Below are 144,179 nucleotides of genomic sequence, written 5' to 3'. Positions count from 1 at the left end.
AATCAGTTTGCAGTGGTATGCTGCTGAGGAAGCTATAGCATTAACCTGCCTGTCCATGGTCATGCTAGGTTCTAGGTATACGCCCAAGGTCTTGATGGTTTGTGATACAGCGATGGAGGTGTTGTCTGTATTGAAGGCCTGATACTCTTTGTCAAGTTTGCTCAGTGTGAAGGGGGACCCAATCAGAAGGAGTTCGGTCTTTTCACTGTTTAGACAGAGCCAATTGTCTGCCATCCAGGATTGAATGGTGGAGTCGATGAGGTTGAGGGTATCCGCATCAGTGCGATAGTCCCCTGATAGCGGTATGAGCACCCGGGTGTCATCTGCATAGTTGGTATATGAGATGCCCAGTGAGTCCAGAATGCGGAACAGAGGTCTGGTGTAGAGGTTATATAGAGTAGGAGCAATTCAGGAGCCTTGGGGAACTCCACTTTTGATCAGACTAGGTGTGGCATTGGAGGATTCTGAGAAAACCTTCATGACTCTCTCCTGCAGGAACAAGTTAATCCAAGCGCAAGCCTTTGGGGAGAAGTTAGCAGTGATCGCGAGGTGATGGCATAGGGTTTTGTGCTCTACCGAGTCAAAGGCCGCGGAGAGGTCTAGGAGCAAAAGGAGCGCCGGTTTGCCTGCATCTCTAATGTCATCTATTTGATTTTTTAGATCAAGTAGCGCAGTTTCAGTGCCATGACGAGGACGAAATCCGGATTGGCGTAGGCCAAGAAGGTGGTTGTCCTCAATGAATTTCTGAACTTGCAGATAGGCTGCTTTGTCCAAGATTTTTAAGAGGAAGGGGAACGTAGTAATGGGTCTGTAGTTGCTAGGTATCAGCGGGTCAAGAGATGTTTTCTTTAGTAGAGGTCGGACCCACGCTTCTTTCAGGGGGCTGGGTACAGTGGATGATTGGAAGGAGGAGTTGATGAAAGCAGTCACAAAGGGGGCGACGGCTGACGCACAATCTTTAATGATGAGAGCTGGGCAGGCATCTCCCTTACAGTTAGAAGGCTTAACGGACTTAATGAGGGCGATGACTTCCGATTCGCTCATGGGAGAGAAGTGAAATTTGGGTACCTGGTTGAGTGTGTCCAGTGTAGGGTGTGCCGTTTGGGCTGCTAGTAAGGAGGAGATAGCTTTCTGGTGGGCTAGGATTTTTGTGTGCAGAGAGTCGAGTTTGTCAAGCATAGCTCTTTGAATTTGGTTACACCAGGCCTCGTCTTTGACAATGCTTGGTGGTGGGGTTGAGGGGGATTCAAGTTCCCTAAAGATAGCGAAGATTTCTTTAGTCCCGGAATCTGCATTATTAATTCTTGTGTTGTAGGATTCAGCTTTGGCCTGTGTGATAGCAGTTTTGTATTCTCTCGCAATGGCCTTGAAGGCGGCTTTGTTCAGTTCAGTAGGGTTTCTTCTCCATGTGACAAGTGAAGCCCTTTTTTTTGTTCTAAGATCCATGAGTGCTTGGGAGAACCAAGCATTGGGGTGTTTAGTTTTCTTAGCTTTTTTGGCTGTCAAGGGAGCAATAGTGTCTACTGCAGTGGTTATGATATGGTTGAAGGTGTTGGCTAATATTGCAGGATCATTGGCAAATGGTGGTTGCAGGGCTGGAGCCTGTAATTACGGAAGGAGGGTATCTTAAGTTAGTTTCTTGGAGCTCCTAGATAGTGCAGCGGGGAGCAAGAAGGTGGGTTTTGAAGGCTCTGTAGGGATGTCGATGTGAAAGTTAATACAGGAGTGGTTTGATCAAGGGATGGGTGATATGGTAGAATGGAGAATGGGGCAGTTGTGTTGCGCAACCCAGTCAAGGGTCCGACCTTTAGTGTGGGTAGGCTTGGTGATGGCTTGGACAAACTCTAAGGTGGTTAGTCCTTTTTGTAGGGCAGTGGCATTGGAGTCTAGGGAGTCGTTGAGCCCTAAGTTGAAGTCACCCAGTATTACCACTTTGGTGGTTTTTTCAGGTTGTGGGACAGAGAATGGATGAGGGTATCTTGGAAGTCGGTGGGAGATACACAAGGTGAAAGGCAATGGTGGAATTGGGAGACGTTTTGAGTTTGATGAGGAAGTGTTCGGCGTTGTGCCCTAGTTCACCCTGAATTCTTCTGATGTCTAGGCTATCCTTGGATATGATGGCCACACCTCCCCCCCTTTGGCCTAACCGGTCCTGCCTAAATATGGTGTAACCAGAAGGGATGGCAAGCGAGAGTGCGGGTCCGGAGGTGTCTTGTAGCCAGGTCTCAGAGATAAAAAGAATGTCGAGATTATCCCTGCTGATGAGATTGTGTACATCAAGATTGTGCACTGGGATGGAGCGGGCGTTCACCAGGGCGCACGTTAGGTGCTTGGAGGGGGGACTACAAAGTTTAGCAGAAGAGGCTAAGGTAGGTCTTTGGTTGGGGGTTGTGGAAAATACAAGTTTGGAGGTGTGGGGAGCATAAACCAGCCTATCGTTGGCCATCAGGGCAGTGGGGGTACAGTTGATCATGGTAACGGCATTGGTGGCATTGCATAACATGGAGGTGGGGGCACCTTTGACCAGCAGGGCAGAGGGGTCAACAACAGCAGAGGGGTCAACAACATTGCATGACACAGCAGTGGGGGCATCATCATTGTATAACACAGCAGTGGGGGCACCTTTGACCAGCAGGGCAGAGGGGTCAACAACAGCAGTGGGGGCATCATCATTGCATAACACAGCAGTGGGGGCACCTTTGACCAGCAGGGCAGAGGGGTCAACAACAGCAGAGGGGTCAACAACATTGCATAACACAGCAGTGGGGGCATCTTTGACCAGCAGGGCAGAGGGGGCATTAACATTGCATAGCAAATCAGAGTGAGCAGGAAGAACATCTTGTTTTGTGCACGTTGAACTTACATGTTGTGCTGCAGAGAGTGCATCGGTAAGAAGCTCCATGACCTGGGCATTTAAGGTCTCATGGGACGGTGGATCTGCACGGGAGGATGACAAAGAATGTGCCTTGCAGGTTAGATCTGCTCGACTGGCTTGATGGCAAGCAATATAGGCTGACTGTGGGCTGTGTTGTGCAGCCCAGCAAGGCCTTGCGGTGAGGTGGCTGGTGAGTACACATGTGGAGCGTTGAAAGCGGCTTAGTACAGCATATCTCGATCGCAATCAAACGTTCCATAATGCAGGACTAGGCTGATAGGCGGTGGGGTTCCGTGTGCCAGTTTGCAGCGAGAGAAGTTCGTTTCTCCTGCTGAGCTCAGGTGGGAGGGCCATGGGGGCCATGGAGAGGCTGTTTTTGCGGGTGCAAGCATGGATTCCTGCAGCTAGCAGCTCCGAGCAGCGGAGAGCTGCAGAGAGGGGGGAAGGCCTTTTCCCTTGGCCTTCTCCCGACGGCTTCGCCTGGCGGCCGCCTCCCACTCCCTTTAAAGCAGGAGGGGAGGGGCTGGCAGGCGAGTCAGACCTATTGCGGGCCTGGACCGCGGCTTGAAATCTCGCGGGCATTCTCCCGGGCTCCAGTATGTTGTTGCTGGTTGTCTGGGCAACCAGGGAGACCATTTCACGGCCAGTGCTGCCCACAGACCACGTGGGTGACGACGAAGCGGAGCAGGGGCTGGAGGCGCAGTGGTGCTTCACACTAGCATCGGCGGCTGGATTCTTCAGTGAATTTAGTCTCCCTCGCAGCGGAGCTGCAGAGAGGGGGGACGGCCTTTTCCCTTGGCCTTCTCCCGACGGCTTCGCCTGGCGGCCGCCTCCCACTCCCTTTAAAGCAGGAGGGGTGGGGCTGGCAGGCGAGTCAGACCTATTGCGGGCCTGGGCCACGGCGTGAAATTTCGCGGGCATTCTCCCGGGCTCCAGTATGTTGTTGCTGGTTGTCTGGGCAACCAGGGAGGTCATTTCACAGCCAGTGCTTCCCACAGACCACGTGGGTGACGACGAAGCGGAGCAGGGGCGGGAGGCGCAGTGGTGCTTCACATGAGCATCGGCGGCTGGATTCTTCAGTGAATTTAGTCTCCCTGGCAGCGGAGCTGCAGAGAGGGGGGAAGGCCTTTTCCCTTGGCCTTCTCCCGACGGCTTCGCCTGGCGGCCGCCTCCCACTCCCTTTAAAGCATGAGGGGAGGGGCTGGCAGGCGAGTCAGACCTATTGCGGGCCTGGACCGCGGCTTGAAATTTCGCGGGCATTCTCCCGGGCTCCAGTATGTTGTTGCTGGTTGTCTGGGCAACCAGGGAGACCATTTCACGGCCAGTGCTGCCCACAGACCACGTGGGTTACGACGAAGCGGAGCAGGGGCTGGAGGCGCAGTGGTGCTTCACACGAGCATCGGCGGCTGGATTCTTCAGTGAATTTAGTCTCCCTCGCAGCGGAGCTGCAGAGAGGGGGGACGGCCTTTTCCCTTGGCCTTCTCCCGACGGCTTCGCCTGGCGGCCGCCTCCCACTCCCTTTAAAGCAGGAGGGGTGGGGCTGGCAGGCGAGTCAGACCTATTGCGGGCCTGGGCCACGGCGTGAAATTTCGCGGGCATTCTCCCGGGCTCCAGTATGTTGTTGCTGGTTGTCTGGGCAACCAGGGAGGTCATTTCACAGCCAGTGCTTCCCACAGACCACGTGGGTGACGACGAAGCGGAGCAGGGGCGGGAGGCGCAGTGGTGCTTCACATGAGCATCGGCGGCTGGATCCTTCAGTGAATTTAGTCTCCCTCGCAGCGGAGCTGCAGAGAGGGGGGAAGGCCTTTTCCCTTGGCCTTCTCCCGACGGCTTCGGGAGATATGGGAGGGGGTAAAGAAATATAAGGGGTAGGGGTATGTGCGGAATAGGTGGTAAAAAACTGGAAGGGGGTGGAGGGGTAACCCCAAACAAAAAAAGGAGTTTTTCAGCAAAAAATCAGCGTAAAACAAACCTGCCGATGGAATAACATGGAACTGTTACTAGTGGATGAGAGGTTTTTGATCATGCTTTGATTGGAATGATGCATCATACAATTAGATGTTGTGGTTATTTTTTTCCATCCATCCACTTTCCTTGTTACATAGATGAAAAGTGAGAAAGAGACCATCTACCCATCTATAACATAACATGTCAATATCTGGTATCCTTTAGCCTACTTCCGACTTGTACATGCTCTACCTAAATAAGGTGACTATGAAGAAACTCAACTAATCCAAGCAACGTCGTAGTCAGGAATATGGCAGGCAGTGTGCCTCTGGACAGTCCCTCCTAATCCAGTGGCAGAACACATCTGGGCACAGTGGCCCACGGTCTGTAATTCCGAAGCACCACCGCCTAATGAACATTAGCACTAAAATCCATAATAACTATCAAAATATATTAAGCAATATACCTCTGTCCCACACTTTATCCCATTTATCTTGGAAGGTATATCACAATGGTAAATATGCTACCATTTAAGGTCCGAGACCTACACTGGTGCAAAAGTGGTCGTGTTCAGTGCCATTTACGAGTGGCAGTAAAAACTGGGCATAGCAACAAAAAAGTTAACCGGAAGTGTACCTTTGTACCCACAACACACTGACAATAGGCCCTCCAAATCCACCCAAGAAAAAAGTAAAACAAAGCTCATGCGAGAAACTAATGCAGCCATAGAGCTTGAGCTAATGCTAAAAGGCTCATAGGTGCTAAAAAACAGATAGGGGCAAAAACTGGCCAAAGACTCCCACAAATTAGAAAAGATACATTTTCAGAATTATGCGAAACTGAAAATGATCAACAGTATCTCGGAGGTACACAGGAGGAGAGTTTCATAGACTAGGGGAAGAGCTGAGAAAAAAAAACGTCGCCCAGCCCAAGCATTGTGGGAGCTGGGAATTCTCAACAAAACTTGTGAGGAAGATCGGAGTGTTCTGCCAGTCCTATAAGGGATCAACTTTGAGCGAAGCTATTCAGCACCTGTACTATGAATAGCACGGTGCACAATACACAATGGGCCTCATTACACGGTAGGCGGTAAACCATGGCGCTATTAGCGCCATGGTTCATGCCGGTAATTTACCGGTACCGCCTTGGAGGAAAGGGGAATTACCGCCCTATTCCAAGGTTGGGAAGGCGGTAATTCCTCCTTCCTCCATTGCCCTTCCCCATTCCCATTTTTGCCACATAGGGCATAATGGGAATGGGGAAGGCGCTAATTACGGTACCGCAAATTGCGATACCATAATTAGCACCCCGGTCTCTTTGCGGGTTCGTTTTTTAATGTACCAACCCGCAAAGGGACCTCGTAGTAAGGCGGTAAGGGTTTACCGGTACCGGTAAAATACTGGTACCGGTAAACCCTTACCGCCTACCGTGTAATTTTATCTTAAACTTAATCCTACTCCCTATTGGAAGCCGGGGTCGCTGGCGCAGCAGATCCAGAGAATGAGAAAGTCTTGGAGCCCCAAGAGATGAGTGTGGTCTGATGGCCAATATGTCCTACAATCCACCTCTAGCAAACCAGTGCTATTCCTTTCCCATTGGTAGATGTGGTAAAAGAGAATGTACTTCTGTTTGACTCAGGGTGATGGTGTACAGTCCGTTTACGGGATTTAGCGTTTAAGACGCATAACAGGCGCAATGCCCATGTGGTCCAGCGCTGTTTTACAACTATACATATTGCAAATATAGTTAGTCTGGCAATAGTGGAGATAGTAGTGATTTCAGAAGAAAAAAGCCATCTTGTTATATACACTAAAAAAGAATATGTGCCCCTCCTACTCTCCCCTCAAAGACCCCTACATCCTCGACATACTGTCACGTAGCCAGCCCCTTGACCCATTCACAGCTGCAGCCCCCATCCCTGAATCATATCTAAGTCATCCACAGTCTCCCGAACAACTTCTTTGCAAATCTTACTCCATAGACCACCTACTTGTTCTCATAAAAATCCTACCTTATCCAACACTTCATTGGACTTCCTTAGTCTTTCAAGCTAGGGGCCGCTATATGTGAAGTGGATTGGGGTCATGGTACTCCTGAAGACACTTCTCAGGTTGCCCCTTCTATCTACTCTTTGCCACCATGGAGAGTACTTCTCTGGCTCCTTTTTCATTTCTGCCCTCAGCGATAAATCACCATGAATGTAGCAATAAATCATGTTGCCATTGGTTGTGTGCGTTATATTGTTTGTGCCACTTGAGAGCCATTTCAACATTATGATAAAAATATTTGCACCCAGCGATATTGGCTATTAAATGGGTGGTGAATTATTGTTTGTATTTTCTGTTCCAGGTATGAAGAATTGGATTGCTTATTGTCAAGGTTAACTGAAGATTGGAAATATCTTCAAATGAAGGAGGAGACAAGGCCCTACACCTGAGAACAATGGGCTAGCCCAGCAAGAATGAGATCCAGTGATGCTGGCGGACACCACTCTTTTAGGTTTGGGTGATGTCTTTACCATCAACAGGCTATCCAAACTGGCCATGAGACCTTGATCTTGAGAAGCTCTAGCCCATTAAAAACAAACTACTTGTCGAAGCAAATGCTGTGAGAAGAGAGGAACAAGTGATTCCACCAGAGAGAGGCAAGTGCCTTCATTGGTTGGTCGTATGAAGACCACTTGGGAAAAGGAATGACCAAACCAAAGTGAACATAAACTCTGTTGATGTTCCCCTTCTAGAGTCTCACCTCCTGGTTTTTGGGTCTGGTTTACTGTTCCTAGATTCCATGTGGCTCGTGTGGGTGGGAGGTCTTTTTCAGTTCTGGCTCCAAAATGTGGAATGTTTTTCCTGATCATCTCTGGGAGCTGTTTGACCATCTCTCCTTTTGCAAAGCCTTAAAGGCCTTTGTCTTTCCTTAAGATAGGGAGGGGATCTATTTAGAAGTCTTCTACGTTCAGAAATGCCCAGATACCCTCAAGCCACGGTACACACACTTTATACATCAAAAACAAGTAAATAAATACAGATGTGAGTATTAGTGGCTGAGCTATAATAAGCTATACTGATTACTTTGAAAGGAGGGTGAGGGAGTGCATGGCATATGAGATGAGTGACAAAAGTTGCATGGCACCCACTAGTCTCTAATAACGTTCAAGACCCTAATTTGTGTTGAAATTGAAGAAAAGAAATATGGCCAGTATAAAGGATATCCTAGCAGCCCCTTTGGTTTTTTCCCATAGAACAGAAAGAATATCCAGGGCGATGGTGATGCCGCTACCTCCATCTTCCCAAAAAGGGCATGAGCAGAGTAGCTGCGTTCGACCCATTAGCCCTGAATCGACTGATGTGATATTTTAGAGCCAGGAGCTCCAGGACCATTCGCAATCCCTATATATTGAGGATTCTGAACTGACTGCGCTGGGGGATAACGGCTGAGTTATGCTTATAAACAATGCTAATACTAGGGTGGACTCATTGACCACTCCTTCATAGATAATCCTCCAATATTTCTAACTGGTGAAATTACCATGTGGGCCTTGTCCCAAATTTGTGGGTAGGAAGGGGGAATGGATGAGGACTGCATGAAGTGTACATTACCAGAGGTACCACAGGCGGCATAGACTGATGATATAAATCCAATATTGGAGGCAATTCTGAGTGTGAAGGTAAACCTGTTACGCTCACCTGGTATCCAAAGGGACGCCACCCAGCTGGGTTGCTCGCTGGTATACTTCTCAGCTTTGCCCTAATGTGGTCTGCGGGGAAGCTTCTGCCTGAAAATACAGGAGGACTGTGTTCAAGACTGACCGACTGGGGTAAGTATCCTCCCTCCAGCCCTGTATGCTTTCAGTCCCTCTGCGCCCTGTCCTCACCTTGTGGTAGAATTAGGCGTGCTCTCCGTCCTGCCTTCTTTGCAGGGGCGCGTTGTCTTTCATGGGCGAGTGCTGTCCAGTTACTTCACTGACGCCGGCCCGTTTGATATTGTTCAGGTAGGTTTTATTGCTGTTCTTTAGTTTTGTTGCTATCCTGCATGCCTTTCTTTGTTTAAAATGTCTCTTTTTTCTCCCTTAGGTATGCGGAGCTTCTGCGCGGCGAACTGGCTTGGTTGAGCCCCGCTGCTAAATGATGGCGCATTTAGAGCGCTATGATGCGGTAAGTAAGCACTATGCACAGCGCTGCGAAGTCTTGCCTTTGCTAACCTGTGTTTTCCTTCCTTGTAGGTCGCAGTGTTCTTCAGCGCGAGTGGAATGTCCAGAGTGGTGCCAGTCGAGAGGCGACCAGCCAGGTAAGCCTTTTGAGCAGTTTGTAATTTGTAAATGTCTCTTGCCTCCATCTTCCTCTTTCAGGTCGTTCTATCCGGGAGGCGTGCAGATTCGAGGAAGCTGTTCTCAGTAGCTGCCAGTGTTTAAAGATGAAGACTGCAGGTAAGATGCTGCTGCTAATGATGTTCCTTTTGTCTCCTTGCAGGTTCTGCTTCTCCGAGGTTCGAGGGAATAGCTGGACATGGTGAGCGTCACGTTCCAAGCTGCAAAGTAACACGAAGCATGTTCTGCAGTCAGGGTGTGGTTTATATAGCCCAGATAAAGTAGTACCAAGGAAAGTAGTTCCAGGCTTGCCACACCCAAAACACTAGACCGCATAGCTTGGTTCTTACGAACCAAGCTATGTGGATGCCTCCAGGTTGGCTGACAATATAATAAAGTAGTTCCCAAGTACATTGTTGTTCATGGTGTATGAGCCTGGCGCCATAGGTGCCAGGACTAGCCCCATGAGGGCTTTTGAAGAGGGTGCCAGGCTCCAGAGACCCGAGTCCTGACTCCACCTGGCCAATGGGTTTGCCAGAGGGGGTTTTGGGCGAGGGTCGTGACAAAACCTGATGCAAGAATCACAATTGCAAACAGGCTATCTGAAAGAATTGACCCACTTGCTGAACTCCATATGCTCAACCCAAAAAGATACATTGAAAGAGGGTTTAGATAATGTTATTAAGGCAGTTAACTTGAGTGGTGGACTGACAGACATTCCCTGGCAAGGTTGTGAGATGGGGAATGTCTTGATGTCTGGCATGGAAAAGTCAGCTCTGTCTCCGGTAAAGGGAATTCATTTGGGTATTGGAGAAGTGGGAAGTCAAGGGCATTTTGTGAATGTGGCATCAAAGAACACCAAAAAAGAAAATGAAGTGGAAAATGGGTGCGGAATTGAGGGCCTCTAAGACCATGGCCCTCATTACAACCCCGGCGCTAAACCATGGCGCTATTAGCACCATGGTTGGTGCCGGTGTTGTAACGAGTCCGCCATGGTGGAATGGGGAAATACCGCCCCATTCCAAGGTTGGCGGGGCGGTATTTCCCCATTTCACCATGGCCCTTCCCCATTCCCATTTTCGCCCCATAGGGCTCAATGGGACTGGGGAAGGCGCTAAGTACGGTACCGCAAATTGCGGTACCGTAATTAGCACCAAGGTCCCTTTGCGGCACCCTACTTTAACGGCTGGTAAAACCAGCCGTTAAGGTCGGGTCCCGCAAAGGGACCTCGTAATCAGGCGTTAGGGTTTAACGGCGCCAACACCTTTTACGGTGCCATTAAACCCTTAACGCCAGGGTCGTAATGACCTCCCATGTCTCGCAAGTACCTGCATGGGGTGGCCTATCAGGACTTACAGGATGGCAGGAGGAGAAGAATAAGACATGGTGGTTAAAGCCCATGCTTTTTTAGAATCTGAGGTGAGAAACCTGGTTAACAACATCCTGATGCAAGGAAGTAAGACAGTGGAACCTGGAAAACTGAGGGAGGAAGCAATGGATCGACCCATACAGGGAAATTCAACAGTGCTATCCATTGAACAGCAATTTAACCCACTAGTCGACACACAAGAGAGGGAGCCTTTTTATTCAAAGAAGGCTTCACCTGAGAACTCTGAGGGTAAAATTTGGGTGGATGATGTGAAGGATCAAAGGGAGAATCTTCCTAGGTTAAGAGACCCTGGGCCTCATTACGACCCTGGCGGTATGGGTTTAACGGCGCTGGTAAAGGTGCCGGCGCTGTTAAACCCATACTGCCTCATTACGAGGTTCCCTCGCGGGACCCGCTCTGGACGTCTGGTCAGACCAGACATCCTTTGCGGGTCCCGCAAGGGGACCAGCATGCTAACAATGGGCCTGTTACTAACGGGCCCGTTGTTAGCATCATCCCCATTCCCATTGAGCACTATGGGGGCTCGAATGGGAATGGGTATGGTTCGGGTCCGGATTCCCTGAATGGGGAAATACCGGGCCCTCCTAGGTCGGAATGGCCCGGTAATTCCCCATTCAGGGAACCCGGACCCGGACCATCCCCATTCCCATTCGAGCCCCCACAGTGCTCAATTGGAATGGGGATGATGCTAACAACGGGCCCGTTAGTAACGGGCCCGTTGTTAGCATGCTGGTCCCCTCGCGTGACCCGCAAAGGACATCTGGTCTGACCATACGTCCAGAGCTGGTCCCGCAAGGGAACCTCGTAATGAGGCGGTATGGGTTTAACAGTGCCGGACCCGAGTTTTGATGCAGCCATGCCCTTATTAAGGGCATGGCTGCCTCCAAACACGTAAGGAGACCCCCTGTCTTTCTGGAAGTTCCAAGTGTGATCCTGAATTATCTGTTTGACGAAGGAGGGCTGCACTCCTTACATAAATCTTGTATTTTTGCTCTTTTTGAGGAGATACCGGCTCTCAGGCTGATTACATCTACAGATATTAAACTAGGGGATTTTATTCATCTGTGCAGGTATGATTACGTGAGACTGGTAATTCCTTCCCCATTGGTGCCATCTACACTTCTCAATGAAGCTAGTAACCTACAGAGATATGGATTTGATGTAAACACATATGGGAAGTGAGCACCCAGTTGAAGGATGCTAGCAAAAGGCCCAACAAAGCTTCTAGAAGAGGAGGAAATGAGCTGATGGAAAGATGGGTGAGCCAAGAGCAGGACGGCCAATCACTAGAGGGTCCAAATTGTCGCTTGCTAGAGTTATCATTGAGAAACTCTATTGTGCAGCTTAAGACCTTGAGCCAGTCACTTTAGGGAGCCCAAGTGCCTCACGTTTGTATCCTGGAATGTGCAAGGCCACTAACAACTATTATCCAATGACATCTTTTGCAAAGATCTAGAAGAATTTGATCTTATCTTTTTATAAAAGACATGGCCAAAAGGAGGTCTTATTTTGGATGGCTATGAGCTAACTAGCCTCCTGGTATGACAAGGGTCTAGGCGTTGCCCTAAGGGTGGCCTTGGAATTGCTATCGGACATGGGAGAAACTTAATTAAAATAGGTGAATGGAAGATTCAGGACGTATTTTTGGTAATTGCCTTAAATGTATTTAATGTACCCGGGATTTTGGACCTGCTCTTAATAAATGTCTTTTGGAATCCAGGTGAAAATTTGGAGATTGCTTTAGAAACTTTAAACATAATGGTGGATGACTGGGTATCTATTCCCTGGGGGGAGAGATAATAGTAGCAGGTGACCTCAATGCAAACTGTAAGGGAGCGGATAACAACACCCAGGAGTATCTAATGTTGAACCTGAATACTATGACTCACAACAAAAGGAAAACTATTCAGGGGCTCAATGGCAGAACTTTGCAGAATGGTGAGGTCTGGAGTTAATTGAAGATGACACACCTACGTGGTATGCGAGGGGGGCCAACTCAATTATTAATTATGTTTTTTTGTCCAAGCAATTGTTTTAGAGAATTATGGATTTTAAGATAAAGCCCACCCAATACAGTGATCACGCACAGCTATTCTTACAACTGGTGTGGACTCCACAGGTGACAGTCCCTGTCTCGGTATGAAAGGATGTAGAGGTGAATGTGAGGGGCAACAGATTAAAGTGGTTTCTAGACAAGAGCAAAACATTTAACAATACTATGTTGGTCGATTTTAGTTCCACAACTATGGAAGAGAAGCAACATAATTATTTGTTGTCTCATTTCTCTGCACACCTGGAGAAACATATGGCATTACAGTTACCACGTAAAAATTTGAAAAGGGTAACATTTGACAAATTTAGCCATGTGTTTGATCCAGTTGTGAAGGAACGAAAAGCAGTCTTACACAAAGCAAATAGATACATATGGGCATGTGCACATCAAGCAAAGAACAGGTCTGGAAGTTAAAAAAATCGCATAAGTATTGGCTTAAGGCTCACCATTCTACACTCTATCAAACGGACGGGGGAACATGATGGCATCTCTAAAGGGCAATAATACTCGTAAGTTCTGGGAATTAATCAACCAGACCAAGGTGAAACAACACCAGCTGGTAACTAATCCTATTGCAGAGAAGGTGGTTGCTTCATTTCCAGAATATTTACAAGAATACAGGGTTTTTTGGTAGACGACTAGTGTGGTGGGTTACGATTGGAACATCGCCATATCAATTAATAACATTGCAAGCTTTATAGGGAAATCGAAGTCATCTAAAGCTGGAGGCCCCAAAAACTTAACAAATGTAATATTGAAACAAAACGTAGATCTATGGGCCAAGATCCTACATATCCAGTTTTCCGATATTGTAAACTTTAAATGTATTCCTGTGTCATGGCAAATACCTTACGTCATTCCTATTTTGAAGAAAGGCTTGAGATTGTCTCCCTTAAATTACAAACCTATTGCCCTAATGGATGTTGACTCTAAAATGTTTGCATCCATTTTACTAGACCAAATAGAGGTCTGGTGTTCAACAAAGGAAGTTTTGGACTATCGTCAAATGGGCTTTCGAAAAATAAGCACAGACTGTGGTGGTCTGTTGTTCAGCTGCCTGCAAAGGTGCACATGGCAATCAAATTCCTCTTCAGTATATATGGCACCCATGGACTTGTCCATGGTGTTTGACACAGTGAATAGAGACATTCTGTGGAGGAATGTCTGGAAGAGTATGGAATTCCCAAGGGTCTCCTGATTATTCTGATTCATCTACATAGAGGCTCCCAGATGCAAGTTAGATTAAACTCGGAAGGTCTGTTGTCGAGCAGCCTTCCAACTCACAGTGGCTTAGGCCAAGGCTGCACATTGGCTCCAATATTATTTAACCCGTACGTGGCAGATGCGGGTAGAGCCGTTGATCTTGTTTCCCTTATATCTCCTAGAATGGAACATTAAACATTACCTGGGCAGCTTATACTGACGATTTTGTGTTGGTGGATTGTACTCCCATTGGGCAGCAGAGGATGATTAATGCTTTTGGGCAATATATGGGTGAGCATGACCTAAAAATGAATCTGACCAAAACGATCATATTGAATCTATTGAAAGGTCGCCAGTCGAAAAGCAAGTTCTGCTGGAAATTGGAAAATAAGGTGCTTTCTGTCGAAAACGATATGCAGTAACTAGATTATCCCATCATAGCAAATCATACCAAGATCTTTTACCAGAGTATCCAGAGTGGAAGAAATTGGAAGGTCTAATCTGGAGATCTGTCCTATTTCATGTGCCCAAATGTGTCCCAATACAAATAATAACATATGAAACGGGCCTGCAACCGATGTCAAGTATAATTCAATGGAAAAGATTGTCTTTATTGAGGAAGTGTGAAATTAGCCCAAAGGGGAATTTTTCCAGTCTCTTTGGGGCAGATGAAATGGAAAGGTTCATGAAGGACCTAGGCTCAGAGGAAGCATTGATCCTTTACAATCTGGGGTTGTCTATGGAAACTCTTATATCTAATCCTTGGAAGATAAACAACTTGCTTACAAGCAATGTTTGGTATGTTAATAAGATGGAAGCCTTTGACTTTTGTGTGTACCTCTGTAAGTGACTCCAATCAAGCAATCCCACTAAGTCAGTGCCTTGTTTGGGATGCCCAAGGGAAGCCCTTATTTATATATTTTTATGGCAAGTTATAATCTGGATGATGAACCCTTGTATAACACCCCTCTCTTAGAATCCCCCTGACCCCACCGAGCCAAGAAGTAGATTTGTTTTGCAAATTTAAAAGGTGTATTTGAAAATTAAACTATATATATATATATATATATATATATATATATATATATATATATATATATATATATATATATATCACACTTTTATAATAAATTAATGTTTGATAGCACACTTGAGATTATGATGTTGATCAACAATGGATAATGTTATAGTGGTACACTCTTTTTGATGGCTTAGAAGTGATATAGAGAGGATGAAGTAGCTAAGAATGCTTTATATGGTTCAAGGAAAGGCAAGGCGAGGCAGAATACAACACAGAAATAACCTGGATATGATTTCAACCAAAAGATAATATGATCACTTTTTCTTGAACAATTCACTCCCCCCCTATGGCATGTAAGGAGATAAAAAGGAGAGCATACAGTTCTCAGGAATGCAAACAATTTAATTCAGTTCCCCCCTAGCAAGCTTAGAGGAAAACAGGTATGAGTTTTAACACAGGCAAGATACTTTGATGTGGTTGCAATTAAGTGAACAATATGCTAAAAAGGCTTTTAATTCCCTATAGGGGGTTCAGGGTGGGTGATATCTAGTTTATATTAGTTCAGGCTCACTTTAGCAATGCCCTATGAGTAACTAACAGGTTAAACGAATTTTAGCAAAGGAAAGCAAGGAGCTGCTGATTTTTACACGTGGCTGAAATTGTGCAAATGTCAAATCACGGCAAATTTAATCGCGCGTGTCAAGCGTAATTACAGAGGCACTATAAGGAGTCGGTTCTAGGTTCGTAGGAAAGCCTCGAATCTTAGCCTTAAGATGAAAGTTAAATCTCGTTTCTAGCATAAACGGTTCCGGCGATACGACCGATTTAATAAAGGTAGTTTTTTGGATTTAAAGTAAAGCTCAAAATGACAGGTGACAGTTTGCAGCTTTAGAATGACAGATGACAGCTCGCAGCTTTAGAATGACAGATGACACGATTTCTAGGAGGCAGTTCTATTTAGGTTAAAATAGTTTGGATTAGATTATTTTAACTAAGAGATTGGGTTCTACACAGTTCTGGCAGAAACTCACTCCTAATTTTGAAATGAATGGGCCTCGTCACGGATCTGGTCAACTAGACTGGACTTCGGGCGGTTCTGCTCACAGCATCTGGGTCAGCTCTTCTTTGCTGGTCTGTCAGGCACCGGTTCACTCTGCTCAGCGGGTGGTTCTGAAGTCCCGGCTATCGGGGTCAGCTCTGCTCTCTGGGTCTGTCAAGCACCGGTTCTGCTCACAACGGTCTGGTTTGTGGTTCTCTCTGGTTATGGATACAGCACTGCTTTCTGGATACTGCTACAGGTTCTTGCAAATGTTCTTGGCAAAAATTCAAACAGCTCGCCCGGCTGTTGAATAGTTTGGTTGGTTTTGAGGCCTGCTGAAGAGGATTCAGCTTGTGGATTCAGGCCTCTCTGCTACAAATTCTGGAGTTAATTTCTGCTCACTGTAGATTGATGGATTTGAAGTCTGGATCTCTGGATGTGAAGTCTGAAGTCTCCCAGCAAAGCGTCCCGCAAGAAAGTGGAAAGTGAATGTCCTGTCTGACTTCCAGTGTCTCTTTTTATGTTTTTAGAAAGTGGGTGTGTGCGTTGGTCATAACTAAACCTGCCCCTCTCACTTATCATTGGCCAATTCCTCCTCTCTCCCTTGATTGGAAGTCAGAGTGATGCTGTAGGTTTTATGGTCAGAGGAACCTCCCCTTGTCAAATTGCACACAAATCTATTTCTGATCCAAATACATATTTATCTATGTACCATTTTTCTCATATTATAGGTCCAGTTAACATATTTTCTGTAGCACCAAACCATTGTCTTTGTACGATGTTGTGTCCACTGATGACAGAATTCTCCCCTTTTCATCCAGATAACGACCTCTAAACCTTTCCAGATTTTACACAAATGTGCACCAGGGATATGGGTTACAAATGATAAAGTGTCAGAATTTTAACATGCAGACATTTGGAGTGACAACCTTATTTCTGCTACTAGTCCCTAGAACATACCACAGGGTCCCAACACCTCTTAAAATGTGCACGGAAAAATCCCAAGAATAATGATATTATTTATATAATTTTGACAGGTCCGTACTATGAATTATCCATCTTTTTAAAATTATGCCCTGGTCAAAAAGGGGTGTGGCTTCCCACATCACATGGTGGAATAACTGGTTTGTCAACTTCCCCCAACCCAGCTTGTTCACAGAGGCACAGCTGCCCCCCAGTTTCTCCCAAGAGGAAGCTATTTTACGACCCCCCCAATATAACATTTGCCTGAGTCAAGGAAGTTGCATTGTTTTGTCCCTTCCAGTCCCCAGGTGCTCCACCCCTAACTCATTCAGAGAGGTGTCATATCCATTTGGTGGGGGCAGCAGGATGCAGCCAGGCCTGGGAAGAGTGGCTGAGCAGGTTTCTCCTGTCGGGGGTAGTTGTCAGGCAGAATTGAGCTAAATGTCACTTTAGTTCCCAGTTTTCTACATTCAAATCCAACTTACATGCAGCTATTTTTTATATATACATTAAATAATTACTTCCTTCAAGTCATTTCAGAATATAGTTTTACATTGTATCCACCTCTTAGCAAGTCTTTCCTTGGCCTGGTTTCGTTTCATTTGTTCAGTTTTACACAAAATTCTGGTGGTTTTAAAACGCCGGCTTTCTGATAGTGGTGAGCACCGGTACTGCATCCATTTTTGATATTGAGAAAATGAATTCTCCACAGTTCTGGGTTGCTTTTGGCAATCAGCATTGCCATTCCCAATGGTTTCAGGTTACTGTTTGTGTAGCCCAATGGTGGTTTTAGGCAGTGCCCTCCTGTGCTCACAACATAGGCAAAAATGGGTGGCAGCCTATTCTTCATGTTTTCCCTGTGCACTCTCTGGGGAGTTCTGGCCATCATGATGTTTCACATGCCAGTACTGCACAGTTTTATGGTAGGGCTTGGATGCATGGGTAAAAACATCCCACACTTCCAAGCTGTGTCACCTCAATAATGGTGTTCTTCTATGGAACAATATCTACATTGTTACCCCAGTAAGGGGGGGGTGAAAAATAACATTATGCGGATTTGCTTCAATGTAGTGAAAACCAAGGAAATATTATCAATTTTGTGACAAAGTGGGAAAAATGAAAGGCTTCTGTAGCTTTTGCCAGACAAATTGTAAGGTAGAAACGCTATTTCACTGATTACTCATATGCCCAGTTCTCAATGCTCGAGATTATAATTATTTTGGGTCTTTTGTTAGCAATCGGAATGGGTACCAAGCTACTTGTTTTGGTTATCAATGTTACACGGGGACTCTATGCCTTTAAAGTTAAGAGCGTTGTCATTCCTAAAGAAGGTGTGTAAGCTGGAGGGAATTATGTAACACTCTCACAAAGTACCATAGCCAAAGCAATCAGGACAAACCGTTTTTATGTGTTCCTGTCATTCATACAAATGTTATTCCATCTGGGACGGTCTAGTCTGATTACACTGTTTCTTTTTTTCCTTTTTTTATCTCTTGTTTGAAAAAATAATCAATTAGGAAATTGTAAAATTAATTAGATTGAAATACATTATTATGAATAAAATGTAATGTAATATAATAATGTAAAAATGTCATGGAATAATGTATCTTTCTAATGTAAATTGTTATACTTTTTGTGAAGGTTTTATAAACCATATGTATTTGTTTAGTAAAACATATTAAAAAGTATTGCTAAGGGATTGTCTGTCATCTCTAAAGCTGGTGGAGGTCGAATTTACCATTGACATTTGCACCAAGGATTTTAACAAGTTTCTGGACAACATTATCCAAAGCACAGTTATGATATGCATTTATAACGCACCTATACTCAAGAGTTGCTGGTTGCCTTTCCTCCGTTGATACCGATATTGCTGTGCAATTTACACACTGAGAAATGGAAAGGTATTTGGCAGGAAGTGTTATCATCCATAAATGCAGTGCAATGTGTCATCATTAGGTAAATGGGAGTGTGGAAAGACACACAAGGCTGGGGATTGAGAGCATCCATAGAGCCACAAGAATGGGGCAAGATGGGAAAGAGGCCGGTGATGGAAATGGTCCCTGCCCATTGCTTTATCAGACACTCTATTGAGGATATAATCTCATTCAAAATGAGTAGGGGGTCTCAAACTGAAAAAAAGCTGTGTCCAGACTGGTTGCAAAAAAGAGACGCAACATAAGGCAGATGCAAGAAAGAAACAAGTTTGATTGTGACGCCCACAATGCAGTACAACTGGTGAATGTGTCAGTGTGTGACAGAGTCCGGATAACAATACCAGAAGACTGCAGTATTTTGGCGGGTACAAATGTAAAAAAGAATAGAAGCTCATTCTGAGCTTAGCCTATCTTAAATGAAAGATGCGAAAGCCTTGCTTAAGACTTGTATGTCTTTCATTTATGATACAGCCATTGTGGCGTAATTTGTATGGCGTAGAGCAGGTAAAGAACGCAACTTGCGCATCAGCTGCTCCGTTCCTCACCATCATACAAATACTCCAGCTTTTTCCCCCCACATGGATTTTCATGCCAGTGCCGCTACTGGAGATCGCTATGCAGTCTGCTGGATTTTTGCACCAGCAAAAAGCAGACGGACTCCATTGGGATCTATTGTAAATGCTGCGTTACCAATGCGGATATGGCAGGTGGCATTTATTCAATTTGCACAGTGGAATACCGTGGAACTCCAAAATGAGAGTTTGACTATAGGGTTTGTAACCACAATAGTGTGCAGCTGTGTTGGAAGTTCGTTGACCCTAGGTGGCACGTGGGAGAATCTTTTGACAGCACTATAAGATTGACGGTAAGATAGCTCAGCGAGTTGAGCACTCACTGCTGAGATCTGTGTGTGATTGCAGGTTTAAATCCCGGCAGGGCCAAATCAGCATTTCATACTGCGAGGTTGATACATCATTACCAACGTTGGTTGGGTTATATCGTATGTAAATGTGTTCAATGTAAAGCACTTAGGCACACGTGCTATATAAATAACACACAACTATCTTTATCACTACATATTCTTCAAATGAGTCCAGACCAGATTTTACTTGCCCTGGTGATTCCTTTGAACAATGTTGTGTCGGGCCCTCTACATTTCCCAAGAGGTTTTCAAAGAACACCTGTCCCTTTAGAGGACTACGGGCCTCATTACGACCCGTGTGGTCTCGGAATGAAGGGGGCCGGTACGGGACCGACCCCCTCATTCCGACAGGGCTGATTCCAAGCTTCCCATCGCGGGACGCGGATCGCACGTCTGGTTAAACCAGGCGTGCTTTCCGGGTCCCGCGAGGGGAAGAAGGAGGTAACAACGGGGCACTCATAATGTGCCCATTGTTACCTCTATCCCCATTCCCATTGAGCCCTATGGGGGCTCAAATGGGAATGGGGAATGGTTCCTGCAAGGAGGAATGACCGGATCCTCCAATGTTGGAATAACCCGGTTATTCCTCATTGCAGGAACCCGATAAAGGAGCCTGGTTTGGCGTAATGAAGCCCTATGTTTATAACTAGTGTTTCCACCTATCCCTAAAGGTATTGCAAATAGTTCCCACCATATGTTGGGAGTTGTTTAGGCTTCTACTGTATGTAGTTGTGCTCTTACTTCTTTTAGTATTTCATCAAAAGGGGTACACAATGTTTGAAATGGACAGAATAACAGCAAGTACTTTACCAAAAAACATAGGGCCTCATTACACGGTAGGCGGTTAGGGTTAGGGGTCACCGGTAAGGGTACCGGTGACCATTAACCCTTACCGCCTTAGTACGAGGTCCCTTTGCGGGACCTGACCTTAACGGCTGGTGTAGACCAGCTGTTAAAGTAGGCACCCGCAAAGGGACCTTGGTGCTAATTACGGTACCGCAATTAGCGCCTTCCCCATTCCCATTATGCCCTATGGGCAAAAATGGGAATGGGGAAGGGCCATGGCGGCATGGGGAATAACCGCCCGTCAACCTCGGAATGGGGTGGTAATTCCCCATTCCGCCATGGTGGTACCGGTATGGTACCGGCGTCCACCAAGGTGCTAATAGCACCTTGGTTTAACGCCTACCGTGTAATGAGGCCCATAGTTTAAAGAGCGAACAGAGCTGTAGAGACGATGCATTGGTTGATTGTCATTTCAGACACGAATACAATAAAGTCTTTGCAAAGTGCACAATACAGACAAGTGGGGACTTGAAATCAAGTGCCTTTCTTTGCAAACACCGCAGCTGTGCGTCACCTGTGTGGCAATTCATGGGCGTAGGGGGACATTTTGGATGCAGAATAGTTGGAGAAGTGTGAATTAATGGGGACAGGATCAGCTTTCTATGGAGAAATGAAATGGGCTGAAAAGGGGGTAGGGAAATAACTTTGTATAATCCCAGTGTTTGTGTCTCTACAGGACGCTGCGTGGTTGGTGAGATTTGCCAGCGGATCATGTCACTTACCAACAGCAGCAGCTTCCACCCGTCAACATTCATCCTGCTTGGAATTCCTGGGCTGGAAGATTCCTTCCCCTGGATCGGTCTCGCATTCTGTCTTATGTACATTGTTGGACTCATAGGGAACAGCCTGGTGCTGTTTCTAATATTGACTGTGAGAAGCCTCCATGAACCTATGTACATCTTTCTCTCTATGTTATCAGCCGCTGACCAGGTCTTGCCGTCCTGCACTGTGCCTAAGACGGTAAGGGGTTAACGGCGGCGTAAACAGCGCCGACCCTTACCGCCTGATTCCGAGGTCCCTTAGCGCCATGGAGGTTTTAACACCTGCTTTTAGCAGGTGTTAAAATCCATGGCGCTAAGGGACCTTGATGTTAATTACGCCACCGTAATTTACGGTGGCGTAATTAACGCCTTCCCCACTCCCATTATGCCCTATGGGGCAAAAATGGGAATGGGGAAGGGTAAATGGGGATTGGGGACTTACCGCCCCGCCAACCTCGGAATGGGGCGGTAAGTCCGCCAACCACCATGGCGCAAACATAGTTTACGCCATGGTGGTAAAGGTACGACCCAGGCGGTAACTTACCGCCTGGGTCATAATGAGGCCCATTAGCCATATTTTGGTTTAATTCCAAGAGTATTTATTTTACTGCTTGCCTTACCCAGGTCTTCTTCGTTTATTTCATATATAACTTGGAGTCAGACATTTTGTTGGCCATGGCTTTTGACCGATATGTGGCAATATGCCACCCGCTCAAGTATGCAGGGATATTCACAAGCAGGTTCATTAGGAAAATGGTGTTCGTGGGATTCGTACGTAGCCTTTGTGTAATAACACCACTAAGTTTTCTTCTCCACAGATTGCCATACTGTGATAACATTGTTATCCCCCACACTTACTGTGAACACATGGGTGTAGCCAAGTTAGCCTGTGCTGATGTGACGGTCAATAGTGTGTATGGGTTGACTGCGGCTCTTTCATCGGTGGGCTTGGATGCTGTATTCTTCGGGCAGTGTTGAGAATGACCTCCATGCTCGCCCGTCGGAAGGCATTCAGTACATGTGCCTCACATGTGTGTATCATAATACTGTATTATGTTCCTGCATTTTTCTCCTATTTTGCTCACAGGTTCGGGAAAAATATTCCGATTAACATCCACATTTTGGTGGCAAACCTGTATGTCCTGGTGCCGTCCATGCTCAACCCAATTATATACAATGCGAGTTCAAAGAAAATTAGGCAGAGTTTGATCGAGCTCTTTAATTAAGAATTGTCATCCATCTTCCTGCTTGGTAAGCGGAGTGTCTTCATGACTCTTCGAGACCAGGGGCCAGATTACAGATGCTTTGCACCGGTGCAAGTGTAAAGTTGCACAGTGTGAGTACTAGGACAAAGTTTGCCCTATTTGTAAGAACACTGCGACATATAATAAAACGGTGTCACCATGACAAGTGCAGTTTGCCATGGTATAAGCACCAGGGAAAAAATTGCCATTGCGCAAAACAGATATATTTTCGATGCGTTTTTTCAGCAGGGCAAAGTTTCCCCTAGTGCTAATACCATTCCGTATTAGCACCAGGGCAAACTTTGCCCTACTGCAATAATGCAGTGAGAATGTATCCTTTTTGCCCTAAGGGTAATTTTTATCCTGGTGCTTATACCATGCCAAACTGCACTTGTCATGGTGCAATAGGTGTCTAATATGTCCCAGTGTTTTTAAAAGTAGGGCAAACTTTGCCCTAGTGCTAATACTGTGCAACTTTGCACTTGCACCGGTGCAAAGGTTCTGTAATCTGGCCCCTGACGTTTTAAGCATATATATCCAAACCGACAATTGTAATATAGTTGGTTCTGAAATTGACAAACGCTAAACTGCCAGTATAACGTGAAATGGATCTGCATTCTGTTCACAGCATCAACAAGCCCAAACATTCCATGGGTATTCATACAATTGAATGGTCTCAGTTGCCTTTGATGACCGGAAAACACCTGGATCCAGTTCCAGTGACCAAATACCCATGAGATGTTCTATTATATTATTATTAAAGGCGATTGCATCACCTTTAAAACTCTATCACTAACCCACAAATGGCTTTCAACCAAGCTCTCAAATATCTAAATAGTAAGTTTTAAACCAAGTAAACTAACAGACCTACCAGAGCCTCTCAGGTCAACCTACTAACGATCTCCAGATACAAACTAGAAAAAAGGAGGGGGTAAGAGTTTCCCAGTACTAGCCACTAAACTCTGGAATGCCCTGCCTTCAGACCTAAGAGTCGAGTCAGCCTTCTGTGCCTCCCACAAACAACTGAAAACATGGCTCCTTGCACAGAAACAGTAATGATTCTGTTTCTCCCCCTGATCACAACTGAACCTGCTAGCTGTTCATCTCGCTGAGTTTGTTGATTTAGTACAGTATGCTTATGCTTCATAGTATTTGTACAGCGGCATACGTATGGAACCTACTGTACCGTTATTGCAACCGTATTATGTTGATGTATTATAACATGCTTCCCATATCAAATTATGTATCTTGATACATGTAAAGAAACTTCCTGTACCGTAATTGTAACCTACAAACTTGCGCCCAGATACCTCCGGTTCGGGTGCGCTAAATAAATAAACAAATAAATAAATAATTATACTTGTTCTTTTATAACACGCTTAATACTGGAGACCAGTTTCTAAGCGCAAGACCGATATTCGAACCTGTGTTGCTCTGCGTTGACTTGCTTCCAAGACCCCTAAGAATAGGGAACGGGAGAGAACCACTAGACGAGGGTTGCTGAAATTATGCAGTAACAAAACAATTGCAGAAGTATAGAAAAATCTATTGAAAATGACAGAGTGAGAGGTAAGCAAGCCTAAGATGGCCACACCATGTTGACCAGGCCCAGTCTCTTGCATTGCTTTGGGGCATTCCTTATTATTATAGTTGAAAATTGAACCCGTCTACCCCACAACTGGAAGAACGCTTCTATCATATCTGTGAAGGGGCATTGCCTCCAACAGATCTCTGAGACATTTTCACATTGCCCTCCCACCCCCCAGATTGCTGACTTGCCAATGAATGGCATTGCAACAATGTCAAGAAGAACAGCCCAGAAGTATATCAAGAACTACCCTTCTCAACATTTCAGGAAATGCATATACTTCTAAGACTAAATCAGTTACCATGCCTCACAGTGCTGGGACCAAGCTTAGACCTGGCCCTGGCCCTGGCCCTGGAGAACCGCAGTTGGCGCATATGTAAAAAAGTTGGACAATTGGAAACCATAAGGCATCTTCTAATGAATTGCGCTAAACAAATGATGCTAAGATGTGCTATATTCGATACGTTTCTATATACATATGACAATATCTTAATGGATGAATTCAGGGTGTGCTGCTTGACTAGTTGTTCTTAATTATTGTGGCGGATCATTTGAATGAAAAAAAATGCTTACATCAATAATAGGAATATTTTAAAAGTTGTTTGTCTTTTAAATGAAAAACTTTACATTTGCATTTCAAATTGTGTATTTACAACTGTGTATAAAGTTATATTTGAACTATGTAACATTTGAATAAAAAAGAAAAATTAGAAAAAGATTGTCTAATTAACTCATATGCCAGAGAGATTACGGAGGAGACAATTACCCTCCATTTAAAGCTGAACTACACCTGTTGTCAATCCTCTCCAACTTGAATTTGCTTATAAAAAAAGATTCAGGGCACAGGAGGAACGATTTCCCTCAAGGCCTTCATATTTGAAATCCAGCATTCTAAGAATGAATTTGCTTCCAATGCGAATGGGACCCAGCATGAATAATTTGACCTTCTTTTTAAGTCCTTCTAACTTTAACCAGCTCTGGTATGAAGAAGCCACGCCCTGCAAACAAAGTCTCAATAGTAGCTCACATAAGGCCAATGGTGCGGCTTTGGTGTAGGTTGGGCACTTGGTTAAAGAGGCTAAGCGTTGTATTCCTGCTTAGTGTAAATCTTTTTCTGCCTTAATCCTTTCTAATTTAAAAATACAATTACATTGGATTCATTTGTTCGCTGGTCTCTCAGTCCTTTCTGTACCAATGTTGAGCCTTGATCGGATCAGGCTCCTGTGTCTTTCTCTTCTCCTCGAACTCTGGTTCGAAGAGGTTTCATGCTTTCTCCTATCTGATACTTTCTTTGGAAAAGCCTTGGATACTTTGGGGCTTCTCCTGTTTTTACTCCTTTCTGGGGGCAATTTGGGTTTGTTCCTCTTCTTTGGTATTAGGCTGATATGCTTGTCCTGACTCTTCCTTTTTTCTTCCATTGTTCTAAATGATGCCTCCAGATTCTCGTTATGCACAATTATTTTGTGAATTCTCCCCTCAAATGAACCTTTCTCTTTTCTCCAACAATTCTTGACCCTACCTTAGTTGGAGGGAGATCATGTTCAGAGTCTTCGACCGTGTATGTACTTAAGTCCACTAAGACCGCTAAGGTAGCGGCTTCTTCGTCTTCTTTGCTTTCTTCTGAATGTTTTCTCTTCCTCATAGTTTTGATTTTTTTGCGGTTGCTCGCTGGCTGTGTTAGCCTTCCCTATTTTACGCTTGGCCACGGTTACGCATCTTGGGTGTTCGGGGGCATTGACTACTTTAAAAATCACAACAGGAGACTCGTTTTTTTGGGAGCATTGGCCCGTCTTTGCATCACTTTTACCGGCGGTCTTGGGTCTTTGGTCGAAGAATCTCTCAAGCTCGTGTTGTTTTTTTCCACTGTTCTGACGATGATGCTTCCTTCCTGAGTTCGCATTTGTCGAAAGTGAAGGTATTTTCAGTTGGTCAAAGTTGACACACCCGTAATCTGACACACTGTCTTTCTTTCCTTGGTCCAATTGGTCGGTTGGTTTCGGGATTAGTGATCCCCCTTCTGAAGTTCGTTTGCAACATCTTCTTTGACCCCCAGCCCTTTCCCATGACCAGGGGATGTTTCTCTCTCTATGGTCACTTTGGTTTCCGGTATCCCCACCTACATGTCAGCTTTGCAGGATGTCCCCTGCTCCCTTGTGTTCTCCTTTCTTTCTATGCTGATCATTAGTTGTTTTTGTAAATAGGACAGTTTTTTGTGTATTAGCGCAATAAGCATAGTTTGATCTCTCAATGTTTCATTCAGCGCTTCATACAGCTTGCTGAAAGGCACAAGCGCTGTCATCATAGTCGACATTATAGCCATTAGATCAGGCTTTTTTTGAGGTGTTTCCGTGACAACGCTTTGTGATTGCTCCCGTAGTCTTCTTAAGCGAAGGGGGGAGTCAGGAGCCTCAGGTGATCTTGTTGTTTTATCTTGTTGCTCTAGATTTTTTTGAGTTGCCATGGTTTGCCATAGTGAGTTATTGTCTTTTTCGCCCTTTTGAGGACCTGTTTTTGCTTTCTGATTGGCAAAACTCTCCAGGATGTTTACATTCTGGGGGGAGTTAGGTGCAGTCAGGCTGAGGATATTCCCGCTGCCCTTTGTTCCCCAAAGGTTACCCAAGGTTTCTCTTGCCACGGCTGTAGTTGAAACCCTGGGCTCCTGCCCAGATATTGGAGATTGGGGTGGGACTAATGTTGAGACGGCTGGTGATTTCCCATAGTGCCATCTCAGTGGCATTGAAGTTTTCTCCGGTATTCGTATAGCCTCCTCTTGGAAGAGAGGCATATTCACCGCTAAGTGAGAGGAGTCTTCCACTGCCTCCCCTCCCTCTAACAACTCAGCATCCGAAATTTCGTTAGTTAGGAAATCCGTATTTAAGCCCTTTTTAAAAAAAAGGTTTGTTAGGGGAGTGCACAAGCCTTCCTTGTTCATGTGCATTGAAAGGCTCTTGTGACTTGAACCCCTATAATAGGGTTTCCTTTGAAGTTTACCCACCTTCATTTTTTTTTGTGTCAAAGTCACTGTTTTTACGTTATTTTTTGGTAATTTCATGCCGTCGACGATGGGACGGACCTGGCAAATAGCGTTGTCGGGTCCAGTGATTACCTACTCACTGGGCCTTTCTCAGATTCCCCTCAGAGATTCGTTCGCGTTGAGGCCACACTGGCTTGCTCCTGTTGCCTTGTCCGTTGTCACTGGGGTTAAACGCTTCTGATCTCCCTCCAATGCAAGCTACCTCCCCCACTCCCAGATGTCTAGTGGGTTTGGCAAGTCCCATCCCCCGCAAGCTCCTAGCCCCGTGTTCTCAGGTTGAGCCCTCTCCTCGGGAGAATTCGATGGCGAGTTCAATTCCGGGTTCTGTCTTCCCATGTGTATCTCAATCTCCACTGTTCACAGTTGTGGTAGTGCGGGGGGAGGTGAGTCCATTACTGGGATTACAATCCATAGGTCCTCATCTGCTACACCCAGATCTGCTGGGGTTACCTCCAGCTCTTGTGCGCTTGATACATTTGATGGCTCCATTTGCCCATCTTTGACTGTCAATTTAAGTTTATGAGTGAATAGATCCAAAGCTTGTTTTCTCTTGAGCTGCACAGAGGCTGGATTTGCCTGACTCATGCTTTCCATACTCCCGTTGCGGTCCGTTTCATTCCCTTTAATCAACCTTCCCTCGTCGCTCACCGCCAGCGAGTCAGTTAGATCTACGCTCGGCTCCTCTGTACAGCCATCGCAGAGCTGTTCCCTCCTCTGCTCCTCCTCCCCCTCACACACCCTCCTCGGTCCAATGACAGCTCCACCTCAAACATCACGGGTGCCCCGTTGTCCACCTGGAAAGCAAACACAGGGCTTACCGAGTGCTGAGATGTCATAGGTATCGAGGGGGCGCTCAGGACCGATTTTGAGGTTATGTTTGAGTATTTACTGTTTGTTAGTCTTTGTGGTAGGACGCGAGACAGTCTGCTTCTCAGCTCTGGAATGGATAGCGCAGGGAGGACCATGCAAGGCAAGGACTCCACCTTCTTCTTACCTGCACTCTCTACCTCCTCAGCTATTCCAAGCATCTCGGCACTCGCTCTTTCCAGCTGGCCAAGTCCCTCGCGATTGGGACAGGCTCTCCATAGGCGGCACTCCTCAGGCCCTTCCGCTGGCTCTGCTGTCCTGCCTGTCATGACTGCAGGACTGCAGCACTCAGCAACCACTCTGCGGCCGCTTCAAAGACAAACTGGGTTTTTAAGCTGGATCCACCCAGTCAGCCTGTCAGCATAGACAGAGAAGGCAGACTATGTTCAGGAACACACAGGTAAAGGTGTGACTGCAGGACTGCACCACTCAGCAACAACTCTGCGGCCTCTCCGCGGCCAAACTGGGTTTTTAAACTGGATCCACCCAGTCAGCCAGTCAACATAGACCGAGAAGGCAGACTCTGTTCAGGAACACATAGGTAAAGGAGTGACTGCAGGACTGCACCACTCAGCAACCACTCCTTTTTCTATTCCCAAAGAATTGCCCTCTCTGTGAGTAGGAGGGATTTTGTCATTGGAAAACCTCAGGAGAAGTGTGTTGTCTCAATTCTGAGCCTGCTCCTCTGTTTTAAGAGATGGACAAGCAATATCTACCTCGAAAGGCACTGTCAGATTCCCATGATAAACAAATATTTGTAGGCCTACGTTGTTGACATGCCTCATTAGATTTTCCTAAAAGAGTGACCAAAAAGTCTGCCCGAAGTAGAGTAGAGGTTGGATTCAGCTAATCCATTGAGCTCATGACTACATTTTAACAATATCCCCTTTCTTCATTTATGAGCTATAGAGTTATTGGCATTTCTTAAAATACTTATGGCCCAATATGCGCTGATTGTAATTGTAATTGTTTCTTTGTAAAGCGCTTATATACAAATGAAGTGCTTCAAAGTGCTTCAAGGCGGGAAGGGAGCAAGGGGGTAGCGTCATCATTCTTAGGCCTTTAAGATTCTGAATGATCTAACAACAATATCTAGCATACGAGGCCAGGGCATTTCTACTAGTATAAGTGTGGGACAAATAGTGGGGGGAAAAGTGGGGAGGGGAGGGAGAGGAACATACAAGATATACAAGGTTGGTAATCAATGTGCCTATGCATGCAGGCAGAGCAAGCTAGGGAGGGGAGATTGAGGAAGACAGGACAGACAAACATGCTAAACCTAGTACATTCGAGGTCGTGCAAATGCGCAGACAGAAGTGTGAGGGAGGGGGCAAGGGTGCCTGATCCAGCAGGGTCCAGGGTTAAGTGCAGAGTGGGTGCTACTCTCATGGAACGTATTCCGAGTGCAGCAATGCAAGGCAGAGTGCAGAACCCCGGAGCAAGTGCAGGACTGGTGGGGGAGCATGGAACCTGTGAGGATCTGGAGGTGCACCAGGCGACTAGTCAGCTGACTGAACAGGTTGGGGATGAGAACCACAGAGGGAAGCAGGAGAGTAGAGAAAGGAGTTTAGCAAGGGAGAGGGAGAGAGAAAGAAGAGAAGAGGAATGTGTTGAGGAGTTTCCAGAATTTAAGGAGGTCCGGGTCAAGACAGAGATATGCAGGTAGGCTGTTCCAGATGGAGGCACCTGCAGAGGATAAGAATCTACCTCCAAATCTCAGTTTGGAAAAGCAGCTCATCCACAGAGAGTTGGATGAGGCCGAGCGGAGGGCTCTGGAAGGAGAGTATTTAGTTAGAGAGCATTGTAGATAGCAGGGGCCCCATCTCAGATTCTAGAACTGTCTCTGGTGCACTACTGTGGGTCTCTTCCTTTGTCTCCTCACCTGTGTCTCCTGTGGATTCCTCCGGGGACTCTTCTTTCTTCTTTCTTCGTTGGAGTGTTGATCTCTTACTCTTTCCCTTCTTCTGGAAGAGATAAGGGCCAGTTACCCTGGAGGCCACTTTGCCGACTAAGCAATCTGCCTGGCAGTGGGGACTCCGGGGAGCCAACCCCAATTCAGGGAAAAGCTGTAAGGCAGAACAACCCTGGTTTTGACGTTCTTGACCAACAAAGAGTCTTGTAGGCTTGTGTTCCCAAACAGATGGTTTCCAAGGATCCAGACGTAGGAAGCAGATTCCAAAAAGGTAAGCGTTCCAGGAAAAAGAGTGTCTAATGCTTCATATGGATGGAAGACTTAAGCAGGACTGCAGTACCCAGAAGGCAGTACGGTGAATTCACGGAACCAGATAAGGACCTGGTAAGTTAGGAATACGGAGAAAGGCACAAGCAGGGAAAAGGGAATCCAAGTAAGGGAAAGAGTAGGGAGAAACTGCAGTGGGAAAGACACTAAGCAAGAGAAGCACCCTGGACAGTGACGAGATGCTGGGAGAGGGTGGAGAGAGAGCAGAACCGGGCTGTGTAAGCCACAGGAAGCGAAAACCAAGCAGTGCTGCAGGCTCTGGAAAGACCAAGAGAGAGAGCGCAAGGGTACTGGAGGAGCCGGGACCGAGGGAAAGCAAGGGGAATTAAAAGAGTAGCAAGGGTAGTAGCAAGATTATGGAGCGTCTAGACTCGAACACAGCTGAGTTGCAAATCACCTGCACGATGCACTGTTCCAGTGATAAACATGGTAGCAGCCATGTTGGGAGGAGTCTAGACCACTAGATGAGGTGCTGACGTGATCAATGAAGCCTCCATCGCTTCCATAGTCTCCACGGCTGATTCACGACACCCCGGCCCCAGAAAGCTTTGTGGACTATGCAGAGGGACTTCAACTTGATCCTTGCAGCCACTGGGAGACAGCGGAGGGATTTCAGCACCAGTGAGATGCAGTCCCTGGGCTTGAGGCAAGGATAAGCGTTGCAATTCTCTTCTGGATAAGTTGAAGAGGTCGAAGAGTAGAGGTGGGAAGATTGAGAAAGAAACTGTTGCAGTAGCCCAGTCTAGAGAGAACCAGGGCTCTGGAGACAGTGAGCCTCTGGGGAAGGTCATTTCCTGTGGATCAAATTCATGTCCCACATTCGTGGCTTCTTCTGACAAGTCAAGTCTTTTCACCAAGTGGACAAACATGGTCAACAACATATCCTGATAAGTAATAATAATAATAATAATAATAATAATAATAATAATAATAATAATAATAATAATAATAATAATAATAATAATAATAAAAATTTGTTGTTTATATATCGCTTTAACTTAAAGCCCTTTACATAGGACATATTTACATACATTTCTTTTATTACTCAATCGAAATTGTAAGCCACAAATTGACTACTCCTCTAGTAATGTCCTTCCCATACCTTGAAAAGTAAACAACAGTCACAGAATCCACCACTGGAGTGACAGACATTAAAAGTAATTTGGGACTGTGCCATTTTATCTTCATGTTGTACCTGTTGGCATAACACAAGCCCCCACTGGAGTATCGCCGATTCTCGTGTGATAGGTTGTGAAATTGACTTAAAGTCAAACTTTGACTTGCCTAGACAACCTTGGAGACCTGATATCATTTCTCCAGGTCTGTGTTCCCATCATCATCATCTCTTTTACCCATGACGCCAAGAGAAAGATCTTCCTCTACAGGGTGGTCCAACATGAATAAAGGCAAGGCATCAATACATGTGTCCCCCGGTGACCTATTAAAATCTAGTTTAGCTCTTCCAGCAGCTGGTCACCCCCATGGCCAGTGGCTCTATTTCCTTACACTAAGCCTATCCAATGATATTCCGACTCTCCCTTGGCTGTGGGATCTTCGGGATGAGGAAATGTGCTGCATGTTGCCTACTCATTCACAGAATGTGTGTTCTTAACTGAGGATTTACCATGCATAGAAGACATGATCCTAACCTTGCATGATGGTGCCCCGTATCCCACCGTCTGTGTGTTTGCCAAAACACATTAAAGTCTGTACTCATGCATTGACTTCGTCATTTAACACATTGAGCCTCATTACGAGGCTGGCGGTAGCAGTGCCTGTAGTACAGGCACGGCTGCAGCTGGTATCCATTTTTTTGCGGCACCCACGAATGGGCAATTACCGGGTCATGCCGAGTTAGGCGGACCCAGTAATTGCCCATTCGCGGGTGCCGGTAATAAGGGACTCTCCATCCCCATTCAGCCCCATAGGGCTCAAGGGGAATGGGGAGGGTGATAGCACCGGTACCGTTGATAACGGTACCGGTGCTACCATCATGTTCTGCTCATGGGTGCCGGTACGGCCACCAGGTCAGACCTGGTGGCTGCAGGGGCACCTGTGAGCAGAACTCCTAGTATAGTATAGCAACAGTGCCAGTAGCGATACAGGCGTCGTTGTTGCCTCACCGCCATACTTGTAATGAGGCCCATTATATGCTGCAGGGTGAAATGAGTTGCTTTCCTCAACCTCTCTGCCAAGCCAATCACTTTTCTTGAAGTCGCCGTCAGTCTTGAAGGTTTTCCATAATCCTCGCTCATTGAGCGTGCAAACAAGCCATCCTTCTGTCTAATAGACTCTCAAAGCCCGATGCTGACATGCGCGTAGAATGCAGCGTAATGCCTTTGAAGGAAAATACTAAACCGGTAAAGGGTAAAGGAGAACGGAATTCTGGGAGCAATAAATGTACATGTTTGTTGGTGAATTTTCTTTCGTACACTTTCAATTTTCCCACTGCTGTTCAAAAATGTGCAAATTCCAGGGAGGGTGTGCAACACTTGCTGTTTATCTGTCCCACATATTCACGGATCAGGCAAAGACAGCTGAGGCCATGCCTGCTAAATCACAGGATTAGAGACTTCCAAGCAGCATGCATCGAAGGATGCCATTTTTCAGTGGCCCGTTTCATACGGAAAGCATTGAACAAAAGGAACCCAGGATCGCCATGCTATAGATTACCCAATAGCTCAGCAATACAATTGTGCATACAATGAGCATGAAATGAGTTTGTTTTGTTGAACACTTGATGAGTCAATGGATGCCATCAAAATTGGGAAGATGACAATGGGGCCAATACATGGAAAAGTGTGCTTTTTTCCCCGCACAGAGAACGACATTGCCTGGGTCTGCGCGCAGAGTATAAAACACTTGCCCTGCGTATTTATGAAATTTCTTGCACAAAGTAACCGTATATGCAAGTTGCGGCTCGAACGCCCCCGTCATGGCCCAATGCAAAGGAAAAACAGCCAGAAGAGCTACCTTTACGTGCTTCAAACAGTGCGTGTGTTCTCTTGCAAGTGTCCCTGCATCTCAGGGAACCTGCCCAGGATCCTCTGTAACTGTTTGCGGCACCCCGACAACATGCGTACAATGTATCGTAACTCAGGTAAAACTCTGAAAATCTAAATTCAAACACCTGTAAGCCGTTCATGCACCACACTACACTGCATATGTGCAACCCTAACTACAGTCGGTTCCAAGAATGAGTACACGCAACCTTAAATGCGACATGCAAACCCACCTCCGTGCTGCGATTCCTATGCACAAATGTACTTACGCCTGCCTCCGGGTGGCGGAGTGATGGAAGAATTTGCATGGGAATTTTGAAGGCGAGAGGTTGCGCAATCACATACCTGTGGCCCATCCCTCGTAACGCGCACTTTTTCACTTGTTCTTCCCCATTTGCTGAGTTCTGCCCCCTACTCCGCCCTCTGAGCAGGCCTCGCCCACACTCTGCTTAGTGTCTTGTGCAAGGCACTCAACCGCTCGCAGAGACATGCAGAGCCTGCGCGAGGTCCAAGCAAGTCAGGAAAAAGTGCCATACAGTTGATTCCAGGAATCAACAAACAGGGTTTTGCATGCAGAATGGCATGCCAATCCCCGATTTTCCATGCAGATAATTCAAGGAATCATACCCAATATGTTTAGTTCTACCACAAGAATATATATAGTCATTCATGATAGGTAACTGGATTCATTTTAAAAAGACGATCATTGCATCAACGTCATTATTGTACATTTGCTCTTGGGTTATGTTTACATAATCTGAATTTCCAATTGATTGTATGCGTGTTTGAAGTCTGTATTATTAAATTTAGTTTGATTCTCTTTTGATACACTGCGGTATGAAATTTGAATTTAAGTATATTTATGTGCTTTTTTGACACGTGTCGAATAAAGCTTGACTCAACTTGAAAAATAAAGGAAAAGTGAAACCATAATAGGTTTCCATGCCATGCCATAGCATGTAATGCCACAGGCAAAAGTGAAATCCTGAGCAAAAAGCAGATGGCTGCAAACTCTCAATGTGGTTAAGAACCACTGAACAGGTTATCATGTAGTGTTCTTTCGGGAGAGGGGCGCCTGCTACCTTTTTTGTATTTTTGGAAGGAACGTGGGGTTGGTCACCCTAAGTTACCTGGGGGCAACCAGACGTGGACTCCCTGCTCACTGTGCTTAGAGAGGCACAGCTTCACCTCACTGATGAGGCCCACCAAGGCTGAAACACGTGTATGGGGTTGCTGTTGATACTCTTGTTCAGAGAGGAATTGCCATAGCATTTTGGTGCTGGACTGCCCTTGTGGACGGGACAAAGACTGATGTGCAATTGGATATTTCCCATCTGTGAAAGGTACAGTGAGCAAAAAGCAGATGGCTGCGAACTCTCAATGTGGTTAATAACCACTGAACAGGTTATCATGTTGTGTTCTTTCGGGAGAGGGGCGCCTGCTACCTTTTTTGTACTTTTTACAGGATATGCTGTCCTCATGGCAAGACTAAAAATCTGGTCATGAAATGCATGTACTATTTAGATTCATCTTTCCAATGGTCATATTTGAACATGGCTTGGTACTCGAAGGACCAATACGAATGAAAGGACAACCAACTTATCATAACATATCCTGCAAGGAAAACTCAGCCTTTCAACCTCACATTGCCGATAAATGAGTACCAACTTCGATTTGGTAATATTGCATGTAACTATGTTCTATGTAAAGCACTTTGGACAAAGCGCTCTATAGATGACTTATCATCATCACCATTTAAATTGACCTAAGACCTGAAGATACATGAGCAAAGGATTGTTAGGCTGCAACCATAAATCCTTACATATAAGGATTCTCTCTTTATAAATTGAGGCCAGCAGTGTTACCTTTTTACTGTGATGTCCTTCTGGAAGTAGGGTGGAGTAGGTAGTATCAGCTTTACTCTCATTCAGATTTTTTGCTGCAAATCTGTTCTAGACATGGGTTGTGACGAAACCTTGAAGCCTCTGCTGCTCTTATCCAACCCAGTATTTATAAATCAGGAAACAGTGGTCGTGGGTTCTGTCCTACCCTTATTTTTTCTGTGGTAGGTTTTGATTACTAATTTTGAATGTGTAAAGACTGTGCTTTATGTATCGGTCACTGTAATTCAAGGGTCTGCAACCTGAGCTCTATAGATGTTTTGGGCTATGACTCCCATGATCCCTCACCATCAACTATGTTGGTTAGGGAGGATTGGAATTGTAGTCCAAAACATTGGGAGAACCAAAGGATGCAGACCCCTGCTCTGACTCGTAGACTATTTGTTCAGGTTATTAGATATTTCCATGAGGACGTTTCATTGTGTTTATGACAGTTGTGCCAACATGTGTTTCTCTGCTAACAGTTTCATCAGGACTCTATATTGATGATTAACTAGTTTTGTTTGCATATGACATAATTTTGGCTAAATCAATGTACTATTTACTTGATAGTCACATTGAGCTTTAAAATACGAACTAGTGATGTTTAAAGGCGTGTTTCACGGTGTTTAGTCTGAATGCAGGCCATATGTCAGTAGACTACAACCGTGGCTCATAGTCGGCACACTGTGATGGGGTAGTAGTTGGTTAGAATTGATATAACTGCGGGTCTGATCTAATCTGAGACATTGCCTAGGATTCAAGTCAAACACGCCTGCACACTTAACTAAATAGACCACACGCCTTGACTTCTGAATTATGATTAACCATGTACCTTGAACAACTAGTACTCGCTTAAAACATACATGGATACTTCACCAAATCTTAAACAACTCGATGATCAATTGCCTATCAGAGTTTACACCTGAAAGATTAATAGGTATTATAAATGGCAAGACAATTCCTTAATGCTTTTGCTGTAATGTCACTAGTTAATTTAAACATTATTTTGCTTACTACCAAACATCTACTTTATTTGGATCTTCCAGAGAATATCAATAATCAAAAAGAAATCCATGCTCGGAATTCATATTTTTGTGGCATGATCCATTGACCAATACAGAGGAAAACGCAGTGATTTAGTATTTTGCACAGTAGCAAGATACCGAACCTGCCATCAATGGTAAAGCAGCATTCCATTTAATTATAACTGAGAGAAGACAACAAACCACAGCATTTAAAAAGGGGGCCACCACCTAAAGACCTATTCATTCATGGATAGTTTGGAAATCTGCAATTAAGATCTGTGATTATAGTTAATACTAAATAGCACCCAGCAAGAGGGATCCAACCAAACAGCTCGATCCAATGCGGGTGAGAATGGAGAATAAAAGCCCACATTCAGATGGAGCTGCTGGATCCCTTGCACTATTGGTGCCATTGTCAGCCACACCCTGGTGCCTCCTTTTTTCCACCCACTGGCAAAATTCCCTCTGAGCCTGCCTACACCTGCCCTCTGTTAAGCAGAATCATATGCAGTACCCTTTAGGAACACCACACACAATTAAGACTACAAGTGTAAGTCCTATTTCACCTTTGGTACAAGCCTGTACTACACAGTAAAATGGTAGCAATGGCTGAGCAGCCAGGCTCATCTCAAGAGTAAATAAAGTGAGCAGTACAAGAGGTCACACAACAGACAGCAATTACTATGGTTCAAACAAACACTGATTCAATGTTTCTGAGTAAAAGAATGTACATTTAATGACACCATCAGTTATAAAACAGTTCACTATTATAAAGCAGCAGAAAATCGCAATCTTAATACACTACAATAACAGCCAATCAATTCTGGACAAGTTAGGCTCAAAATGAAGTGTGAGCAAAATTGCACTCCAGCAATTTAAAAGGGAGAAAAGACAAGGTTATTCAAAATCAACAACTCCAACAAGTTATAAGCAGGGCTATCTAGGAAAGCCTACTACAACGAGCATTGAAGTCAATAGGCCTGGGCCAATGGTTCAGGGTATTTGCAGAGGATCACACAGTTTAGAATAGTTTATGGTTAAGTCTTTGCCAAGAGTTCAAAACAAAGTTGGTCAGAAGAAAGGTTATTCAAAGGAGAAGAGAAGGAGAATCCTTCGGAGAGGCGAAGGATTTCAAGCACTTTCACCGTGGCCGGACGGAACGAATGACTGGATTTTCACAGTACCTTAAATGGAGAAGAATGCTGTAGCTGAGGCAGTTGTTCCTGGCAGTTCCTGCAGGCTCACGATTCCTGAAGCTTCAGTCGTGGTGACGATAAGGAAGACGTCTGGAGGGTCCTGCACTGCCCAGGGATGAAGCAGACAGCAGAGCAGAACGTTGATTAAAGGTGCTCTCCTTAAAACCCAAACAGGTTCTGTTCCTCCTGGCTATCCGGTTCACTGCGGCCATGGACAGCAAATTTGACCAGGAGAGGGAGGCCGGCGTTTGGTGTTTGGCGTGCTGGTTGGTCCCACCAGGCTCAAGGGAAGAAGATTCCTTGCAGATCTTCTCTGTTATCAGAGTTTCGGGTGATTCGGACCAGCAGCAGGGCTTCACTGGGATGTCCAGTAGTTGCAGCAGTCCTCTTCCTTCAGCTTCTCGTTGGCTGTCTCGATCCAGTGGCAACTCTGCCTTCCAAGTCCCAGACACCTGCTTTTAAGCAGTTTTCCCCCATTCACACAACCTGGCTGTCAATCACCCAGCAGGCTGGCTGTCCTGGCAGGACAGCCACCTAGCCAATCAAACTAGAGTGTGACTTGAGTCTCCAAGGAGACCCTGTGCAGGGGGCCTCAAACCCTTCCCTCACATCCTGTCCACCCAGACACTCAGGCGCCTAAGGAGGGCTTCTGTGCAGAAGCCCGCCAAAGGACGGCGAACAAAGGGACCAAACCAAAACATGAGAAAAACCTTTATAAAAATAAATGGTGAATAAACCCGACCGGAACCAAATAAAATAAAAGGGGTCCAGTGGGTTAGAGTTTGAGGCTACCACCATAGTCTCTAACAGTACCAAGGCTATTTTCATAGCCCGCGGTAGAATACAAATGGTAGATTCCACAGCCACCAGCCAAATTTCAGAGAAAGGGGAATGAAATAATGTTCCATGAGAATTAGACAGAAAGGGACTACTATTAACCCTTCCAGTACTCTATGGGAAGATAGGGTGTACTGGGTCTGTAGATTTAAAAAGACTAGTAAGGTCAATGGCAACTTTACATGTTCTGGGAAACAGTAGTCAGTAACAGAAAATTGAGTTTAAAGTGGGAAGTCTAAACAGACAACCATGTGTCACTGCACTAAAGGTGCTGTGTGACACACAGTAGAAAGATGATACCCATGGAGTGGGTGAAACTCCATAGTCCATGAGCATAAAAGTAAAACACATTTAAAATGAAAAGTTCAAAGCCCAAAAATAGAACAAAAAGAGCTGGAGGGCTCTATGGTAGAGGGAATGTAGCACTTGTGTGAGAAATCTCCCTAACACCTTCCTTACCTCTGCACCTTCGCTCCCAAACACTCCTTCCAGCACTTATCTCAACCTCTATGCTGCCAGCCGCAGTAATCTTCATCCCCACACCCGACTTCCATAGAAATCAATCAACAAGGGACTCGGCTGGAGTCCATGTTGCATCTCTGGTGGCCATTTTTCTTTGGGTAATCCTTTGCATTGATGAAGGGTTGCATGACCACCTGTGCCCCTTCATCAAAGTTTCCATTTTTTCAGAAAACATACCATGAACTCATCAAGCAAATGCCTTTAACACCCATGTTTGCGTGTGGGCTTCAATGTCAAAAGACCCCATCTGAACTGCTCGAAAGTGCAGTCGGTGTCTGGAGGCTGTCATGGTGCTATTGCTGTTTGGTGCTCCCTATGTTTTTTTTAGTCAAGAGGAATTCTCACCTGGATATTAAGAAGCTACACTTGTGGGAAGTGCATGCGAAGTGCAGGCATGTGCAGTTGGAATCTGGAAGCTGCCCTTGTACTATTTCTGCTTGGTGCTCCCTCTGGTTGTTTTCATGATGTGGAATACTCACCTGGATATTGGAGCAGAGCACTTTAAGAAGCTTGAACTGTGCAAAGCATGTGCAAAGTGCTAGAAAGTGCAGTCGGTGTCTGGAGGCTGTCATGGTGCTATTGCTGTTTGGTGCTCCCTATGTTTTTTTTAGTCAAGAGGAATTCTCACCTGGATATTAAGAAGCTACACTTGTGGGAAGTGCATGCGAAGTGCAGGCATGTGCAGTTGGAATCTGGAAGCTGCCCTTGTACTATTTCTGCTTGGTGCTCCCTCTGGTTGTTTTCATGATGTGGAATACTCACCTGGATATTGGAGCAGAGCACTTTAAGAAGCTTGAACTGTGCAAAGCATGTGCAAAGTGCTAGAAAGTGCATTCGGTGTCTGGAGGCTGCCCTGGCACTATTGCTGTTTGGTTTTATTATTGTTCAATGGATTTACAATGCAGTACAATGGGGTACACCTTTTGCCCTAAGACTAACTGGTTACTTCATGTATGCCTAAGGGACAAGCAGGTGGCAGCAGATACGTTTTGCAATTTTATGGTGTATTTTACTTTAGCCTTACCATGAGTACCGCGTTTGGCTACCTACTGCGTCTAGTGTCCAAACATTGCCATGCCACAAGGTTTTTCATTTGTCCCTTGGCCATCTTTTCGAAAATCCATATATGGACTTCCAGTGCCTGCGACAGCTGTGCTTTTTTGCGGACTATTGCAGGGCATTGTGTGTTTGCTGCAAGAATGGTATGCAGACATGAGCTGTGCCACCAGTGGTCCTGATTGGACCACTGCTGGGGTGTGTGTGAACAAGATCTTAGGTTGGCTAGTGGGAGATTTGGATGTTAGATTGCTTTTTGGATAAGAACAGGACCCCTGTCCAGCTGCAAGATGTGTAAGGAGACTGTGGACCCCCTGGCGACCAGCCTCTGCTGCTGTCCTGGAAGAGCCCTGTCTTGTAGGTGATCTCCAGAACTCCTGCGAATGAGCTTTGACCCTTAGAGTGTGGGGATCATCCCTTTTCGATGTCAGCTCAGAGTCCTGTGAAGAAGAGCCCTTAGAAGGGCCCCTGGATCACCCAGTGGTTGCCCAGTGGTTGCCCAGCTCAGAGTTTGGTCTACTGTGCTGCATACATCAACGTTCTTTGTCAAGGCCTGGATGTTTGGAGATCGACAGTTTGTACCACTGGCCAAAATTCATATTTCCAGCATCAAGGGGACCGGAGATAGGAGGCAAAGTCTGACCATGACATGTGTGTACTCCTGCATCGCTGTGCTTAGGTGGCCATCATCCAAAACAGCTTTTCTGCAGCTTGCCCTGTTCTGAGAGGGGCTCTGCAGTGAGTTTTCTTTCATTCGCTAACCTGAAGACCTTGCACCAGCATTTGTCACCGCCGAAGAAGTGCTTGAACCTGTAACCCCAGGACATCCGGACCATAGCTGAAGGTGGGAAAAGTAATGGTTGGACCCTCTTCAGAAGAGTTGTCAAGTCCTAAGAATAATTTGAGTATGGTGGGTGAGTTTAAACAATACTTACCTGAACCCACATCTCCCTTTTAAAAGTATGGTAACTTTTAGAAACTTTTGTAACAGTTTGACTTTGCCATTGCTTGCTGGCACAAGCATTCCAAAAATGGGGGACACTTTTATTAGCTATGATAACCTGTCCTCTATCCTTTGGAACTGTTCATTGAACCTCAGAAGCCCTCCATTAACGTTTTCCCATCTCATAAAACTGTGTGAAACATTGGTCAGCGTTTGGGCACAAGGCCCCATACATCTTAAAAATGGACTTTTAAACTTAGTATTGCATCTCTGTGTACCTGCAGTGCTGCATAGCACTAACTACTTGCAGGGGATTGTTATGTATTTTGCTCTACTTCAATGATTATGCATATGTATAATTTATGTAGTTGTGTGTCATAAAATTGCATGCTAGTAGTCATTTTTCATAGTGTTATACGGCCATAAATAAGTATTTTTATGACTGTTTTTGTAAGTATGTTTCTTGACTTTTCACTGTGTGTACTCATTGAGGGCCCCTTACCAGGCTCACCCCTGAGACTTAGCATTGACTACTCGGTTTGCTACCTTGAACTGGTTTGGCTACAGCTCCCAGAGTTGTCCCTGTCACTAAATTAGGCTGGCCTTCTATACATCTGTCCACCTGGCCAGAGTATAGAAAATCAGTCTTACCATTTGGTGTGCAGTGCTGAGGATCAAGAATTGGGTACCTCAGGTTGTCCCTGGTGATTTTTCTGGAGAACACTTACACAGTACACTATGATCTTTCATTGCCTTGTATTTGAATAGAGCTGCTGCTACTGCAGTTACTTTGGAAAGTTATGAGGAGGAGGAGGTTGACTCTTCTGAACTTTTGTCTGTAGCTATCTCAGAGGCTGGGGCCATTTTCTATCTGAAAAGGAAAGGCATCAGCTCAAGGAACAAGAGCTTGAGTTCAACTTAGCAAGATTGGACATTGAGAGAGGTGAGTGGCAGAAGGGCAGCGATGACCAGATGGAGCATGCCAAGTTACAGGCTTCACCATGTTCTTCTAGATTATCTGGAGATGTTTCTGGGTCCTCTTCACATCCAAGATTCCCAAAGGATCTGCTCAATGTGTCACGAGGTAAAGCATGACATAATTGATTGGCTTGTGAACTTTGAGAATGCATGTGAAGTACAAAGAGTGAATGATGCAGATAGAATTGCATGGTTACTGAGCAGACTGCCCCATTCTGGCTGCAGTGCCATTATGGAAATATCAAAAGCTGAGAGGCAAGATTTTGCAAAATGTAAGCAAACTCTCATCTTAAAGTTTGGGAAGACTCCTGCCCATTTCTTGAGGAGAATTCGAGTACAAGAAATGACATATGCTACTTTTGTTACAGACTCCTTCAGAGCGTTATCAATTAGCCACCTTTGAGGGCATGACTCACTTGGTCATGCTTGAGCACATTTTTGCCTCTTGATCCCCAGAGCCTAAGCAACATTTGGTTGACTCTAACGAGTTAAATCCTAAGGTATTAGAAATGTCTGCTGACTAATGGGTCTCACACAGAGTGTCCCATAACAACACGCCTGCTTGTAGTAAGCAGGAGGAGGAAAGGAAGCAGAACGAAAAAGAGGGTGAGGGTACAGATACATCTTTGTCCCATAAGGCCCAGCAAAGTTTTAAAAAAGGGAAAGTCACATGAGTCAGGTCACGGTAGTGGGACTAATCCTCCCAAGCATGAGAATGGATTCTCTAAGCCCCCCCACATGTGTCAAGACCCAGTGAGACTTGTTACACTTGTGGACCCAGTTACCACAGGAAGGGGGACCCCAAGTGTATGGATAATACCTTGGGGTCCACTCTGCAAGAATGGCCTTTTCTCAGCAAGAGAAAGAAGAGTTTGCAGGGGTGTCCTTCCCTTAAGATACCTTGCACATAGGTGAAGAATCTGAAGTTAATCTAGATTCCTTGGAACCTTTAATGCTGGAGCATCTGCTCCCATCCCAGTCGTGTCCCTTCGTCATGTTTCCTCTGAGATAGTGTTCAGGTAGCACGTGCATGCACCTCTACTTTTAGGAACACTAGGCCCGGTCCTACTGATTTATTTATAAAAAAATATTGTAGACCGTGCCACATGCCCGTGGGCCTGAGGACACGCACATACAACAAACAAACATACAGAACATTACAGAAAAACGGTCAGTCTGAAGTCCGTGGGTAAGCAGAGAGATAGCTGAAGCAATTAGTCAGGCGGTAGGCCGATTCATGGAACAATTAGCGCGGCGCAAGTGGGCAAAAACGTGCGAATCGCAGTGGAATAGCGAAAATCGCAGTGCAATTGCGAAAATCGCACGAAAAGCAGCGCACGTCGATTCATGGAAGGCCGTGCGCGAGAAAACCAGCGGATGTGCGATAAAAAAGTGCGCGGCGCACGTTGGCGCACAGGCCATCTAACAGCGTGCGCCAGGTCACAGCGAAAATCGCACAGGCCACAGCGAAATTCGCACATAGCGCGGCGCACGCAACAAAAGTAGGCGGAACACGGGCGTAACACTCGGAATGGGGAACAACTTGCCAAAACGTGGGCGTCACGGGGGAAGTACAGGGCACAAGTGCGCGGAACGCCCACACGCTCGCCTACAACACGTATTCATGGAATAGAATAGGGGAAAAAAGCGCACGCTCAAACCAGCGCACAGGCACAAACACGACCGCCACAAGAAAGCAGGCGGTAGCGTCTCTGCGGCTGTAAGAAATGTGCGCCAAAAGGTGCGCCAACAAATCGCACCTATATACTGCCATGATGAATGTCCCATACTGTGGCCCTCCAGGAAAAATGACGTGCAAAGGGGTACCCACAAACACGGACACCCGCTGACAAAAAATACGTGTGCGTGTATACCGGGGTGCGCGGGAAGTCTAACACGCGATTTCAGCAGGGTACGTGCATCACAGGGGTTCGCGTGAAGTTTCACACGCGATCGGGCCTGGGGGAGCGGGCTATGTGTATATCAGGGGTTCGCGTGAAGTTCCTCACGCGATCGGGCCTAGGGGAGCGGGCTACGTGTATTACAGGGGTTCGCGTGAAGTTCCTCACGCGATCGGGCCTGGGGGAGCGGGCTACGTGTATTACAGGGGTTCGCGTGAAGTTCCTCACGCGATCGGGCCTGGGGGAGCGGGCTATGTGTATTACAGGGGTGCGCGGGAAGATCCAGGGGTGCGCGGGAAGTTCCACACGCGAATAGCCTGGGGGCGCGTGTATTTCAGGGGTGCGCGGGAAGTTCCACACGCGAACAGCCTGGGCGCGTGTATTTCAGGGGTGCGCGGGAAGTTCCACACGCGAACAGCCTGGGCGCGTGTATTTCAGGGGTGCGCGGGAAGTTCCACACGCGAACAGCCTGGGCGCGTGTATTTCAGGGGTGCGCGGGAAGTTCCACACGCGAACAGCCTGGGCGCGTGTATTTCAGGGGTGCGCGGGAAGTTCCACACGCGAACAGCCTGGGCGCGTGTATTTCAGGGGTGCGCGGGAAGTTCCACACGCGAACAGCCTAGGCGCGTGTATTTCAGGGGTGCGCGGGAAGTTCCACACGCGAACAGCCTGGGGGCGCGTGTATTTCAGGGGTGCGCGGGAAGTTCCACACGCGAATAGCCTGGGGGCGCGTGTATTTCAGGGGTGGGCGGGAAGTTCCACACGCGAATAGCCTGGGGGCGCGTGTATTTCAGGGGTGCGCGGGAAGTTCCACACGCGAATAGCCTGGGCGCGTGTATTTCAGAGGTGCGCGGGAAGTTCCACACGCGAATAGCCTGGGCGCGTGTATTTCAGGGGTGCGCGGGAAGTTCCACACGCGAGTAGCCCGGGCGCGTGTATTTCAGGGGTGCGCGGGAAGTTCCACACGCGAATAGCCTGGGCGCGTGTATTCCAGGGGTGCGCGGGAAGTTCCACACGCGAATAGCCTGGGCGCGTGTATTTCAGGGGTGCGCGGGAAGTTCCACACGCGAGTAGCCCGGGCGCGTGTATTTCAGGGGTGCGCGGGAAGTTCCACACGCGAATAGCCTGGGCGCGTGTATATCAGGGGTGCGCGGGAAGTTCCACATGTGATTTGACAGTGTGGGTCCTCCCAGGTGTACCCTGTACACCATCCACGGCCCCTGCAGGCAGCCCACACCACAGGGGACTACCCTGCATCCCTGGTCATGTCCCGCAGGCAGCCCACCCACCATGGGCATGCCCCCCAGCAAAGGCACATGTCTCCTTGAACTAATGAACACCAACTCATGTCCCCCACCCCCCAGCACTGTGGGGCACCTGCCAGCAGGCCCCCACCCATGTCCAACTCATGTCCCCCACCACCCCCACCCCCCAGCAGTGCAGGGTCACCCTCCACCAGGCCCCCACTCATGTCACCCACCACCCCCACACCCCAGCAGTGCAGGGTCACCCTCCACCAGGCCCCCACTCATGTCACCCACCACCCCCACACCCCAGCAGTGCAGGGTCACCCTCCACCAGGCCCCCACTCATGTCTACCACCACCCCCACCCCCCAGGGTCAGCCTCCACCAGGCCCCCACTCATGTCTCCCACCACCCCCACCCCCCAGCACTGTGGGGCACCTGCCAGCAGGCCCCCACCCATGTCCAACTCATGTCCCCCACCACCCCCACCCCCCAGCACTGTGGGGCACCTGCCAGCAGGCCCCCACCCATGTCCAACTCATGTCCCCCACCACCCCCACCCCCCAGCACTGTGGGGCACCTGCCAGCAGGCCCCCACCCATGTCCAACTCATGTCTCCCACCACCCCCACCCCCCAGCCACCAGGGTCAGCCTCCACCAGGCCCCCACTCATGTCTCCCACCACCCCCACCCCCCAGCCACCAGGGGCACCCTCCACCAGGCCCCCACTCATGTCTCCCACCAGCCCCAACCCCCAGCCACCAGGGTCAGCCTCCACCAGGCCCCCACTCATGTCTCCCACCACCCCCACCCCCTAGCCACCAGGGGCACCCTCCACCAGGCCCCCACTCATGTCTACCACCACCCCCACCCCCCAGCCACCAGGGTCAGCCTCCACCAGGCCCCCGCTCATGTCTCCCACCACCCCCACACCCCAGCAGTGCAGGGTCACCCTCCACCAGGCCCCCACTCATGTCTACCACCACCCCCACACCCCAGCAGTGCAGGGTCACCCTCCACCAGGCCCCCACTCATGTCACCCACCACCCCCACACCCCAGCAGTGCAGGGTCACCCTCCACCAGGCCCCCACTCATGTCACCCACCACCCCCACACCCCAGCAGTGCAGGGTCACCCTCCACCAGGCCCCCACTCATGTCTACCACCACCCCCACCCCCCAGCCACCAGGGGCACCCTCCACCAGGCCCCCACTCATGTCTCCCACCACCCCCACCCCCCAGCCACCAGGGGCACCCTCCACCAGGCCCCCACTCATGTCACCCACCACCCCCACACCCCAGCAGTGCAGGGTCACCCTCCACCAGGCCCCGACTCATGTCACCCACCACCCCCACCCCCCAGGGGCACCCTCCACCAGGCCCCCACTCATGTCTCCCACCACCCCCACCCCCCAGCACTGTGGGGCACCTGCCAGCAGGCCCCCACCCATGTCCAACTCATGTCCCCCACCACCCCCACCCCCCAGCACTGTGGGGCACCTGCCAGCAGGCCCCCACCCATGTCACCCACCACCCCCACACCCCAGCAGTGCAGGGTCACCCTCCACCAGGCCCCCACTCATGTCACCCACCACCCCCACACCCCAGCAGTGCAGGGTCATCCTCCACCAGGCCCCCACTCATGTCTACCACCACCCCCACCCCCCAGCACTGTGGGGCACCTGCCAGCAGGCCCCCACCCATGTCCAATCCATGCCCCCCTGCACCTGGGTCCCAACATTCCCCAATCATGTCCGTAATGCCCATCCTCCCCTGCCAAAAGGCCCAACCAACTATCACACCCACCCACATATCAAAGGCAATTACATGTTACACCCCCAATTTAAATAATGCAATTTAACACATGTCTGTCACACACAATGGCTGCAAGTGAATGACAAAACACCCAACATGACATGCCTGAAAACAATGAGATGATACGACACATTGAAGATTAAAAAAATAATATGTATTTAACAGCAAGTAGAATGGAAATGAAATAAGAAAATAAACAAAGCAAATCAAACAAAACAAGATGAATGTCCAAGAAAATAATCTGAAATATTAAAATAAGCCAATGAAGAAGATCATCCTGGGTCCATGAGCCCTACCAAATTAAACCTAACTGACTACTAACTAAAAAGTGAACTATATACAAAAAAGTGGTGCATTGTCCAATCGCAACCAAAAAAAAAATCAAAAAAACAAAGGAAACCTAACCCTAACTATACAACTATATACAAAGGCAGCGGGCTATTCGGACGGCTCACTGGTTGTTGTCATGGGCCAGGGCATCATCGAACTCCTGGTCAATGGCTTGGAGGCGGGCATGTTCCCTGGCCCCGAGGTCCCGCAGGGATAACGCAGTGTCAAGCTCAAACTCCCTGCGAAGACCCTCGAGGCACTCAGCCCGCCTCAGCGCCCTCCGCATGGAGTCCTCCGCCCTGACCATCGTGAGCCGTTCCTCCTCTGCCCGCTGTCGCTCCGCACCTATCCGCTGGCACAACCTCTCCCACACGGAAGCCACTCCCATTCCAGGGTTCTCCTGCCCTCCGGCCGATGCCTGCACCCCTGATGTTGATGGCCCCGAGCCATGATGCCTCCCACGTTGAGCCTGCTGCTGCCTCCGACGCAACTGCCTGTGCCAGCACGACGGCCTCCAGGCTGATGGAAACCACCGACGCCGTCGTGCACGTGCCCTGCCCGATGATGCCGTCACATCCTCCATCTGCTGGGGTCCAGTTGCTCTGGTGTCCACCCCTGCTGGATCTCTGACTCCCGACTGTGGCAGGGATGGGATCCCCACCGAGCTGGCTGCATTGGTCGGGGCAGGTCCACAGGGGGCCCTGGTGGCATCTGGGCTGGAAGACGGCAAGGAGAACGACTGGTGGATAGCCTGCACAGAGGAGGAGAGGGCCGCCACATTGGCCAACACATGCAGGAAACCCCCGAACATGGCCGATCCCAATTGGGCCACGTCGGCACGGTGCACTTCGTGATGACGTGCGTGCTCCTCCCGGGAAGCACGCACGGCATCACAAATCACAGCCGTGCGCATCGCGACCCCAATCAGGACCTTCTCCGCACGGCCAGGGGTTCCCACGTCCGCAGGTGGAGGGGAGTCAGATGACATGGACATCCCCTCTACCTGCGGACAGGCCTGGGACGGGGCATCCCTGCTGGTGCATGGTGGTGCACTCACAGGGTCAGGGACAGCGACATGCACAGGCCCCTCCACGGTGACCTGTGCTGCCTCCTGCCCCTGGCCCTGGACTGCACCACTTGCACCAGCAGGGATGCCCCCACCAGGCCCCACGTGTGCCCCAGTGGCGGCCTCCTCCTCCTCTGTGCAAACCACCAACCTGGATGGCTCCTCACCGTCTCCCACCGTAGCAGGCCCCTTTGGGGGCTCACCCACCCCTTCCACTGCAGCCGTGGGGGCATCCCCGCCGCCTTGCTCCACAGCGCCGTCTCCGCCCTCTTCTTCACTAGCCGCTGCGTAGAGGGAGACAAAGAACACAAGCATCAGGGCACTGTACAATGGTCCCCTAGACAGGAAGCAATAGCAGATGAGCACCACTGTCAAAGTACACTTCCATCATGTCCCTCCACAACACATGGGTCAGTCCAGGCAAAACACACACAGTAACAGGCATGGTGCATGCCATGGACATTTCCATGCATGTCCAATGGACTCTTGAAACATTCAATGATATGTAACTCACATGCATCATGGCTCATGCCCATCACATGCACACACTTCACCTCAGTCACATCCATCTGGCCCCAAACACACCAAACACAGCGGATACAAGGGTAATTTGGCTGCTTTACTGAATCTCTGCATTGTCACACACATGTGTCATGCATCCATGGCATGCACAAGTCACAGACACGCAGGTCAGGCACACAGACATGGCTACCATATATGTACCTGGCATCAGCACCCATCCCTCACCCCCACCCATGTCCAGGTACAGAGACTGGCATGCTCTCATGTTCAAAATCTGAATAGGGCTCCCCATGCGGCATTTCAACACATGCAACAACCATGTGCATCACACATCACTGGTCGCACATGCATTACCATGATGTCCCTGCACACATACATGCATACATGGCCTATGGCACACATACAGGCAAGTATCATAGAACCAGCACACCGCAACATGCCCTGTCTCACACAGTAATGCATGGACACTTACCGCTCAACTCCAGACGGGCCTCCCTCTCAAGGATCTGGGCGTGGAGCGCTGGGCGTACGCGTTCCAGGACCCTCATCTGGATGGAACTCATGCGGCCCCGGCCCCCCTCCACGAGGCGCCGGGCCTTCACAAGGGTCCTGGACCTCAAGTCCTCCCAGCGCTTCTTGATCTTCAGGACGTCGCGGGTTGCCACCCCCTCCGCGTTGATGGCAACCACACAGTCGGCCCAGATCCTCTGCCGTCCTTCCTTGCTGGCGCGGGACGATCCAAAGAGGGCATCATACTGCCCCAGGACATGCTCCACCAGGACACCAACTTCGGTGACAGTGAAGCTGGTGCCCCTCTGCCCCTCTGGCCTGGGGTTGCCACTGGTGCCAGATGTGGAAGTGCCCGACATGGCAACCCCAGAGGCAGGTGTGGGTGGGCAACTGGGTCCTGGGGCTGGGCTGTGGAGCGATGTAATCCCAGTCGGGAGTCTTCAGTTCCAGCAGGGGTGGACACAGCAACTGGACCCCTGCAGATGGCTGATGTGCAGGCACCAAATGGCAGGGCACGGTGGCAGCAGGCAGGCAGGCAGGCAGCAGCAGATGGCACGTGGGAGGCTGCTCGGGGCACTGGGGGGCAGTAACTCGGCCTTCTGGGCAGGAGCGTGGGCTTCCGTGTGTTTTCGCGTGGCCAGCTTGATACGGAGTGATTTGGCACGTGAATATCCTGCACGTCAGCGTGAAATCCGAGGAAAGGCCCTTAGCGCGTAAGCGCGTCAGCACGCATACGCGATTCTATTGGACCAGAGTCCCTCAGCGCGTAAGCGCGTCTGTGACGTGACCCGCACGGGTGTTCCCCACTCAGCACGTGATGACGGGGCACACGTGGAGATACTGCACGTTAGAGTGTCATCGCGTGTAATTGGACAAAAGTGCGCGTACACGCGATTGGCCTATGTACGTGTATTTAATGGGTGCGCGGCCACTTACACACGCAAGTACGTCAGCGAACCTGTATCCCGTGGTGCGTGTGAATTTCCACACGCTATTGGACTGGGAACTGGATTCCAGGGGTGCGCGGGTCACACGCTGTATCCCGTGGTGCGTGTGAATTTCCACACGCTATTGGACTGGGAACTGGATTCCAGGGGTGCGCGGGTCACACGCTCGCCTAGAACACGCGCAAAGCATAAAATTGCGGACTTTAACAATAACAAGCTCAGACGCCAGGATGAACATACCGTTCCTAGCAGCAGTGGCAGTGGGCTACCAAAGGAGGAGGAGGAGGATAGTCAGGGCCAGAATATTCACACCCAGAACCAGCCTTTTCGGGATGCCTGATGACCAGGTGTATGGGAGGTACAGGTTTCCACCACACATCATACTGGACCTGGTGAGTGAGTGGGAGGATGACCTCACATCACCCACCCTGTGCTCCCAAGCACTCAGCCCCCTGGAGAAGGTCCTCAATGTACTGCACTTCTTAGCCACTGGATCATTTCAGCGGACAAGTGCCATAGTGGGTGGGGTGTCACAGGCCACCCAGTCACGCTGCCTACACCAGGTCTTGAACATCATGACTGCACGCCCATCAGTCCGCAGGCACATATACCTGCCCAGAACACCTGCAGAAAGGCATGCTGCCGCCCTGGATTTTTACGCAGTGGCACGATTCCCCAAAGTGCTAGGTGCCATCGACTGCACCCATGTGGCTCTACGTCCCCCCATGGCATCTGAGCACATCTATAGGAACCGCAAGCACTGGCATTCCATCAACGTGCAGGTAGCATGTAATGCCAAGGGAATCATCACCTCAGTATATGCCAACTATCCCGGCTCCACCCACGACAGCTTCATTTACCGAATGTCCACCCTAAGCCGGGACCTAGAAGCTGGGCGGCATGGCGATACATGGCTGCTTGGTGAGTATGTATGCCATTGCACATGCATGCATGTTGGATACTGAGCAAGGTCACAACCTCACCAATGATACCAATCCCCACCTCCACAGGGGACAGTGCCTACCCTCTCAGCCCCCACATGATGACGCCAATTCGGAACCCCACCACGCCACCCCAGGTAAGATATAACACAGCCCACATTACAACCAGGGGCATAGTGGAGCGCACATTCGGAGTGCTAAAGTCACGCTTTCGCTCCCTTGACCGTTCTGGCGGGCAGCTGTTATACGCTCCCCCAGTAGTGTGCAGGATCATAGTGGAAGCATGTGTCCTGCACAACGTTGCAACACGCCGGGGCCTAGCCGTGGACATGGTGGTGGCCCCACATCCCCAACCACATGCACAGCCGCTGCGCATGGGAGGGGAAAGGGCACGGGGGGAGGCAGCCCGTACACAGCTAGTGGCTAATTACTTCACATAGAAATCACACCCCTGTGGAGTGCACACTGCCCTGGCACATTCCATCTGACAATCAATGATGACTCAACCTGACACTGATCATGAATGTCTGGAGAATGAACCGGGAATACCAGGTCAGCCTGAGATTGTTCACCTGGAAGTGTCACAATGTGTGCATCCCTACCCACACAGACACCACCAATGCAGTTTTGTGAAGTTACACATTGAAGCAGCTAAAATGAATACCCACTTGCAAAATGCAACAAGAGGACAGTGCCATGTCAGCCAACCCAACCCCAGCACTGCCACACGACACACCGTGCCATGTCATGCTAATTGCAGGTAAACAAAGTAATCCCCACAACATGACATCACTCTCACTATGTACAGTGGCACTATTAGAAACCTGCAACACCTGATATGCTCACAGCAATGCCGGACCAACAACATACTTGAGCACGTAGTACCATTAACATGACATCACAAATGTTACATATTAGTAGTCTCACCACCTGGAAATGCCTGCACTCCCACCACTACCAACTGTGCAGTGTTGGCGCCATGTAGAGTTGTAGGTGCACTGCTGCCAACATGGTCCCCATCTCCAGACTAGAGGTCCTTGTGTGGACTTGAGGAAGGGACCTGCAAATTGGGAGGTAGACACAGAAGAAGAGTTACACATCAATGCAACATGCAGTGTACAACACAACAGCAATATGCACTATGAATGTATACACAGTATTGACTACAGACTGGCCACACAGCTCATGGGAGTCCAACGTCACTGTGTAATTCACTGTCACTTGGGCACACCCTTTGCAAGCCCATGGAAACGGGAAGCAGGAGGGGTGTGTGTGACTCAAACCCAAGCATCTGAACCAAATACATTACAAGCCTGCATGTGCCCAGCCACAATGCAGCGTATGCCCACAGGAACCACGGAAGCCAACAGATCGAAGCCAACAGATCGAAGCCAACAGATCGAAGCCAACAGATCGAAGCCAACACATCGGAGCCAACAGATCGGAGCCAACAGATCGGAGCCAACAGATCGGAGCCAACAGATCGGAGCCAACACATCGAAGCCAACAGATCGAAGCCAACAGATCGAAGCCAACAGATCGTCCCAAAAAAATTGGGAATAAAAGAAATCAAAATAAAAATAAAAATAAGAAACAATCAAAAATGGCCATTGATGGGCCCGGGGGGGTTGGGGAGGCCACCCAGGAGGTCCGAGGACAGGATGCACACCAGAACCCACCTGCGTGGATCCTGGGAAGATAAAACACCTCCATGGGCTCATGGCCCACACGGCTACCCTATTGTGGGAGTATCACTGCTGTCGCTATTATCACCCTGTGCAGCTGCATCCGGAGGTGGTTGCACTATGGGAGGCAGCCCACGCAAGGCCGTAGTCTGCTCCTCCATGGCTGCAAGCATGCGGGTGTGGTAGGTCTGGTTCTGGAGGATGAGTGTGCGGAGGTCCCCATGCAACAACTCACGGGATGCCCGGACCTCCGCCCTCTTTGCCTGCATCTCAGCTGAGAGCGTACGGGTGAGACGCTCCAGCTGCTGTTCTGTCCTTTGGTGTGTTGAAGCCTCAAGCTCAACAAGAGTCGTCCTGAGGTGAAGGAGCTCCTGCCTCAGGGCTTCCCTGTGGCCCTGGGACTCAATGGAGATGGCCTCCTGCAGAGTCGCCAGTGCCGCCCGCCTGTCCCTGTTGGACCCCAACATGTCCTCCCTATGTGACTGGCAGATGGAGTCGGTTGCCTGCTCTAGTCGCTCCATCAGCCTTTCTGGGGGGACAATGGAAGTGGCCACCCTATCCATGGCCTGAGCCATCATCTCGGATGATGCAGCCTGTTGGGTTGCCATACCATAAATGGATTGCTCCCATGCGGTATTGCCGGGTGGCGTACGGCCACCACGTCGGCGGGCACCACACCTGTCTGGGGCAAGGCGAACTGCGCCTTGCTGTGCCGGCACTGCCTGAGGCTGCAGGACTGCATTCCCCCTCTGATCTGCTGGCCCAGGAACAGGATCAGATGTCGCGGAGTGTGACCCTGCATCCGTAACCACCGAAGGCGTAGCTGCCAACACTGACATCCCCATGGAGGGTTCTGACCCTGGTGCAGGTGGGTGAGACAGAACAGAATCCCTCCCTGGAACACTCACCTGCGACGGCACGTAGGTCTCATCCGAATCAACACCTGAGTACAGCTCGGGGGAGGTGCAGCCAGAGACACCCCTTGAGAGCACGACCTGCAGCACTTGTGGGTTCTCCCCCACCACCACACCACGTCCCTCACTGGTGGTTGGTCGGCCCTCGGACCCCTCCTGGGTCTGCACCATCTCCACAACCCCAGCAGTATCAGGTGCGTCTTCCCCTGCAAAGACATGAAAACAAAGAAATGGAAACAGGCATTAGCACCATGGCACACATTGAGGGCTGAGAAGCAAGAGAACCAGTACTTGATTGACACATGTCCCACATGACTAAAACCCTCCCATGCATGCATCCTCACTGCGTATGAAGTGCAGGCAAATGGCACACACTGATGACACCAAGATGGAAGATGAACACATTTTCTGCATGCTGCCTGGCAGTGGCATCACACATTGGCCTGTGATTGGCAGGTGAAACACACATGCCATCACACAGATGGCATGTACCATTGCTATTGAGTGAAGATGGAGAGGAGGGCAGCACCTATTCATTCAGTCCAGTTCCCGCATGTAATTGCTTTTCTAATTCTAACAGGTCAGATTTTTCACCTGGAGCTGCCAGTCTGAAATGGTCCAATTGCACAGGGACATGTGTGTACAAATGATATCCAGGTAACAAAGTCACTCCACTTTACCATACCCATGTCAGACATGTGACTAGTGGACAGCGACATGCCTAGTGAAAGTGGTGGAATGCAAACAAACTGACTGAATGAACAGTGAAAAAGAAGCAAATATGTTATGGCAAGGTGACACTTCAAGGGCAACTGGCGTGCAGTTGGGCTAGATGTCTACTGTTGGCAGAAGGGATACTGCTATGGCCAAATGCAGCTGCGCAGGAAGGATTGCATGAAGCACATGGCTGACCCATACGACTCAGGCGCACACACTCTCACCTGGCACCCGAACAGAAGCCCTCACACACACACCATGCACATGGATGACACACACATGCATGTGCACTCACCGGACAATGCCTCGTAATCAGCCAGATCTCCCACGCCTTGGATCTGTTCCTCCGTGACGTAGGTCCCAGCGACTGACTCATGTGGAGTGAGTTCCATGTCTACTACTGGAGACCCACCTCCAGTCACTAGAGTTGCGGCATGACTTGAGGCCAGCTTACTCTTTGCCCTGCGCTTTAGGTCATTCCAGCGCTTATAGCAATCATTGGCTGTGCGCCTCACGATTCCAAGGGCACTTACGATGTCCGCAACGGTCTGCCAGTGTGCCTGGCGTTGTGCAGGTGTGGTCTTGGATCCTGCAACAATGACCATCTCGTTGTCATGTCCGGACACATACTCGACAAGTGCATTCGGTTCGTCATCCGTGAAGCTGGACTTCCAGGACGGGCCGGACTGTGTAGCCGTGTCTGGGGCATCAGCCTGTGCCGGACGAGCACTCTTCCTCTTCCGCTTGGAAGGTGGTGGTGATCCTGAGTGTCCTGCGCCGCTCTGGACACTAGGGGCAGGAGCCCTGGTGGACTCTGTATCAGGAGTGTGGGATTGCACACTCAGCATGGGAGTTGGTGCAGGCATTGGCTCTAGTGTGATGGTGTCAGGGGGAATGTCAGCAGCATGGACTAGGACCGACACTGTCCTGGCTGGGTGTGTGAGGGCTGGGGTGGATGGAGCCGCAGCTGCCCCTGCAGCCTCTCCGCCCTGCCTCCTTGGTGCAGCAGATGACCTTGCTGCCCCAGATCCACGTGGCATGATGGCATCAACGTGCACCAGCGCACGTGTCGTAGCCCTGCTGACCTGGAAGTCAGCCATGGAGTCAGCCAGGTCTGGTGCCACAATGGGCTGGTCCAACAAGGGCTGAGCATGGATGGTGTCAGCCACATCAGCCTCAATGGGGGGGGGGGCTTATGGGTGCCCGTGACTGGTCCTCCACACATGGGGGGACAGGCTCACCCTGCAAGTTACGACCACGTCCCCTACCGGATCCACCACGGCCACCACTTGTGGCTCTTCCACCTTTGCCACCCTTACGGAATCCTCGCCTCCCAGCCATGGCACTGATGTTAATGTGCGTATGGGAGTGGATGTAGACTATTGTCCTGGGCAATTGGGGGTCAAAGGGGTTGGGTACCAGATGGTAATTGTACCCTAGTGCTCTAGCAAGGCTGAATGTAACCCCTGGGGAAAGATGACGGGTCACGCAACGCACAGGAGGCCCAAAAAAGGGAGATGACGTGCAGGCAACCCCTCCTAGACCACGTGTGCAGAAAGAAAAACCTGCACTACGCTGTGGCACCCAGAAACACAAGAATGAACGTATGCGTGTCACACGCAGCCTAGAATGACCTCTGAAGGGGTAGGCTACACACGGGGCAAGCACAGATGTTAGATACGTGCGTGACTCACCGTCTGCCTGGTAAACGAGCGTGTAAAAGGAGCACGTTTGGTTGGCAACACCCCCGCCAAAAGAAGATTTGTCCGCTGTCTGAGGAGACAGGACAACAGTAGAAGGGAACACTGTTTGAGGGAACAGGCCCAGGTAAACCAGTAAAAGAGAAAAAAGAGAAAAAGCTGTCAGAGGTAACAGGGAATACGAACTTGAAACGCCGTGAAGTAAATCGCGTGTGAAACGACAAGAAGTACAGAATTCACCCACTCGCTCTCCACGAAAAGCACGTACAAGGAAAACGTGTTCTACACGTACCTTTTATACAGGCCCACACGTCCAGCGTCACTTACGCGGCGTGTACACGCTAGGGCCATTTCCACCTATTACATGCTTTGTCACTTCTGCGTGTAGGGCCATTTCCACCAATTACACGCTTTGTCACTTCTGCGTGTAGGGCCATTTCCACCAATCACACGCGATTACACTCTGACGTGCAGTCTTTCCACGTGTGCTCTGTCATCACGTGCTGTGTGGGAAACACCTGTGCGGGTCACGTCACAGACGCGCTTACGCGCTGAGGGCTGCAGGATTTTCACGTGCAAAATCACTCCGTACCAAGCTGGCCACGCGTACGCACACGGAATACCACGCTCCTGCCCGGAAGGCCGAACTACTGCCCCCCAGAGCCCGAGCACGCTCCCACCTGCTGCTGCCTGACTGCCTTCTGCCCCTGCACAGCTGGGGGGTGGGGGTGATAGGGGACATGAGTGGGGGCCTGGTGGGGGCTGCCCCTGCACTGCTGGTGGGTGGGGGTGGTGGGAGACATGGATGGGGGCCTGGTGGAGGCTGCCCCTGCACTGCTGGGGGGTGGGGGTGGTGGGTGACATGGGTTGGGGCCTGCTGGCAGGTGCCCCACAGTGCTGGGTGGTGGGGGTGGTGGGAGACATGAGTCGGGCATGAGTGGGGGCCTGGTGGAGGGTGCCCCTGGATGGTGGGGGGTGGGGGTGGTGGGTGACATGAGCAGGTGTGCAGGGTAGTCCCCTGTTTTGTGGGCTGCCTGCAGGGGCCGTGGAGGGTGTACAGGGAACACCTGTGAGGACCCACCCAGCCTAATCGCGTGTGTAACTTCCCACGCACCCCTGTAATACACGTACCAAGCCAAATCGCGTGTGAGAATTCCCGCGCATACCTGAAATACACGTACCCTGCTGAAGTCGCGTGTAAAACTTCCCGCGCACCCCTGAAATGCATGCGCCCAGGCTATTCGCGTGTGGAACTTCCCGCGCACCCCTGAAATACACCCGCGCACCCCTGAAATACACGTAGCACGCTGGGAGACATGAGTGGGGGCCTGGTGGAGGGTGCCCCTGCACTGCTGGGGGGTGGGAAGGGTGGTAGACATGGGTGGGGGCCTGGTGGAGGCTTCCCCTGGTGGCTGGGGGGTGGGGGTGCAGGGGGACATGGGTGGGCGCCTGGTGGAGGCTTCCCCTGGTGGCTGGGGGGTGGGGGTGATAGGGGACATGAGTGGGGGCCTGGTGGAGGGTGCCCCTGCACTGCTGGGGGGTGGGGTGATAGGGGACATGAGTGGGGGCCTGGTGGAGGGTGCCCCTGCACTGCTGGGGGGTGGGGGTGGTGGGAGACATGAGTGGGGGCCTGGTGGAGGCTGCGCCTGGTGGCTGGGGGTGGGGGTGGTGGGAGACATGAGTGGGGGCCTGGTGGAGGCTGCCCCTGCACTGCTGGGGGGTGGGGGTGATAGGGGACATGAGTGGGGGCCTGGTGGAGGCTGCCCCTGCACTGCTGGGGGGTGGGGGTGGTGGGAGACATGAGTGGGGACCTGGTGGAGGCTGCCCCTGGTGGCTGGGGGTTGGGGGTGATAGGGGACATGAGTGGGGGCCTGGTGGAGGCTGCCCCTGCACTGCTGGGGGGTGGGGGTGGTGGGAGACACTGGTGGGGGCCTGGTGGAGGCTGCCCCTGGTGGCTGGGGGGTGGGGATGCAGGGGGACATGAGTGGGGGCCTGGTGGAGGCTGCCCCTGGTGGCTGGGGGATGGGGGTGCAGGGAGACATGAGTGGGGGCCTGGTGGAGGCTGCCCCTGGTGGCTGGGGGGTGGGGGTGCAGGGGGACATGAGTGGGGGCCTGGTGGAGGCTGCCCCTGGTGGCTGGGGGATGGGGTGCAGGGAGACATGAGTGGGGGCCTGGTGGAGGGTGCCCCTGCACTGCTGGGGGGTGGGGGTGGTGGGAGACATGAGTGGGGGCCTGGTGGAGGCTGCCCCTGGTGCCTGGGGGGTGGGGGTGGTGGTAGACATGAGTGGGGGCCTGGTGGAGGGTGCCCCTGCACTGCTGGGGGGTGGGAGGGGTGGTAGACATGGGTGGGGGCCTGGTGGAGGCTTCCCCTGGTGACTGGGGGGTGGTGGTAGACATGGGTGGGGGCCTGGTGGAGGCTGCCCCTGGTGGCTGGGGGGGGTGGGGGTGGTGGGAGACATGAGTGGGGGCCTGGTGGAGGCTGCGCCTGGTGGCTGGGGGTGGGGGTGGTGGGAGACATGAGTGGGGGCCTGGTGGAGGCTGCCCCTGCACTGCTGGGGGGTGGGGGTGATAGGGGACATGAGTGGGGGCCTGGTGGAGGCTGCCCCTGCACGGGTGGGGGGTGGGGGTGGTGGGAGACACTGGTGGGGGCCTGGTGGAGGCTGCCCCTGGTGGCTGGGGGGTGGGGATGCAGGGGGACATGAGTGGGGGCCTGGTGGAGGCTGCCCCTGGTGGCTGGGGGATGGGGGTGCAGGGAGACATGAGTGGGGGCCTGGTGGAGGCTGCCCCTGGTGGCTGGGGGGTGGGGGTGCAGGGGGACATGAGTGGGGGCCTGGTGGAGGCTGCCCCTGGTTGCTGGGGGATGGGGGTGCAGGGAGACATGAGTGGGGGCCTGGTGGAGGCTGCCCCTGGAGGCTGGTGGGTGGGGGTGGTGGTAGACATGGGTGGGGGCCTGGTGGAGGGTGTCCCTGGTGGCTGGGGGGTGGGGGTGATAGGGGACATGAGTGGGGGCCTGGTGGAGGGTGCCCCTGCACTGCTGGGGGGTGGGGTGGTGGGAGACATGAGTGGGGGCCTGGTGGAGGCTGCCCCTGGTGGCTGGGGGGTGGGGATGCAGGGGGACATGAGTGGGGGCCTGGTGGAGGCTGCCCCTGGTGGCTGGGGGATGGGGGTGCAGGGAGACATGAGTGGGGGCCTGGTGGAGGCTGCCCCTGGTGGCTGGGGGGTGGGGGTGCAGGGGGACATGAGTGGGGGCCTGGTGGAGGCTGCCCCTGGTGGCTGGGGGATGGGGGCGCAGGGAGACATGAGTGGGGGCCTGGTGGAGGCTGCCCCTGGAGGCTGGTGGGTGGGGGTGGTGGTAGACATGGGTGGGGGCCTGGTGGAGGGTACCCCTGGTGGCTGGGGGGTGGGGGTGATAGGGGACATGAGTGGGGGCCTGGTGGAGGGTGCCCCTGCACTGCTGGGGGGTGGGGTGGTGGGAGACATGGGTGGGGGCCTGGTGGAGGCTGCCCCTGGTGGCTGGGGGGTGGGGGTGATAGGGGACATGAGTGGGGGCCTGGTGGAGGCTGCCCCTGGTGACTGGGGGGGTGGGGGTGATAGGGGACATGAGTGGGGGCCTGGTGGGGGCTGCCCCTGGTGACTGGGGGGGTGGGGGTGATAGGGGACATGAGTGGGGGCCTGGTGGGGGCTGCCCCTGCACTGCTGGGGGGTGAGGGTGGTGGTAGACATGGGTGGGGGCCTGGTGGAGGCTTCCCCTGGTGGCTGGGGGGTGGGGGTGCAGGGGGACATGGGTGGGCGCCTGATGGAGGCTTCCCCTGGTGGCTGGGGGGTGGGGGTGATAGGGGACATGAGTGGGGGCCTGGTGGAGGGTGCCCCTGCACTGCTGGGGGGTGGGGTGATAGGGGACATGAGTGGGGGCCTGGTGGAGGGTGCCCCTGCACTGCTGGGGGTGTGGGGTGGTGGGAGACATGAGTGGGGGCCTGGTGGAGGCTGCCCCTGCACTGCTGGGGGGTGGGGGTGGTGGGAGACATGGGTGGGGGCCTGGTGGAGGGTGCCCCTGGTGGCTGGGGGGTGGGGATGCAGGGGGACATGAGTGGGGGCCTGGTGGAGGCTGCCCCTGGTGGCTGGGGGATGGGGGTGCAGGGAGACATGAGTGGGGGCCTGGTGGAGGCTGCCCCTGGTGGCTGGGGGGTGGGGGTGCAGGGGGACATGAGTGGGGGCCTGGTGGAGGCTGCCCCTGGTTGCTGGGGGATGGGGGTGCAGGGAGACATGAGTGGGGGCCTGGTGGAGGCTGCCCCTGGAGGCTGGTGGGTGGGGGTGGTGGTAGACATGGGTGGGGGCCTGGTGGAGGGTGTCCCTGGTGGCTGGGGGGAGGGGGTGATAGGGGACATGAGTGGGGGCCTGGTGGAGGGTGCCCCTGCACTGCTGGGGGGTTGGGTGGTGGGAGACATGAGTGGGGGCCTGGTGGAGGCTGCCCCTGGTGGCTGGGGGGTGGGGATGCAGGGGGACATGAGTGGGGGCCTGGTGGAGGCTGCCCCTGGTGGCTGGGGGATGGGGGTGCAGGGAGACATGAGTGGGGGCCTGGTGGAGGCTGCCCCTGGTGGCTGGGGGGTGGGGGTGCAGGGGGACATGAGTGGGGGCCTGGTGGAGGCTGCCCCTGGTGGCTGGGGGATGGGGGCGCAGGGAGACATGAGTGGGGGCCTGGTGGAGGCTGCCCCTGGAGGCTGGTGGGTGGGGGTGGTGGTAGACATGGGTGGGGGCCTGGTGGAGGGTGCCCCTGGTGGCTGGGGGGTGGGGGTGATAGGGGACATGAGTGGGGGCCTGGTGGAGGGTGCCCCTGCACTGCTGGGGGGTGGGGTGGTGGGAGACATGGGTGGGGGCCTGGTGGAGGCTGCCCCTAGTGGCTGGGGGGTGGGGGTGATAGGGGACATGAGTGGGGGCCTGGTGGAGGCTGCCCCTGGTGACTGGGGGGGTGGGGGTGATAGGGGACATGAGTGGGGGCCTGGTGGGGGCTGCCCCTGGTGACTGGGGGGGTGGGGGTGATAGGGGACATGAGTGGGGGCCTGGTGGGGGCTGCCCCTGCACTGCTGGGGGGTGAGGGTGGTGGTAGACATGGGTGGGGGCCTGGTGGAGGCTTCCCCTGGTGGCTGGGGGGTGGGGGTGCAGGGGGACATGGGTGGGCGCCTGATGGAGGCTTCCCCTGGTGGCTGGGGGGTGGGGGTGATAGGGGACATGAGTGGGGGCCTGGTGGAGGGTGCCCCTGCACTGCTGGGGGGTGGGGTGATAGGGGACATGAGTGGGGGCCTGGTGGAGGGTGCCCCTGCACTGCTGGGGGTGTGGGGTGGTGGGAGACATGAGTGGGGGCCTGGTGGAGGCTGCCCCTGCACTGCTGGGGGGTGGGGGTGATAGGGGACATGAGTGGGGGCCTGGTGGAGGCTGCCCCTGGTGACTGGGGGGGGTGGGGGTGATAGGGGACATGAGTGGGGGCCTGGTGGGGGCTGCCCCTGGTGACTGGGGGGGTGGGGGTGATAGGGGACATGAGTGGGGGCCTGGTGGGGGCTGCCCCTGCACTGCTGGGGGGTGGGGGTGGTGGGAGACATGAGTCGGGCATGAGTGGGGGCCTGGTGGAGGGTGCCCCTGGATGGTGGGGGGTGGGGGTGGTGGGTGACATGAGCAGGTGTGCAGGGTAGTCCCCTGTTTTGTGGGCTGCCTGCAGGGGCCGTGGAGGGTGTACAGGGAACACCTGTGAAGACCCACCCAGCCTAATCGCGTGTGTAACTTCCCACGCACCCCTGTAATACACGTACCAAGCCAAATCGCGTGTGAGAATTCCCGCGCATACCTGAAATACACGTACCCTGCTGAAGTCGCGTGTGAAACTTCCCGCGCACCCCTGAAATGCATGCGCCCAGGCTATTCGCGTGTGGAACTTCCCGCGCACCCCTGAAATACACCCGCGCACCCCTGAAATACACGTAGCACGCTGGGAGACATGAGTGGGGGCCTGGTGGAGGGTGCCCCTGCACTGCTGGGGGGTGGGAAGGGTGGTAGACATGGGTGGGGGCCTGGTGGAGGCTTCCCCTGGTGGCTGGGGGGTGGGGGTGCAGGGGGACATGGGTGGGCGCCTGGTGGAGGCTTCCCCTAGTGGCTGGGGGGTGGGGGTGATAGGGGACATGAGTGGGGGCCTGGTGGAGGGTGCCCCTGCACTGCTGGGGGGTGGCGTGATAGGGGACATGAGTGGGGGCCTGGTGGAGGGTGCCCCTGCACTGCTGGGGGGTGGGGGTGGTGGGAGACATGAGTGGGGGCCTGGTGGAGGCTGCCCCTGGTGGCTGGGGGGTGGGGGTGGTGGTAGACATGGGTGGGGGCCTGGTGGAGGGTGCCCCTGGTGGCTGGGGGGTGGGGGTGCAGGGGGACATGAGCAGGTGTGCAGGGTAGTCCCCTGTTTTGTGGGCTGCCTGCAGGGGCCGTGGAGGGTGTACAGGGAACACCTGTGAGGACCCACCCAGCCTAATCGCGTGTGTAACTTCCCACGCACCCCTGTAATACACGTACCCAGCCAAATCGCGTGTGATAATTCCCGCGCACCCCTGTAATACACGTACCTGGCCAAATCGCGTGTGATAATTCCAGCGCACCCCTGTAATACACGTACCCAGCCAAATCGCGTGTAAAACTTCCCGTGTACCCCTGTAATACACCTACCCAGCCAAATCGCGTGTGATAATTCCCGCGTACCCCTGTAATACACGTGCCCTGGCTAATCGCGTGTAAAACTTCACGCGTACCCCTCTAATACACGTACCCTGGCCAATCGCGTGTTAAAATTCCCGCGTACCCCTGTAATACACGTACCCTGGCTAATCGCGTGTAAAACTTCCCGCTTTGCGTTCCTTGTTTGGCAGCCCTGTAAACTGGTCCAGGGTTAGCGCAGCCCTTTGCGATGATTTAGCGATTTTGATGGCTTTTCCTTGCGCGAGGGCGTTCTTGGGGGCGTTACTGGCGCTGCTGCAGGGTCGCTGCGATACTGTGCGCCACGGCTGGTTTGGGAGCCTAAAATCCATGAATACGCTGTGCGCGGAAATCGGTTTTAGCGCACGTGCCTGGCGCAGACAATCGCACGCGGACACTCTGCGCCAGCCGCTTGCGACACTTTTCTGCGAAATTCTATGAATTACCCAGTAAGTGTTTTCAGCTTTTTCTTGAAATCCACTGCTGTCGGAATAGCTCTGAGACAAAAAGGGAGCAAATTCCAAGCAGAAGGGCTCTGAACATTAAAGCTGTGCCCACCATCCTTAAACAGTTTGAATCTGGGCTGTACAAGTTTAAGTAGGTTCTGTGACCTGAGGGTTTGGACTGGGGCATACGGTTGAGGACGGGCTACCGGATATTTAGGAGCCAGATTGCGGAGACATTTGTGGGTCAGAGTAAGAATTTTATGTCTAATTCTGAGCTTCACTGGCAGCCAATATAAGACCCTCCTGGACACAGTAATATGAGTTTGTCTTGACAGACCAAAGACAGCCCAAACTGCTCCAGTCTGCAAAACCTGAAGAGAGGATATGTTAGACTGCGAACAACCACTCAAGAGTCTGTTGCAGTAGTCCAATCGAGAGTTAATGAGGACTGTAGCAAGTGTTGCTACATTTTCTTCTGTCAGAAATGGTCAGATGTTGCACAAAAGTTTGTTAATCAGGCCACAGGAGGATCTAGTCTGGGTGACATGCTGATCCATGGTGAGCCCAGCCTCCTAATCAACACCAAGAGTCTTGACCTTCTTAGCCACTGGAATCGTGGCGCGAAGAATGAGAAAGCTCTTATATTCAGGCGAGAGAGATTTCAATTTAGAGCTAGAAGTGACAATCAGAAGCTCAGTCTTCTTAGCATTCAGCGCAAGAGAATTGGTAGCCATCCAATTATGGATTGAACAATTCAGATTGGCCAGGTCCTCGGAGTAAGAACCAGAGTTTTATGACAACCAGGGTGTCATTTGCATAGTTGGCGTACTGAACACCCAGACTGTCAAGAAGTCTTAGAAAGGGGATGATACAAATGTTGAAGAGTGAGGGGGAGAGATATGACCCCTGCGGGACACCAAACGTAATCGGGGTAGGTTTGCAGAAAACCTCACCCACACTCACTCTGGCATTCCGAGGGCCCAGAAAATATGAAATCCATTGGGCTGCCTCAGATGAGCATTCAAATACAGAGCGGATTCTATTCTCTAGCAGAACGTGATCAACAAGATCAAAAGCAGAGGATAGGTCCAGCAGTATCAATACTGCTGGTTGCCCAAGATGAATACTCTGCAGCAGGTTTGCCTTAAGGTCTAGCATGACAGTTTCAGCGCCATACCCCTATCCAGACTAGTGTGCCAGAAGAACGTCATTCCCCTCAACAAAGTTCTGAAATTGGAAATAGGCCCCTTTATCCAACATGTTTAAAAGAAAGGGGACGTTTGTGATGGGGCGATAGTGATCCACCAAGAAGGGATTGAGATTCTCCTTTTTTAAAAGGGGGTGAGGTTAATAAATTTTGTGACCCATGGACAAAGAACATCCATACATTTAATGAAAAGACTAGATGGGCATATATCGCCCTGACAGGATGTGGGCTTCACACACAAAGTAATTTGTGAGATGGAGGTTTCAGAGCACGGGGTGAAGGAGATATAGATTCCTCCATGGTAATCCCTCTGCTTCTTTCCAGAGATCCTGTGGGGGATACTCAATTGACTGGTAGACACTAGCTCAATGTTCCAGTAGCACCTGTCAGGAGAGCTGTGAATAGTGGAATGGTAAGGGCATCTGTCAATATCAGGAGAACTAGAAGAGTTCTAGGTGAAATCAGTCTTCAAGACTTAAGTCCTAATAGACACTAGCCAGACCCTTCAAGCACTAGGTAACACAATCAGGCTGCCTTAGCCAAGCATAAGTAAAACCTTAGGCCCAAGGAGAAATCCAAAGGCCAAGGAGTCAGAAAGAGGCAGAGGGAAGGAGGATATTCCCCCTGTCCTACCTACAACATCTGTTGAGGCAGTTGGTAGTTAGTGTCCATAATCCAAGCTTGGAGGAAGGACCACCAGAAAATCGTGGATCCTATGGGACCCCTGAACTAATAGAACTACCCAGCTTTCTGGTAGAGGAGATTCCTAGGGGAGGGATTAGTATGGGCCAAGAAAGATAGAAACCATATTTAAAAGGCCTGTGGAGAAAGGCCTGCTTTCAATGTGAGGGTTCCCTCTCCAGTGAAGCAAAGGATACAGCAGGAAAGTGGGTTAGAATAAACGCATTAGTTACAACCCCTTTCTGACATAATACCATGAAATCTCTCTCCCCACATTACATCATCATGGTCTGACCAGCAGCTTTAGCTGTAAAATACAGGTTTAGACCCAATCTTATTTTGCTTAAAGATAGAACGAGGCAGTGCACAGCACTTCAAGGGCGACTGCAGTAGGAAATCATTTTCCTTCACTCTGATTGGCTCTCTGTTCACTCCCTTTTGGTTCAGTTGCTGTGTGCCTTGTTTAGTTATAAACAAACTTCTATGAGGCTTTGCTGAAATCTGTATTTTCTACCATGGAATTCTATTTTACACTATATTTTACTGCCAAAGTCTGCGCCTGGTGTTCTGGGCAAAATCGCCCCCCTCCCCCATTGGAACATTCCTCCCTCGTATTTCAACCTTGGCTTTTTAAGTCTGGACTCTGCACAGATTTGTTATTTCTGTGGTGCCAGCATTCTGCGCTTCTCTAAGAGTCTTGAGGCTTTTGTGTATCAAAAGGGTTACTGCAAGTTCCATTTTAGAAAAGATGGCTGCCTGTTACTGTTGCATCTCTACGTTAGTGAGCTACACTTGCATGCAGCTAGTGTTGCATTCAGCTTATACATTGCTTATGTTATGTTCTTCATGTATGAATGGTCTGTACATGTATTATTCTTCATGTATAAATGTGTGTTTGACCTAGTATCTTTGTTCCTTCATGGTGAGTGCATATTTGTTTCTGTCGTCTGTCGGATCATTCTGGCCATCTTTAGTTTACATCATATTCATCATTGACTGCACCTGCTTAGAATGTGGGCGATATGGTTGCCTCAGTGAGTAATGTTTCTCACCTTTACAATATTAAACCAGGGGAGGGCCAGGAACTATAGGTGACATGTTCATTTGTCCATCAATGGGGAGGGGCAATAGCTACAGATTACGCATTCAGCTGCCCCTCAACAAAAGTAGCCCATCAGAGTCCATCAGAGGAGACCTTGAGAGGTTGGAGGTTCCTCGGTTTGTGGGGCCCTTCCTCCTACAATTGGTGTTTGAATGTCCCCTGGTGGCTCCTCCTAATTCCAGGATACCACCAGAGTTGTCTAACATACATTCGTGCTGGCCCAAGATGGGGGTCCCAGGAAAAAAACACATTGTAGGGGGTTCCCTCCCTATTATCAGACTGACAGAAGTGAGACATGTGTTCAGTTACTCCAGGATTCACTTTTAGGAGTGGACTCATTTCTTCCAGAGACTAGGCCTAATTAGGTTAGCCATTTGACTCTGGAGACCTCAGGCAATAAGTTAAAACCAGTGGTTGCTGATCACAACACCATTTGTCTTTGAGACAACCCACAGAGAATGACTGCCAAGTCTGTCATTGTTGATACCTTATTGAGTGTCAGTACCATAGGTAGCTCATCTGCTGTACTCAGTAATGGTCAGATCCAGTGTAAGGAAGATGCAGTGACCTGTCACATGTCACTTAGCTGTCATCTACAGGAAAATAGTCTGAGAAGGAGACTTGTTCGATCTCTCATAATGTTTGAGAGGAGCCCTTAGTGAGCCCTGAGAATGAAGGGGGGCTTTCTCCTGTCAAACTTGTTTCCTAAATTCCTGAATACATGTGTGTGTAGTAGAAGTAGTAAAATAACTTTATTTCGGCATCTGCCATAAAAGCACAACATAACACACCACGTAAAATACAACATATAAAACCCAATAAAGCGATTAAAGCAAAAGGAAGCAATTCTATATAGCAGTTCAATGGCAGAGTATATTTATTTCTTAAGTGCCATACACTTTTTAGATAAAACAATTGTGTTTGAAGCACAGCACTGTTTTCAGTACTTACAAAAATGTAAGCGTCTTTTGTGCCATTGAAATGATACTTCCTGCCTCCCTGAAACTTGAGAACCATCTCCGATTCTGGAAACACCTCAACACCTTTCTCTTTGCTTCTGCCTTTTCTCCTCCTCTCCCTGCTGACCTCCTGGCTGAAACTGAATCTGCACTGGTTACCTGGCCACCCTCTGTTCTCAAGCCCAGGTCCCTCCCCCGCCAGTCACACACCTGCACTGCCTGCCTGGCAACCCTTGTGCTTGAGGACTGTTTCTGTATCCCTACAGTCCCACTACCATAACTTGACAGCTGATGTCTGCACTTACTTTTGCAGCTTCCCACCTGCTCACCGTTGCCTTGCCTTTTGTTATTAGTATATGCCATGAACTGTCCCTCCCCCATCCCCTGCACTTCCCCCTTCCCTCATCCCATGCACTTGCGCAATCTGAATTACATCTGGCCTATTAGGATCGTTGTCTGTCCTCCCTTTGTTCCCCCTCCCTTGCCTCGTCGCGCCTTGAAACACTTGTGGTAGGAGCGTTATAAATGCCATATCATATCATATCATTTTTATACGTTGGAACAAGACACTTAAGGTGCAGGCTCCAGTACAGGGGACATATAAACAGGAAATGAATAAGATCTTCAACACCACACCCACAAATTGTACACATGGTTGAGTCAACTCTGCCCCAAGAGCTGACAACCCATCGCAAGTGGGAGAATCCCTAACCTAGCTTTTAAAAACAAAGTACAAGCCTCCTTATCTGTGATGCAGGATTGGTATGTTCCTTGTCCCAATGATTGTTTCAGCTCAAAATATTTTGTTTCAATGCCTACCTAATCAATCTCCAAAATGTCTGCACTGTAGTGCCAGTCTTTATACTTTTTCTTAATGCACTCTCTCGATATCATATGATCTTGAAAATTGGAAGCATACCTTGGGGGGAAACCAAGTTTACTAATTATGCGAGACATATTTAAACCATGGTAATGTTCTAGCCCCATCTTGTGCAAGGATTTCCAAAAAGGATTCTCCATAGGTGCCGAGGGCAGGTGATGTACACAATTTATAGTAATACAGGAGGGGCGCAATCTGGCATCAAAAGCCACTCTGTCCACCTCAAGCTCTAGTTTTAAAGGGAGAGACAGAGCAGTTTTTGGTGCAGAAAGGAGCTCTTTTAGCACAATATTTTCCATTTGCTCCAATCTCCCAAGATCAGGGTCACACCAAATCTCTGCACCATTCATGGCAGGTAAATTGGCACAAGCCCTCAAGGCCTCCAGTGCAGAAAGCACTGCATGTCTGCCGTAATAGTGCTTAAAGCCCCACACAGCCGCACCTTGTTTTTATAGTTAAGTGTGGATTTTTCAATATGTTTCCCCCAGTGACCTCTTGCATCTCGGCGAACCCGCAGATAGTCATAAAATTCTACCCTCTCTAACATGTTACTCCCCAAACGGATTGAAGTAAATGAATTACCACCTCTCTTGGACCAGAGCATAACCTTAATTTCAAACCCAGCCTGACTGAAATTGAGTCAAATAGAGTAAGAGCTTTCTGAATACCGGTATCATCAGCATATAAAAGAATACCCATTTTCCTCCCTCCTAGCCTATGGGCATCCATGTCACACCATTCGATCTCCTCTTCTATCTGGTTTATATATAAACTGAAGAGGGTAGGAGCGATAACACTACCGTGCTTAACGCCCTTAGATACAGGGAAAGAATGGTCAAAACTTCATCGACAGGGGTATGCACATGTGTTTATGTAGGAACGTGCAAACCACGGATGGCCGCTAAGAGGTTAACAGGGACCCCTAGATGAAATAAATACTCCTGTAGCCTCGATATAGGGTTTGAATCAAAGGCTGCTCGCAGGTCAATAAAAACCAAAAAAAGATTTTGGTTTCTGAGCCTCATGTATTGGTCACAGATTAGGGACAGCCTAAAGATTTGATCCATTGGGCCAATACGTGGACGGAAATCTGCCTGCAGATCTAAGAGTACCTTTTTTGATGACTACCCATTTTCCTCCCTCCTAGCCTATGGGCATCCATGTCACACCATTCGATCTCCTCTTCTATCTGGTTTATATATAAACTGAAGAGGGTAGGAGCGATAACACTACCGTGCTTAACGCCCTTAGATACAGGGAAAGAATGGTCAAAACTTCATCGACAGGGGTATGCACATGTGTTTATGTAGGAACGTGCAAACCACGGATGGCCGCTAAGAGGTTAACAGGGACCCCTAGATGAAATAAATACTCCTGTAGCCTCGATATAGGGTTTGAATCAAAGGCTGCTCGCAGGTCAATAAAAACCAAAAAAAGATTTTGGTTTCTGAGCCTCATGTATTGGTCACAGATTAGGGACAGCCTAAAGATTTGATCCATTGGGCCAATACGTGGACGGAAATCTGCCTGCAGATCTAAGAGTACCTTTTTTGATGACATCCAATCCTCCAACCTATTTAAAAGAATGTTCCTATAGATCTTTGGGGCTACATTGATTAGGCAAATAGGTCTGTAATTTTGAGGATCGTTTTTACTCCCCTTTTTAAATACGGGGATTATGATAGCCCCACACCATGACTCAAGTACTAAGATGGGGCTTGTGATATTTGAAAATACATGCAGTAAAACAGGGTCCCATACTCCTACTTCCATGGTAAACAGCTACCTGGGTACTGAATCTGGCCCCAGCGCGTTTCCCCTTTTCATGTAAAAATTGCTTCCTTCACCTCCTCTAATGAGATGTCCAAAAGCATAATGTGACATCAGAGCCTCCCGTTACATGGGTTCTGTGAAAGTCAATGGCTGGGCACCAGAATCCTGATAGAGCTTGCTAAAATGTGAGTACCAAATGCCCTCTGGGAGTTTCATGAAATCCAAGTCGGATGACCAATTAATGTGCACCGAGACCAGCTTCCAAAAAAATCAAAGTATTTTTCCTTCTGACTACTAATTGGAGTTCCTCCCATTTATTTCTACAAAACATCTCCCTTTTTTCACCAAGTAGAATTTTATATTCACATCTAACCGATCTTAAATCCTCAGTACTCCTATGATCCATCAATTTCACAGTCTATAATAGTTCTGAACTCTTTTGGCAACACTCCTGATCAAACCACCCTGCTTGAGATAACATATTCCCAGACCTGGCTTGATTAAAATGGGATTCAGCAAGCAGGCCAACTGCTGCTAGAAAACACTAGGGGGTAAACCATCCCCTTCAGCAAAAGATCAAGGAGCGGCACCAATAGCGGCTTCAAATAGATGGTAATAATGAATACTTTGGGAATCAACCGTCCATTTTACAGTACGAATATCAGGTGATACAGATTGGACTAGAATTTTGGATCCTATAAGTGAGTTTTCAAAATATGACAACAGACCCTCATTCAGCCTGCCCCTTATCGACTTCCTTTCTGGAGTGCTGAACATATAGCTACTTATCTCTTCTGGTTGCAGAAGCCATGTCTCTTGGAGACAGATGATCTCTGAATTTTTCAGAAATTGCTGCCAATCCAAATCCTCTCTCTTACTCTTAAAGCCAGCTATGTTCCAGGATAAAAGTTTTACAGGGTCTGAGGGCATCAAAAAGGAGTAGCTGGATGGTGGTCTTGCCAAACGGTCCAGCTTATTTTGTCGAGAATCCCCCTGCACTGGCTCGCAAGCAGCGACCCCCAGAGTATACATGCCCCATTGAGGAGCAAGGATATCCATTCACTCAGAGTCCCAGGGGGGGGGGTATGTGACATGCAGCTGTAAACCACTTCAGTAGCACGCTTAGATGGGCAACCATGACTCAAGGCAGACACTTTGTTGAACTTGCTCTCTAGTTCAGACTTTGTAAGACCGATAATCATGGGGGGTTGAAGAGCATACTTACTTTGCCTGGCTTCATTTTTATTTGAAGCCATCTCAGCAAGTGTTAAAAGGTGTAGTGAGCTAGCTATCATGTAGATGACAGGTGGAGTATTTGGAATCTTGATACACTTCAATTCCTCTGTTTGAAAGGGCTGTTATACAGTTTAACACACAGGTGCAAAAGTATACATTAGAAAGACAAAAATGCACATTGCACCCACAACTAAACATACAGTCTGATAAAATCCTTGTCACTGTAAAAACCTTAAAAGATATATCAGACATACCCAAGATAGCACTCAGAGCCTTGATTAGAGTTCTCCTATATGAGTTACTGTTCCCTTGGACGAGAGCTTTGAAACAACAGATTTTGTTATGTTTTCTCCAGGGGGCTAAAATGTCTGGCCAATCAAGTTTGATGTCAGCTATCTTCTCGTTGTTCCTCATCGCTGACAGAGCAGCAGGGGTTAACTGTACAAGAGGTTTATGAGCCTTAGGCGGCTTATAAGGTAGGCCTGCATTGACCAACCTGTTATTGGCAGGGAGTCTAACAGAGGCAAGGTTGAATTTACTTGTAGCCAACACCGTATTGCCCCTAGAGTCACTTACTACGGGCTTTGCAGACTTCACAGATAATTGGATAGGGACTGTCGATCCAATAGTATTTTCCGAGACTACTTGAATGTCATCCCCTCGAAGGGAAATACAGTCATCTTTGGAGGTTTGTGGCTTATCGCACCAAATAGAGTCCTCACTTTTCTCTGTTTGGTGGACGACATCAGATGTTTTTTGCCTCACAGCCGCCACCACAATTGTTGTCAGAGAAGAGCATCGGCCTTCAGCCATATGGGCAATAGCATTCATTTTGTTTCACATTTCATGCATAAGAGGTACGCAGGTTAGATATTTCATCTTTAATGGATGACAGGGTGGATATCACATGTCTGAACCAAACTTCCACTTGCTGCATTTCTTCCTGGTTAGCGCTGTTTGGGGTTCCATTTGATATGCGATCGGCGGAGCCCTCAGATGAGCCTGAAAGTAAGAAGAAATTAAGCTGCTGAGTTTGCACATTATTCTGGAAAGAGTATGGAGACTCAGAATGTTGTCTTAACCCTTCTTTGCTTATCCGTTCATAGGCTTGGACAGCCTGTTGAGAGCCCAAAAAGCTGCCAACGCCTGGTGAGGCAGCCACGTGCCTCTGAACGTACTCTGGCGATCCTTGGGAGTGAAATAGGGAGCCCTTTTTGCAGCTGCCTGAAGTTGCTGAGGCATTACGAATCTGGGGGGTCAGAGGATGGTGTAGACCCTGACAGTAAATAGAAAGAGATTGGTGGTAAGGCACCTAGCAGACCCATAATAATCTAATCATACTTTTTTCTGGTATAGCTTTAAAAAAGACATTGGGTAAGTAAAAACGGGGAAGAAGCTGCCAGGTTACATATTGAGAGGGCGGCCTTTTGGTGGTGACCACTAGATCCAATGGTAGTGTTTGTGCATGCTGTCCATATAAAACAAACAATGATGAGGAGCCACTAGATGTGTGCATTGAGTTATTGTAAGAAAATTCCACTGTAATCCCAACAGAAAACCAGGTTTCTTGGTGTTGGAGTGTAAGTCACCGTAAGTAATGCTCAAGCGTTGAATTCAGACGTTCGGTTTGAGCAACCGTCTGTGGGTGGTATTCACTTGAGTACCTCCCATCAATACTCAAGGATGAGGTAAGAGACCTCCAGAATTGTGAGGTGAATTGAGACCCCCAATCCGATATGATGATGTCAGGGAGCACAAAGAACCTGAAGACATTCTTCAAGAACAGATTGGCAATCACAGGGCAGTTGGCAATCCTTGACAAGGAATAAACAAGGCCATCTTGGTCAAATAGTCAATGTCCCCCCATATTGTGTAGTAACCCCTGAGTACCGGGAGCTCCACTATAAAATCCATTGAGATCATGGTACAAGGATGACTTGGAACCGGAAGAGGTTGCAATAGACCCATAGGCTTAGCTGCAGCACTCTTATTCTGGGCACATATCGCACAGGAAGCAAAGTAATCTGTGATGTCTTAATGCATGGAGGGCAACCAGCACCAACGCCAAAGTAGCTTTATGGTCTTTCTCCGACCAGGGTGTGCAGCCAATAAGGAGTCATGACACCATTGCCAGGCGATACACCGTGTACTGGGATCTGGGATGTAGAACCGGCCATGGACATAAGGTAAGAATTGAACGACATCCATGTTGTAGATTGTGATTTCTGCAGGTTTACATCAGACCCATTCCTGGATCAATGATTTCAAAGAAGGCCGTAGGGTACAACAGCACCCAACCTAATGGGGAAGAAGGAGAGAACCGTCCCAACCACATTTTGAGGATACACCATGTAAACGTGAGAGAGCATCAGCCTTGCAATGCAATGAACCAGGGTGGTAAGTGAGACGAAATTAAACATAGAAAAGAATTCATGCTATCTGGCATCCGTCAAATGCACTATGATGGGCTATAGTGCATTTGACGGATTGGAATGCCAATACATTTCGGTGGTCAGTATAGACTTGTACCAGGTTGGCCGTTCCAGAAGATGGTGTCTCCAGACCATGAAAGCATCACACACAGCCAATAACTCTTGCTCACTGATGGTGTAATTCTGCTCATATTTTGTTAGCTTCCTATAGCTTCCTAGAGAGGTATGCCACTGGGTGCAGGAGACCTGAATGAGCACGTAGATGGGATAGGACTGCCCCTACAGCCACGTTTGAGGCATCAGCTTCTATGTAGAAAGGCTGAGTGGAATCTGGGTGTTGCAGCACAGGTGCTGTCGTTAAGTCCACCTTGAGAGTGTCATAAGCCTGTTGTGATTCCCTACTCCAGGCAACGGACCGTTTACTGCTGGTAAGAGCTGTTAAGGGGCAACAGTCGCAGAAAAAGAAAGAATAAATCGTCTATTGAAATTAGCAAACCCACGAACGATTGCAAGGGTTTCAGAGTAACAGGAACTGGCCAGTCCAAAACATCTTTCACTTTTGACTGACTCATCTTAACCCCCTCACTGGTGATATCATAGCCTAAGAACTCCACTTTGGAGGCATGAAATATGCACTTTTCAAGTTTTGCATATAAGTGGTTCTCCCGTAAACATTGCAAGACTGCTGAAACATGTTTCAAAAGAGCCACATAGGAAGGAGAGTATATCAATATGTCATCTAAATAAACTATGAGACAGTGATAAAGCATGTCCCGGAACACATCGTTCATGAAGTTTTGGAACATTGCAAGGGTGTTACATAACCCAAGGCATGACCCGATACTCACATAGACCATATCTGGTTTTGAAGGTGGTCTTCCACGCGCGCTAACAACATGTATTCATGGAATTGAACAGAGCTCTCCTGCATGAAGAAAAAGACGCGCTAATCCGGAAATACCTCCGCCAAGCGAAAGCAGGCGTAAGCGTCACTGCCCATCAAAAACAATGCATAAAAAGCGTGCACCAACATAAACGCGCGTATACAGTTACGATGAATGTCTAATGTTTTGCAGCAGTGATTGCGGGACACCACAGGAGGAGGAGGATAGCCAGGGTGAGCATTTTGCTACCCAGGACCAGTCTTTCTGGGATGCCTGATTACCAGGTCTATGGCAGGTATAGGTGTCCACCCCATATCATACTAGACCTGATCACAGAGTGGGAAGATAACCTCACATCACCAACCCTGTGCTCCCAAGCACTGTGCCCCTTGGAAAAGGTTTCTTGGCCACTGGGTCATTTCAGCGGACAACTGCCATTGTCGGGGGCATTTCACAGGCCACACAGTCACGCCGCCTACACCAGGTTTTGGCAATCATGACTGCACGCCCTCACTCCACAGGCACATATACATGCCCAGAACACCTGCAGAAAAGCAGGCCATGGTCCAGGACTTTTACAGGGTGACGCACTTCCCTAATGTGCTTGGTGCCATCGATTGCATCCATGTGGCCATATATCCACCTAGGGCTACAGAACACATCTATCGCAATCACAAGCACTGGCATTCCATCAACATTCAGGTTGTATGTGATGCCAAGGGAATCATCACCTCTGTATTTGCCAACTATCCGGGGTCCACCCATGATAGTTTCATATTCAGAATGTCACCCCTACAGCGGGCCCTGGAAGCTGGGAGGCCTGAAACACATGGCTCATTTGTGAGTACAAATGGCCCTGCAAATGCATGCATGTCTCATACAGACAAAACCACATCACTGAAAACCCATCTCACCTCTACAGGGGAAAGTGCTTATCCTCTGAGCACGTAAATGATTACGCCAATATGGAACCCCACCACACCACCTCAGGTAAGATACAACGAAGCCCATATTGCAACTAGGGCCATAGTGGAGCGCACGTTCGGAGTGCTAAAGTCATGCATCCGCTCCCTTAACCACTCTGGTGGTGAGCTACTATATGCGCCACCAATAGTGTGCAGGATCATTGTGGCAGCATGTGTCCTGCACAACGTTGCAACACGGCCAGGTGTACCGGTGGACATGGTGGTTCCCCCACACCCCCAACCACAAGCACGGCGGCTGCACATGGGAGGGGAAACAGCATGTGGCGAGGCTGCACGTACCCAGCTTGTGCCACCATTTTTCAACTAAAATCCAAACCCCGCGGAGTGCACACAGGCCTGGCACATTCCAGGTGACAATCGATGATGACAAAGGGACAATCATCTGTCCCAACCTCAACACCCTGAGAATGTGTCTTCGGAAGTGCTAAATTGTGTGCATCCCTAAGTACTAAAAGTATCTCAATCTGGTGTGCTCAAAATGAACCCTTGGAAGATGGAGTATGCCAGAAACAGCATGACAAAGTACACATCTAAATGCTGGTATGTCACCTAAACCCTCCCACACTTCATGTCACCTGCATGACACACCATGCCATGGCATGCAATGTCTAAACAAGTAAATACATGGCCAACACATAACACTATTGTCACAAAGCATGCAACGATCAACCTATAAAATCCAGAAATAACTCAACCATCAATATAATCATGTACACAGGAGCATCAATTGGCCAGTACGACAAACCAGAAACACAGGACCCAAGAGTTAATCTCTCTGACCGTGACCATACCCAAATGCACATGTGCCTCAATGTGTCGTGACTTTCACATGCCACCCTTCTAAATTCTACCCTTCTAAATTTGTGTGGCACTGCTAACCAAAGAGGGCCCGGGAAGGGCATACCACATGAAGGCTAACAACAATGGAGAAAGTCAAGGCAATACATGAAGATGTAACATGAACAAAGGATTCATTTAAATATAAAATGATGGCAACCATGCACTGGACAAACAATCATGAATACCACTAGGGGTGTACAAACTAGTCGGACTTGAAACTGCCCAGAGATAGAATGGAAGCCCAATGCCACTGTGTACGTTATTTTCACACGCTGCACTCCTAGCAAGGACATGGAAGTGGAAGCAGGAGTGGCATATGTGTCTGGACCCAAGGCACAAACACCAACATGAGACAAGCCTCTATGGGACCAGCTGAAACCTACAGTGGATGCCCTCGGCTGCCACACAAAGCAACACACTGTCACATAAATGCACAATAGACAAAAAACTAATTAAAAAAATCAAAAATGCCCACAGGGGACTCAGGGGGGTGGGAGGGAGCAGGGGCACCCAGGAGGGAGGAGGTGCAGGGTGCACGTCAACAACCACATGTGTGGATGTCAAAAAAGAACCCTCCATGGGTTAATGGGCCGCACGGCTATGATGGAGTGAGAGACCTGTCGCTGGTGTCGCCACCTTCTGGTGCTGCATCAGAATGTGGTAGTAGAAAGGGAGGATAACCACGCATAGCCCTGTTCTGGTACTCCATGGCAGTGGCCATGCGGGAGTGAGATGCTTGCATCTGCCACATGATGGCACGGAGGTCTTCATGCAACACCTGACGGGATGCACACAGTTCTTCTGTGATGGTACGAGTCATCAGTTCCATCTGCTGTCCAGACGTCTACTTCTGGATGCCTCAAGTGCAGCCAGTGTAGTCCTGAGGGACCTATACATTGACCTCAGGGCTTCCCTGTTGGCCTGACCCTCTGCAGCCAAGGATGCACGCAGAGCCCTCTGTTCCGCCCGTCGGCTCCTGTTGCTGGCCACCATGTTCAGCCTGTGTGAGCAGCATGTGGACCGCAATGCCTGCTGCTGGTGCTCTACCTGTCTTGCTGGGGGTATCATTGAATTGGCCACCCTATCCATGCCCTGAGCCAACATCTCATGTGAAGAAGCCTGTTGTTGTGCAACAGCATACATGGACTGCTCTGACACAGTATCACCAGCTAACACACAGCCACTGTGTTGGTGGACCCCACGCCTGCCTATGCCAAGAGTACCTGGCCCTTGATGTGATGATGCCGTCTGTGGCTGCAGGACCGCATCCCTCCCTGGATCTGCTGCCCCAGGACCTGGAGCCAATACTGTGGAGCGTGACCCTGTAACCGTAACCACCACAGACAGATGTCCCAACACTGACTGGCCCGTCTTCCCCCCTCCAGATGTTTGGGATGCAACAGCACCCACAGCCGATGCACTCACCTGCGACACCACAGAGGTATCCATATCTGATTCACCAACAGAGCCTAAGGCTTCCTCGGCCTGGGCCAGGAGGGCCTGCAGCACCAGAGGAACTTCATGGACTACCACAACACATCATCCACTTGTGGTTGGTTGTGGCACATTATCCTGTTCCGCCTCCACCTCCTCCTCTGCATCCAGTGCCTCATCACCTGCACATTGACAGCAAGAAAATGAAGAGCCATGTAAATACCATAGACCACACACATAGGCATCGCAATGTCGTCATGTAACACATCAACCTGTCATGTCACAAACTCCTGCACGTACGCAGTGTCAATGCAAGTGAAGGCTAGCATGAAAGCAGCCATGGACCTGTGTGGAAGGCCTACATACAACCTGTAGTGCATGGTGCATAGCACCTGCTACAAACATGAGCACCTGACTGGCATAGTTCATCCACCAACATCACAGATGCAAAAACACATATGCCACATACCATAGCCATGCCTGATCTGTAATACTGCATTCGATGTGACTTGGTGACTACTGTCCCAGAGCCATGTACAATGATGTGACATAACATGACATGTAAATCACAAACTCAATACACACAGGTGTCACACGGCGCAACAATGCAAGGGTGGTGGAATGCAGTGAAGCCAGACACACCCGTCTCATGAGGCCAGCTCACATTCACATCACATAAGTGAATAGGCATGGTGAAGGTGAGACCTGGGGTTGGAAGTTGGAGTGGGCAGTGCAGTACATGGGAATGGCATACCAAATAAATACAACTACATAATCATCGATGAAAATTTGGTGTGCTGGTGGAAGTGTATGTGCAGACATTAACTGTCAATAGCTGCCAGAGGGTGATAGGGATACAGTTAACAGCCACTGAGTGTGGAGTATGGCAGGGAGGCAGTGCATGGGTGCAACTGGTGGCTCAGAGGCGTGTGTCGGAGATCATAGTGTGGGCAGGTGACTAGTGCATTCTCTCAGTCATCCAGGACTTCCGCAGGGGAGAGGAGGTAGAGAAAGCAGAACACATAAGAAAGGATCATAAGAGACCCCAGACCCAGACAAGGTTCACCTCCAGTGCCTTTGAGGTAGGGAGGCTTTAGCAGAGGGAGGACCCAGCCGAAGATAGACATTAACCACCAACTAATTGCTCTGAGAAGTAACTGATCCTGAGGGAGTAGGAAAGGGATGACCGAATACCATGATAAGTGTCATGACCGCAGCCTCCAAGGAGTCAGGTTTAGCCCAACTGCCTCAGAAGCTGGGTCACAACTTCATTTCCAGGCACCCATCGGCTCCCATAGGGGCCTTATGGACCTTGTCCTGGCGCCAGTGGCGCCAGGCTCATAAGGGGACCCAGTCCCGGCACAGGACATGCCGGGCTCATGATGTAAGGAATGGTGCTTGGGTGGACCTACCGGCTGCAGACCATGCTGCTCACTCACCTGCAGGATGAAATCCTCATCCATCCATGGCTGGAACTACTTTACCTTCTGGGTGTGGCCAGCACCACTCCCTGGGACTGGATACTGGAACTATTCTGGAAGCTGGGACTTCTTACCTGGGCGAGGCTGCTGTGGAAGGAGACACCTAAGCACTCCAGTAGGACTATTTAAACCACGCCCGATCAGGGCAACGTGCTTCGCGTTATTCTGCAATAGCAGCAGGACGCTCACCGTGTCAGCTCCAGAGAATCTTCAACTTCTGCATCTAGGGAAGATAAATCCGTAATCTTACCTTCTGAAATACCATCTTCGTCTTCTGCAGCATCTGAGAAGGGAAAAGAACACCAGGTTAGCACGAGATAAAACCAGCGCAGCACTTACCCAGTCCATCGGTGCATCTCAAGCCACGGGCTGCAGCTTTCCATTTTTCGGCACCCTGTGGAAGCAAGGACATTGGTTAGTAACCACCGTGAAACTTTCCTTACCTGCGCTGCATTCTTCTCGCCTCCGCCGACGCTGCTACTCGCATCTGCAAAACAAAAGGACATCATTAAGAAATACAAACCTCCATCTATACGCACGTGTTTTGGGCAGCTCTCATCTTTCTTACTCCTCGGCGCATTCCTCGACATCTATTTTTCTACCCAGCTGCTTCTGCAACCTGAAAAAGGAAAAGAGACATTAAGAAGTGCTTTTAACTTCGAATTGACATTTTCTACTTACTTGCCTGCAATACCTTCGCCATTCTATCGCTCTCCGGACCTCCATATTCAAGCAACCGCCGTTCGTGCTGCTAACGACGGCCTAGCTCCAAATCTTCATCCTCTGCAACCAAGAGGCTGGACAATTAACCAGTGAAGCAACTGGCTTCGGCGCCCCTGAACAGACGCAGGATGGAGAGCTCCGCTTTCACCTATATAAGGTGAGCACATTTAGCCTACGAACTACTTGGGGAGTACCAGGAAGGGGAGTCAGCTTGCCCAGTCAGGCTTATATATCCTTATTAACCCCTTGCTCTCCTAATTGCAGACACCTCACCCTTCAGATCAAGATCTCAGTGAGGAAAGGGCCTTTCCAGGGTGGCATTCGAGGCCTGCGCGTGACCCTAGAAGACTCCGAGAACCCCCAGCCCAGACCTGCGCCTCCGAGGGATTCAGGTGAGCGTTACAGAACGCAAAGCCTACCGCAATATTCCCACCCAGGCGCAATGGAAACCTCGGACACAGATCAACTGGCTCAATTGCTTGGGGAACTAAGGGCAGAAGTACACGCATCTCGCCAAGAAACAAACGCTTTACGAAGGGAGTTGGTCATTGCCAAGGAACGGACGGATGATCTGGCCAGACAGTTGCTACAGGCTCAAGCGGGACAGACGCCACTGCCTCCCTATGGAGGGGGCGGCACTCCTACAACCTCAAGTAATCCGGTGCAAATTAATCTGCCAGGGAATGTGCCTTTGGCCCCGCCCGAACGTTTTTCCGGTGATCCAAAGCGATATGCAGTATTCATCAATCAATGCCGCTTGCACTTTCTGTGTAGACCCGCCGCATTCCCAACGGACCAAGCCAAGGTAGCGTTTGTACTTTCCTATCTTAGCGGTAGTGCTGCAGATTGGTCCATTCCTCTCGTGACACAGGATGACCCGCTCCTCTATAACTTTCAAGACTTTCAGACCAGTATGGAAAAGTTGTTCGCAAGACATTCACAGGGGCAGGCCTTGGACAATGAACTCCTGTCACTCAGACAAGGTAATCAGGATCTCCTGGCTTACATAGCGTCCTTTAATAGACTGGTGGTTGAGACCAGGTGGCCTGAAGATAAGAGAATCACGCTCTTCTACAGAGGTCTACGTGGGGAACTTAAAGACGTTTTAGCTCAGGTGGTGAATCCGCCGCAAGACTGTTCAGATTATATCGACCTAGTGGTCCAATTAGATCATCGGCTACAGAACAGGAAGACCGATCGATCCAGATTTGAAACCCGGGTACTTTCAAGACCTCAGAGCTCCGCTAAAGGGAATGACTCCGTGGAACCAATGCAAATAGGAGTAGTAAAAGGACCATTAACTCAGAAAGAACGGGAAAGAAGAAGGCAATTACAGCTGTGCCTATACTGTGGGAATTCTGGACATTTCCTTCGTGATTGCTCAGTGAAACCGGTGAAGAAGACCGTAGGAGCTTCTGATAAAAATGCTGAGAAACTGGAATCGGGAAACGACCTCGCCCGACAAGCGTAGAGGTCCGCTTGCCGAGCGTTAGAACCAGTTCCTTGACCTCGCATTTGGTAATGCCTATGGTCCTCATAAGTCCCAATAGACCAGATCGCATACATGCTATCAAAGTATACATTGATAGCGGAGCAATCGGTAATTATGTGGACCACGACTTGGCTACCAGGATGGATCTTCCCCTACGTCCCAAGATGGTAAAGGACGTAATCACTACAGTGGATGGTACTGAAATAGCTTCCGGACCAGTTTCTCATACCACCATGGAGGTAACGTTGTTATGTCAAGGCGGACATCGGGAGAAGATCGTGTTTGATGTAATCAAGGCCCCGCAGTTTCAGGTGATTCTGGGAATGCCTTGGTTGGAAAAGCACAATCCTCAGATAAACTGGCGAGCCAAGGTGATTCGGTTTCCAGAATGCGCTTCAACCTGTTATCCTCAGCCCGAAATCAAGCTAGCAGCCATCACTTCCGAGGACCCCCGATTACCTCTGGAATACCAAGAGTTCAGCGACGTCTTTCAGAAAGATCAAGCCAACACCCTGCCTCCGCATCGGTCATACAACTGCCAGATAGACCTGATACCTGGGTCCACCCCTCCGTGCAGTAGAATATATGCCCTCACTGAACCAGAAAACCTCCATCTCAGGCAGTACTTGGACCAGTACTTGGCTAACGGATTCATCCGCCCCTCGAAATCCCCGGCTTCCTCAGCTTTGTTCTTCGTCCCGAAAAAGGAAGGTGACCTAAGAACGTGTATCGATTATCGCGCCCTGAACCAGATTACAGTCAAAAACCGATACCCGTTGCCCTTGATTCCTGAATTATTGGACCAGGTAAAAGGCGCCTGCATATACACAAAGTTAGACCTCAGAGGAGCTTACCATTTGGTACGCATTAAGGAGGGCGACGAATGGAAGACGGCCTTTCGCACTAAATATGGATTATTTGAGTATCAAGTAATGCCCTTCGGACTATGTAACGCACCGGCCGCTTTCCAGTTTTTCATGAATGATGTCCTCAGAGAACTTATTGATGTGTGCGTAGTCGTTTATATTGACGACATCCTGGTATACTCAGCCTCAGAAACTGATCATCGTAGACACGTCACAGCGGTTTTACAGAGACTTCGCCAACACCGCTTGTTTGCTAAACTGGAGAAGTGCACCTTTCACGCAAAGGAAGTGGAATTTTTAGGGTTCATCTTATCACCCAACGGAGTTCACATGGACTCAAGAAAAGTGGATGCTATCACCAAATGGCCTTCCCCAACTTCCGTGAAAGGTGTGCAGAGCATGCTGGGCTTCGCTAATTTTTACCGAAGGTTCATTCCTGAATTCTCTCGGGTAGTCCAACCTATCACGGCTCTTCTGAAAAAGAATAAAAAATTCGAGTGGACTCCAGAAGCCGAACAAGCCTTCCAAGAATTAAAAGCCAAATTTATCTCTGCTCCAGTCTTAAGGCATCCCCGTCCAGAACTTCCCTACATCGTCGAGACAGACGCTTCCAGTCTTGCAATGGGGGCGGTGCTGTCACAAAGAGACCCCGAAACGCACCAGTTACACCCTGTAGCCTTTTGGTCTCGCAAATATTCGGCTCCTGAGATCAACTACACAATTACGGACAAAGAACTCTTGGCAATTAAGTCCGCCTTTAAGGCCTGGCGGCATTATCTTTTGGGAGCCCGGCACACAGTAACTGTAATCACGGATCACCGTAACCTCCAGTACCTGAAGTCAGCTAAAGCTCAATCTTCGAGGCAACTACGCTGGGCTTTATTCTTTGCAGAATTCGATTTTGTAATCACATTTCGACCAGGCGTTAGGAACGGAAAAGCAGAAGCCCTTTCCCGGATAGGGGTAGACGAACTTACAGCTAATCCGGAGCCGGTGCCAATAATTCCTGAACAAAAGATACTAGGAGTAATCAACACATTATCCCTCGAAGAGATTAAAGCAAGGGTCAATCAACTCATAACTCCCGAAGATTCATCGAATTGGCAATTGAAAGGAAAGGATTTTACAATAGATCAGGACCTATTGTATTTCCAAGGAAGACTATTCTTACCCTGCGCTGACTTACAAAAACAGGTCATCACCTGCTACCATGATTCTCTAATGGAAGGACATCCTGGAGTTGCCAAAACCTCAGAGAAAATTAAAAGGCATTTTTGGTGGCCATCTTGGAGGAAAGATGTTAAGGAGTTTGTGGCTTCTTGTGGTATCTGCGCACAAAACAAGAGTCAGAAGGAAAAACCAGCAGGATTATTACGTCCAATAGACATTCCACCAGGCCCTTGGCACACGCTCTCGATGGATTTTATCACGGATTTACCCCCTTGCTCCGGATACAACACAATTCTAGTTATCGTGGACCTTTTTTCAAAAATGGCTCATTTTATCCCACTGAAGGGTTTACCTACAGCTTCCATTCTAGCCCGAGAATTTCTTGAAAACATTATCCGGTTGCACGGTTTCCCTTCAGTACTAATCTCTGACCGAGGGAGCCAATTCATTTCCCATTTTTGGCGGAGTTGTTGTCGTTTAGCACAAATTGATGTACGACTTTCCACCAGCCATCATCCTCAAACCGATGGGCAGACTGAGAGAACTAACCAAACTCTAGAACAATATCTGCGCTGCATGTTGCATCAATCCGAGGGTACTTGGAAGGATGTCCTTTGGATTGCTGAATACGCTTACAATAATTCAATCCATTCTGGGACGGGAAAAACCCATTTTTTCCTGCTGTATGGAAGTCATCCTCGAACCTCAAATCTGGACCCACCTCAAGCTCTCGGAACACCTGCTGTTGTTATCAAAAAGGAGATCAAGTCTGGCTGTCCACTAAACATTTATCTTTAAAAGGGCCACGCACCTTCAACCCAAGATATTTAGGACCCTACTCGATCACGGCCGTGATTAACCCAGTGGCTGTCAAACTAGAATTACCTACTCGAATGAAGATACATCCTGTCTTCCATGTTTCTCTCCTGAAACCTGTGCAACCCGGAACCCGTTTGACTAAACCTCCTGAGCCAATCCAAGTTGACGGAGAATCCGAATTTGAAATTCGAGACATCTTGGACTCCAAAATTTCCAAATCAAAACTATACTACCTGATTGATTGGAAGGGATATGGACCTCAGGAGAGATCTTGGGAACCCTCAGAATATGTACATGCACCTCGTTTAGTCCGAAAATTTCATCGGGCTTTTCCCAACAAGCCAAAACCTCCGGAAAAGACAAGCTTGGGAGGGGCCTTGAGGGGGGGTGCTGTCATGACCGCAGCCTCCAAGGAGTCAGGTTTAGCCCAACTGCCTCGGAAGCTGGGTCACAACTTCATTTCCAGGCACCCATCGGCTCCCATAGGGGCCTTATGGACCTTGTCCTGGCGCCAGTGGCGCCAGGCTCATAAGGGGACCCAGTCCCGGCACAGGACGTGCCGGGCTCATGATGTAAGGAATGGTGCTTGGGTGGACCTACCGGCTGCAGACCATGCTGCTCACTCACCTGCAGGATGAAATCCTCATCCATCCATGGCTGGAACTACTTTACAATCTGGGTGTGGCCAGCACCACTCCCTGGGACTGGATACTGGAACTATTCTGGAAGCTGGGACTTCTTACCTGGGCGAGGCTGCTGTGGAAGGAGACACCTAAGCACTCCAGCAGGACTATTTAAACCACGCCCGATCAGAGCAACGTGCTTCGCGTTATTCTGCAATAGCAGCAGGACGCTCACCATGTCAGCTCCAGAGAATCTTCAACTTCTGCATCTAGGGAAGAGAAATCCGTAATCTTACCTTCTGAAATACCATCTTCGTCTTCTGCAGCATCTGAGAAGGGAAAAGAACACCAGGTTAGCACGAGATAAAACCAGCGCAGCACTTACCCAGTCCATCGGTGCATCTCAAGCCACGGGCTGCAGCTTTCCATTTTTCGGCACCCTGTGGAAGCAAGGACATTGGTTAGTAACCACCGTGAAACTTTCCTTACCTGCGCTGCATTCTTCTCGCCTCCGCCGACGCTGCTACTCGCATCTGCAAAACAAAAGGACATCATTAAGAAATACAAACCTCCATCTATACGCACGTGTTTTGGGCAGCTCTCATCTTTCTTACTCCTCGGCGCATTCCTCGACATCTATTTTTCTACCCAGCTGCTTCTGCAACCTGAAAAAGGAAAAGAGACATTAAGAAGTGCTTTTAACTTCGAATTGACATTTTCTACTTACTTGCCTGCAATACCTTCGCCATTCCATCGCTCTCCGGACCTCCATATTCAAGCAACCGCCGTTCGTGCTGCTAACGACGGCCTAGCTCCAAATCTTCATCCTCTGCAACCAAGAGGCTGGACAATTAACCAGTGAAGTAACTGGCTTCCGCGCCCCTGCACAGACGCAGGATGGAGAGCTCCGCTTTCACCTATATAAGGTGAGCACATTTAGCCTACGAACTACTTGGGGAGTACCAGGAAGGGGAGTCAGCTTGCCCAGTCAGGCTTATATATCCTTATTAACCCCTTGCTCTCCTAATTGCAGACACCTCACCCTTCAGATCAAGATCTCAGTGAGGAAAGGGCCTTTCCAGGGTGGCATTCGAGGCCTGCGCGTGACCCTAGAAGACTCCGAGAACCCCCAGCCCAGACCTGCGCCTCCGAGGGATTCAGGTGAGTGTTACAATAAGGAAGCAAATTGGGGAGATGGAGTTGAAGGAACTGCGGTACTAGGAGCCATAAGGCCGTGAGGACAATGCAGAGTGATTCACAATGAACAGTTGTAGCCACTGGGAGCCAGTGCTATCATCACAGTCCTAGGGAGACACAATACCTGGCACCAAGACAAAAGGACACTCACCACTATTCAGATCAGGATGAGTTGCAGAGGGAAGAGAGTAGAGGCACAGAAGCTGGGTATAGGCCGTTGCAGTACCCTACCATAAGTATGACCAGTCCTCTGGAGACACTGAGCTACTGGGGGAATCAGAGAAAAGGAGGAATCCCCCTGCGGAGGTGCAGCTGGCAGGGTGACCCATCAGGGATGTGCAGAGAGAAGGCCAGTGTGGAGTGCAAGATTGTCACAGGCTATCCGCCATCACAGGTTGGAGCAGGGAGAGGGCCAAGAGAGCCTGGACAGAGTGACATGGAAGGAGTGAGCATGTGTGGTGAGGTGGGTAGTCATGGTGTGCAGCAAATTGTGCGTATGCAGTCAGCAGGTCAACGAGCACGTGTCAGTCCACCATGACATGGTTCACCCATTGCAGTCACGCAAATGCAGCCAGAACTGCCAGACAACCAACACACTTCATCCAAGCAACATCCAGTCACCAGAGTAGAGGTGTGGTTGGCACCCATCTTACCTTTGGCTTGGCTCCACAGGTCACAACAATGCTTCATTGCATCAGCAGCAGAGCGCCTCTCATGGCCCGAGGCATTAATAAGGTCAGCGACACACTGCCAGTGGGCCATACGCTGGGCAGGCATATGTGTGCTCCCTGCCTGCACAAGCATGTTGTGTTTGTGTACCTGCACATAGTCCACGAGGACCTGGAGTTGCTCATCACTAAAGCTCCTCTTCCTGGACGTGCAGGTCTCCTGTGCCAAGCCTTGGGACTGAGCCTGTTTGCCTATTGCACGCTTTGCCTTCTGATGAGGCTGTGCACACCCTGAGTGGCTGGGACCACTTGGGTCAGTAGGGGCTGGAGCATTGGTGGCCTGGGTTGGGCATCACACACTGATTATGTGACTAGGTGCCCTTCCAGGTGGCTGTACCTCGGTGCCAGTGCCATGACGCTGCACATCATGTCCCTTCCCCTTTGATGCATGGATAGCATCTGCCCCTGTGTCTCCATGGACCGGGGCGGGGAGAACCACAGGCATGGCTGAATGACCTGGTGGCTGGGTGGTGGTTGCTAAAGCTGCCCCTGCAGCCACCTGACCCTGGCGGGTGCGTACAGCAGGTGAAACTACTGCATCTGGACTATGGGTGCTGGTGCCATGACGCTGCACAGCATGTCCCCTCTCCCTCGATGCACGGATAGCATCTGCCCCTGCATCTCTGTGGACTTGGGCAGGGAGCACCACAGGCATGGCTGAGTGACCTGGAGGCTGGGTGGTGGTTGCTACAGCTGCCCCTGCAGCTTCCTGACCATGTTGGTTTGGGGGCATGGCTCTCCCTGTACAGGGCTGGACACCTCCACCACCTCTGACTCTCCACCACATCGCACACCTCCGCTACCTCGGGTGCCTCCTCCACTTCGCACACTGTTAGGGAGAATTCTCATTCTATGGCTAATTTCCCTCACCTAGTGAGTGCCCCAGCAGCTTTGCTGGATTTCTGGAGTTTATTTTTTCCACTTGGTGAGAGTGTGAACCTTTTTCCCACTCTTACCAGTGTTTTGCCATGTGTATTTCGACAGTTTGTGTGATCTTGGGCTCTGGAGCACACCACTCCATGAGCCCCACTGTTTGTGTATGTTACACCGCACCTTCAGTGCAGGAACACAGGGTTGTCTTGGAGACTTCCCTCTGACTCCATTTTTCTGGGGCTGACTACTGTCCCCCAGAAACCTGTAAAGTTGCCATTAAATGTATGTAGTCATTTAAAACTACAGACCCAGTACACCCCATCTTACATGGAGTACTGGAAAGGGTTAATTCATATCCCTTTTTGTCTGTGACTCTCTGAGCTTTGTTTTGCTCTTTTAACATTTAGACTTGGCTGGTGGCAGTGGTATCTACCCTAACTTTTCTACCGTGATTATACTATATAAACGTGGTATTGTTCCAGGCTATTATATTAGCCTCGAACATAAACCCGCTTGACCAAATACTCCTTCTTTTGGCTACGGTCGGGTTTATTCACTATTTCTTTTTGTTAAAGTCCTTCTTGTGTTTTACTTTGCGCGGCAAACCGGGTTTGCCCTCTTTGTTCACCGTCTTTTGGCGAGCTTCTGCAGAGAAGCCCTCCTCTTGGCGCCTGGGTGTCTAGGTGGGCTGAATGTGAGGGAGGGGTGTAGTCACCCCCTGCACAGGGCATCCTAGGAAACCCAAGTCGCACTTTGCCATGATTGGCTGGGGTGGTTGTCCGGGCCGGACAACCCACCTGTTGCATGTTTGACAGCCAGTCTGTGTCACTGGGGGATTTTCGCATAAAAGGCAGGACTCTTGGGCTGGAAGTCAGAGTCGTCACTGGAACTACATGGAACCAAAGAGAAGCAGAGAAGAAGACGGCTGCTGCAACTACCAGTCCTGGTGAAGCCCTGCTTCAGTCCTGAGCTATCTACCCTTCGACAACCAGAGGAGATCCAGTCCGGAGTCTTCTTCCCTTGAGCCTGGAGGGGTCAGCCAGCTTATCTTCCACAGCCAGATGATCCTCTTCATGGTCGAAATCACTGCACCCTGCTTAGTGGTCCGGATAGCCATCTGAAGAGCCTCTCCTGTTTTAAAGGAGCGCACCTTTTATTCACCGTCGCTGCTGCTGGCCTCATCCCTGTGTAGTGCAGCTCACTCCAGATGTCCTCCTTCTTGTCCCCACGACTGAAGAGCCAGGAACTGTGAGTCTGCATGAAACTACCAGGAACAACTGCCGTGGCACCAGCTTCATCAGAGAATAAGGTACTGTGTCCGACTGCAAGGAATTAGGGCGAACCCCTTTTCGCCTCATCCAAGGCTCGTCCTTGTCTTTTCTCCTTCTTATAACTTTTGCTTCCTCCTTTGACAATATCCAAGTACTCCTGGCATCCTTGAATCGTGAACTATCTGACTGTGTGATCCTCGACAACAGGAACCCTGTTCCACCTCACACTGGCGGAGGCATATTCACTTTTATCTTTGGGTTAGAAAGAGTTTTCTGATTCTGTCTGCCTTGACAAAAGTATTGCTGATGATTTTTGCCCCCAACTCTCTTTGGTTAACTCAGGTGCTAAGTGTGTTTTTACCCCGGTAACATTTCTTTCTGCGCATACGCGTATCTTTAGTAAGACCGAAATGTCATTACTGTCAAAAAGTGATCGCATATGCATTCCTGGTAACGCCTTTTGTTTCATAACACCGATCTGTCAAATCATAAGATACTTACCTTGAGTTGCCTTATCCAAAGTGAATTGGTTATGTGTAGTGTGTTTTACGTGTGGTTTTAATTTAACAGAAGTAAAGTGTTTTGCAAACAGATGGTCAAAAATAAATGTACTTATACTTTTTAACAAAAAACCTTGAGTCAGTGTTTGCTTGAGTCACAGTAGTTGTGGTCCTTTGTGTAATCTCTACTACTGCTCATTTGCTCTTGAGATAAGTCTGGCTGCTCTGCCACTGCTACCACTTTAACATAGTAGTACAGGCTTGTACCAAAGTTGAACTTGTATTACCACTTGTAGTCTTAATTGTTTGTAGTGTTCCCTAAGGACACTGCACAGGATTCTGCCTAACACACACCTCCGCCACCTCGGACGCCTCTGCCACCTCGGGTGCCTCCGCCACCCCAGCCACCTTTGCCTCCCTTCCAACTACTTACCCACCCAGTCATGGCACAGATGGATTGGTGCAATGGGAGGTCCAGCTATCGATTTGCCTGGGCAATTTGAGTGAGGGGGCAGTGTACATGATGTCAAATGTACCAGTTTGCCCCACCAAGGCTCAATGTAACCCCTGGGAAAAAATATATGGGCCGCGTAGCGCACAGGTACCCCAAATATGAAAAAAAACATGTACGCGGCCACTCTGCAGGCCACGTGTAAAGAAAAAAACATAACGCAATATGCTGTGGCACCCAGCAACACACAAAATACGTATGCGAAGGACACGTAAGCTACAGTGATGTTAAATAAGGGGTTACGAGACACATAGGGGCACCCACATATTGCAAAATGCGTACGCAACTCACTGTCAGCCTCAAAAAGCGGAGGCAATCCCCCAGCAAAACAAGAGGCTTGCACGCAGTTAAAAGATCGTGCGGAAACGAAGTTCACATGTCCGTCCGGTATAACTCGGCAAGCGTATGATGCGCTCCTATGCACTACTTTATCCTGATCCTGAATGCCACGGCCAAAGTTCAGCGCTTGTCACGTAATTTAAGCACTTAGGGCCTTTCCTCTGAATCCACGCTAACGCACTGGTTCCGCACATGTGGAGTCACTCTGTTTCCGGCTGGCCATGCGAGTAACACAGAAGATCCACGCTACTGCCTACCAGCTAATTTGCCTGCCTCCAACTGCCCTGAGCTGCCTCCTATGAGCCATCTGCTGCTGCCTGCCCACTCTGTGTGCCTGCTGCCCACATGCCCTGCACGTTTGTGCCTGCTCATCAGCCATTGACAGTGATCCTGTCCTTGTGACCACCTCTGCTGATTCTGAAGACTCCTGACTGCCATACCACCACTCCAAAGCCCAGCCCCAGGACCACCGTGCCCGACCACACCTGCCTCGGGGGTTGCCATGTCTGACACAACACCATCTGAGGCAAGTGGCAACACCTCGGCAGAGAGGCAGAGGGCTGTCAGCTTCTCACCCAGGGAAGTTGGCACCCTGGTGGAGCAAGTCCTGGGGCATTATGATGCCCTCTTCCCCGGACCATTGCAAGTGGACAATGAAGGTTGGAAGAATTTCTGGGCAGACATCATAGGTGCCATCAATGCGAAGGGGGTTGCACCCCGCGACTACACACATGTCCACAAGTGCTGGGAAGACTTCAAGTCCAGGACCCACAAGAAGGCTCAGTGCTTCCACAAAGCTGTTGATGACCGAAGGGGGCGCCAGGGCCGGTTGACCACCAATGAGATGTGGGTCCTGGAGCGCTTCTACCCAGCACTGTACGCCCAGGCATTGGAGTTGGTGCTCCATCTGGCGTCAACTGGTAAGTGTCCATGTGTTCTTGTCCACCATAGTGCATTTGCATGATGACGTGTGGCTGGAGTGTGCACCTTGGACTTATGTATGGCATGCCTCCTGTACAGATGTCTATGTGCATGTCCCAGACACTGCTGGATGTGAGTCCATTCAAGTGTGTGCAACATCAATGGTGTCTGTGTTGAAATGCGTGATGCGCACCAGCATGTGAGGGTGTGCACATGTTTGCATCCCTGATCCCTGAGTCTGGACTGTTGCATGCCAGAGGTGTGACACATGGGTGCTTTGGCCGACATCATGGACATGCATGGTGTACATGTGCATGTGTCTTAGTAGTGAGTGTGCGACTGGACAACACTCCATGATGTATGTTACTTGAGCTTTTGATTGTGTGATTGCCTCATGCTGCCAATTTGACCTTGAGTGCACTCTGACATGATAGCTCCATGGCCTGCATCATGACTGTCAGGTGATGTGTGTGAATGAGATGTGTATTTTCCATGATGCTTGTGAGCTGAATGCACAATTCTGATTAGCTGGCAGTGCCTTATCTAAGGATGTGCATGTCTGTTGTGAATGACATAAATTATTGTGCATGTGTGTGAATGGCACTTCCCAGTGTGTAGTGCACGGTGATGATGGTTATGACCTTGGACAGTGCCAATGATGTACATTTGTGTTGTGACAAACACATATATGCTCAGTACCCTGATGTATGTGTTCTATGTTTCCCTATCCACAGCAACGATGGGAGAAGAGGATGGAGAAGGCGCTGTGGAGCACGGTAGCAGGGATGCCTCCACCAGACGTAGACGCAAGGCCCAGTCTGCCTCCCAGGTACTGTCATCTTCCGGGAGCAAGGAGACTGGTGCCGTGTCCAAGTCAACGGCCACAGCTGCTGAGGGTACGTCCAAGAGGGTGAAGGTAGTGGAGGACTCCTCAGCAGTGGGAGGGACAGGTGAGCCTGCACAGGGGCAAGATACTGCAGAAGAAAGCGGGGAGGCATCCTGGTTGGCGGGGGAGGGAGAGGAGGAGGAGGCCACATCAGCCCAGACCATTCCGTCCGGCGGGGGTGATGACGTAGTTGTGACTGGTGCAGTCCAGGGTCAGGGGCCGAAGGCAGTGCAGGTTACCGTGGAGCGGCCTGTGCCTAATCCTGCCGTGGTACTTCAACTGCACCAGTGTGCACCTGTAGGCATGCCCCAGGCCTGACCCATCAGCAGGTGGCAGATGTTTCCACCCAGACGGAAACACCAATGCCTGCGGATGTCATCATTCGGCACATTGTGGAACCAGTGCTAGCTGGTATCACGAGGTGGGCAGACTCCATCCGTGATGATATGATGATGTGCAGGCTTCCAATCGGGGACTTGCACGTCATCACGAGGAGATCTGCCTTCTCGTGAACTGGATGGGGCTTCTAATGGAGGGTAGGAAGGGATCGGCCATCGGGTAGGAGGCACAGGTTGACTTTTCAACAAGGATGTCTTCCGTGTTGGACCGATTTGGCCAGCAGATCGGAGCAGAGCGGTAGCAGGCACGGGGGGCATGACTCACAATGGCCAGGGTGGAGAATACCCTGTGACGGGCAGCGAGGAGTCTCGCAGGGAGTTTGAGAGGAACACATTGGAGTCCCTGCAAGCCCTCGAGGGGAGAGCACAGGCCCGCCTATTGGAACTCGACGCAGAGTTCAATGATGCCCTGGCAGATATCTTGGGGGGAAATTGAGTGTCAATGGACTAGCCCGCTGTCATTGCGCATAGTTCTTTAGGTGTTTCCTTTTGTTTTTTTCTTTCTTTTGAGTTTTTGGACTTTTCTCCACGTTTTGTATATAGTTCTTTGTTGTTTTTATTCTTCATCATTTTTGGACATGGTTTGGGACAATGGACCCTTGTTTTTTGCACATAGTTCTCTTTTCAAAGGATCATCTTCAGTTCACCATGTAGTAATGGTTTTCTTTTTATGTGTGTTTTCATTTTGAACTGCTTTATGGACATGGACTACACCTTTACTTTCATCTTAATTTGTTTGACTTATATATGTTTGCTTTTTGATTATATTTTATTTATTGGATCATTTGATGCTGATTTCATTTATTTGTTTTATAGGAGTATGACTTCAATACTGTTTTTACAATTTATATTTTGATTGAAAATCAAAGTGGGATCTGGTCTCAATGGTTTCGGCCAAAATTCCTGCTGCTTACTCTGTTCTATGTCCATGATGCCGGCCTATGTTGTTCATGTTTGTGCACACATGCGTGCATGTGTCATGTTTGACTTCAAATGGCATTTGGCATGTGCCTTGTGCCTTGCTCCCCTACCACTAGTGGCTATGAGATCTTTGGAATAATGTCAGAAGACATCCTTGTGAGTTGGACTCGAAATCAGTTTATACCTCATCTATTTATGTATAGGTATTGTCCTTGATTAAAACGTATACCATAGATTGTAGCTGCACTTCTTCCAAGGGTGATCTGATGATTTGATTATTGCTGCCTCAGTTGTGGTGTTTCAGTTACAAACATCTGGAATAAAAGATGTTTTAAAACATAAATCTATGATCATGTTTAAGCCAAGTAACACCCCTGGATTTCCTCTGGAATGTCTTGCAGACCACCCCTTCTTCATAAGCTGAGAAGTACACACTGTTTGTTGAGGATACAATTCATGAAACAGAATGGATAATGTTGTGATGCTTTGTTTTCCGTATGTTTCCAAGACAAACATGTTGCCCCTGAACTATCCTCCCTCACATATGACAATAATGTTCGTATATCACAGGATTCATGTGAAGCCACCCTCTCAAGATAAACATTCGATGACATTGTACTTAGATGCCTTTCCCAAAAGAAAGTGGTTGTGGCCATTCATTTGGAAAGATTCACATTTCCAGAAAATGAAAGTTTATTATTCTCTGCAGAGAAAAAGTAGACTAATCAACTACATATGGCAATCTCTATACTTTAGGAAAAACTGTCACTGTAGAACAACCATTCAGAAGGTAAACACGAAGAATGAAGAATAACAAAGCAGTTGTCATTGTCAAGAGTTGTGTGTCTCGGAACTGTGTGTATATTGTATTTTTTCCAATGGGAACATGAGTTTTATTTGGAGATGAAAGCAATGCACTTTGATACATTCCTGATGGCAGGGGTTGAAAAGTTTCCCGGTACATGCATCCATATTTAGGCATGTGAATGTGAGCTGCCTTTTTGAGGTCGTCTCTCAAACCAACTGGTAGTTCCTAAGATTGGCATGGCTTTTCGATGGCACGCCTAGTTTTTTAACGTGTTGCTTTGATGTCAAGTTCATTTAGAAGTCAAGCAGTGGGAGGATAAATAATGTGACTCTAAATGGGACATGCAGGGAATTCATTGAGGTGACCCAGATGCCTGAGTCCACTGGGACTTGCACACGCGCAGAGGCTTAAGAGAGTAAACGAGAAGGTCCTTACAAAATTGAGCCACAGCTGCGAGCTTAAGTGAGTCCACTGGGGATTTTTGAACTCATTATAAATAATCCCAAACAGTAATCCTAGCATTTAGGCTCGTTGAATGCTAATGGATGGCACGCTACGTATGATTGAAACGTCAATTTTAGCCCCGCTTCCTGCAGGTTTCTTGGTAGGTCACTGTTGTTGAATATTCGAGGTGTGGTAGCCTAAAATATCAGTTACATTCTGTTTTGTTGATATTTATTAAAGTAAATGAGACACTATTCCAAACAGTAATGTGCGCCATGCTATATCTATTGACCTTATTCTTTCAAATGTATTGGAAACAATCAAGAGAACTTACTTGTTACATCTGATTTTTAAACCTGGTTCTTCCTTATCTGTTTCAGACACTCGTCTAGACTGGCAGTTCACTGACCTGCAACAGGTGTGCATTCATGCAAGAACATCACTTTAATTTGAATCAAAAAATGATAAATAGTTGTTCGTCTAAATTGAGTAAGTTAGATAAGTGGTTACAACCGGCATCTTCGACGCCCTAATTTAATACATGGTCCACCTTCTCCGTAAGTGATGACATTTCAGCAATTCATTTTTGTTAACTTTTTCAAAGAGTACCGTCAAGACACATTTAGGACCACTTTTTAGTGCTCCAAAAACCCATTCAATGCAAATCAGGATGGGGTCGCCTGGTAGTGTAGGAGCTTCTATAGGTCAACAATTAAGAGGTCCATCAGATCCTCTGCCAGCTAGGGTGGGTTCTGTAAGTTCCCCTCTTCAATTGCTAGGATGTGGTCCCTTCTTGGAGGAGGACGAGTTAGGATGCCATCAATTGCTGTATGAATGCCAAACCCCCTTGAATAGATTAACCTCAGAGGTTCTCTGGGAGGAAGCAGGCCACCCAGACATGGATTTAAGGCTATTAGCCAATACACCGTCATTGACATGTTTTACATATAACTCCCATGATTCCTCACCACTGTATTTGCTTGCTGGGGCTGATGGGAGTTGTAGGCCAAAGCACTTGATGGATGGCAGGTTGGCTACCCCTGGATTTAGGGATGCCACCTCAGTGGTCCTGGCTCCTTCATGGATTGTCTCCACCCGGTGTGAACATCTGATTTTGGATGTGACAATAATATTCTTAGATCACAGGAAGTCATGGGAAACACCTTCTGCAGGTAAGCATTCAACGACATTTTACTTAGATGTCTTTTCCTGAACAAGGTGATGGTGTCTGTGCATTTGGAATGCTTCCCATGTGTCATTTGTAACAGGCAGTGCAGAGAAAAAAATGGGGTTCATATTCGAGCCCCACCAGAGAGTTAAAAAAAGGCATTAACTCCTGGCGTAAAGGTGTCACGCCATGTTTAACACCTTGCTTAAGCCCCAGGGATTTTTCACCAGTTTTGCAGGTAGAGTGGGGCTATGCAACAAACCTTTCCTGCGATGCATTTCTGGTCCACCACCAAAACACACGCGTTTTGTTACCAGTGCAACAGTTTCATGCTGCTGTAAAATCAATGGGTTCCTATGCAATTTGCATGTTTTTAAACCATTGAAAAAAACAGGCAGATTCCATGTGCAAATGACAGGCAGCATTTACACTTTTTTGCAAAAAGAAGTGCAAAAATAAGTTGTTAATGTGATTACACCTCCTTCAGGTTTTTGTGAGAATTGCACTAGGGTACATGTGTACGGAAATACACACATTTGTGGTCCCCTCCATGAAATTAACACTTTTAAGGGAGTGAGCTCTCAGGCGTTGTCTACTGGGTGAGCTGGGAGAGATCCTCCTGTCAGGCTCCATACCTCTGTTTTCTCGGAGTGTAAGGGGTCTCTTTAAGAGAATTGAGGAAATGGTAAAGGCACATGGTACTTTATCACTTGTTTTATACAGAACAACACCTAATTATGAGCTGGAATTGCCTGTGTTATTTACCGCATGGGGTACACAGACACTACTGCATAGGATAAAAACACCCATTCACACTATGCAGTGTCATTTCTATGTAAGCATGCATCATCCCAAGAGAGCTCGACCCACAAAATCACAGTATTTCGTCATTACCACCACACTCATAACGAAGCACAACATACTGGGTGATTCTCTGTAGTTTTCTTTTTTCCTACCTGTGGATGTGTTTCTTTCTCCTACTTTTTAAATTATTATTATGGTATTTATTGATAGCGGACCTTGCATCGAGAAAGAACAGAGCGCTTTACAGAGGTATACACCAATCCAGATACATAACCAAGCGCTTTACTACCCCATCTGCCTCGGATTAGTGTGTGTGCCCGTGTGTGTGTGTGAGCATCACCTGTGCACGTGCGTCTATGTGTCACTGTCGATTCCATAACACAAATAGCCCAGGAATTCTTTTCAATCTTCTTGTCAGTGCTTCAGTGAAGCCATTTTGTATGATTGTAAGTCCAGAGCAATCACAGCCACAAACGTCAAATAAATTAAACATTGGTTATGTGGGTATTGTTATTGTCCTGGATCCTTTCCCAGAGTGATGCCAGAGTGATGCCCTTCTCTGCCTGTAATCAGATTAGAAATGCTCCCAGTTAACCTTGCTGTTTTTTACTTGGGAACCACAAGTAGTCCTGGAAATGTTCTTCAGACCATGCTAGCACCGCCAATTAGAAGTTAAAGATCGCTGGAAACTGAGAGGCAATATTTGTTCAGAGAAAGGAATAACAGACTGTAAGCTTCATAGCAAACACTTCACTTAAAAGATCTAGGGGATTAGAAGGGATGGAAGGAGAAGGCAGGGTGCTTAGGAGAGAGGGTGCAGGGTCCACCCGGATATCTCCCTATAGGTCAGTCTACCCCTGGCTCTCAGACTTGAAGAACAGAAGGCAGGAGGCATTTGAATGTACAGAAATGTTCCACAGTTGCAAGTTTAATTAGCACTTGGGCAAAAATTATCTTAATGATAAAAACACATTTATTCAATGCATTTTTACACCAGGACAAAGTACAAAGACCAGCACAAACATTGCCATGATCCAGAAAGGCATCGATAGAATACAATATAAAACAAATAACTATTGACTTCCAACTTTTCATCACAAGTGTTTTAAACGTGTATTTCAACTTATAAAAGAATGGATAGAACTTCACCCCTGTAGCTATGAAAGTGTATACCTTGATAACCTTCTCCTCCAAAAAGTGAAAATAAAATAAATCTGTTTCTCAGGGTCAGCATGGTTTTGGTTTAGTCTCTAGGAGTGATGCCCTCGGAAAGATGAAACACTGTACTCAATGACATATGCACTTAAGTGCTAAGGACGAGTGTACTCGTCCTTTTTGCATAGACGTGATTAAAGCTCAGCAGTTAAGGGGTTAAAGGGCTCCATGTCCATGTATGTAATGGGTAGTGCAGAGTGACATCCACATGTCTCCCTGTCTCAAATGCAGAGGGCAGACTTTACACGTCCCAGCTGATTCCTGAGTTTATAGTGAAGCCTTGGGACAGCCTTAAATGTTCACCATCTGTAGCTTTATCCAGCCTGAACAATGGACTTTTATATTGATGGAATTCATACAGCTGAGTGATTGAGTGAGTGAGTGAGTGAGTGAGTGATTTAGAACCCTTGTGTATCACCTGAATACCGTGGCGTTTAAGGTCCCTTTTTCAGCTGCACCCAACTTGCCCATGTGTGTGCGTGTGTACACACACACACACACACACCACACATTTTAAGGAATGCTCAAAAACCTCGACACAGGTTTCTAAATTCATGGTAACTCTGGGGGGACACCAGGATACAGTAGAATATTCAATGTGGCACTGATTAGAATTTTTCGATTTTCAATGGGAAAGGAGTCTACCAGTACTGTCCTTACCTCACCCAGTTACTGAAGACAAGATGTCTCCAACCAGTCTATCTCCAGATGTTTTGGACTGCGGCTCCATGATCCCTCACCATTGCCTATGCAGGCTAGGGTTCATGGGAGGTCAATCCTACCGATTGCCGAAGCATGCAGATCCCTGTAATCTAGCCGTCTATTGGATATTCACAGCGGCTGGATGTTTACATATTACCAGCTCATCCCAGCTCATGAACTGCCATTGGCCAACTTTGCCCATTGGCATGAACATGTGATGGCTCTATTTTAGGCACGGACTCCATACATGTACCCCAATCTCGACTTTTAGTAATTTAAATTCCCACCAATATACCGCTAGAGCAATTTGAACAACCTCTGTTTCTAATGGAAAATGTTCATTTATTCATATTGCAAAAGAAACACATAAGTAAAATGACACAGACATTGTGACATTAATGCTTCAATGTAGAAAAACATGAAACAATTTCTCTTCGTTGTAAGAGCGAATTGCCTCTTCCTTAGACGCACTCCCAATTGCACAAAGCACATCTCTATCAATCCCACATGCACACATCACATCACAAACATTACATCCATTACTTACATATCCAAAAGGTGAGAACAGACAAGGCAAGTCTGAAGATCCACAACATATGTCGGTTCGCAGCACTGCTCGAATGTGCCAATAATATTTTATTGTCGCCTGTGCCTCATAAACTATTTCGAGGAAATGTACAGGGCTGACTGTTGTAGTGACTGCATTATTCAAAGTCCCATCAAAAGTCCAACTTTCAAAGTGTTATGATATGATAGGTTATTGATAACGTGCTTAATACCCAAAGGTTTCTAAGTGCGGACCCAGTGTTGGAACCTGTGTTGTTCTTGCTTCCAAGGGGAGCACATTGCCCCTGAGCTATCATCTCATTTGACAAGTGTTAATAATCAAACTTTGTGAAGTCTCTTTAATAACTGCCGAATCGAATTTCAGGCTACCAAGGGTCTTCAGCAAAGGCAGGGACCGGCCCTCTTCAGGACAATGCAGATGTTTGTGCATAGAGTTAGTGTCTCCTTAAGTTGATCACGACCTCAAAAGACGAACAAACGCATGTGTCACAACCATTGACCATGTAATGTCCCCTTCAAGTGCATACTCTAAAAATAAAATGCAAGTTATTCTTTTGTATTACTTGGTCTGGGAGTCTGTGTATCATGCAATGGTGTGCTGTTCTCCCCCTACTCTTCCCAACAACATGTCGGTGACTTGTGCGTGAGCACTATGGAAACTGCTATTCTCAAAGAGAAGAACTTACAATTCTGTCACTCGTGGGGCTACGCATTTATATATGGGAACTTGTGTCCCATGTTAGAGCTGAGGCGAATGCAACGTGGCCTCAAAATTAATGCAATCATTGAATAACTTGTACGCCGTCTGCCAAGAAGAAATCATTTGTGATGTTCAACATGCTATCATGGGAATGGAACAAGTCCAGCATTCAACGATGCTGGGAAATCGATTGATAATTGGGCAAGCCATGTGGTTTGGTTCTGCCTAAGAATAGGATTATACAGACAATCTGGACCCATTGCCCTTGAAATTGTACAGTGAAGAATGTTCCTTTCTACGTCCTTCTTTCTGAAAGTATCATCCAGGTTGGTAGATACAAGTCCATAATGGGTCGCTTGGTAGGAGGTGCCTTGGATTATTAACCTCCGTAGTGATTTACCGACAACAAATACACTATAGGGTTAATATGAATTGTTCTACTTTTCCCTTCCTGGTAGTCCCAGAAGGTTTTGGAATTGTTCTCACCAATTACTGCAGGCATATTTGCCCTGTCTCTCAAATTCATAGTAACCCTGTGCTGTTTAATGCAGTTCTTGTATTTTTGTTTGAGCTGCCTTTTGGTTTCCTGGACTACTTTGCATGACACTTCCCTATCTTTCTCAACATCTCTAATTGCTGTCCTACGTAGACGTTTTTTATTAGCAACTTCCTCATCGAAACTGTGTAACTTTTTCATGGAAGTTGCTACATAACGCTCTTTTACAAGCCATTTCACAATCACGTTATAGTTGTCGATAAGGAACAGTTAGTTGTTCCATGGATCTTTCCTCTTTGTGGTTGATCAGATATTGCAATATATCAATCCATGTCACACTAGATCTAAAATATGTACTTAGACTATTCCTCTGATGACTAGCTTTGAGATTAGTGCAGTTAGCCGAATGGAGGGATGTCCGCAACGGGACATTCATGGTCATTATAAGACGAGCATGATCACTTTTTATAGTTTCAACTACAATGAGATTATGTGATAGTACCAGGTCTTAGAGACATAGTCAACATGGGAGTAATGTTGCTCCTCCTCCAAGTGGGCTGGTTGGGAATGTACCCCAGAACATTACGATTCAATTTAATTAGATTCCAGTTGTCCATCAACTCTACCCATGCCATCATGTGATGATTTGCATGCATATTCATAGACAGTATTGCCTTATGCTCCTCAATGTTATCAATTTCAGGGCACTGGCCATTCAAATATCCAGCAATAATGATCCCGTCTACACACCCAGCCTTCGCGCATTGCATCAAAAGGGTGTTTAGGGCTTCAAAAAGCTTCCCCCCCTTGTTTTTAAGAGGTTCCAGTACACACTTATCGATAAAAGAGAAAAAAAAACACCTTTTCTATACTATTGGCCAAAACGGAGTCATTATGTGTGACACATTGCTTAATATTCAGACCCCAAGTATTTATACACCAATTATTATACCCCCCCCCCGAGAGCCTCCCTTTTCCTCCATTTTTTGATTCTTTGAAAAAGATGGAGAATCCATCAAATATAGGAGGACTCAATAACCACACTTCTTGTAAAAGTATGATAGAATATTTTGTAATATATCCATTGGTTGTATATTTTTGGAGAGAAAACTATTGATGCCAAAGATGTTCTCCAACAAAGCTTAAGATGGCCTAATAACGGCTTGAATCTGACTGCTAGTGAAGCCGCAATCCAGCTCCAATCTTCCGACTTATTCCCCTCCCTTAAAGCAGAACCACCCCAATGAACTCTCCTTGAACCATTGGATCAGACAGAACAGATTGTGGGTCCACTTATTTTCTTGGGTTTGGGGGTCATGCCTTCTTTCATTACATATATATACTCCCACTTTCTTAAACTCAACCTCTGGAGTGAAATAGTAGTACACATCAAAACCCAGAGACTGCAGGGAGTCGGTCTCCTTCAAAATTAGACTGTCCACAATTCTACTGGTAAAATGTACCGCTACGATGTTTGTGAGCTCTGGGGAAAATTAATCGGCTAGCTTTACGATAGCAGATCTCGCGGTTCTCAAGGCTGGAATCATAGACAACAATTTCAACACTGTTGATCTATTTAATTTTAATACGCCTGAATCTCTGAAGATTATCTTGATCACCAAAGCATCTGTTTGTTCGAGACTCTATCCTTACCCACATTTCTTGTGGTTAGGTATGAGCGGACTTGCTTTTCTGTTCTAGGAGATATTCTCAGGACATCAACAGAGGTGGAATAAACTTCAGTTAACCTGCTGTAATTCTTAGCCACAGTGGCCCCCTTCCTTTCACCTTCCCAGTCCACAAACCCCTCCTGAGATGAGATCCTCGAGGTCACTTGGACTTCTTTTGGTGATAAGCATGCATCGTGATTTTTTATTTCGGCTAGATCCTTTTATAGAAATGGCTAGATCGACTGTGTTCAAGGTCTGATTTGCTTTCTTTAGCACTTTCTTTCCTTATTCTCCAGAGGCTGAAGATGTCTCTCTTATTTTTAGATGATCCGTTTTTAGTTGTTAACTTCTGAACTTCCTGCTCTTCCTCAGGTATGACCAATACATTTCGAGACTCCACATCGAGGTTCCTCAGGAACTTCCGAGAGCTTCTTTCAGTAGATTGATCTTTTTTAGATTTTTTTAAATCATTTTTGTCTCGCTGAGTCCTGTGGTCGGATGAAGGGCTAACTCCCATTTGTTGTATGTGTGATTGGCCCGTAGACTGGTTCGAGTCCTCACCACTTGGGAGTCTACAGTCACAATTATAGTCATTTGGTCCTCATTTGCCTGCTCCTATATGTAATAGAGTAATTTAATATAGAGTTGTAGGTAGTATTCACATCCTCTATATGGTGAATATTAATTCCATTACCCGCATCATAGATGGGGTTGTCTCTTTTTAATTGTATGTTGTTTGGCCCGTACAATTTATGATGTATTATTAAATCTTTCAGTACTGTTGTATTGTGTTCGATATGCTCCTTGATCTGATAATATAATCGGACATGGGTTTGAAACGTGAAGCGTAACTCTCGAGCAAGGAAGCATCCCCCAGCAACACCAAATAAGTTGTTAAGATGTTGCAATCGGCCGCTGTTAATCTTCCTTTCTCCCTAATGTGAGGCAAGCTTTGCAAACAATGTGGGGCTTCCTCCTTGTGGCCCATTGAGAGTCATTGGAGGTTAAAGATTGTGTGGTATTGAATAATGTACTTGCATCACAGCCATCCATGTTTCCCCATGCTCTTACATAGGTTCAGGAAAGATTCCTCAATTTTCAGCTAAAGGTCTGTCAATTATCACGGTATTAGGCAAATCACAGGGTACATCCAAAATCATGCCCACTGTTTGGGCATAATGGAAGCTGGCATCTCCTGATTATTCACAATTATGGGGAGGACAGTAATTATACTGGAAAGAATATCGAAACCCTCCCCCTTTATAGAGTCATCTGAATTTGTGTGCACTGTATGCTGAGTTAAGTCAGGGCAAACACTTCTCAGAATGATAACTCTTTTGAGCCCCGTATCCACATCTAATGTGGAGTTCACGATTTCACCCATCATAGGCATTTCTAACGTTTGGGTTTGTGGAACACTCCTTAAGTTATACTTTGAACCATTCTTACCAGGCATAAGTTGCTTGTGCAGTGCTGGTCCTGCCTTCAAAAGTAGGTTAAATCGAGTAACCAAGGCTCTTACTTTCCAGTTCTGCCTGCGCGTCTCCCACTGAAAACACACGCCTTCAGCTAACTGCAGGTAACTGCACTCGTACAGCACTACATGGCGCTCCACGCCCGGAGATGGTTCTTGAAGGTAATTTTGCGCCACAGAGAGGGCTCACCCCAGCAACGCCAGCCATGATAAATACAGTTTCTTGTGGGTAACTGCACTCATACGGCACTCTGTAGCGCTCTGAGCCCAGAGATGTTTCTTGTAGGCAATTGTGCTCCACAGAAAGGGCTCCCATCAGCAACACCAGCCATAATACGTGCAGTTCCTTGCAGGTAATGCACTCTTACGGCACTCCAAAGCGGCCCGCGCCCTTATATGGTTCTTGATGGTAATTGTGTTCCACAGAAAGGGATCCCATCAACAACGCCGGCCACGATATGGATAATTCCTTGCAGGTAACTGTACTTGCAGGGCGGATTTGTAAATGTAAGTACCCGCATTGTATTTCATTGTGAGGTACAAGGGAAATTAGGCATTCCCCTTCTCGCTTCCCCGGTAACATTGCATGCATAAATACACTGTACACACATAATTTATTTAGCATTTCTTAATTAGATTTATAATGCAAAACCTGCACCCTTGTAATTATTCACATGTTTTCTTTACCTTTGCAAGTTCTGTTCAGAGCTCAGTGAAACATCGCTAATATTCCCTGGTTTCGACCATTATAAAAAGTATGTAATGCTCATATGGGGCACAAAACAAAGTTGAACATGGTAAATAAAAGCAAAAAGTGTGAGCTGTGACTCTACAGTTTGGCTTATAGCCATGTTGCAGACAGAAATGGGGCTGTGGAAGAACAAAATACACGCACACAAGCAAGTGTGTCTAATTCACTGGCTACAACGCCTTCAAAATCTGGCAGCTGGGGGGTCTACCTCTACCCCTTATGGGTCACACATTAGTCCTGTGCTCCGTTCCCTTCACTGGCTACCAGTAGCACAAAGCATTTTACCATCAGGGTGCAGAATATCTTTAGGATAAGTCTCAGCTTTATGTGCCCGGTTGAGCCCTTCGGTTCGCAGCCGCATCTTTAGTGGCTATCCCCAAATTCTGCCTTTTAAGATCTGGGCGTCACGTCTTCTCAGTTTTGTTGGGTGTCCTGACCCACGTTTGAGCTATCATGCTGCAACATTTGGTGCTGTGGGCTTAGAAAATCCAAGATGGCCAAAAAGCCCACACGTGCGCCAGAATCCAGGAGAACCACGCAGTTTGTGTGCACACCAAAATGGTTACCTAACTTGCCTCCCACCAGTGTAAAGAAAGATCTTTGTTAACAAAATCCACTGTTACTGATGCCAAAAAGTTGCTGAAATTGTGGCTCATCGGACCACTTTAAAGATTCAACCCTTTTGTCGGGTTCCACATAACCATTTTACTGTAAGGAGCCCCATCAAAACAATGTTAAGCAAGGATTTACTACCATGTAAGAACCATTCCTGTTTGGAATGCATTAATCCAAGAAAAATCCCAAAAATGGTTGCATTACCAGTACTCACCACTATCAGAAAGCCGGCGTTTTAAAACCACCAGACCTTTGTGTAAAACTGAATAAATGAACCCAAAGCAGGCCAAAGAAAGACTTACTGAGAGGTGGATACAATGTAAAGTTATATTCTGAAGTGACTTGAATGTTCATAACAAGACTGGATGAGCTCTGCAGGTCTGCAGCAGCCTAACTGAAACTGGATTTAAAACTACCAAAAATCGAAAATGTTTAAATTAACTGAGTGACCTACTTTTGAGTGTCACATAGTCTGTCACTGTTGAAATGTCATAGTTTTGAACTTAGAATCAGCATTCTAGCTGCATATGTAAAAATTGTCTTGACTTAAACTGGGGAACAAAAAGTGACATTTTATCTGAAACCTGGCTTAAGGAACTGAATTCTGCCCACCAGCTACCCCCGACAGGAGTTGAGACTTGCACAACAGCTGTGTTCCCAGGCCTAGCTGCCTTTTGCTGTTCCCACCAAAAGCGATATGACACTTCTCTGACTGAATTACCTGGGCTCTGCAGGAAATTGAACAAAGCCCTGTCCTGACTCAGGCAAATGTTTTATTGGTGGGAGTCGTAAATGTGGCTTCCTCCTGGAAGGAAAGGGGAGGAGCACTGCATGTGAGAGCAAGCTGGCTTGGCAGAACCTGGGAGGGGGAGAAACTGGAGACAGAGGCTGAGCTTGAAGAAAGTGGAAAGACTGGTTTCTGTACCATGTGACCTGAAAAGACACACCCCTGTAGCCAGAATATGGTTTTAGAAAAAGATGAATAACTCATAGTACGGACTTGTGAAAATTTTATAAATGATACCATAATTCTTGTGATTTTTCTGCCCACATTTTAAGAGGTTTTTAGAACCGGTGGTATGATCTGGGGGCAAGCTAGCAGTTAAGAGGGTATTACGTAAAATGTCTGCATGTGAAAAGTCTGATACTTCATCAATTAATGCCTGCATGCCTTGCACACATTTGGGTAAATTTGAGTAAGAATACGATATTGGTAACCCGACCAAAAGCGCAAAAAGTTGCCATTTCTCAATGCAAGCTCTCAGGAAGAGCAGATTTGGGACAGAGACTACCTCATGTGATAGGTAATATGTACATGCAATGACAAACCACTATGTATTTGAGAAATATGTATTTTGATCAAATATAGATATTGTGGGCAAACTGACCAGGGGAGGATCCTCTGACCCATAAAACCTACAGCATCACTCTGACTCACAGTTCCTTCCCCAATCATGGGAGAGGGGAGAATTGGGCCAATGGGCAGTTGAGAGAGGGGCTGGCTAGTGATGCTGCACACACACCCACTTTCAAAACACATAAAAGCAGACAGTCAGGACAGATAGGGAGATTCAATTCCATTTGCTGAAACGCGCTCTGCCGGACCACACAACATCCAGAAGATACTAGATTCAACACTTAGGGCCTCATTACACGGAAGGCGGTAATGGTTAACGGCCACTGTTAATGGTAACGGTGACCGTTAACCATTACCGCCTTACTACGAGGTCCCTTAGCGGGTTGGTGCTTTAACGCCTGCTTTTTGCAGGCGTTAAAAACCAACCCGCTAAGGGACCTCGGAGCTAATTACGGCACCGCAAAATTGCGGTGCCGTAATTAGCGCCTTCCCCATTCCCATAGAGCCCTATGGGGCAGAAATGGGAATGGGGAAGGGCAATGGCGGAAGGGGGATTTACCGCCCCACCAACCTTGGAATGGGGCGGTAAATCCCCTTTCCGCCAAGGCGGTGCGGGTAATTTACCGGCATGGTCCAGGGTGCTAATAGCACCCTGGATCACCGCCTTCCGTGTAATGAGGCTCTTAGACTTTAAAACTCCAAAGAACTTGATTCAGAACTCAAAGCAAGGGCCTAAACCCTCAAACTGAGAACTCTTCTCAGTGGGCCTCAGCATCCAGCAAACCTAACAGCGATAGCAGCATCCAGGAGCCGTGCAGATCAGCGCTGGGTCCAGAAAAAACTGTGCAGAAAGATCCAGAAGCAGTGCTGTACCCAGAGAAAGCAGAGCAGTATCCAGAACCAGAGGCAGAGCAGAGCTGACCCAGACCACTGTTCGCAGAACCAGAGAGCTGACCCAGACGCTGTGCGCAGAGACCGTCCATGGCGAGTGAAGAAAACCTGTTGACCAGATCCGTGGCGAGGCCCATTCTATTTCTAAATATATTGTGAGTACCTAGCAGAACTGTGCAGAACCAGTCTCTTAGTTAAAATAATATCATTCAATCTATTTTAATCTAACCAGAACTGTCTCCTAACTGTCGCCTGTCATTTGCAAAGCTGTCACCTGTCATTTCTAGTTGCTAGCTGTAACTTGTCACTTTGAACCTTTAAAATTTCAAATCTGAAAAACGACCTTTACCATATCGCTCATATCTCCGTGACCGTTTGTCTTAGAGACTTGCAGTAACTTTCCTCTGAAAGCTGGGAATCTTGGCTTTTCAACGAACCTAGAACCGCATTCCTATTCCCTATACTTTTGCCGCAATCGCGAATTTCTCCGCGATTTGCAAATTTCTCCACGTGTGAAAACAGCAGCTTCCTTGCTTTCATTTGCCAAAAATTCGTTTAACCTGCCAATCATTCCTAGAACATTGCTAAAGTAAGCCTGAACTTATTTAAACCAACTAATCCTCAACCTGAACCTCCAGAGGGAATTAAAATCATTTTAGCACATTTTCCAATATATTGCTATCACATTTTAAAGCATTTTGGGCCTGTGTTTCCAACTTCTGTGCTCTAAGCTTGCTGGGGTGAACTGAATTTCATTTGATTGCATTTCTGAGAACTGTGTGCTTTCCTTCCATTTCCTTGCATTGCATAAAGGGGGGGAGTGGATTGCCAGAGAAAAGTGATTACATTGTTTTGGTGAAATCATATTGAGTATTTTCTGTACTGCCTTTCATTCAACATTGCATCCATCTGAACTTATATAAAGCATTCTCTACCACCTTATTCTTCTGTTCCTATTCACAAGTGTGCCAGTGCCAGACTATCCATTATTGATTACTGTTCAGATTAAGTGTGATATTCAATTATTAATTTATTATAAAGTGTGATATATATATATATATATTGTTTAAATTCTCAAATAAACCTTTTAACTTGCAAAACAGAACTACTTCTTGGCTCAGTGGGGTCAGGGGGATTCCAAGAGAGGGGTGTTATATAGGGGTAGTCATCCAGAACGCATGAACTGGACATAAAGATATATCAATAAGGGTTTCCATTCAGTATCCCAGACTAGGCATTGACTTAGCTGTCGTGTTGAATTGAATCCTCTTACAAAATGGGGGCTCGTAGCCGGGGATTCCGGATTAGATCTATCACTTGTGCAGATTAATACAGTGTGCCAGATGACCAGATGCACATATCCGGTCGGATCACCACGCTGTGTTACGCTGTAAAGCACTCCTCAAAGGAATGCTCTAAGGAAAAGGTCTGTTTTGCAAAAATAAAATACAAACTTCTGTAAGACAGGAAGGAACTCAAATTCCAGAATGACGACCTTGGTAGATATGAAAATAGCCAGAGAGCACTTCTTACATAAGCTATTTGTGAGAGGTGAGTGGACTCATCAGGACCAGATGGTCTGGTTGCAAGCAATCGCACCCCAGATCACGGAAACAGGGTCAGATAAATGGAGAGACCAGGGTCCCTTACATGTGGCCCTGAGTGAACTATATATGTCCTCTAAGGCCAAGGATGAGCACAACAAGATTGCCAGGGTAGCGGCATATTTATATTTACATATGGGAGCCATGCAGGACAAATGTGCTGAAGGCCAAGATCTGGCGAGTAGGCAACTGCTGGCATTACAGAAGGCCCAATCTGATCTGGACTCTTCTGAGCAGAGGCTGCAGGGGAGCCAGGAGTCAGAAAATGAGAGTAGACAGCACATCATTAAAATAAAGAAGGATATGGACATCCTGCAACAGGAAAAGGCTGACCAGGATACCAGATTTCTGGCCTTGCAGAAGGAGTACCAAGAAGGTTTGGACTCCCTATTGCAGAGCCAGAAAAAGCTGGAGCAACAGTTAGACTTCAATAGGGTATGTGCTGAGCAGATAGTCACCCTGCAAAGCCACCTAGATAGGGAGAAGGCAGAGAGCAATAAACTGATTCTGAAAGACCTGGATATCCAGGCAGAGTTTGATCAGGAGCGCCAGAAAGCTGGTGCCTTCCAAAGGCAAAGGGACGACCTGACGGTACAGATGCAGACTCTTAGTCAGGAAAGGGACACCTTAGGCCAGGAAGTCTGCCACTTAAAAAGAAAAATGGAAGAAAATCACCTGGCCCACCAGGGACTGGGTGACCTCCGAAAAGAACACCAGAACTTGTTAGAGCACACCAGGAGGGTGGAGGATGCTCTAGCAAGAAAGGAGCAGGCCAATAGGGACACAGCTCAGGAGGTAACCCTCCTGCAGCAAAGACTGGCCCAGTGCTCCAGGACCAATCAGGAGGCACAGAGAGAGAATGAGGCTCTCTGCCAGCACAATGATAGACTCCAACAACAGGTAGCGATGCAGGAGAGACTGATAGAGTCTAGTAAGGCCTTAACTGAGGAACTGAAGGCGCAGGCTCTTGCATTGCAACAGGGAGCAGGGGCGGATAGAGATGAGGTTCGCTGGGAAAGAGAAACTCCTGAGCATAACCCCAGGAGCCCTAGTACCAGAGGCCTTTATCTCTCTCAGTCCCTGGACTCTGCCACCCCCATGTCCCCTGGCACACATGAGCACAGGGCCACAAGAATGGCAGATTACTATCCAGCCAGAAGCATGGGGCTCATAGGCCAGTACCACCCAGGAATGGTGGGGCGGGCATCCGGGTATGGGCACCCAAGCACAGTGCAATTTAATGGGGAACCCCAGGAGAGTAGGCCCATTAAGGGCATCCTGAAAACCTCTGCCCAGTTAGGTCAGTGGGGGGGTACCCATCAAATCCTGGCAGCAAGGAGGGATCTGAAGACTCCTCTGAGCGGTACAGGACACAGGAGACCAGGTCCCCACATTCTGCCAGCCATTCCCAGGCTCGCAGAATCCGGGAAAACCTGGAAGATCATACAGGAACCTCTGGGAGCAGTGCCTCTGAGTCAGAGGACGAATGGACAAGGGTTACCCGAACCAAAAAGGCCAATAAGGCAAAAAGGGCCTTGCTTAAGGACCCATTGAAACAGATTAAGGCAATCAGGAGTGTCATCACGCCTTATCATAAGAACGCCAAGTACTCTGTTTGGGAACACTTGGAGCTCTATGAGCAAATGATGGAGACTTTTCATTTGAAGGACAGCCAAAGCTGTATCCAATATGTAAAGTGGACATTCTCCCCAGAATACTCCAGTTTCTTTGCGGGGCTGGAGGACCAAAATCATTTAAGGTGGTCCACCTATAAGGCGGCCATCTTGAAACATTTTTCTGTTCACAGAAATCCTCAAGAGGCTCGCAAGGCAGCCTACAATTTGCAATGTGGGGAGGATCAGGCCCCACAAGAATTCGTGCAAGAACTGAAACGGGCCTTTGCGCAGACCACCAGGAGGGTGAGCACAGACAGCAGAGAATTCGTCAATACATTTTTCCATGCCTTGCCCAAATATATAATGACCCAGCTCGTGAGAGATTTTCATGAGAAAAGATCTTTAGAATGGGTCATTGAACAAGCCACCCGCATCTACGAGGTGCAGAAACCGGTGGAAAACAAAAACCAGCCCAAAAACCCCAGAACTAACAGCACCCCTGCTGCTGCCAAGGTGGCAGAGGTAAAGGTTGCCCCCGTTTTGGATTTGGGGATGGGGGGGCCTAAAAACCTACCTGCACCTAATAATGCTAGGCCCAGAAGATCCTCGGGCCAGTCACAGACAGGGAGCCAAGGAGGCAGCCCCACAAATGGGGTCCCTCGCCCTCCTGATTATGTAAGTCCCCGTTACAAGGGAAATCGACCCATCCTGGGTTATGCGTGGACTCCTCCAGCCCAAGGGGGGAGATCCAGCCAAGAACCTAACCCAGGGAACTTTCCTCCTAACTTCCCACCGGAGGGCAGAAATTCTCCGAATCCTGGGCAGAACTTTTTCCCCAGGTATCCACCCAATTTCCAACCCCAAAATCATCCATCCTTCTTTCCCCAATTCCCTGAGCCCAGACAACCTATACCGGGAGAGGGGAGGCCAAGGGTGGAGGGGTACCCAAATCTTCCCAACCCGGGGTACTACCAGAGAAGGGATAGCTACCCTTCCCGGGATCAGCCCAGGGGAGAAAACAGGGCCCCGTATCAGCCTGAGCGGGTTTCCCAGTTAGAGCGCCAGGTTCAGAACATGGCACAGGAGCTGGGTCGCGTGCTAAGGGCTCAGCAGAACCCTCAGATGGGCATGCCGGCACAGAATGCCCCAAACTCTGGACCTGGTTCTCCAGAACAATGACGGGGGCAGCACCCCGATAACACACCGGTTCCCGGGGAGGAGGCACAAGGGGAAGGGGGGTGTAAACCCTTGGAGGAAGCTTCCTTCCCAACTTGTAAACAGCCCCTGGAAAACCAGGAACCGGAAACAAAATACCCTGTCCCAGAAAGTCTGCCTCCAAAGGAGCAGAGGGGGGGTAGGAGAAACAAAGTACCCAAACAGACCCGTTTTGTGGAAGAAATACAGGTCTTCCAATTTGAGGGAGAAGGATCCTCAGAGGATCCTGGGAAAAGGATCTTCTCCTTCAGAGATGGGGGAACTCCTCCCAAAGAAAAATGGGTCCCAAAGGATTCCAATCCAGACTGGGGAGATATGGAGACTGAGCTACCGCCGCCCATCATCTCATCCCAGAACCAACAGCAAAAAAATCCCCTGGTTCAAACCCATCCTGATGACTGCCTCCAAAAAGGGGGGGCGGCCCAGAACCAGAACCAGGGGAACCCACAATGGCTCTGATCTCCAGTTGCCAACTTTTTCTTCCAGATTCCCAAGGCTCTCCACAGAATTCTGCCCAAATGTCTTCTCTAGCAATGTCCAAAACCAGAAAGTTAACCCACCAGTTGTCCAAAAATGTGCATTATCTGTGCCCCCTTGAGGAGAAGGAGGGAAGATACTATGCCCCGGTACAAGTACAGGGGCATAGTACAATTTTAGCGCTGGTGGACACGGGATCTGAAGCTACCCTTCTGTCCAGAAGGGCCTTTGATGAACTGAATGCAGGAAGGGGAGGGAATTACCAAATTCCTCTCACCTCACTTCCTGGACAACTCCAGAACTTTGACGGGAAGGAAATTCCCGTCGAGGGGACGGCAGATTTGGACATTAAAATTGGGCGACACAAGTTGAAACACCCGGTCATAGTTGTGACTCCAGAGGGCACCCCTTGTTTACTGGGGAATGACCTCCTGAGGAGGTTGTCACCCTTAATAGATTGCGTAAACAAGGTCCTCTGGACCCAGACTAGCCGACCAATAAAATTAAAACAGAGTGTCAACCATGTTAGTTTAAACGGCACCTGCCACATGGTTGAACAAAAATCTGACCAAGTAGAATTTCACTTCCAGAACAACCAAATTCCAGACGTGACAGTAATAGCAGTAGGACAACAGACTGGTGATGGGGGGTCCTCTCTATTTCTGAAAATCAACCTTCCTTCCAGTTTAAGGTGGTATTCCACACTGGAAGGAAACACCCTGAAATTCTTTACTAATCCACAATCAGAAACTCCCACTCCTATAGTCCAGAAAGATGTGAAATCAGCTCAGAGCCTGGCTGAGATTCAGCAAATTGGAGAGCAGTTGTTCATCCCTGTTCAGTTAAATGATGGGAAGGACTCTGTTCTCGCTCGAGTGTGTGTGAACAACGGTAAGAGCTTCATCAGCGAAGCCATGTTTCGCCAACTCCCAAAAGATCCAGCCATTCCCACCTTCAAACTGATAGACAAATGGGAAATGGACCTGGAAGCACCTAATTCCAAACATCTCCTGCCAAGCAGGTGTATGCTCAAAATCTCCATTGGCAACAAGAGCATAGTCCATAATTGTTGGGTCGTGCGAGATGTCACTGCCGCCTTTTACTTAGGCAGTGACATTCTCAATCGCTTTGCCATTAGTTTGGACCTAATAAACTTCAAAGCTTGGTCCCGATTAGCGGATAATCCCATGGGCTTTGATGATCCAGAAAAAGCATTTAGGTCAGCTCATTTGCTACCTTATGCATTTGAAATTCAGATCAAAGAGGAGGTCACCATCCCAGAAAGGACCCGACAATTCTCCCTGGAAGTGAAAGTTAAAAGAGGACAACATTTGAAAAACCCTGATGCTTACATACATCTAAACGCTTCTCTCCAACAGCAAGGGTTGGGGGTAAACCCAACTCCATTAGTCAACATAGAACATGACACCATTCTAATAGAGGTGGATAACAGCGACTTAAAGAGTATTACTCTAGCCGCAGGCACCATTATTGGAATGGCGGTTGATGACCGACATTTTTCCATTGATTTAGGTAATAAACTGTTAGGGCCAATCCCCAAGGACTGCTTTGACAGTGACAGTGATGACAATACAACACCAGACAGGATTTTTACCCGGCATGGGGGGAACTTCCTGGTGTACACTTCCTGCCCCTATGGTAAGGAAGATGTGACTTGTGACTTCAGGAGGGATGAGGTGATTTTCCAGGTCCATGAGGGCTGCCTTTCCCACCTGAAGCCTCCAGTCCAAATCAGCACTCTGACCAGGGACTTCTCCACCCAGCTGGAGGAGGCCGCTGAGATAGCCAAACCAGAAGTCTTTCCAGACTTCAGGCAGATGGTGGAAGAGAGAATCAACCTAGCTGATGCCTGTGTGACTCTGGAACAAAAGCAAAAGTTGAAACAAGTTTTCTTGGATTTCCAAGACCTCTTTGCGGTAGACTCATATGACTGTGGCCGCACTGACATCCACAAAACAACAATCCCCATGGACCCTGGCATGACTCCTGTGTTTGTGAAGCAATATCGCTTGCCCCTCGCATCAATGGAGTCCCTTACTGAAATAATTAAGAACCTTGAGTCCCGGGGAATAATCCGTCCAGTCCACAGCACCTTCAATAATCCGGTGCTGGGAATATTGAAGCCAAACGGCCAGTGGAGACTCTGCGCCGACCTCAGGGAGCTCAACAAACGGGTCCATACTTCCCGATGGCCTCTGCCCTACATTGACCAAGGGCTGGCCCAGATCCAGGGGTCACAGGTATTCACTGCAATAGACCTGAACAATGGATACTGGACTGTGCCTGTCAGTAGGGAGGACCAATACAAGCTGGCTTTTACCTTTGGGGGCCAGCAATACACATGGACCCGGACTCCCTTCGGATACCTCAACTCCGGCAATGAATTCAACATTTTCCTACATAAGGCCATGCCCGACCTGGGTGCGAGGGGTAACCTGGCTTATGTAGATGATGTCCTCATCAAAAGTTCATCTGTGGAGGAACACATAGCGGAGATCCGTTATGTTCTGACCCAGTTGAGGGCCGCCGGAGCAAAACTTTCCTTTCAGAAAGCACAGTGGTGTAGAACCCGTGTTAATTTCTTGGGGCATGAGATTACTCCTCAGGGTCTCTGTCCCCAGGAAAAGAAAGTGGAAGCACTTCAGAAACTGAAAGACCCCACAACTCTGCGGGAACTAAGGAGCCTCCTTGGACTGACTAATTACAGCAGAAAGTTCATTGAGGGCTACGCAGAGATCACCAGACCCCTGATTCATCTCCTGAAGGGGGGAGGGTCAAGTGGGAATGGGGTCCAGAACAAGCCGAGGCAGTAAAACAACTCAAAAGAAGCCTCTCACAAGCGCCTTGCCTAGCTTACCCTGTCAGAAAAAAGGAGTTCTTCCTGGAGACGGGGTTCTCTAATATGTGCTTGACAGCAGTATTATACCAAAAGCATGACAAGGTCAATAAAGTAATCTCCTAGGCGAGCAAAACTTTATCCTCTGTGGAGGAAAAATTCAACGATTGTGAGAAGGCACTCCTGGCAACGGTGTGGGCATTGAAGAATTACCGCCCGTTTATCCAGGGGGAACACATCATAGTGGAGACTCCACACCAGCCTCTGCAATATCTCCAAAGTGATAGAATCCGGGCCGGAAATGTGAGTAATTCCCGAATTACTTCCTGGATTCTGTCAATGCAAGGCTTTCCTGTGGAGGTCAGATATGGCCAAAACAAGAAGAGTCCCCTCGCGCAAGGTCTGGCTGACTTGCATGATTGTGCCAGAGAAAACTGTCTCGAGGACGAAAGTCTAAAAATAAAGGACAACATGGAGGCATACCTTAACTCCCCCCACAAAGTCTTTGAAGAGGACAAGTGTGAGGGAATGCCCACTGTCTATGTGGATGGATGCTCTTACCATGTTGACAACAACGGGGAGAAAGAACTGGTGGCCGGCGTAGGGAATGCATGGGTGAAGGAGTTCCCAGAACCCTCGGCTGGATACAAAATTGGTCCCCGAAGTAGTCAGGTGGCAGAATTGATGGCTGTGCATCAGGCCATCCTCACTGCTGTCCAGCATCAACTCCACGAACTGGTCATAATCACAGATTCGGATTATGTACGGAACGGGTTCGTGGAGCACCTGGTTAATTGGAAAGCCAGAGGCATGTTATGTGCTAACAACAAACCCTTGAAACATGGGAAGTTGATCCAAAACATTGATGATCTGGTCACCTCGAATGAGATGACCATCTATTGGAAAAAGATCAAGGGTCATTCCAAAGTAGAGGGACCAGACAAAACTGGAAATGACTTAGCTGATCAGCTGGCTAAAACCGGGGCCATCCAAGGGGATCTAATTGAGATTGAGTCCCTGTTGGGGGAAATCCAGGTCACTGCTATCACTAGGTCCCAGACAAATGCTCACAACGACCTTTCAATTGCACAATGGAGTAAGGAGACCCCTGATGCTGATTTGATTACCGCTCAGAAGGGGGATCCAATAATTGGTAAATTTTACCAGCACCTTGAGGACCCTGAGAACTTTCCCCTGACGGATACCGATTACATTGGGAAAGAGGACCTAAGGGTGTTGATGAAATGTCCAAAAATGTTCCGGATCCCAGACGGTTTGCTGGTAAGGAAATCCAAAGCTGGCCACGATCAGTGGGTGGTTCCTACCTCATTCCGAAGCCTGATGTTAAGTCACGCCCATGATGCGGCCACCGCCGGTCATAGGGGTTTTCACACAACATTGGAAATCTTAAGAGAGGTTGCATACTGGCCACACATGGGGCAGGACCTCGACCAATACTTGAAGGGGTGTCTTGTGTGTGCACAATTTCAGCCGACGTCCCTCACACACCGCGCGCCTCTCCAAAAGCGGGGGATGACACTGCCATGGTCAGATTTGCAAATCGACTTTGTAGGCCCTGTGATTCGCTCGTCTAGAGGAAACAAGTACATGTTGACCCTTACATGCTTGTTTACCAAGTGGGTGGAATGTCTCCCAGCCCCAAATTGCAAGGCAGAAACTGCAGCTGCCCTGATGATTAACCACATCTTTTCCCGTTTCGGTCTACCTCAAAGAATTGAGTCAGACAGGGGTAGCCACTTCACCAGTGAAGTAATGACAAAGATGTGGGAGATACTGGGGGTCAAAAGGAAGTTGCATATTGCTTACCCACCAGCTTCTTCTGGGGCAGTAGAGAGATATAACGAACCATTGTGAGCATATTAAAGAAGTTTGTGGCAGATTCTGGGCCAAGTTGGGATATCCGATTACCTCTGGTCCTAATGGCCATCAGATCTACCCCTTCATCTGCAACCAAAATGTCACCATTTGAGTTGATGACTGGGCGCAAGATGGTGCTTCCTCAGCATTTGCTCTACAGGACCCAAGAGCAGACACTGATAAATGCCTCCACAACTCATGAGTATGTGGAGAATTTAAGGAAACACCTTCAACATGCTTTTGCTTATGCTCAGCGGAATCTAGAAAGATCAGCTGATAGCATGAAGACCCACTATGACCTGAAGACTTCCAGGAAGGAATATCAGGTGGGGGACCGGGTCTATCTATACAATTTCAAAACGAACCAGGCCAAACAGCGAAAATTTTTGCCTACATGGAAGGGACCCTTTGAGATTATAGACAAAATCTCCCCTGTGGCCTACAAGATCCGCATCCCCAAAGGCGGTTTGGCAGAGGGGGAAGACAAGTGAGTCCACATAAACCAGTTGAAGTGTTGCCATCCCAGGCACACTCTGCAACAACTGGAGGAATCCTCTGGAATCCTAGAGGGTACTGTCTCAGATTAATTCAGTTCTAACTTAAAATATCCTACATATCGCCAAATTCTGAGTTTCTCAATGTGGGTGTTTTCGTTTTTGAATGCAAAAAGAAATGTGCATGTCCATATGTTTTGACTATAAATTTATATGCCACCCCACTATATCAATGGTGGGGGAAAAATGTCTATGAATAGGTATTGCCGCTCTTCCTTTGTCGTCCTAGGAGAAAGAAAACCTTGAGACTGGCCAAGGAGGAAGATCCGGAGACCGGGAGCAGAGACGCAAGGGGCCCGGGGTACTGCCCAATATTCCCATCAGGACCGGCGAGGAGAACCGATCGATCAGTACCGGATGGAGGAAAAGATGCTGAACTGTGCCATTTGCAGAATTGGAAGAAGATTATGCGGACAGACCAGTGCGTGGGTCAAAACCCTTGTGCACCAGACTCCCCATCGACTCAAATTCATAGGGCAGTCACGTGGGGGGATCTGTTGGGTGTCCTGACCCACGTTTGAGCTATCATGCTGCAACATTTGGTGCTGTGGGCTTAGAAAATCCAAGATGGCCAAAAAGCCCACAAGTGCGCCAGAATCCAGGAGAACCACGCAGTTTGTGCGCACACCAAAATGGTTACCTAACTTGCCACCCACCAGTGTAAAGAAAGATCTTTGTTAACAAAATCCACTGTTACTGATGCCAAAAAGTTGCTGAAATCGTGGCTCATCGGACCACTTTAAAGATTCAACCCTTTTGTGGGGTTCCACATAACCATTTTACTGTAAGGAGCCCCATCAAAACAATGTTAAGCAAGGATTTACTACCATGTAAGAACCATTCCTGTTTGGAATGCATTAATCCAAGAAAAATCCCAAAAATGGTTGCATTACCAGTACTCACCACTATCAGAAAGCCGGCGTTTTAAAACCACCAGACCTTTATGTAAAACTGAATAAATGAACCCAAAGCAGGCCAAAAAGCCCACAAGTGCGCCAGAATCCAGGAGAACCACGCAGTTTGTGCGCACACCAAAATGGTTACCTAACTTGCCACCCACCAGTGTAAAGAAAGATCTTTGTTAACAAAATCCACTGTTACTGATGCCAAAAAGTTGCTGAAATCGTGGCTCATCGGACCACTTTAAAGATTCAACCCTTTTGTGGGGTTCCACATAACCATTTTACTGTAAGGAGCCCCATCAAAACAATGTTAAGCAAGGATTTACTACCATGTAAGAACCATTCCTGTTTGGAATGCATTAATCCAAGAAAAATCCCAAAAATGGTTGCATTACCAGTACTCACCACTATCAGAAAGCCGGCGTTTTAAAACCACCAGACCTTTATGTAAAACTGAATAAATGAACCCAAAGCAGGCCAAAAAAAAGACTTACTGAGAGGTGGATACAATGTAAAGTTATATTCTGAAGTGACTTGAATGTTCATAACAAGACTGGATGAGCTCTGCAGGTCTGCAGCAGCCTAACTGAAACTGGATTTAAAACTACCAAAAATCGAAAATGTTTAAATTAACTGAGTGACCTACTTTTGAGTGTCACATAGTTTGTCACTGTTGAAATGTCATAGTTTTGAACTTAGAATCAGCATTCTAGCTGCATATGTAAAAATTGTCTTGACTTAAACTGGGGAACAAAAAGTGACATTTTATCTGAAACCTGGCTTAAGGAACTGAATTCTGCCCACCAGCTACCCCCGACAGGAGTTGAGACTTGCACAACAGCTGTGTTCCCAGGCCTAGCTGCCTTTTGCTGTTCCCACCAAAAGGGATATGACACTTCTCTGATTGAATTACCTGGGCTCTGCAGGAAATTGAACAAAGCCCTGTCCTGACTCAGGCAAATGTTTTATTGGTGGGAGTCGTAAATGTGGCTTCCTCCTGGAAGGAAAGGGGAGGAGCACTGCATGTGAGAGCAAGCTGGCTTGGCAGAAACTGGGAGGGGGAGAAACTGGAGACAGAGGCTGAGCTTGAAGAAAGTGGAAAGACTGGTTTCTGTACCATGTGACCTGAAAAGACACACCCCTGTAGCCAGAATATGGTTTTAGAAAAAGATGAATAACTCATAGTACGGACTTGTGAAAATTTTATAAGTGATACCATAATATTGTGATTTTTCTGCCCACATTTTAAGAGGTTTTTAGAACCGGTGGTATGATCTGGGGGCAAGCTAGCAGTTAAGAGGGTATTACGTAAAATGTCTGCATGTGAAAAGTCTGATACTTCATCAATTAATGCCTGCATGCCTTGCACACATTTGGGTAAATTTGAGTAAGAATACGATATTGGTAACCCGACCAAAAGCGCAAAAAGGTGCCATTTCTCAATGCAAGCTCTCAGGAAGAGCAGATTTGGGACAGAGACTACCTCATGTGATAGGTAATATGTACATGCAATGACAAACCACTATGTATTTGAGAAATATGTATTTTGATCAAATATAGATTTTGTGGGCAAACTGACCAGGGGAGGATCCTCTGACCCATAAAACCTACAGCATCACTCTGACTCACAGTTCCTTCCCCAATCATGGGAGAGGGGAGAATTGGGCCAATGGGCAGTTGAGAGAGGGGCTGGCTAGTGATGCTGCACACACACCCACTTTCAAAACACATAAAAGCAGACAGTCAGGACAGATAGGGAGATTCAATTCCATTTGCTGCAACGCGCTCTGCCGGACCACACAACATCCAGAAGATACTAGATTCAACACTTAGGGCCTCATTACACGGAAGGCGGTAATGGTTAACGGCCACCGTTAATGGTAACGGTGACCGTTAACCATTACCGCCTTACTACGAGGTCCCTTAGCGGGTTGGTGCTTTAACGCCTGCTTTTTGCAGGGTTTAAAAACCAACCCGCTAAGGGACCTCGGAGCTAATTACGGCACCGCAAAATTGCGGTGCCGTAATTAGCGCCTTCCCCATTCCCATAGAGCCCTATGTGGCAGAAATGGGAATGGGGAAGGGCAATGGCGGAAGGGGGATTTACCGCACCACCAACCTTGGAATGGGGCGGTAAATCCCCTTTCCGCCAAGGCGGTGCCGGTAATTTACCGGCATGGTCCAGGGTGCTAATAGCACCCTGGATCACCGCCTTCCGTGTAATGAGGCCCTTAGACTTTAAAACTCCAAAGAACTTGATTCAGAACTCAAAGCAAGGGCCTAAACCCTCAAACTGAGAACTCTTCTCAGTGGGCCTCAGCATCCAGCAAACCTAACAGCGATAGCAGCATCCAGGAGCCGTGCAGATCAGCGCTGGGTCCAGAGAAAGCTGTGCAGAAAGATCCAGAAGCAGTGCTGTACCCAGAGAAAGCAGAGCAGTATCCAGAACCAGAGGCAGAGCAGAGCTGACCCAGACCACTGTTCGCAGAACCAGAGAGCTGACCCAGACGCTGTGCGCAGAGACCGTCCGTGGCGAGTGAAGAAAACCTGTTGACCAGATCCGTGGCGAGGCCCATTCTATTTCTAAATATATTGTGAGTACCTAGCAGAACTGTGCAGAACCAGTCTCTTAGTTAAAATAATATCATTCAATCTATTTTAATCTAACCAGAACTGTCTCCTAACTGTTGCCTGTCATTTGCAAAGCTGTCACCTGTCATTTCTAGTTGCTAGCTGTAACTTGTCACTTTGAACTTTTAAAATTTCAAATCTGAAAAACGACCAATATATTGCTATCACATTTTAAAGCATTTTGGGCCTGTGTTTCCAACTTCTGTGGTCTAAGCTTGCTGGGGTGAACTGAATTACATTTGATTGCATTTCTGAGAACTCTGTGCTTTCCTTCCATTTCCTTGCATTGCATAAAGGGGGGGAGTGGATTGCCAGAGAAAAGTGATTACATTGTTTTGGTGAAATCATATTGAGTATTTTCTGTACTGCCTTTCATTCAACATTGCATCCATCTGAACTTATATAAAGCATTCTCTACCACCTTATTCTTCTGTTCCTATTCACAAGTGTGCCAGTGCCAGACTATCCATTATTGATTACTGCTCAGATTAAGTGTGATATTCAATTATTAATTTATTATAAAGTGTGATATATATATATATATATTGTTTAAATTCTCAAATAAACCTTTTAACTTGCAAAACAGAACTACTTCTTGGCTCAGTGGGGTCAGGGGGATTCCAAGAGAGGGGTGTTATATAGGGGTAGTCATCCAGAACGCATGAACTGGACATAAAGATATATCAATAAGGGTTTCCATTCAGTATCCCAGACTAGGCATTGACTTAGCTGTCGTGTTGAATTGAATCCTCTTACAGTTTCTGCGGCTAAACTTTAGAATAACCTACCCGCTGCTCTCAGGCAGGTTGAGAACGACTTACATTTTCGCCATATTTAAAAACCCAACATTTTTAGGTTCCTACCAGCCTTTTGCTGATTGAGTCCTCTGCGCCATAATGGCATTGGTTGACCGTGCACAATACAAGCTCTCATAACATAACATACCATAGCCTCTTTGCTCACAAAATCCGGAACTTAAGGCTTGCAGGAAAATGTTACATTTGAACACCCTGGCAGTTTTGAGCAGGAAGTGGGAGAGTGTCTCTTTAAAAATTATGTTTGAGAATCAACAACGCAAAATGGAATAATCCATTAATTCTTACAGAACTTTCAGCTGGCATAATTTTATTCAATTTATTTTTTGATGTAGACTTTTAAATGCCCAACAGAGATATACAAAGAAAAGTGGCAGTCTATTGCTATTACACCCATTGGAGGTATGCCTAAAGCTGCACTGTTGGATTGTACTCTAAAAGGAGGACCCTGAGCCTATGATCAGAGGTAAATTGCATACTTGTGTGCACCTGTACGCATTTTCAACCGATTAGAAAACTATGAAATAAGTGTGTAGAGGGAGCATGAAATAAAGTTAAACATGGGCAAGAATACCTACAATTCCAGGGCAAAGCTTTTAACCATGTTGGGAAAAACAATGGGAACACACACACACACAAACACACACACACACACACACACACGTGCGCCTTTCCTCTACCCTCCTAAAAGCATGTTTTATTTGTTTTATTTTATAAACAGGCTTTTTAGTTTTAGTATAGTTTAAAACCATAATAACTACCATATTCTAACATATTATGTTTCAATAATTGTATGGGAATCGTGGGTGATAGGATGTTGGTATCTTGGACAGTACATGGTTTTGTAAGGAATGTAGCTGGATTCACAGATTTGCATTTCACTACATGATATTACGGCTGGAAAGTATTATTTCATATGTTGATGCTCTTTGTGTGGTGAGGGTGAATTTTGACCTCTCAAGTATTGCAAACAAGGAGTGCTCCATGTACTGGGTGACGGAACACCCTATGACAATTGTCAAACTCTTCTTCATTGCAAAGGCCACTGCTGTAAGGGTTTGTGCGCACGCAAAGTGGCCCTGCATTACTGAGTCAAGAGTGGCAATGTATTAGGCTACGGGTTACTGACACATAGAAGTCTTTTATGTCAGCACCGCTGTAATTAGGACACCATCAGAATGCGAGAAAAAGTAAAACTTGCCCTCATAATCAGGTGTGGTTAAGACTGGAGCCGTTGAGATCAACTCTTTTAGGATTTTGAAGGCTGTATCTCTGGTGTCCGTTTTATAGGTGCTTCTTTTAGGACTTTTAATAGGGGTCTTGTATATGCAGCATAATCTAGTACCCATACCCTGCAATAATTGCATATGCAGAGGAACATCTGCATGTCTTTAACTGTGTGTGGTCTGGCTGAGGTGCATACTGTTGCTGCCCTATCCGGAATTATTCTCTTTCCATCTTTTGACATTAATTGGCCCAAGTACAAGACCTCCGTCAGACAGTACTGCCATTGTTTCTTGTCTACTTTATAGCCTTTATATGCTAAGAGTTGGAGCAATGCGTTTGAATCTCTTTGACACCTCTCCTCATTGTCATTACAGAATTGGAGGTCATCCACATATTGGATAATGGTGCTTGGGACTTGAATATTTCCAAGATCTTCATGTAATATTCTATTGAATATGCTGTGGCTTTCACAATACCCCTGGGGTAATCAACGGTGTTCATACCTTCTCCCTCCCAGGGGGAAGGCAGTGAGATACTGCGATTCTGGGTTGAGGGGCACTGAGAAAAGGGAATTTTTCAAGTGCACCACATTAAAGTGAGTGGCTTGCTTTGGGATGCTGCACAAGATGGAGGCATGAATTGGAACAAGAGGGAACTCTTTTTGAACAATATCAATAAGTGGGCGGAGTTCCTGGATCATACTCCACAACCCCCTTGTTGCTTTATTAATGGGATACACCGCAATATTACATGGGGAATTTGAGGGGACAATTATTCCATGTTACAAAAGTCCGCTCAGTGGGCCTCATCACGAGTTGGGCGGTAACTCGTGATGAGGACATACTCGTGATAATAGCCCTACCGCCAAACCCCCTGGCGCTATTAACGCCGGATCACGGGTTTGTTGGAATAGTTAGTGCCCATTCCCCATTGGGCCAATTCAGGAATTCCTCATTCCCCATTGGGCACAATGGGGAAAATGTGCGCTTTTACCGCCGGCTGATTTCCCGCCGGCGGTAATCGTGCCAAAAATCGGCAAATTTGCTGCAGATAGCCATGATCTGGCAGACCCTTAAATGCGGCGGTAATACCGCCACCGCCACATTTAAGGGTTACCGCCAAACTCGTGATGAGGCCCAGTGTCTCTTGGTTCCCTTGCTCAGCTTCTCTGGACAGGGGGTACTGTTTAACCCTGGGTAGTATGGCTCCTGGCTTTAATTTTCTTTTCACTGGCGTCACTTCTCTTAGCAGACCTACATCGTGGGGATTTGTGGTCCATAAGTGGGGAGGTACCTGTTGCATATCTGTATCATAGAAAGGAGATGGCGTGCTGACAGCCAAGAGGGGACTTCTGTATTGTACAATCACCTTATTTCTAAAATAATTTCACCTTCATTGTTGTTGTCAGTGAACAGTTCTTCATCCATTGGCTCACATAATGTTGCATCATCACATACAGTTAAAAATCACAGTGTGTACTGGATGGGCCATATGGCACAGTCTGCTCTATAGTGGATGCCAGGCTGTGAGTGGCCGCTGCTTCCCAGTCAATCTTGTGGCATGTGGGTCAGCTGGGTTCATCTCCGTGGTGAAGGTCACGGCAGAATGAATGATACATTGCTAGCTAACTAAACTAAACAATAGGAACTGATAATACAAGAATAATGGAATACTTCAGATCCTTGCATGAGTACTCAGAGATAATGGATTCATATATTGACGTTCCAATCTCTACATTCAGGGCTTCATTGATACCGGGCATCCCGATCCCAGGTCTCTCATCCTGGGTTTTGATCTGCTATTTACTATCCCTGGTGCCTCATGTTTACGAGCAGACGTGTAGTACTTTGGGAGAATCTATTGCCTTGCAGGATTAGAGTTGTGGTGGGTGTCCTGGGATGGTCAAAGCAAGAGGCTCAGATGTGTATCAACATGAAGGGATCCAAGAGGGTTGGGCTGGTAGACACTGGGCCTGGTAGGGTGGGGGGGTCAGAAGGCACAGGCAGTTTTGCGGAGATGGATGAACGCTGGTACTTAGGCCTACTTCGGTCTCACGCACTGCAGCGTGCACATTCTGTGAAACTGATACTAAACAGTTGCAACAATGAACGGCTGGACTGTCAGTGAGAACAAGGCTCCAAGGGAGCAGATCTGGGACTGCGGTGGCTTGTGCCTTCAGTGAGACATGTTGGGGAGGGAAGAGCTGCGAGCTCCAGGGAGATGATTTCTCAGTCCTAGTGAAAAGAGGGCGTCTGCTCATATTCAAAATGACATTGCAGCGCAGGGGCACATGCTATGTTAATCGCATGCTTTTGTATGTTATGTAGTGCATATTGTGTGCGGTGGGAGTGGGTGTGCCTCACCCCTTTGTCTATTTGCAATATATTTACCGCGGGGAAGCTAAGGGGCTGGGATAGGACCATATCCTTCCCAACAAGTCCCAGATAAACAAATATTCATGTGTGTTCTTTACAAACCACCAATGTTTCAGCAATATACAATCCCAGAGGACCACATCTCTGGGAATTTCCATTGATTGCCACCTCTTGTTCAAATAACAGGTTGTCATAAAGATCTACATGTCATGTTAACAACTATTGCTATTATAGAAAATACAACCCTTCTTCACAATCCTGGTCTTCAGACGAACTGTCCAACCTCCAGGATACCAAAATCTATACATCAGGGATTCTCATATTTATGGTGTCCGCTTCTCATCCCTTGCTCTATTCAAGGTTACAGGTACAATCTTAGGCATTTGGAAATTCAAGCATAGCTCACCCTGCCGAAGGAGCTACACCGGTTGCTGAAGTTTTTTTTTGCATCGTATTAAAGATAATATTGAAACAAGCATCACCTTACCTAGTTGAAAACTGAACATTTGCAGGGTTTAGTACTATTTCACCATGAACAGAAAGGTGGTGACTAGAAGGTTTTGAATGAATCATAACACACCATTTGGAGAGGAGAAAGACTATTCTCAGATCAGGCTTGGTCTGACCCCAAATTGAGTACCTCAAGCTGAATTTCTAGGCCATACCTCTTCTGCATGAGAAAACAAGCAACCCAAGACATGTTCATGATCATTCGCCATCAGAATTGAGGGTGTGGCTTGGAGCCCCATCTAGGAATACCGTCCCACTTAGGGTGACTTAACCAAAACAGAAATATGAACCCTGTGAAAAATAATCTTTGGGTACACCACACTGAAAATGCCTAGTGAGACTGAAACATGGCTTTGGATGCTTGTGGTCTAGTGCCGGAGGCATTGAACCAAGAAGTTCTGGCCGGATTACCCCTTTTGCAGAACATTCTGCGTAATCCCCTGAGAACCAGCCAGCGTACCCCACAATGTCACCATTAGTGTCCATCTTGAAAGTACTTCATTAGTTATAACATGCTCCCACAATCTACGGTGCTTTGACAGCTTAATTCATGCTTTAGGATTAATTACAAACACACATATATATATATACGTGCTTTCAGTTACGGGGCACAGGATCACACAATGGCTCAAGACCTAAATATGTTCCAACCCTATTATTCATTCTGCTGATAACACAGGGTTTGGAGCGTGGACATGCCACATAAACAAAACAAGGGGGCATTGCATTAAAATAGTGACAGGTATAAGGAGAACACCACAAGTGAGATGACTCTACAGTAGGACTAAAGTCCTAAAATCAAAAGTCCTGATCAGATTCTAAATGAGCAAGCAGTATTTATTTTCCTTGGTGGGCTTACCACTTCCACCAGAACCAGTGCAATCGCTCCCAGCCAGTCAGATCTTGCCGGTCCCACCAGAATCAGGAGCTGCCAGCCAGCCACTATTTTCCTTTAGGCTTTTCGGCCACTTCAACCTCAGGGACCAGATGGTGAAGATTCTTCACTTCTCTAGCTCTTGCACCCTATGTTATGTTATGTTATGTTATGTCATGGTCACTTGTAAAGCGCACGGTCGCCCATAGGCATCATGGTGCTACGCTAGCCAGACTTCAGCTTGAGCCATTCTGGACTTGCCTTTTGTCTTCCAGGATCCCTCCCAAACATGAGTTTGCATGGTTTGGCAGAGCTTGCATACTCACCCTTGTCCATATCTATGCTGGCTTTGTTTTCAAACTATTTAACTAGATATACAATAGTGGAAAAGAGACTTCAGGTTCTTCTAAAACCTTCCATTATCTATTTCGATCTACACATTTGAAGGCTGTTCTAAAATCAATATACATATTATAAGTGTTTGCTTCTTTGTGACTTCAAATGTATGTGTTATTGCACATAAGAGGAAGGCCTGGTCAACTGTCCCTTTGTTTCTCCTGAAAACACCTTGTAAATCAGAAAGAATATTTTGATCAGTCACTCACTTTTCCAACCATGGAAAAGCACCTTACCATACATTTTTGCAGACGTTTCTACTAAGGAAATGAGGTGATAGTTTGCATGCAAAAGCCTATCGTCCTTCTTTTACATAGGGACTCATTTTGCCCTGAGCAAGGTAGAAGCAACAACATGCACAGGGTTAGTCTCATTACAAGGTAAACATGGTGCCCAGATCTCAGACTCATTCTGAAGTATGGGATTCCTGTCCACATATGGTGCTTGGCCGGCATTTTGGGAATTAACAGCACCAATCACGTGTGAATCACTAAATACTAAAATAGCATCACTGCACCGTTGACCTGTGGACAACCCCAATGTAATTGGTGTTTACTCTGGTTAATATTTCTAAATATAAATGACAGCAATGCCTTGGCCATTGTTTCCATGGAGTTGTCTTATGTCAGGCTGATTTTCATGTGCAGGGGTTTTAGCCACCAGACTCCAAATGTTCCTTTGGTCCTTGTTAGTGGCAGCTTCCATGACCATGCCAATTCTTTTGCTCAACTGTTAGCCTCTTTACAGCTAAAGCCTCACTGGACTTGCATTCTGTCTCTCAGCACCCTTTTGACCCCTGACCTGCCTGGCAGTTTTTGCTTTGCAACCTCCCTGTCCACTTCCTCCACATGTCTGAAAGCCCTCCTTCTCTAACCTCTTCTTGCCTCCAAGTAAATCTTATTTTCTCTATGTATTTCCCTCTTCGATATCCTCCTATTTCAACTTTCTTTCTATTAACTTCTCCTGTGTCTGCTTACCTGCACCAATCACTCCGTTCCTCACCTTCCGTCTTCTTCCTTCCCAGCATCGGCATCACCCAACTCCATTATTTTCCATTCTAATTCTTCTTACCCCGCTCTAAGTTAATTCCCCCCCATGCTCCTCTGTGATCTTGTTTTCATGTAACTCCATTGTCTCTTAGAGTGTTCTCTCTCTCATACCCCTTCTCCTTTTTCCCGACTCACTTCATGCACTTCAGCTCTGTTGATCTTCATTCAAATGCCCCTATTGTGTGCTTTACCCTGTGTGCGTTTGGATCATGCTGAGGCTGGGTCAGGGAAAACAAAGTTCTTTTCGGGACCACCTGTGCCCTGATGTCTTTAAACGCAAGGATTGTGATTGTTTGATTTGGGACCGCTCTTATCTAAGGGTGCCTCATGGAGACACGTGTGCTGAGACTTTATGTTGGACTTCATCTTGGAATAAATGACCCTATCATGGAGTCCATCAGATTCCACCATGACGTCCCTCTACCTGAGTGAGTGTCACTCATCGTTCCTGCACTGCTGCCTGTGGATCCCGCATCCACCTTTATAGTCCCTGCTTTCAATGCTGAACTCAAACACCTTGTTTTCTTAGACACTCTCAGTCTATTCTAGCCTAGTGGATCGGAACCTATTGTTCCTTACCTTCTGTGGCTGAACTTCTCATTTTAACTTGATCAAGGTATATGTAGATGGACAGGACAAGGAGATGAGAGAATGGATGAGAGGCCCTGGAGGATCCTTCACGCATCACATTCAGGTTCTGACCTGCACAGCAGATTGCATTCCTCAACCCACAGGGTCTGTCTCATTCCTAATGAAACCTCATCTGTGACTCCATCACAACGCATCATATCAGCTATGCTGTCACCAATCATGCTTTGGTTCTTTCCCACAGGGGAATCTCTCATTGGCATTGAGGCTAGGCCCCTGTGAATGATGGAACCCCTGTGCAAGGGCAGGATGTCATGACTTCTAAACCACCATGCCTCTCTGCTCACTGGTAATGGTGAGTGAAATGACTGAATTGAGTTCCTTGGTAAAATTGGTAAATTCCAGGCAAAATTCTCTAGCTATGCCTATCTCCTACACAGAGTCTTTTACTACCAGAAATTTAGATTTTCCCAAACGTCCTTCTTTTAAGAGCCTTTGGAGGCATTGGTTAAAAAAAGGATTAAACAAAAACAACATGTTTTACTGCCTGTAATTTCGATTTTGTTGCTGGAAACTTCGTGTTGATGGGGGCGGGAGGCATGAAAGATTCCAGGCCCCTAAAAAGCATAATATATATTTTTTTTAATGGCATTTCCAAACAAATGTTGTGGGATGAGAAAACAACACTTTGCAGTTGAAAACGAATCCAAAATGGTCAGCATCAATGAGCCAGAAGAGGGGGGGAGATCGTTGTCCAGTAAAGAAGAGACATGGGGTTTGAACATGGGTGTGATTCATGAAGAACAATAGGACAATAGGAATAGCCAAAGGAAAAATGTAGAGAAAATCCAAGGACACAATATATTTAAATGAGATGAAGACTTTAATGTGGCTTACCAACAGCAATTTCAAAGCCACGAAGCGCTAGCTTCAATATCTAAGGAAATCCCCAGGTGTAACCGGTATCTTTGGCAACAGAAGATCTTCCTTACAGAATCATACACATTCGGAACCATGATGAGTATCAAGTCCCGGACTATCCCAGAAGATTGCCTGAGAAAGTTTCATGTTTCCATTGAGACATTGTCGTTTAGGGATTCACATATACACGTAATGAGACAGAGGGAGGGTCACAAGTGTTGACTTACAGATGGGTGCAATTAAAGGCATCAATATTGAGACATGAGAGACTCCCAAAAGTATCCTATAGCAAGAAGGATAGTTGTACCTGAACTCACAGAGTGGCAAGAAGCAAGACCAAACCCCACTGGAAAAGGGGTTGAAGCTGAACAGTACTAGTTGGTATTAGGGTTGGGGTGAGCTTTCACTGATGCAAGTAGTTTTTAACGTTCATCCAGTTGGGATTCACATGGAAACTTGGACTCCATGGGAATAGGGAATTACTGGCATCCCTGCCACCCCTAATATGCTGGTAATAACAGGATATCGGGAAGGAGGAGACGGTACGGTAGTCCCCTGTATCCCGCCGGAATTACCAGCAGGATGCTGGGGGACTTGTAATAAGGCCCTATGTATGTGTTTCTGTTTAAGTCTACATTTACCTGCATATCAATCCATCCATCCAAACATACATCCATTCATGATGAAGAATTGAGCGCGTTTCTTTTGGTGAGCATGGCTCTATTAACCAGCAGTCTTTGAAATCTGCTATGCATCACACATTATGTCAGTCTCTACACACACCACAAGGCTTTTGAAATATTGAATTTGGATACATTGTGATTTAAAAATAAACACATCAACATGGCTCTGCTCTGGTGGTGCCTTGTACACTGAGGAGCTAAACCACAAAGCCTATCCCAGACATGTGTAGCTGTGACTTATTTCTGAAAAAAAAAGTTATTTTCATTCTTATTCACCAAAGTTCAATTTTCATTGTGGAAGTGTAAGTTCCGCTTATGTAATGTACATGTGTAAACCAAATGCAGTCACCATACTTCAAGGATATCACAAAGGGTATTAGTCTACTTGTTACAAAATAAAATTGATCTTTTACTTTCGACCACATTTTTTGGATCATTTTCTTGGTCGAAATTCGGTCAAATTTAATTCTATATATATATATATATATATTTGTGGAGGGGTATGGGAATAGGGGGGATTGCAGGAGGGTCCCCCCTCCCGCATTTTTGACCAAAAAATGACCAAATCAATTCAGTCAAATGTGAAAAGGTCAAATATTTTCGGCCAAGTAGACCCAGACCGTCCGAAGGGGGTGTTCCAAGTGACTTTGTTAGTGACGGGCAAGTTAAGGGCTGTGAAAATCGTAACTTACGGAGATATTTTGAAACATGTCTTTGCACAGTTCTGTAATGTATCTGTGCAACTAACTCAACATTTGAGTGTGCTAGATGTAAGGGGTGCAGTGCACGTGGGAAACTGGAGCAGTTGTGCTCAAATTAGTACAATGTGTGTAGGAACGGACAGCAGTCATGAAACAGAACAATCTGTCACCATGAGAAAAGGAACTCAAAAGGTTCAGTAGTTAGATGCATGTTTTACCCCTAAGCTTTGGATCTTTAAATCTTTGCACTGCACACAGCAGTGTCGACAACTTTAAGCTCATATGCATTTATTTTGGGAATATCAGCATGTGCTGTTTATATGTTTGAGCAAGGTCTCAGCTGGGCCTGGCTCTTAACAAAATGTGTTGACTTAATTATTGAATACATGCATGAGTAACTTACACATGGAGTAGATTACGTGGGTGATTTTAGTTCTTATCACCCTAATACATACTATGACTTAGAATGAGTTCTTCACTTACCTGCATGACCATTTAGTCAAACAGAACAATCATGTGCCACCTCATACATGCTCTATTTTGACTAACCTTGTTTCTTCACCTTGTGATTCCTAGATTACACCAATGAGGCTTCCACATGCATCATGTCTACTATCAACTCCAGCGACATACATCTTTCGTCGTTTCGCCTTATGGGCTTTCCCGGGAATGAGGCTGGAAGCATCTGGATGTCCCTTCCCTTGAGCTTATTGTATCTTCTCTCCATTCTGGCAAATTGCCTCATTTTGTTCATCATAAGGATAGACCACCAGCTGAGTGAGCCCATGTTCCGCCTGCTTTCTCTACTCGCCGCCAACGATCTGGCTTTGACTCTCTCCACATTACCCACAGTGCTCGGTGTGTTCTGGTTTCAGTCCAACCAAATTCCTTTCTATGCCTGCCTGATTCAGCTGTACTTCATGCATTCGCTGTGCTCTCTGGGATCGGCCATTTTAGTGGCAATGGCATTTGATCGCTACATTGCCATATGCAACCCTCTAAGATATGCCTCAATATTACACCCAATTATTGCCAAAATAGGGTTGGTGGCTCTAGTCAGAGGGGCGGGAATTCATTTCCCCATACCCTTTCTACTCAATAGGCTTCCATATTGTGCCAGTAATGCTCTCTCCCATGCCTTCTGCTACCAGTCAGATGTAATGCGGCTTGCATGCGCAGACACGACCATCAATAGTATGTATGGCTTGGTCCTTGTACTCACCACGTATCTTTTGGACTTAGTATTTATACTGTTTTCTTACGCAATGATTCAGAAGACTGTCCGGAGCAGAGCGACTCAAGAGGAAAGGTGGAAAGCGTTGAATACTTGTGTCAGCCACTTGTGCGTTGTTTTGCTCTTTTACACCTCCCTGTTTGGTTTGACATTGGCCCACCGGTATGGGAGGAATGGGTCCCCATTCCTACTTGTCCTGATGGGGTTGGCCTTATTTATTGTACCACCAGCACTGAATCCAAAACTTTACAGCATAAAAAACAAACAAATCCGTAGTGCCTTGCGAAAAAGAGTCTGCACAAAAAAGAGACCACACATGTAGACATTGATAACACCAACCATCCACTGAATGACAATATTGTGTAGGAGATGTGGGGACCAGTGTAGGTTGTTTCTTTAAGAATGGTGATTCTTAAATTCTCAATTCTCTCTTCCTAAATATCTTCCTTCTCGAGCTCTTCGCTCACCGGCCTCCAACTCCCTCAGGGTCATTCGCTTCTGCAAGCAGCGAGTTGGTGGTAGATCTCTGTCTTCGGCTGGGGTCTCCCTCTGGAACTGCCTCCCTGCCTCTCTTAAGGATCTCTCTTGAGGAGAACCATCTCTGGTTCCGGAAGCACCTCAAGATCTTCCTCTTTGCTTCTACTTTCGCTCGTTCTCTCCCCTGCTGATCTCCTGGCTGAACCTAAAACTGCACTGGCTACATGGCTACCCTCTGATCTCGGGCCCAGGTCCCCTTCCTGCCAGTTGCACACCTGCACTACCCCCCTGGCAACAATTGCACTTGAGGACTGTTTCTGTATCCATACAGCCCCTACTAGCACTTGACACCTGATGTCTGCACTTACCCTTGCACTTGCCACCAGCTGGTCGCACTTTTATTTATTGTCTTTTTCTATTTTACTGTTATCCTATGTACTGCGCTGCCCCTCTCCTTTCCCCTAGCACATATCCCCCTTCCACCCTCCCGTGCACTTGCGCGATCTCATTGTCACCTGACCTAGTAGGATCGTTGTCTTTGTCTTCCCTCCCTTGACTGGTCGCGCCTTGAAACACTTGTGTATAGGCGCGTTATAAATGCCATATTGTTGGGTGTCCTGAGCCACGTTTAAGCTATCATGCCACAACATTTGGTGCTGTGGGCTTAGAAAATTCAAGATGGCGGAAAACCCACATGTGCGCCGAAATCCAGGAAAGCTGCGCAGTTTGTGCGCACACCAAAATGGTTGCCTCACTTGCCACCCACCAGTGCGAGAATGAAAGGCCGGGTTGCCATGAGGGAAATGGGTTGCCAAAGGAAAAACAGTAGCGCCGGTTAGCTTCAAAGCGCTTTAAAATCACCATTGGACTACCCGCACAGTAGTCTGAAACCATTGGGAATGGCAATGCTGATTGCCAAATGCAACCTAGAATTGTGGGGAATTCATTTATTAAATCCCAAAAATGGGTGCAGTACCAGTACTCACCACTATCCAAAAGCCGGCGTTTTAAAACCACCCTGTGTTTCTCTGAAGGCAGGCTCAAAATGCCTATTTTCAAACATTACAATATGTGCAAAATATTCACTGAACACCAGCAGACATTTGGCAGAATGGAGTTTTGTGTGCCTACAAAATCTGGGAAATGAAGAGCCCAGAACAATGCTTATAACAAAACTGGCTGAGCTATGGAGTCAGCAGTTTAAGTTGCACTGGATTTAAAGACACTAAAATCGAAAATGTTTAGATTAAATGAGTGACCTATGTTTGGTGTCACATGCCTTTGTAACTGTTGAAATGTCATAGTTTTGCACTTAGAATCAGCATTCTAGCTGCATGTGTAAAATTGCAAGTTAATTTAAAAAGCAACAAAAAACATGACAGTTAGCTGAAAGTCTGGCTTAAGGAACTTGATTTTGCTTGACAACTACCCCCATCAGGAGTGAAACTTGAGTCACAGCTGTGTTCCCAGGCCCATCTGCCTTTTTGCTGGCCACACTAAGGATATGCCATCTATCTGATAATTGAATTACCTGTGCTCTACAGGAGCTCTGAACAAAGCCTGTCTTGACTCAGGCAAAGGTTTTATTACAGCGGTCGTAAAATGTAGCTTCCTCTTGGCAGAAACTGGGAGGGGGAGAAACTGGAGACAGAAGCTGGCTTGGCAGAACTGGATAAACCAGTATTTCTACCTTGTGCTGAGAGGAAACCACACCCCTTTGGAGCCAGAACATAACTTTAAAAAGATGGATCATTCATAGAGCGGACATGTGAAAATTTTATAAATGATACCATAATTCTTGTGATTTTTCTGCCCACAGTTTAAGAGGTTTTTAGAACCGGTGGTATGTTCAGGGGGGTGTCAGCGGAAAAGTGGATATTACTCTAAATGTATGCATGTTAAAAATCTGAAACTTCATCAGTTAATGTCCATACTCCCTGCGCACATGTATGTAAAGTTGGGTCAATGTCAGAAATTGAAAAATCTGTTAAAAAGTGAAATATGTGCCATTTCTCAATGCAAGCTCTTAGAAACAGCAGATTTGGGACAGAGTATACCTCATGTGATCTGTGACATGGGTATGTAATTTCAAACAACTGTGTAACTGTGAAATATGTGTTTTGATCATATATAGATTTGGGTGCACAGATGACAGGAGTTTTTTCAAGAGATCATAAATGAATGACATCACTCTGACACAACTTAGCTCCCCCAATCAAATGAGAAATGGAAGTTTGACCAATTAGAAGCTGAGAGAGAGGTAGGGTCAGTGATGCTAGAACACACCCACATTCTAAACACATAAAAGCAGACAGACAGGACAGATAGGACTTTCAAATCCATCTGCCGCTGGAAGCTCTGCCGGAAAAATCCATACTTTACCTCCATCAAACCTCCAGAGAGCCAAACTAGAGACTTCAATCTATCCAGAACTAGAGACCCAGACCAGAGATCCAGAGAGAGAGCAGACCCAGATCACTGTGAAGTGCAGAGACCAGAGGCGAGTCTAAAACCCTGACCAGATCCGTGATGACGCCCATTTCACTCAAGAATATAGTGTGAGTACATAGCAAAACTGTGCAGAACCAATCTCTTAGTTAAAATAATATAATTCAATCCTATTTTAATCTAAGTAGAACTGTCTCCTAACTGTCACCTGCCATTTGCAAAGCTGTCACTTGTCATTTTCTAGTTGCAAGCTGCACGTGTCTTTTTGAACTTTAAAATTTCAAATCTGAAAAACGACCGTTATTTAATCACTCATATCTCCGCAACCGTTTGTGCTAGAGACTTGCAATAACTTTCATCTGAAAGCTTAGAATCGTGGCTTTCCTACGAACCTAGAACCGCATTCCTACCCCTAGTTTTACCGCAATCGCGGAACACGCATCCGCGAATTTTACCGCGATTTGCAAATTTCTCCACATGTAAAATCAGCTGCTGCTTGCCTTCCATTTGCCAGAAAATCGTTTGCCTCATAAAAACTATCCCTGAATCATTGCAAGAGTGAGCCTGAGCTAATATTAACTAGATACCACTCACCCTGAACCTCTGAAAGGGAATTAAAAGCATTTTAGCATATTTTTTAATTCATTGCCAGCACATATCAAAGCAATTTGGGCCTGTGTTTTCAAACTTCTGTAGTCTAAGCTTGCTGGGGTGAACTGAATCACATTTGATTGCATTTCTGAGAACTGTGTGTTTTCCTTACATTTCCTTGCCTTGCATCAAGGGGGGGAGGGGATTGCCAGAGAAAAGTGATTACATTGTTTTGTTGAAATCATATTGAGTATTTCTATACTGCATTTCATTCATTCAACCTTGCATCCATTTGAACTCTATAAAGCATTTTGTACCACCTTCTTCTTTTGTTCCTATTCACCTGTGTGCTACCTTATCCATTTCATGTCAACTCCTTATTGATTATAGAGAAGCGTGTTAGTGCCAGATTCTCCGTTGTTAATCTTTATCATATCAGATTAAGTGTGATATTCAATTATTAATTTATTATAAGGTGTGACATATATATATCTATTGTTTAAATTATCAAATAAACCTTTTAACTTGCAAAACAGAACTACTTCTTGGCTCAGTGGGGTCAGGGGGATTCCAAGAGAGGGGTGTTATATAGGGGTAGTCATCCAGAACGCATGAACTGGACATAAAGATATATCAATAAGGGTTTCCATTCAGTATCCCAGACTAGGCATTGACTTAGCTGTAGTGTTGAATTGAATCCTCTTACAAATTGGGGGCTCGGGCCGGACGTCTGGGTTAGAATACCACTTGTGCAGCTTAATACAGTGTGCTAACTGACGGGATACATACATCCAGTCGGATCACCACGCTGCTTTACGCTGTGAAGCATTCCTCAAAAGGGACACTCCAAGAAAAGTTCTGTTCTGCAAAAATAAAATACTAACTTCTGTAAGTCAGGACAGAGACCAATCTCTAGAATGACGACCTTGGTAGATATGAAAATAGCCAGAGAGCACTTCTTACATAAACTATTTGTGAGAGGTGAATGGGCTGAGCAGGGCCAGGATGCCTGGTTGCAGGCCATCACGCGACAGGCCACTGAAACAGGGTCAGACCTATGGAGAGATCAGGGTCCATTACATGTGGCCCTGAGTGAACTATATATGGCTCCTAAGGCCAAAGATGAACACGACAAGATTGTTAGGATAGCGGCATATTTATATTTATATATGGGAGCCATACAGAATAAATGTGCTGAAGGCCATGATCTGGCAAAAAGGCAACAGATGGCGTTAGAGAAGGCCCAATCTGATCTGGACTCTTCTGAGCAAAGGCTGCACAGAAGCCAGGAGTCAGAAAATGAGACCAGACAGTACATCACTAAAATAAAGGAGGATATGGATGTGCTGCAAAAGGAAAAGTCAGAACAGGATACCAGATTTCTGGCCCTGCAGAAGGAGCACCAAGACAGTTTGGACTCCTTACTGCAGAACCAGAAAAAGTTGGAGCAACAGATCAATTTCAACAGGGCATGCGCGGAGCAGGTAGTCACCCTGCAAAGCCAGCTAGATAGAGAGAAAGAGGAGAGCAATAAACTGATTCTGAAAGACCTGGATACCCAGGCAGAGTTTGATCAGGAGCGCCAGAAAGCTGGTGCCTTCCAAAGGCAGAGGGACGACCTGGCGGCACAAATGCAGGCTCTTAGTCAGGAAAGAGACGCCATAGGCCAGGAAGTCTGCCATTTAAAAAGGAAAATGGAAGAAAATCACCTGGCCCTCCAGGGGCTGGGTGACCTCCAAAAAGAAAACCAGAACTTGTTAGAGCACACCAGGAGGGTGGAGGATGCTCTAGCAAGAAAGGAGCAGGCCAATAGGGACACAGCTCAGGAGGTAACCCTCCTGCAGCAGAGACTGGCCCAGTTCTCCAGGACCAACCAGGAAGCACAGAGGGAAAATGAGGCTCTCTGCCAGCACAATGAGAGGCTCCAGCAACAGGTAGCGATGCAGGAGAGACTGATAGAGTCGAGTAAGGCCTTAACAGAGGAACTGAAAGCACAAATGCAGGCTCTTGCATTGCAACAGGGAGCAGGGGCGGATAGAGATGAGGTCCGCTGGGAAAGAGAGATTCCTGACCATAACCGCAGGAGCCCTAACACCAGGGGCCTTCATCTCCCCCAGTCCCTGGACTCTACCACCCCCATGTCCCCTGGCGCACATGAGCACAGGGCCACAGGGATGGCAGATTACTATCCAGTTTAGAGTATGGGGCTCATAGGCCAGTACCACTCAGGAATGGAGGGGTGGGCATCCGGGTATGGGCACCCAAGTACAGTACAGTTTAGTGGGGAACCCCGGGAGAATAGGCCCATTAAGGGCATCCTGAAAACCTCTGCCCAGTTAGGTCAGTGGAGGGGGTACCCATCAAATCCTGGCAGCAAGGAGGAATCTGAAGACTCCTCTGAACTGCGCAGGACACAGGAGACCAGGTCCCCACAGTCTGCCAGCCATTCCCAGGCTCGCAGAATCCGGGAAAACCTGGAAGAACAGACGGGAACCTCTGGGAGCAGTGCCTCTGAGTCCGAGGACGAATGGACAAGGGTTACCCGAACCAAAAAGGCCAATAAGGCAAAAAGGGCCTTGCTGAAGGACCCCTTAAAGCAGATTAAGGCGATCAGGAGCGTCATCACGCCTTACCATAAGAACGCTAAGTATTCTGTTTGGGAGCACTTAGAGTTGTTTGAACAAATGATGGAGACTTTCCATTTGAAGGACAGCCAAAGCTGTATTCAATATGTAAAGTGGACCTTCTCCCCGGAATACTCCAGTTTCTTTGCGGGGCTGGAGGACCAAAATCATTTAAGATGGTCCACCTATAAGGCGGCCATCCTGAAACATTTTTCCATTCATAGAAATCCTCAAGAGGCTCGCAAGGCAGCCTACAATTTACAATGTGGGGAGGATCAGGCCCCACAAGAATTTGTGCAGGAACTGAAACGTGCTTTTGCGCAGACCACCAGAAGGGTGCGCACAGATAGTAGAGAGTTCATTAATACGTTTTTTCATGCCTTGCCCAAATACATAATGACCCAGCTCGTGAGGGATTTTCACGAGAAAAGATCTTTAGACTGGGTCATTGAACAGGCTACCCGGATCTATGAGGTGCAGAAACCGATAGATAGCAAAAGTAATGCCCAGAAAAACCCCAAAGCCAACAGCACCACTGCAGCTGCCAAGGTGGCAGAGGTAAAGGTCACCCCCGTTTTGGATTTGGAGATGGGGGGGCCTAAAAACCTACCTGCACCTAATAATGCTAGGCCCAGGAGGTCCTCGGGTCAGTCACAGACAGGGAGCCAAGGAGGCAGCCCCACAAATGGGGTCCCTCGCTCTCCTGATTATGTAAGTCCCCGTTACAAGGGAAATCGACCCATCCTGGGTTATGTGTGGACTCCTCCAGCCCAAGGGGGGGGATCCAGCCAAGCACCTAACCCAGGGAACTTCCCTCCCAACTTCCCACAGGAGGGCAGAAATTCTCCAAATCCTGGGCAGAACTTTTTCCCCAGGTATCCACCCAATTTCCAACCCCAAAATCATCCATCCTTCTTTCCCCAATTCCCTGAGCCCAGACAACCTAATCCGGGAGAGGGGAGGCCAAGGGTGGAGGGGTACCCAAATCTTCCCAACCCGGGGTATTACCAGAGGAGGGATAGCTACCCTTCCCGGGATCAGCCCAGGGGAGAAAACAGGGCCCCGTATCAGCCTGAGCGGGTTTCCCAGTTAGAGCGCCAGGTTCAAAACATGGCGCGGGATCTGGGTCACATACTGAGGGCTCAGCAGAACCCTCAGATCGGCATGCCGGCGCCGAACGCACCCAACTCTGGACCTGGTGCTCCAGAACAATGACGGGGGCAGCACCCCGATAACACACCGGTTCCCAGGGAGGAGGCACAAAGGGAAGGGGGGTGTAAAGCCTTGGAGGAAGCTTCCTTCCTCACTTGTAAACAGCCCCTGGAAACCCAGGAACTGGAAACAAAGTCTCTTGCCCCTGAAAGTCTGCCTCCTAAGGAGCAGAGGGGGGGTAGGAGAAACAAAAGACCCAAACAGACTCAGTTTGAGGAGGAGGTACAGATCTTCCAATTTGAGGGAGAGGGATCCTCAGAGGATCCTGGGAAAGGGATCTTCTCCTTCAGAGAGGGGGGAACTCCTCCCAAAGAAAAATGGGTCCCTAGGGATGCAAACCCAGACTGGGGAGATGTGGAGACTGAGCTACCGCCGCCCACCATCTCATCCCAGAACCAACAGCAAGAAAATCCCCTGGTTCAAACCCATCCTGGTGACTGCCTCCAAAAAGGGGGGGGCGGCCCAGAACCAGAGCCAGGGGAACCCACAATGGCTCTGATCTCCAGTTGCCAACTTTTTCTTTCAGATTCCCAAGACTCTCCACAGAATTCTGCCCAAATCTCTTCGCTAGCAATGTCCAAAACCAGAAAGTTAGCCCACCAGTTGTCCAAAAATGTACATTACCTGTGCCCCCTTGAGGAGAAGGAGGGAAGATATTATGCCCCGGTACAAGTACAGGGGCAGGGTGCAATCTCGGCACTGGTGGACACTGGATCTCAAGCTACCCTTCTGTCCAGAAGGGCCTTTGACGCACTGAATGCAGGAAGGGGAGAGAATTACCAAATTCCTCTCACCTCTCTTCCGGGACAACTACAGAACTTTGACGGGAAGGAAATTCCCGTTGAGGGGACTGCAGACTTGGACATTAAAATTGGGCGACATAAGTTGAAACACCCGGTCATAGTTGTGACTCCAGAGGGCACCCCTTGTTTACTAGGGAATGACCTCCTGAGAAGGTTGTCACCCCTAATAGATTGCGTAAACAAGGTCCTCTGGACCCAGACTAGCCGACCAATAAAATTAAAACAGAGTGTCAACCATGTTAGTTTAAACGGCACCTGCCACATGGTTGAACAAAAATCTGACCAAGTAGAATTTCACTTCCAGAATGGCCAAATTCCAGACGTGACAGTAATAGCAGTAGGACAACAGACTGGTGATGGGGGGTCCTCTCTATTTCTGAAAATCAACCTTCCTTCCAGTCTAAAGTGGTACTCCACGCTGGAAGGAAACACTCTGAGATTCTATACTAATCCACAATCCGAAACTCCCACTCCTATAGTCCAGAAAGATGTGAAATCAGCTCAGAGCCTGGCTGATATTCAGCAAATTGGAGAGCAGCTGTTCATCCCTGTCCAATTAAATGATGGGAAGGACTCTGTTCTCGCTCGAGTGTGCGTGAACAATGGTAAGAGCTTCGTCAGCGAAGCCATGTTTCGCCAACTCCCAAAAGATCCAGCCATTCCCACCTTCAAACTGATAGACAAATGGGAAATGGACCTGGAAGCACCCAATTCAAAACATCTCCTGCCAAGCAGGTGTATGCTCAAAATCTCCATTGGCAACAAGAGCATAGTCCACAATTGTTGGGTCGTGCGAGACGTCCCTGCCGCCTTTTACTTAGGCAGTGACATTCTCAATCGCTTTGCCATTAGTTTGGACCTAATAAACTTCAAAGCTTGGTCCCGATTAGCGGATAATCCCATGGGCTTTGATGATCCAGAAAAAGCATTTAGGTCAGCTCAATTGCTACCTTATGCAGTTGAAATTCAGGTTAAAGAGGAAGTCACCATCCCAGAAAGGATCCGACAATTCTCCCTGGAAGTGAAAGTTAAAAGGGGACAAGAGTTGAAAAACCCTGATGCTTACATACATCTAAATGCTTCTCTCCAACAGCAAGGGTTGGGGGTAAACCCAACTCCATTAGTCAACATAGAACATGACACCATTCTAATAGAGGTGGATAACAGCGACTTAAAGAGTATTACTCTAGCCGCAGGCACCATTATTGGAATGGCAGTTGATGACCGACATTTTTCCATCGACTTAGTAAATGAACTGTTAGGACCAATCCCCAAGGACTGTTTTGACAGTGACAGTGAGGACAATACAACACCAGACAGGATTTTTACCCGGCATGGGGGGAACTTCCTGGTGTACACTTCCTGCCCTTATGGTAAGGAAGATGTGACTTGTGACTTCAGGAGGGATGAGGTGATTTTCCAGGTCCATGAGGGCTGCCTTTCCCACCTGAAGCCTCCAGTCCAAATCAGCACTCTGACCAGGGACTTCTCCACCCAGCTGGAGGAGGCCGCTGAAATAGCCAAAACAGAAGTCTTTCCAGGCTTCAGGCAGATGGTGGAAGAGAGAGTCAACCTAGCTGATGCCTGTGTGACTCTGGAACAAAAGCAAAAGTTGAAACAAGTTTTCTTGGATTTCCAAGATCTCTTTGCGGTAGACTCATATGACTGTGGCCGCACTGACATCCACACAACAACAATCCCCACGGACCCTGGCATGACTCCAGTGTTTGTGAAGCAATATCGTTTGCCTCTCGCATCCATGGAGTCCCTTACTGAAATAATTAAGAACCTTGAGTCCCGGGGAATAATCCGTCCAGTCCACAGCACCTTCAATAATCCGGTGCTGGGAATATTGAAGCCAAACGGCCAGTGGAGACTCTGCGCCGACCTTAGGGAGCTCAACAAACGGGTCCATACTTCCCGATGGCCTCTGCCCTACATTGACCAAGGGCTGGCCCAGATTCAGGGGTCACAGGTATTCACTGCAATAGACCTGACCAATGGATACTGGACCGTGCCTGTCAGCAGGGAGGACCAATACAAACTGGCTTTTACCTTTGGGGGCCAGCAGTACACATGGACCCGGACTCCCTTCGGATACCTCAACTCCGGCAATGAATTCAACATTTTCCTACATAAGGCCATGCCCGACCTGGGTGCGAGGGGTAACCTGGCTTATGTAGATGATGTCCTCATCAAAAGTTCATCTGTGGAGGAACACATAGCGGAGATCCGTTATGTTCTGACACAGTTGAGGGCCGCCGGAGCAAAACTTTCCTTTCAGAAAGCACAGTGGTGTAGAACCCGTGTTAATTTCTTGGGGCATGAGATTACTCCTCAGGGCCTCTGTCCCCAGGAAAAGAAAGTGGAAAGCACTTCAGAAACTGAAAGACCCCACAACTCTGCGGGAACTAAGGAGCCTCCTTGGACTGACTAATTACAGCAGAAAGTTCATTGAGGGCTACGCAGAGATCACCAGACCCCTGATTCATCTCCTAAAGGGGGGGGTCAAGTGGGAATGGGGTCCAGAACAATCCGAGGCAGTAAGACAACTCAAGAAGCGCCTTGCCTAGCTTACCCTGTCAGAAACAAGGAGTTCTTCCTGGAGACAGGGTTCTCTAATACGTGCTTGACGGCCGTATTATACCAAAAGCATGACAAGGTCAATAAAGTAATCTCCTATGCGAGCAAAACTTTATCCTCTGTGGAGGAAAAATTCAACGATTGTGAGAAGGCACTCCTGGCAACGGTGTGGGCATTGAAGAATTACCGCCCGTTTATCCAGGGGGAACACATCATAGTGGAGACTCCACACCAGCCTCTGCAATATCTCCAAAGTGACAGAATCCGGGCCGGAAATGTGAGTAATTCCCGAATTACTTCCTGGATTCTGTCAATGCAAGGCTTTCCTGTGGAGGTCCGATATGGCCAAAACAAGAAGAGTCCCCTCGCGCAAGGTCTGGCTGACTTGCATGATTGTGCCAGAGAAAACTGTCTCGAGGACGAAAGTCTAAAAATAAAGGACAACATGGAGGCATACCTTAACTCCCCCCACAAAGTCTTTGAAGAGGACAAGTGTGAGGGAATGCCCGCTGTCTATGTGGATGGATGCTCTTACCATGTTGACAACGACGGGGAGAAAGAATTGGTGGCCGGCGTAGGGAATGCATGGGTGAATGAGTCCCCAGAACCCTCCGCTGGATACAAAATTGGTCCCCGAAGTAGTCAGGTGGCAGAATTGATGGCTGTGCATCAGGCCATCCTCACTGCTGTCCAGCATCAACTCCACGAACTGGTCATAATCACAGATTCGGATTATGTACGGAACGGGTTCGTGGAGCACCTGGTTAATTGGAAAACCAGAGGCATGTTATGTGCTAACAACAAACCCTTGAAACATGGGAAGTTGATCCAAAACATTGATGATCTGGTCACATCGAATGAGATGACCATCTATTGGAAAAAGATCAAGGGTCATTCCAAAGTAGAGGGACCAGACAAAACTGGAAATGACTTAACTGATCAGCTGGCCAAAACCGGGGCCATCCAAGGGGATCTAATTGAGATTGAGTCCCTGTTGGGGGAAATCCAGGTCACTGCCATCACTAGGTCCCAGACAAATGCTCACAACGACCTTTCAATTGCACAATGGAGTAAGGAGACCCCTGATGCTGATTTGATTACAGCTCAGAAGGGGGATCCAATGATTGGTAAATTTTACCAGCACCTTGAGGACCCTGAGAACTTTCCCCTGACGGATACCGATTACCTTGGGAAAGAGGACCTAAGAGTGTTGATGAAGTGTCCAAAAATGTTCCGGATCCAAGACGGTTTGTTGGTAAGGAAATCCAAAGCTGGCCACGATCAGTGGGTGGTTCCTACCTCATTCCGAAGCCTGATGTTAAGTCACGCCCATGATGCGGCCACCGCCGGTCATAGGGGGTATCACACAACACTGGAAATCTTAAGAGAGGTTGCATACTGG

General features: G+C 48.0%; 1 protein-coding gene and 1 pseudogene across 1 annotated transcript; both read left to right on the top strand.

Annotated features, from left to right (window-relative positions):
• The first annotated feature begins 21,210 nt into the window (after positions 1-21,210).
• On the top strand, positions 21,211-22,486 carry LOC138527958 (olfactory receptor 52D1-like; annotated as a pseudogene).
• Positions 22,487-29,380: 6,894 nt separating this feature from the next.
• On the top strand, positions 29,381-132,361 carry LOC138528131 (olfactory receptor 51G2-like). Its single transcript, XM_069639583.1, has 3 exons — positions 29,381-29,655; positions 72,082-72,257; positions 131,382-132,361. The coding sequence occupies exons 1-3, from the start codon at positions 29,381-29,383 to the stop codon at positions 132,359-132,361; spliced, it is 1,431 nt and encodes a 476-aa protein (XP_069495684.1).
• The last annotated feature ends 11,818 nt before the right edge of the window (positions 132,362-144,179 follow it).

The sequence above is a fragment of the Ambystoma mexicanum genome, chromosome 7q (genome assembly GCF_040938575.1).
Source record: "Ambystoma mexicanum isolate Mex_15411 chromosome 7q, UKY_AmexF1_1, whole genome shotgun sequence".
NCBI classification, from domain to species: Eukaryota; Metazoa; Chordata; class Amphibia; order Caudata; family Ambystomatidae; genus Ambystoma; species Ambystoma mexicanum.
This window is presented reverse-complemented; position numbering and strand designations above follow the sequence as displayed.

What these genes read in the sequence shown, in the direction of transcription:
- LOC138528131 (XM_069639583.1), top strand. Translation starts at nt 29,381, where the DNA reads ATGGAACGTATTCCGAGTGCAGCAATGCAAGGCAGAGTGCAGAACCCC. An exon ending in GTCAAGACAGAGATATGCAG is followed by an intron (nt 29,656 to 72,081) that starts GTAGGCTGTTCC and finishes ATCCGTTCATAG; the next exon opens with GCTTGGACAGCCTGTTGAGA. An exon ending in GGATGGTGTAGACCCTGACA is followed by an intron (nt 72,258 to 131,381) that starts GTAAATAGAAAG and finishes TGTGATTCCTAG; the next exon opens with ATTACACCAATGAGGCTTCC.